Source organism: Lynx canadensis, chromosome B3 (assembly GCF_007474595.2).
Source record: "Lynx canadensis isolate LIC74 chromosome B3, mLynCan4.pri.v2, whole genome shotgun sequence".
Classification (NCBI taxonomy): domain Eukaryota; kingdom Metazoa; phylum Chordata; class Mammalia; order Carnivora; family Felidae; genus Lynx; species Lynx canadensis.
In genome coordinates this window covers 133,024,364-133,167,562 of record NC_044308.2, presented here as the reverse complement: position 1 = coordinate 133,167,562, position 143,199 = coordinate 133,024,364, and the positions used below count along the sequence as shown (strand labels likewise).

At 44.9% G+C, this 143,199-nt stretch overlaps 3 protein-coding genes and 1 pseudogene across 8 annotated transcripts in view; 1 reads left to right on the top strand and 3 right to left on the bottom strand.

Moving 5' to 3' along the window:
* The window catches only part of CALM1 (calmodulin 1), a 7,102-nt gene extending 837 nt beyond the window's left edge, over positions 1-6,265 (bottom strand). The window contains exons 1-4 of the mRNA XM_030319777.2: positions 6,074-6,265; positions 3,271-3,301; positions 2,209-2,352; positions 1-48 (exon numbers count right to left, since the gene is read on the bottom strand). The exon at positions 1-48 is cut by the window's left edge and continues 59 nt beyond it. Of these exons, the coding sequence (XP_030175637.1) occupies positions 1-48; positions 2,209-2,352; positions 3,271-3,301; positions 6,074-6,076 (226 nt within the window). The 5' untranslated portion in view covers positions 6,077-6,265. The remainder of the gene's footprint in view (positions 49-2,208; positions 2,353-3,270; positions 3,302-6,073) is intronic.
* A 4,003-nt stretch (positions 6,266-10,268) lies between these two features.
* Positions 10,269-10,446, bottom strand: LOC115517551 (annotated as a pseudogene).
* A 64,729-nt stretch (positions 10,447-75,175) lies between these two features.
* Positions 75,176-132,460, top strand: NRDE2 (NRDE-2, necessary for RNA interference, domain containing). Of its 6 annotated transcripts, XR_003969662.2 has the most exons (16): positions 75,182-75,356; positions 94,412-94,520; positions 96,608-96,838; positions 99,767-99,916; positions 105,728-106,178; positions 107,019-107,424; positions 109,333-109,466; positions 111,844-111,964; positions 117,238-117,413; positions 119,421-119,807; positions 120,551-121,479; positions 122,598-122,736; positions 125,818-125,889; positions 126,342-126,888; positions 126,979-127,699; positions 128,735-132,460. XR_003969662.2 is itself a non-coding variant. In XM_030319773.2 (14 exons), the coding sequence occupies exons 1-14, from the start codon at positions 75,293-75,295 to the stop codon at positions 126,465-126,467; spliced, it is 3,495 nt and encodes a 1,164-aa protein (XP_030175633.1). In that variant the 5' UTR covers positions 75,182-75,292; the 3' UTR covers positions 126,468-130,819. The 6 variants fall into 6 exon arrangements, 3 of the variants coding, with proteins under 3 accessions (XP_030175632.1, XP_030175635.1, XP_030175633.1); XR_003969661.2 differs by having other exon boundaries at positions 126,342-127,699; XR_003969663.2 differs by lacking the exon at positions 99,767-99,916 and having other exon boundaries at positions 75,176-75,356; positions 126,342-127,699.
* On the bottom strand, positions 128,116-141,794 carry PSMC1 (proteasome 26S subunit, ATPase 1). The gene is made up of 11 exons (XM_030319776.1): positions 141,725-141,794; positions 137,795-137,848; positions 136,389-136,485; positions 134,791-134,915; positions 134,356-134,541; positions 134,074-134,202; positions 133,152-133,248; positions 130,773-130,962; positions 130,126-130,277; positions 129,423-129,577; positions 128,116-128,467 (listed from the first exon to the last, which is right to left on the bottom strand). The coding sequence occupies exons 1-11, from the start codon at positions 141,725-141,727 to the stop codon at positions 128,333-128,335; spliced, it is 1,323 nt and encodes a 440-aa protein (XP_030175636.1). The 5' UTR covers positions 141,728-141,794; the 3' UTR covers positions 128,116-128,332.
* Between the last annotated feature and the right edge of the window lie 1,405 nt (positions 141,795-143,199).

The window sequence follows — 143,199 nt, the reverse complement described above, 5'->3', positions numbered from 1 at the left end:
TTCTAGCCATCATAGTCAAAAATTCTGGGAAGTCAATGGTGCCATTACCTTAAATTAAAAAACAAAAGCTCACGTAAAAGAAATGCTCCAGTAATGTTACCTGGCAGTGATAATCTTAAAAGCACTTTACGGAATGGTTGAAGCCTCACTGGCACAAACTGGTAAATTATTTTATTAGGTAAAACCATTTATAAGCCTAAACTGTTTAAACACTTTGCAGGGTAATTTCACATGATTCGTGGTAATTCAAACTAGCAATCGGTGCCCAGGATATCATTTAACGATGCAAAGGAAAGTGCACACGTGGCCTCTTGACCACTAATGGGGGGGTGTACAGTTCGAGAGAAAGAACACAGCTCCCTTCCATTCCCGAGAGAGGCTTTGGAGAGCGCCGTCCCCCTGAGTGAGGGTGACCACTCCGACCTAACTCTGCCTTGGCCAGTGATGCTGGGAAAGGCTCAGAACTGGCCTGCCAATACAACCAAACGTTCTCACAGAAGAATTACGGGAGGGGAAAAACTGACTTTGTTATGCCACAGACCATAAACCGTCACAAAGTCTTCTCCAGAAGGTGTTTCTCAACCACATTAAAAGTCCACTAATCTTTTTCCCTCCAATTCCGTAGCTTTGTTTGTTTCCCATTAAGGGCAAGGCTCGGAAGTGTTTTCATAGCTCAGAACCGTAAACATTTAGGAAACAGTGTCAGAAGAATCTGTTCTACAGCCAGTATTCCCAACAACTTCCCCTCTAAAACGAAGAGTTACGTGAACCACCTCCAGAGACAAGCCACCAGATTAGCAGGGTAACTTGCATTAAATGGAAACAAAACTAGAGGAAAAAAGCCTTAGGTTAAGTACTCATTTTCACAAGTAAGTACCTTTAAATCAAAATAGTAATTCAAAGACCCCTTTAAGTCATTTTGGCCTCCAAAATTTTAAAGCATTAATGACATTCACGCAAGACAAAAATTATTTGAAGTGCCATCTCCTAGCCATGCAGAGAAGACGTCCTCAGGCATTACACTTATTCATCGCAAAGTGTTAGATTCTGTAGCCCCAGACAACTTCTCTTTCCTTGTTCCATACAATCTAAGGGCCCAAGACACTTTGCCAGTTGCGAGTCCCTAAGCAGTTTCCCAGGCTCCACATGAAACGGGAGGCAGCCACTCCATGTTCCCAGATGGCCTTAGCAATCAAACGCAAGAGAATTATGAGCTATCTCCTTTCCAAATCAACACTAATATGGATGAAAACTCTTTCTGAAGTGGCCCAAATGGGCTGAAACCACTTGTTAAAGAGCTCGCCCCAAACCCCTGCTTCTAAATGTGATCAGACAAGTTTAACTCTACTTTAACACCTTAGGATACCACATTTGTTTAAATGGCTACTACACCAAGCCAATCATCTAGAAAAGAGTCTAGATCCAAACTGTTTATTCTTGGCTCATCTTTTGAAAAATTACCCATGTTCTACAATGTTACACAGTACAGGTATATATGGTTTCCACAAACACATGGTGTCTTTTTTTTTTTTTCAAGAGGGGAATGCTCAGAAATTGTTTACTGATAGAAGTGAGCAAGATAAGGTCTACTCTCCACTCTTCTAGAGTCCAGAGAAATGGATGACCAATTGGTGACCAACTGTTACAGGGGTTACTGCTTGTTCCTTCTTGCTCTGCACCTTATTTATCTTCTTCTTCTAGTAGATTCTATAAATCTACTCCGTACAGTCACCAAGCACCCCATCTCTCCAAGCTTCACGTGATCTTCAAAATTCTCTGGCACAAACACATCCACAGCTCACGCCTGTACTCAATTCTAAGAGTGCTCTTTTCCCACCTTCACTTCCCACTCCTCGAGAGACAGACAGTAAGCTCTTTTAAAAGGTCTATGGGTTTTTTTTTGTTGTTTTTTTTTTTTTTTACTTCCCCCACAGGACTCAGTGCAGACTCATGGGCCAGTTGATAAAAGATTGAGCTGTAGGTCACGGCAAGTAGAAAAGAACAAATCAGCGATCTGATCCAGGAAATGTTCTAGACAGTGAGCACAGCCAAAGGCAGGCCCATAATCTTCTATTTTCCTTGTCAACGGCTGTAAGGCAACCACTGCGGTGCATGTGCTTTGCTCTGGGGACCTGAAAGACAATCTTGTGACATGTCTGAACTTGCATTACACAACGCTGGCACTCATTCATAGGTCTAAGCCCTCACCGTCAGCATCCACCTCGTTGATCATATCCTGCAATTCGGCTTCTGTTGGGTTCTGACCCAGTGACCTCATGACGGTTCCAAGTTCCTTTGTTGTGATGGTACCATCGCCATCTTTGTCAAATAGGGAGAAAGCTTCCTTGAACTCTGAAAACAAAAGCGTACCCTTTAGAATGAACGTCTTTATCCAACCCAGGCACAGCACACACTTTCCTTGGGCTTGCCAAAGCAAACCGTCCAAGTTTGGGAATTATCAGTAACTGCCTGGTCTTTATCTGCTAAAATAAAGACCACAACAGTCCTATTGGACTGGCCTCCATTCAGCAGTCCATAAAGCAAAACCACAGTATTCTCATGTTTTTCAAGAAAACTAAGCTTAAACACACTTAAGTTAGTCCTCAATCCAATCTGACAAGTGAAGATTGGTCAGCAAGTTCCCTTCAGGCCCCTTCCTGTTAAATTTCTACAGCCATAAGAACTCCTGGTTTCATAACGACATGAAGCGGTTCCTAGAAACGTACAGTCCCAGGTAACCAGGCTGTTCTCTCTACGGGGCACTTAACATCTCAAAGGCGTATTCCTGGTTTCCTGAACAGAATCATCCTCAAAAAAAGTCCTCCAAGGAACACTAAAAGCTAGAATCTAAACTAACTCCCTTTCCAATGATTATAGTAGTCCTAACGTTCATTTTCCCATTTATTTTCAAACAGCAAGCCCAAGCCTTCGCGGTGAATTACTAAAAGCCCCGTGGCATAAGAATTCTAAACTCCATTTGCGAGGAGCAGGCTCAGCGCCATCTCATTACGTGCGGAGCCCTGAACACCAGGACGTTCAGTCAAACACTCCAGGGCGGAACAAGTATTCCCACCTCCACTTCCTTCCACGTTGCCTCTGAAACACTGGCAAGGAATTCACTCCTGACCTAAATATCTCTGCATATTGTTTCCATTTAAATCAATTCTTAGAAAACTGCTCAGATTATTGGGGGGGGAAGGGTCAGAGAAGCCACCCACACAGTCGTGCCTAGTTCTGGTCTACTGGAACCCCCTGAAGTCAGCAACTTACCAGCAATCTGCTCTTCGGTCAGCTGATCAGCCTAGATAAAGAAAGAAGAGGTTATAACTCAATGCACAAGAGTTGACTGAGGGCAACATAGTTTTCCCAATTATACTTTTAATATTGACCTTTAAAAAAAAAAAAAAAAAGACAACCATCCCCAAACGGTAGCACTGCCCTTAAATGAAACCCATTTTAAAAACAAACGGTGACAAAGAAGTGACAACACTGTACTTCAGGTTTTCTTGGCTGGGCCTAAGGCGATGTGCTGAGAGGTCTCCCTAAGGAAGGGTCAGTTCATAATTTGAAAAATGGCACCTCTAGCGGCAAAAGGCCACACCGCATAGGATGCAGCCACAAGCTCTGAGAAAGAAGAGCGCCACCTACTGCGCCAGGGACACCGCAGTCCCCCCTTCCATCCAAGGATCCTAGTCTGAGGCTGTCACCACAGCCAGGATCGCGTCCAGGGGCAGGCTTTTAGCGCACCTTGCGCATTGCTGCGGGAGCTCCAAAATCTCCGAATAGGCGTTACGTAATGGCATTGGAGTGGATTAAGAGGCTTTTAGATCTATTTTATGAGACACAATGAAGTGGAAAAAAATAAACTTACGGCAATGGGTTACCCCACCTAACTTGATTTCTGTGTAATAAATGCTTTCTGTTTAAATTAGGCAGTTACGTCTTAAAAGCCTACCATTTATTATGGCTGATGCCCTCAAATTATCTTTGACGAAGAAGCCAGGAAAAAATGGAACCATCCTACAACTGAGCTGTTACAAAACTGCAAATGTTAAGTACACATAAAGTACACAACAATTGTAAGACTACACCTTCTCTTTTCTGGAAAAGAAGTAGCTATTAACTTTGCCAGAGAATATTTACTCTACCAATCTACCAAGAGCTGCTCATAATAAATACACTTTGCTTGAGGTGGTAATGGCCATGAAGGTAATTCTCACTTGTATTGTCTGATCTCTGCAACACAGAACCTGTGCCTCCAGCCAGAGGAATTTGAGAATGCAAGGAGAGCTAATATGTATTTTTATTTTAATGAAGGACACCACCTAGTGAAGCCAGTTACAAAGTAAGTTCTAACAGAAAGCTAACCAAGTCATGTTTACTCGAACTCTTAAATGAAAACTTTCCCAATAAGAACGTTCCAATTTATTTATTTGGGGGGGGGGGGACTTATTTTTTCAAATTAGAATTGGGTCTTCCTTCCTTTCTACCCCAGTCACCGGAAGATGGTTTTCTTTACATCGAAAGAAGGAGACCCGATGATTTATGTAACGTCAGGACATCTGTCTTTGTACAACAGGAAGCGGTGCCACACCTCGCAAGAGAAGCTGTCACCTTATTGGGGGAGCACAGTCCCACCTCACCGCAAAACTCTCTTGGAGAGGTTTTTGAGACCATCATCAGCCTTATTCGACAAAGAAATACCCGCCCCCAAATCGCTTTGGCCTAGGGGCAAAGGTGCCCTGAAACTCCCCACCCCGCCAAGCCAGAAAACGCTGTGAGTGATGTCAGCCCTGCCCGCCCAAGGGAGGAAGGGGGCTGTAGAAAACACACCCGGCGAGGCGCACAGGCGCATCTGGCAATCTAGAGGCCGCAGAGAAAGCGGAAACGTGGAGGGCATCTCCCTGCGGACTGCAAAGTGGCGAGGGGCCAGGCAGGGGTGCGTGCCCCGCGAGCAGGCGGGGTGCGGAGGAGCGAGGGGGCCCCAGGGCGGGGACACCGCCCCTCCCAGACCAGGGCCACCCCCACTCCCACCCCCGCTACGGGACCGCGCGGCGAGAGGGGGCCAAGCCCGCCCCGCGCCTCCCACCCGCTTCTGCTCCCCCAGGCGGCGAGCCCGCCGCCTCCTCCTGAAGCAGAAACTTTGCGTCTCTAATGGAAACCGAGCCGCGCGCCAGCTCCCTCCTCCCCCGCCCCCCCCCCGCCCCAATTAGCGCAAGCCGAGCGCCTCCCGCGGGAAGGGACCTCCCGATGTACTGAGGATCACGCACGCCTTCACTACCGCACTGGGTGGGGGGGCTGCAGGGGTGCGAAACACGGAGACACGAGCCCGGCCACACCGCAGGGCCCCGCCCGGGCGCAGGGCGGCCGGCCCGCCGCTTCCGCCCTCTCCGCCCCCCACCCCTCGCCTTCCTGCCCCCACCCCACCCTTCCCCGGCTCCTTCCTTCCCAGCCCACGCCCGCGCCGCGCCCCCCGGGAGGGAGGAGGGAAAGCGGCTGGGCCAGAACGCGCAGCAGGGTCGCGGGGTGGGGGAGGAGGTAGACGCGGACAGCGCCCCCCACGCCCCGGCCCGAGCAATGTGCGCCACCGGCTAGCGTGGGCCCATTCATTCTCTGCAGCCCTCCCGACCCGCCGCCTCCGTGCCCCGGGCTGAAGGCGGAGGCGGGTGGGGGTATCGAGTGCCCGGCCCCGCCCGGCTCCCCCGCCCCCCCACCCGGGCCCCGGCCCAGGCGCAGCGCTGCGGGAAGCCCGGGTGCGGCGCGCTGGATGCCGTGGTGCGGGGCTGGGGGGAGGAGGTGGATGCGGAAGGCCCCGGTGCTGCTGCGGCCGGAGCCCCTGCCCGCGCACAGCCCACAGCCAAGTCCAGCTCCAAGAGGGACCAAAATTTAAGAAGAAACCCTGGCCGAGGAAAGCGACATGCAAATCCGAAATGCGTCCTTCTTAACCGCAGTTGCTGCGTAACACCCGGAAAAAAGGACCTCCCCTCCACCAAAAGGGGGGGCTGAACTAAAAATTTGGGAAGAAATCATGGGCAGAGAGCTGCTATGCCGCCGTTTACCACTCCCGACCTACCATGGTGCGAGCGAAGGGAGGAAGAGCAGAGGGAGCGAGGGTGGCTGCACCAGCGCAGAGGCTGTGACGGCGGGGGTGCCTCCGCTGCTGCTGCTGCTGCTGCTGCTAAGGCGCGGTGTGCGCTCAGCGCTGTGCCGCTGCCGCCGCCCGACTGCGAGTAACGGCGCCGCGCCCGCGAGGCTCTCAGCACCACTGCCGAAGTGCGAGCCTGCTCCCCGCGGTATATATATGGAGATCCGTATCCCTCCGCCACGACCGCGGTTGCCTCGCGCCGAGCGGCCCTGCGAGAGGCCGGGCCTTGCCCGCTTGGCCCCGCCCCTACCGCGCCCCGCCTCTCGCTGCACCCGCGCGCCGGCCGCGGGGCCGAGGCTGGGGCCCGGGACTCGTAGGGTTTGGAGAGGGGCGCGAGGTCGCGGGGCAGGGGCAGAGGCAGGTGAGGGGTGGTATCTCCAGAGACTCACATGTGGGGACGCTCAAGGGCGGAGTGTTTGTGTAGCCCCGACTTGGGACAGCCCAGGACTTGAGAAGCTGTCTGCCTCTCGCCCCAGCCCCACCTCCACCTCCACCTGTGGGACACCCCTCCCCCCCCGCCTCGCATCTTTTATAGCTTGTCGGGAGCAACCAGGTCACCCTGGTCTTGCGCCCCTGGGTCCCCAGCTGGTCCCCTTCATTCGGGGAGCTTCAGGAGGTCCTGGGGCAAGGGGCGGCCGGCCGTGGGGAGCTGGGGACAGAGGAATTGACTGCACACCTCAGCTGCCTTGGGGAGGGTCTGGAAGGGTCATGGCAGTTTTCCTCGCGCAAGAAATTGGTCAGATGTTTTTTTTTTCTTTTAAAAAAAGTGAAGCAGTTTCTGAAACAAATGATGTATGCTTAGTTGCTAAATCTGTGTCATGCTCATATGCTTAGCCAGTCTTCTTTTAATGTTTTCACGTTTCCATTGAATATTTTTTGTATGCCTGAATAATATCTCTCCCTTTACTGTTTTTTTTTTCCTATGGAAAATATTGTTCATCCTGGCTCCAGTCTTACTGAAATTAATGTACCTGTGAATCTTCCATAGACCTTAAAACCCATGCTTTGATACATTTTTTTAATTTTCCTGGTCCTGAGAAGGCTCAGACCTTTATTCATAAATCCATAAAAGCAAAGAAGGGGAGAAAATAGGCACTTAGAATCTCCTAGGTTAGAGCTGGAACAAACAGCAAGTTGACTCTACAGTGCAGTTGGATAATATTTTAATGTGCAATCTTGATTATGTTCCTTTCTTAAAAATATTTTATCTTTAAATTTACTAATGTTTTCAATTTTTCTGTAAACTAGAAAAAGGACAATTTCAGTTAATTAATTTGAAATCAGCACTTGTAAAAATCTTGACAAAATGCTGCAGTTAGTTTTCTTGCCAAGGCAGAACACAAAATTTGATCTTTTGTTTACAGGGCCTGGGCAACAGTTCCAATTTATCATTTGCTTACTTAATCAGAGAATACAAAGTGTGTAATTGACAAACTCTGCTAGAAAGGGCTTCCCATGGTTATGTTTGTTTCTGGCTCTGACAAAATTTGCAGAAAGATATTTTTTAAAAATGAAAAATGTTCAGGCACATTGCAGATGCCACAAGACTTCTGGGATAACCTCTTGTGAACTGTTCTACCAGGCGTTCCTTCTGAAATGCTGCAGAGAGGGTGAAGCTGCTGTTCAGTTTTAAGAGCCTGCAGCAGGGTGCTTGGGTGGCTCAGTCAGTTAAGCCTTTGACTTCAGCTCAGGTCATGATCTCGTAGTCTGTGAGTTCAAGCCCAGGGTCTGACTCTGCGCTAAGAGCTCAGAGCTTGGAACCTGCTTTGGATTCTGTGTCTCCCTCTCTTTCTGCAACCCTCCCCCCACCACCTCTCTCTCTCCCTCAAAAATAAACTTAAGAATTTTTTTTAAAAAGACTTAAAGAGGCTGCAGCAGCAAGCCAGGGAATGGTGGAATAGTGTTGCCTTCTCTCTGCAGACCAGAAAGGTATGATCTGCTTCACAAATCTACCAATCATCATCTTTCTCCCCCATCTTCTACCCCTCCCTTTTCCTCATCTTCATTGTGTTTGTTCAGGTTTGTTCACGGTGGAAAGCCTGAGTGGGAATAAAGTGTATATATTAAGGGGAGAGTTGGAAATAGGAAGAGAGAAGAAGAGGCACGAATAGAAAATCAATGTAAAGAATATTCCGTGATATGGCGTGTTACAAATCTAAATGGCCAAACACATCTTAAAAATGCTTCATAGCTAGGGTATTTGTATTCTTTTGTCAGGTTTTTCATATAGTATTTAGTGAAATACATTTTAAAATACAGTATACATCATATAAGTAAGGGGAACAGCCTTAGAAATGAAATGTATTTAATTATTAAGGATTCACTAGCTTCTATCTTCCACTCCTTATAATTATTGTGGTTAAATTGCTACAAGCCATGGTTTTTCAAATAATATTTTGAAAATCATATTCTCCCACTGTCCTTTAACCAATTTCACCCAAATTAAATACTTTGAAACTTTTTCATGACTTTGCTTGCTAAAACCTATACATTTTAGAACCCTTTTACTTACTATAGTCCAATTCATTATTCTGATTCTTTATGTTTTACTAGCTTAAGTTCTGTTTTAGTAATTCTTTCATGTATCAAAGCACATCTCACCTTTCAAGTCTACTCGGTTTGTAGTGAGGTCATGCTTTACTCAGTTTTTTGGCTAGTTTGACACACTGAAATATGAGGTCAGTGACTTGCCCAAGATCTTACTATGAGTCAATGATGGAGCATAAAATAGAGCATGGGCCCTTGCACAGGGGCTCTAATATTAGATTATATACTTGTGAAATCAATATCTGAAAACTTTAAACATACAATGTGAAGGATTTGCCTCATTCATGAAGCAGATTCTTCTCCCTAGATGATCACTGATTTTTCATTAAAGTCAAATAGATTCTTTGAAGTCAATAAACTTCTTAATTTATGGAGAGATCAATCAGGAAAATAAGCCACATTATTGTGATATCATAATTTCCTGAGAACCCAGAACCTATGGAGTATTTCATGATGTTGAAAGGAAAATGGTTATTATCATTGTTATTATTTAAATAAAGTAATGTCGCATGGAAGTTAAAAGAATGCAGCCCAAGCCAGGAATCTCAGGTTGGAATATCATTTCTGTCATTTCTGCCTGAGTAACCACACCACTCCACTACTCCATCACTCTGTCAGAGTGAGTCTGATGGTAAGAATACAAATGTAAAACTCGTACATACTCAAAGATAAGACAAAAGTTTTGGACTTGATCTATAAATTCCTTCCAGCTATAAAACCCTGTGCCTGAGATTATAATATATATGATTATAAAATATACATATCGGGGCGCATGGGTGGCTCAATCAATTAAGCATCCGACTTCGGCTCAGGTTATGATCTCACGGTTTGTGAGTTTGAGCCCCTCATCAGGCTCTGTACTGACAACTCAGAGCCTGGAGCCTGGTTCAGATTCTGCGTCTCCCTCTCTCTCTCTCTGCCCCTCTCCCACTTGCACTCTGTCTGTCTCTCTCTCTCAAAAATAAACAAACATTATAAAATGATAAAATAAAATCATTTTATTTTATAAAATGATAAAAATAAAATCATTTTATTTTATAAAATGATAAAAACAAAATCAGGGACACCTGGCTGGCTCAGTCAGAAGAGCATGTGATTCCTGATCTCAGAGTTGTGAGTTCTAGCCCCACATTGGCTGTAGACATTACTTAAAAATAAAATCTTAAAATTAAAAAATAAAAATATATTTATCATGCACCTATGTGTGTATATACACAAATGTGCATATGTGGAAGATGAAGGGGGCAAATGAAGAAATGGAAATAGGTTAAAGACAAAAACAACTTTTGCCAGGCATTGACTCTGGCCAGGCCCTGTGCAAAATGCATTATTTCGTTCTTCTGCTCATCTCATGAGTCAGGTATTATTATCCTTATGTGGAAACAGGCACTAAGAGTTTCAATGATTTGCCTAACTTAAGTGGTAGAACCCAAATATCTAGCCCCAAGCACTTTAAACATTACACTATAACTATTTCCTGTAATTTAATAGAATTTAGGTTTAATTTAATTTTCTGGGGGGAGGAGGAAGCACAAAGAGTAAAATTAAAATTTGTTTTTTTAGCAGTGACTGGCTGGGTCAGTGGGTAGAGCACGCAACTCTTGATCACGGGGTTGTGAGTTTGGGGCCCATGTTGGATGTGGAAATTACCTAAAATCTTTTTTAAAAATTAAAAAACAAAATTTATTTTAAAAATTTTGTTTAATGTTTATTTATTTTTACACTTGATCTTAGCCAAAAGGCCGAGAAGCGATAATGTTTATTTATTTTTGAGAGAGAGACAGAGCATGACTGGGCTAGGGGCAGAGAGAGAGAGAGAGAGAGAGAGAGACAGGATCGGAAGCAGGCTCCAGGCTCCAAGCTGTCAGCACAGAGCCAGACGCGGGGCTCGAACTGACGAACCGCGAGGTTATGACCCCAGCCCAGGTCGGATGCTTAACCGACTGAGCCACCCAGGTGCCCCCCAAAATAAAATTTATTTTTAAAGAAATATTTCTTATCCAAGGATTTAAAATTAAAATAAGATTATAGGAATGTAGTAATAGCTACATCTCCCACACAAGGAGCAGAGTGTTTGTGAAAGAAAACTCAAGGCAAAACATTTACTTTGTGGCGTTTTGTAGCTAGAGGACATTTCCATTTTGCAGATGAGGCCCAAGGCGGCGGGGGAACGTATTCACTGTGGCACATTCAGGTGACGACTCCGTGCTTTCATAGAAGGAGATAACAGAGGGCTCCCTAACCCTGTTCCTGCTCCATGCCCTAGCGCCAGCGTTTGGTCTTTTAAATGTCTCTTTTACAAAACTGTCTTGGCGCAAAACCTGGGTTTTTATTTATTTATTTATTTATTTATTTATTTATTTATTTTAATTTTTTTTTTCAACGTTTATTTATTTTTGGGACAGAGAGAGACAGAGCATGAACGGGGGAGGGGCAGAGAGAGAGGGAGACACAGAATCGGAAACAGTCTCCAGGCTCCGAGCCATCAGCCCAGAGCCCGACGCGGGGCTCGAACTCACGGACCGCGAGATCGTGACCTGAGCTGAAGTCGGACGCTTAACCGACAGAGCCACCCAGGCGCCCCCTATTTTTTTTATTTTTTTGAGAGAGAGCACGCATGGGAGCAGGGCAGAGGGATGGAGAGAGATAGAATGAGAGAGGGAGAGGGAGAGAGAATCCCAAACAGTCTCCATGCTCAGCATGGAGCCCAAAGCAGGCCGATCCCAGCACCCCAGGGTCATGACCTGAGTCTAGATCAAGAGTCAGATGTTCAGCCAACTGAGCCACCCAGGTACCCCAACATAACCTGCTTTTAAGACATCAATGAATACAGACAGAAATATGGCCCTGATTTTCACTAGTATATATAGTATTATATAGTATAATAATATATAGTATATAATATAGTATAATACTATATAATATATAGTAGAGAATATATGTACATATTTAGATCTGCTTCAGAACAGGGCTCCGATTGAGTATTTCTTGTACCCACCCTCTACAAAGTGTCCAGTCTAAAGTCATTCACTGCACATAACTATAGTCGGTGCTGTGTTCGTGGGAGGATTGTCCAGAGGATTTTCCTCAAGACATAATGTGACGCCAAACTGGAGCCCCGGAGCGATCTCGCAGGAAAGGAGTCTTGTCTTCTCCCTCCCCACCATCCCAGCTCCCCCCTTCTCCACCCCATAATACTTCCATGATTATCTACTATTTGGGATTCTCTCCCTCGCTAATCATCTCCATGAGCCAGAACAGATTTCCTGCTGTTTGTGTGTGGATTTACATTTCATGAAATGTTCCACAGGATTATTATAAAAGCTTTGCTATCTCTAACAACAGACAAGATGCCTCATTTTTCCATTTCAAATGTTGCTGTTTTGGGGTTTTTTTGTTTTTTGTTTTTTGTTTTTGTGTGTGTGTGTGTGTGTTTGCTATTATCTTTTATGAATGGTTCTTATAAAGGTAAAGGATAAAGGAAGAATTCTAACATTACATTGAAAATTTTAAATATGTTACCATCAGAACACAATAAGCAAGTGTTAGGCCAACACTTTGTACCAGGAGAAAAACATTATCAATTTTAGCATATGTCTATTTAGTGCCCCATAAGTTTAAGTGAATCATGATCAGACTAAATGCCCTGTGGTATGTTCCAGCTTGCAATGTTCATCAGTATATTTAGTTAATAGTCTAAAGTGCAGTATTTGTAAAGAGTACCATTCACCTTGCATGTTTTACCCATTCTTGCATTTTTTTTTTAATGCTTTCCTTTGTAAAGTAGAGGACACATCTTGCCCTCCATTCACAGGGCTTGTGCTTGTTTTGCTAGTAGCTGTGGTGATGGATTTGCACCATTCCCTCTCTGGCCTGTTCCACCCTTGTGACCAAGGTCATGAATATGCAACACAGCAAGTCGGGGTCAGGGATAGAGAACAGAGCAAAATAACTGGCCATTAATAAGTCTGGACCCATGACTTGGGCTTCATTAGCTCTGTGCTTTCACCCACTGAGCTCTTAAGTCACAGGCAGCCAATGGTTGTACAGACTTAAGGGAACAAGTATGTGAATTCAGATTCTAAAATGCCCAATGGGATAAGATCACAGTTTTTGTGCTTTAGTTGTTTACACTAAATTCAAGCTTTTTTTTTTTTTTTTTTTTTTTAATGCAGCTGACCAACTGAGAAATGTATTCTCTAAGTCATCTTATTTTGGAAATTCGTAAGTCACCATTTCCCCTATTAAATCCAATTAACCCAAAAGTCAAGTGTAAAAGTAACTTTAATCAACATCCAAACAGTAACCAGCAACTTCTCATTCCTACCATATGTGCTAGAGTGGGGGACAAGCCAGAGAGCTCGTCTCAGATGTCCATATAATAATATGCATTTAGCAACTTATAAATGATTTGACAACTGTTCAGTTGAGGGATATGTGGCCATAGTGGTAACTCAGCACATTTTGGGGGACTCAGTTTGCCTGAAGAGCAGAGCCAGGGATTGGCACAAATTGGTACGTTCAATGAGGTCTTGATACGGAGAAAATTGACCATAATGATAAATTAGATAAATTGACGCGGATTCTGGATTATAGCAAAGAATGGGCCTCACCAATTCCAGCAGAGGGAAGGTCTAGTTTGTTGACTGTGTGGTTTGGTTTTGAATCCTAACAAATGGCCTTTGTCCTGCCTTTTGGAGCCATGCTGTCCACTACAGTAGCCACTAGCCACATGTGGCTATTTATATTAAAATTAAAATAAAAAATTCAGTCCCTCAGGATCATTAGCCACATCTCAACTATTCAAGAGACCCACATGGTTGGGAGTTACCATATTGCAAAGCATAGAACATTTCGGTCATCACAAAAGTTCAATTTGGACAGCACCATTCTAAAGATTTTTTTAAGGGAAGAAATACACACATTTGCCTGAATTCAGAATCCCAAAATCCAGGATCCCAAAATTTGTAATGCCAGGTCCATGATTCTTTATTCATCCCAATGACTTGTCTCCTTCTGAGCTATGCAGCACACAGCCACCAGATTACTTTCATTGTGTCACTTCACTCTAAAACCTTTAGTGGCTCCTCGGTGCCTACAGGAGATAAAATGCTAAGTCCTCATGCCTAGCATTCAAAGCCCTTCAACAGTTTGTCGATATACTCTTTCCGAGTTACTTTTGTTATTCTATAGATATGAATTCTCTGCTTCAAATTGGTTAACTCTCTGCCCCCTGAATAAGCATGGTGCCCTCTCAACTCATTGCCCTTTCCATGCCATTCCCAGGGTCCAGGTGTCTGTCCATATCCTCACCGCCTGTCTAAACCCTGCGGGTCCTTCATTCCCAGTTTAAATACCACACCTTACAGAGTTTCCTGATTATCATAGCTCCAAATGAACTCCCTCTCTCCCAAATTCCACCTCTTATCCATTTCTGGATTCTACCTCTTATCCATTTCTGATATTATCTTTTCATGTACCTCACCTCCTCGTCCAGATAGTAGCAGAAGCTCCATGTTACACTCTTTTTTTTTTCAAGTGGGCTTCATACCCAATAGGGGGCTTGAACTCATGACCCTGAGATCAAGAGTCATATGTTCCACTGACTAAGCCAGCCAGGCGCCCGCCCCATCCATCTTCTACTCTTGAATTTGGCATAGTACCTGAGTCAATAAATACCGATAGATTATTTAATTGATTAGTGTTGAGCTCAGTTCACTCCTGGGACTAAGGAAGGTGTTAGACATGAATTTTCCAAAGTAGAGAGAAAAGGAAAAGGAAATATTTACTTTAATGCTGAACTATCACCTGAAACCAGTCTCCATAGCTTTGGTGGCAGGCCACATCTCCTCAGGAACATGCTGGACTGTTCCTGCCTTGCTCCTGACCCGTACCCTTCTACAGCCCTGAGCAAGCATATTCCTTCTTCGGCAATTCTCTCCCCACTTTCACATAACTGGATCCATTCCCAGCTTCCTGTAATGGAGAAACTATGGCCAAAGGCAAGTTGTATTTGAATAGGAAAACTGAACTATCTACGCCCAAGTCCAGTGAAGATGCTTCTTGAGTTTTGTTCATTCTAAGTAGAGACTCTGAGTCATTGGCTAATAAACCAACTTTAGGCATCACAACGGGATGAGTGGACCATTCGGTCACTGAAAAGGTTTGCCTTCAGGAGAGCTTGCAAGTTGTACAGATGCCTGTTGGCACGCCCCCTCCCTTCTCACATTCTCCCCCATAAAGCAAGAGGATAGAAATAAATTGTGTCTTGCCTCAATGAAAGCTTATTCAAGGTTTTATTTCTATTAACCTTGGCAAAGCAAACAGTTATTTCCCAGGAGGGGACAACACTGTGAAATATTATTTGCTAGGTTAGATGGCCGCTTCCTTGGCCACTCAGCCACACGGACTCAGCTATCTCATCTGTAAAATGGCGATAATAATAACATACCTCAAGGACTTGTACGAGAAAAAGTGAGAAAATGAAAGGGGAAAACATGTCACATTAGTTTGTAAACAATAAAACCCTAGGCAAATGTAAGCTGTGGTTGTCTATACGATTAAAACCTGTGGCAGCTAAATATGGCAAAGGGCAGGGCAGAAGCCCATTCCGGACCAGTCAGGGAATCCGAGGCAGTCCCCCTAAAGCTCTGCAGTGGGAAGATCCAAGAGGTCTCCCATCGCCCCCAACAGGCTGCTGCCCGGGGCAACAAGCCCTCCAGCAGGCCTCACTCCCTCCGCCACTCCAGCGGAATGCTGCTGAGTCATCACCGGCCCGTAGAGCCGCCTCAGAGATTTGTGACTCAGAGAACTGATTTATCGGTTTGGGCTTTGCTGCCCTAGCTCTTCCCTGCTACACAAAGTTTCACGGTTGTACCTGTTTCACACCAAGTTTGAGACGTAGGAGATGACCTCGAAATTGAATAGCAGCAAAATAAAGAAGCCATATTTTAAATGGCCTGTTGACAAGTGTTTCGAAGAGAGGCATTTCTGATTTCCAAATCCCAAAGAAACATGAGACGCGATGGAACTCTACGGTGCTTTGTACCCGTGGGAGCTTTGTATTTGGGGAGACTTTGAGGTTTGAGCACGCATTTCAGCTTGTATTTTGTATACAGAGGCTCATGCTGTGCTATTCTTTCGAAACTCTTTTTTTTTTTTGGCTTGTGAACATTTGCTAGACAGCCAAGCTAGGTGAGGGGGTTAGGTGCTACTGGAGCTATGGAACAAGTTATTCTTTCTGTGAAACAGCACTATGCTCTAAACAAGTCCACTCATACCTGTTGCAATCAGCTGAGGAGGAGAACCACATTTTTAGGAACCGGCCTAAAGGTTGCATCACGACCAATGAAGACGAAACCACGGTTATTCTTTATGAGCACTTTGCAATACCCTAAAAAAAAAATACTTCAGAATGTCGTGGAAAAATTGCAATTGTATGGTGACATGCCTTTTCATGTGTTTGTTACTCATTTCAGAAAATGGGCTTCTCTTGGGAATGAGACAGGGAAACGCTGCTAGCCTGAAGAAGACCTAAGTAAAGAAACTGATAAAGCTTAACAACAGGAAAATGTCAGCAATTTAAATAAAGGTCAAAGATTTTAAACCAGCTGTATAGATAAGGCCTAGCACAGAGGACAATTCAGGAGTGCCAATCCCTAAATGGCATAACAAAGTCCAAAGCAAAGTCATTTCAAGATTTTCCAGTCACTGGGAGGCCTTGAGGATGATAACATTCCTCTGCTCCCCTCATTTACAATTAATCTTTTTTTTTTATAGTGTGGGTTTTTTTTTTTTTTACAATTAATCTTTGATTAAAATGTTTTCAAAGGTCAAAGCATAGGTCAGTCTAGAAGGATCCTAAAGCCCACTCTGTTCCTAACTATTCACTTCTCAGAACTTAGTTATCTGTAAAATGGAAAAGGGGGACCAGATAGACATTTTGCGGTTCCTCCCGGATTTAGAATTTTATGATTCTAATTATTTTACTTGTGAATTTTGCAAGGGATTTGTGCAGAATTCCACAGTAACTAGGAGACCCCTGGAGATGTGGATATAAATAGAACTAAAGGTCATAGGGGATTTGACTCAAGAGTTACATCTTCTTATAAACAGTAAAAATTAAGATCATTATAGAAGTCCCACTTTGTTGAATGATACTTGATTAAAATACTTTGAACAGGCTAGGCCATGCCTCCTCAAACTGACTGATCAATCGTGACACTTATCCCCTCAAATTACAAAAAAAGACCAAAAGCTGGGTAAAGGACATTATCTCTTTATAAAGACCAGAAAAGCAACAATAGTAAGGGAAATGGAGTGATTTGGTTTCAGAGAATCTGATTTTTTTTTAATATTTTCTTCTAAATCTTTGTATTGTTCAAAGAATGTAACAGAATGCATACAAAGAAATGCTTGGAGATAAGCCTTGATATTTAAGAAGACATTATTAATGTCCCATAATGATGATATTTCCTTAACTTAAAAATAACAAGTGGAAACAACGCAAATGAAGAAAAAAAAATTGTAGTGTTGAAAAAGAAACTGTACCTTCTACATTGTAGACTATCAGTAAGTATTGATTGGCTGAATTTCTGTTTTTTCTTTTAAAGATTTTATTTCCAAGCAATCTCTGCACCCAACATGGGGCTCAAGATCAAGAGTCGCACACTCCTCCAGCTGAGCCAGCCAGGCTCCCTGGTTGGTCGATTTTCTTGGAACTCAAAAGACATTTTCACATCTGGATTCTTCTACTACTGTCCTAATTACTGTTCATTCATTCCTTTAATGAATCTTTATTGAGCTTCTGTAATCTAAAGTAAAATTGACTAAGCACAGAGAATATGAAGACGAATTGGATAGGCCCTATCTGTACAGGAGCTCACAATTTAGTGAGCTAATTGCTGACCACCAAGCAACAGCAGGTTTGGCATGTACTAGCATTGAAGTAATCGGCCCAGAAGAGTACCTTGTAGCACCTTGATTCACATTTACATAATCTTGGGACACCCTTGAGAGTGAACCCAATTTCTTATGCAATGGAGACTCTCCCTCTAGAAGTACTGCAAAGATTAAATGTGAAAGTAAATGCAAAAGTCACTTTAAAAGTCTAAAGCACTGTGCACAGAAGCAGATAAGCCTAAATATGATGACACAGTGAGTCGTGGTCTAACTTCTTCACAGCAACATTAAATAATAGTGCTGTAAGGAAACGTGGAAATCATCTAATCCCATTCTCTCATTCTACTGAATATAAAACTGAGTTCCCAAGAATACAGAGACTTCTGCAAGAATTCCCAATTTGTTAGTGTCCCAGCCAAATCCCTTTTTTTTTCAAATTAAAAAAAAATATTTTTAAGTTTATTTATTTATTTTGAGAGAGAGCGCGCAAGCGGGTAAGGAGCAGAAAGAGAGGGAAAGAGTAAATCCCAGGAAGGCTCCACACCACCAGTGCAGAGCCTGATGGGGACCTCCAACCCACAAACCACCAGATTATGACCTGTGCAGAGGTCGAGCACTTAACCAACTGAGCCACCCAGGCGTCCCGCCAAATCTCTTTTCTCGCACCGTGGTCTGGCTTAACCGAAAAAGTCACAGTATATATTTCCTCTAACATTTATATTGCAAAAGAAATATGATGTATTGTTTCTTTGGCCAGGTATTTTTATGATGCGTTGCTCACTTGGCAAGCATCTTTGGGGACGACTACTGGCCGCCTACAGAAAGAAAACCACAGCTTTTCTCCTTTTTGAACAAGGCTCTGAGTAAAGGTTTAAGAAGTGGCAATAAACAGCTACTGGCAACTACAGCCTTAGATCAAAGAACAACCTTTACGTGGGTACAGCAGAAACACCACTACTCGTTGTAAAACCTCAGGAAAGGCCATTAACAGCATACTCTTAGAAACAGGATGGGAATAGAGAATAGTTCAATGGCAAGAATCATGAGATCATCAAAGCTCTATTGTGTCAAAATCACAGATAGAGGATGTTGAATGAAATGGCAGTTCTAAGAAAGCCACAAGATTTCATTTTCTCAGCTAGATTCTTAGAGTAGTGAGAATACCCAAGTAACATTTCTTCTCTGCTGCTTTCTCTACAGGACACTAACAAAATTCTGTTCCGAGAAACCCCATTCTTAGTTCCCACACCATCTTGCAGTTTCACGATAAAGTTCCTTCCCCAAATGCTTCCACCATCTCTCACAACTATAGCGCTGGCTCTAGAAAGTGGGGGTATTTACTGGAGCAGAGAACCCCAGGCTTGGGAGACAGACAACCTAGGCTGTATTCTGCGCTCCTCTACTAAATCGCTATGTGACTGTAGGCGTGGCGCTTGACCTTCCTGGGTCTCAGATTTTTCACTGCACAATGAGGGCTTAGAGATCCAGCCACCACACAGTCTGTGGCACCAGATCTGGCCCAGTTGAGAGGTTGTTCCACTGAACCCCGTCCTCAATCTGGAAGGGGCTTTCCATGGGGGAGGACGCTAGAGGCTTCCCCTCGGTCTTCGAGCGAGCTCAGCAGCGGGGAACCACCGCCTCTCCCCAGCCGGCTCCTGGCCGCGTCCCTGGCGGCCCCCTCCTTGCTCGGACGGGGCTCAAAACCCGGCCCGCGGGGGGAGATAAAGAAACCACAGGAGGGAAATGGAAACGTCTCCCCCCCCCCCCGAGAAACAAAAGTGCCCACGAGGGCTCTTCTCGGGCGGTCGGGCCTCTGCTGTAAACAGGAAGGGTCAGCTCGGTGGCAGTTTGGGTCGGGGTTTCGAGATAAGGGGAGGCCGCTTTATTTCTCCGGCAGCAACTGTTTTCACAAAACGTGCCACAGGAACGGCACCGAGCGCGGCCTCACTGAGCAAGGGGGCAGGGCGGCAGCGGGTTGGGATCGCCCCTCGGAGGGCCACGGGCCCAGGCCAAGGAATTCTGCATTGCTTTTAAGGCAACCGACTCCTCCCCGGTCTCTCCGCGCGGGACACAAGACGCTAGCCTCGCGCCTAAGGCTTTCAAGCGCGCGCGGGCGGCGGGGCGGGGCGCGGGCGAGGGCACTATATCTCCCGGCGGAGGAGCACACGGCAGGCCGCAGACACACGCCCCAAAATGCGCTCAGACGCCGGTTGCTTAGTTGGCGCTGCTGAGCCTTCATTCCTCGTTCAGTTTGACAAGGACGCTCTGATAGGCCAGCGCGACCCTGCAGTGGTTGGCCGGAAAGCGTCGAGCCGCCTCATTGGCCGCTCCGCACCTGCAATGCGTCAAGCCGCGGAGGGCGTGGAGGGCTCCGCGTGAATGGTCGTGGCTGGCGGGGCAGCGCGCGGCCTTCGGGAGGGAGCGGCTCCGCCTATGGCCGCCATCTTTACTAGTGGCAGTGCGGACGGCCCCGGACGCAGAGGGGCTTTCGCGGCGCTTTGGCCAGTAGAGAAAGGCTGTGTGACAGAAGTTTTGTTTGGGGTTTCTTTTTCCCTTCTTACTTTGCGGGGGGTTGTTTTGTGTTGGTTCCGGTGCCAGGGATGTGGCAGGGGTAGAGCTGGAGGGCTCGCGGCTCGGAACTCCGGGCAGAGTAGCCACCCAGGAAGGAGGGGGTCTGGCGAGTTTCAGCCGCCGCCTCAATAAAACCGCTTGCTGTGCGTTCTCTCGGCGTGCGCGGTTCCTCTTATTTTCTGGAAGCAAAGATGTGTTTTGCTTCCTGGGCATCTTGCTGGAGCTGGAGAGCAGTTCTGGAAAGCTCTGCCGAATACGTCATGGCCCTTGCTCATGCTGTGAGCGATCCTGCCCGCACGGAATGCGTTTTTATTTTTTAGCACTGCAAATCAGCCGTCTTGGAAACAGTTTTATCGGCTCCAGAGACAGTGGCCTGCAGGGGCAAAACTGAGCTTGCCTGATAGACATGCCACGAGATGTCGGCTGAAAATTAGTGTGATCATATCAGTTTATTTGCCTTTTTAGGCAACTGTTGTGTTTATGCGTGCATCCGGTTTTCGTTCATCTCCGATGTCCATCCCCTCGTAAAACACACGCACACACCCAAACCCTCTTATCTTTATACCAAAAGTAGTCGTTGTTCAGGACTCAACCTCCCCCCTTCCGTGCTTGTGGGTGAAAAGAAAGAATATGTTCTCTGGAGGAGTTAGAGATGGGAAACGGAGAAAAACCACGGTTGTCTTGTTTCGCGGGAGGTGATGTCTGTGTTGGTTTCTTGTGAGCTGCGCAGGTGCAAATTCGGTAGCGTGTGGCTATCCAAAGGTGAGTCGTGGAGCTGCTTTGGTGTGGGTGTTGCCATGGCTACGGGGAGAGGTAGGTGGTGAATTGCAGGGCCCATTAAACCCAGCAAGGCCGGGCGTCTCCCATGTATGAAGCCTTAGTAATAATCTACTACCCTGGTTTAGGTGTTCTGGCTTTCACCATTCCCATCTCTGTCCGAGATTTCCTGGATCGGTACGGGCACACGTGGGCGTGTCAGGTTTTGCGTCTGGACTAATACAAGTGGGTTCACTGCCTTGTGTAGCTCTTCTGATTAGGTACTTTTGGTACCATGTGCCACAGATTTTGATTTGCAAGCTATTGCTACCCTTACCTAATCTGAACCAATTTGGAACATGTAATTATTGGCCGGTATGCCTTTTAACCATAGGTAAACCGACACTTTACCATAGGGTGCCTTCTGCCCAAAACTAACATTGCACTTTACGGTGTATGGATATGATGCCTGAGCACTGGCTCCATGGACATTGCAAAAGAAAGAAAATTGCAGCTTTGCATCATCTCCACCTAGCAGCGACCACTTGTGCCTCTGTGGAACACTCAGTAATTCAGTGTTCTTTGGCAGCTGCAGCACTAGGAGCCCTTTGCTTGCTGTGTGAAGTATAGCAAAAGACTAAATCTTCCAGAACCGTGGTTTCTTCTGTAGCATGAAGAGAATCAAGTCTATCTCACAGAATCCTTGTGAGTTTTGCATGAGATGTGAATGTGCCAGCACTGTGTCAATTGCACAACTATTGACATAATGTTGATACTGATATTCAGTTACTAAAGCAGCTTTTTGAATACCCGTCGCTGTCTGACCTTGTGTGACGCTGTCTGACCTTGTGTGAGAGAGATTTTTCCTTCAAGATTTTCTACTTTGGGGGAAGAACAGATGGAGAAACTCAGATCCAGAATCTTAAATGGCATATTTTTTCCCCTTAATTGAAGGCATCGTATTAATATAGCCTTACTGGCATACAGTGCCAGGTTTGAGGACTCTTGGGGTGACTGGCTTGTCAGTTTGCCTAGGACTTCCCCGGTTTTAGCATCAAAGGCCCGTGTCCAAGAGATCCCCTCTTGTCCCCGGCAAACAAGGACATGTGGTCACCGTTGGACTGTTTTCAGTGCCGCGAGATGGGAGGATGAGCAGGATGGGAAATGAAAATTCCTACCGTAGAGGGGCGATTAGGTTTCCCTGCGGCTGAAGGCTGCTGGTCACAAGAGATGAGATAAGCGTGGGCTGACACCTGAAACTCATCCAAAGTCAAACCGATACTTCCATCCATCTTTATTTTCCCTTCTCTCCCCGCACGTTTTTGTTGTTGTTGTTACTTAATTCAAATCTCCATCGCTGGTAGAGCCTTTACTGCACTTTCAGTCCCTTAAAATTTTTTTTTAACATTTATTTATATTTGAGAGACAGATCGAGCACAAGCAGGGGAGGAGCAGAGAGAGAGAGAGGGAGACACAGATCCAAAGCAGGCTCCAGGCTCTGAGCTGCCAGCACAGAGCCCGACGAGGGGCTTGAACCCCTGGACCGCGAGATCATGACCTGAGCCGAAGTCGGCCACTCAACTGACTGAGCCACCCAGGTGCCCCTTCAGTCCCTTTTAGAGTGCTTAAGTTCTGTTTTTTTTTATGTCGTGGGTCCCTTGGCCAGTCAGGGGAAGCCTAATTGCTACTATGGTGTTTGCCCCTCTTCACGACCGAAGGCATGCTACATGTCACTTAGAGGTTAGTGAACATAAAGATGTTCTACTTTTCCGTCCAAGTTCATGGACCCTGTGAATTGCCTCATGGAGTCCAGGTGGAGAGCCCCTGCTCCTTCTCCATTGCCCCCACCGCAGTTCTTTTCCACTCTGTTCCCTTTTGCATCCTTTCACGTTAACATTCTCACCGCCATCAGCACAGTTCAAAACATTGTTGCTGTTTCCCTCTTACAGACGCCTTCCTTGGTCTCCCGCCCTTACTTCCAGCTTCAGCCCAGCTGACGGAGTAGTTTTCCCAAAGCACACAGCGGATTATTTCCCTCCTTACACTGGCTTTGGCTTCCTGTGGTCTCTAGGACCAAGTCCAGATTCCTCAGGACTAGTTCCTCCAGGGTCCTTCATGATCTGGCCTTTTCAGTCCTTATAACCTACTATGCTTTGCATCCTAGATTTGAGCCAGAGGAATTGTTCAGTATTTGAGCTTTCCCCCTGCATCCTTTATGCACGTTGCTCCCTTGGCCTGGAATTCTGATTCCCACCATCTCTGCCTCACAAAATTCTAGTGTCTTTGAAGGCTTACTTCAAATGCAAAGTCCGTGAAAATAACCTCTTCCTTCCCTGGGTTCCCTTGGCACTTTATCTCATTCACCCTCTTCTGTTACCACCTTCTACCTTTCCTGAGTATTTGATTATTCATTCCATTAAGTATGTGTCAAGTACCTGTTGTGAATGGGGCCGTGTACTAGAGGCAACGGGCCTATGAAATGAAACCGATTCGTACCTTGGTTTTGTTTATTTACTTTTGCTTACTTTTTTTAATTTGCAGAACAAATTTATTTAAATGCTTAGTTCCGTAGGATTTGGGGGGTCTGGTGGAGATGAGGGGGGGCTTCCTAAAAGTAGCCCCCAACCACCAATTTCACTGCTTTTTCCTTTTTAATTAAAAAAAATTTTTTTACATTTATTTATTTTTGAGAGACAGAGAGAGACAGAGCACAAGTGGGGGAGGGACAGCGAAAGAGAGGGAGACACAATCCGAAGCAGGCTCCGGCCTCTGAGCCATCAGCAAAGAGCCCGACGCGGGGCTTGAACTCATGAACCATGAGATTGTGACCTGAGCTGAAGTCGGACGCTCAACTGACTGAGTCACCCAGGCGCCCCAACTGCTTTTTCCTTTTAATTCTCCCTCCCACCCTTCTAAGACTGGTCTTCGTGGACTACCTCAGCATCCTCCTAGACTGTCCTCCAGTCATCCATGCTGGGTGGCGTTAAAATACTCCTTTCTGAAACTTGCCGCCATAAACTGGTCTTCCTTGGACAATTGTATTTCTTCTTCTTCTTAAAATTCCAATGTAGTTACCACACAGTGTTATATTAGTTTCAGGTGTACAATATAGTGATTCAACAGTTCCATTTACTACTCAGTGCTCCTCAAGGTAAGTATACTCTTAATCCCCTTCATCTTTGTCACCCATCCCCCACCCACCTCCCCAATGGTAATCATCTGTTTGTTCTCTATGTTTGAGACCCAGTTTTTTGGTTTCTCTGTTTTTTCTTTCTTTCTTTCTTTGTTTTGTTTCTTAAATTCCATGTATGAGTGAGATCATACGGTATTTGTCTTTCTCTGGCTTCTTTCACATAGCATTATACTCTAGATCCATCTATGTCATTGCAAATGGAAAGATTTCATTCTTTTTTGTGGCTGAGTAATATTCCATTGTGTATATGTGTGTGTGTGTGTGTGTTTGTGTATAGATACGTATACATATGTGTGTCTGTGTGTGTGTATACACATCACATTTTCTTTATCCATTCGTCTATCGATGGACCCTTGGGCTGCTTCCATAATTTGGCTATTGTAAATAATGCTGCAATAAATGTAGGGGGGTACATATATCCTTTTGAATTACTGTTTTCTTATTCTTTGGGTAAATATCTGGTAGTGTGATTTATTGGATCATAGTGTAGTCCTATTTTTAATTTTTTGAGGAACCTCAATACTGCCCTTCCATAGTGGCTGCACCAGTTTGCATTCCGACCAACAGTGCAGAAGGGTTCCTTTTTCTCTACATCCTCACCAACACTTGTTTCTTGTGTTTTTTTGTTTTAGCCATTCTGACAGATGTGCGGTGATACCTCATTGTGGTTTTGATTTGCATTTCTCTGATGACGAGTGATGTTGAGTGTCTGTTGGCCACCTGTCTGTCTTCTCTGGAGAAATATTGTAGCAGGATTCTCACAGAGAGTCATGACACAGAGGCTTTTCTTTCCAGAAAGCAACTTTATTTGGGCCGGTACGGCTCAGTTGAGTTCATACTGAAGAACTGAGCCCCCAAAACCACATGGCGTAGTTTTTATACATTTTCTGTTTCTTTGTCTCCCATATATGGTAACACACAAGCATGCAGTCTGATTAAGTGATCTCATGTTACAAGGTGGTGAGGGGTGTTGTCATGTACATGTGTAGACAGGTTGCCTTGAGAGGTTTTTTTTCCCCATTTCTTAGGGACGGGACCCTACTACATTCCTCCCTTTGATGCTCGGACCCCTTTTTTTTGGGTCAAAGAGCATCATCTTGGTTTAGAGGTTTATATTTCCATAACAACTGAGCTGTACCGGAGCGAATAAAGTTGCTTCCTGGAAAGAAAAGCCTCACTGTCACGACTCTCCGTGCGAGAATCCTGCTACAATATCTGTTCATGTTTTCTGCCCATTTTAAAAAAATGGATTATTTGGGGGGGGGGGGTTTGGTGTTGAGTTGCATAATTTCTTTATGTATTTTGGATGCTAACCCTTGATCAGATATGTCATTTCTAAATATCTTCTCCCATTCAGTAGGTTGTCTTTTAGTTTTGTTGGTTGTTTCCTTTGCTGTGCGGAAGCTTTTTATTTTAATGTAGTCCCAATAGTTTATTTGTCCCTTGGTTTTTTGTTTTTTTTTTAATTTTTTTTTTCAACGTTTTTATTTATTTTTGGGACAGAGAGAGACAGAGCATGAACGGAGGAGGGGCAGAGAGAGAGGGAGACACAGAATCGGAAACAGGCTCCAGGCTCCGAGCCATCAGCCCAGAGCCTGACGTGGGGCTCGAACTCACGCACCGCGAGATCGTGACCTGGCTGAAGTCGGACGCTTAACCGACTGCGCCACCCAGGCGCCCCTGTCCCTTGGTTTTTAAAGGACTTACATTCAAGTTGATAGATAATGTAAACTTAGGAACTACTTTTTCAGGGTAGAAGAAAACAACCAAATATTTCAGAAGTGCAGAGGGAAAACTCATTTTACTAGAGGGATCAGAAAAAGCTCTATGGAGGAAGCTGGTGACAGGTTGGTTAAGGGTACACGGAGAATGGCAATGTTCCAGGCAAAAAGAAAAGACTCTCTTGTATGCATGGAATCCATTGAAGAGTTTTGACAAGACACTGACAAAATCAAACGTGATTTAGGAATAATTATGTGGCATCATAGTGGGAGGTGAATTTTAGAGAGACTGTAGACAGGGAGACTGATGAAAGCAATAACAATGAGAATAATGGCAAACATTTATTGAGCACTTAGAAAGTGCCATGCAGTATCTTTATTTGCAGTATCTTGTTTATTGTTCACAAAAACCCTATTATTCACTCGTTTTCACAAATAAGGAAATCTAAGCTTAGAGAGAATAAATAACTTGTCCAGGTTCACCCATGGTGACAGAACTGGAAGTTGAGTCATTACTGTCTGCAGTATTTGGTCCGCAAATTAGCTATAATCTGAAAACGTTAGCAGTGGAATTAGAGAAGATCCAAGAGTGATGTGCTTTAAAAAAAAAAGTTTTACTTATTTTTGATAGTGTGTGAGCAGGGGAGGGGCAGAGAGAGAGGGGGACAGAGGAAACGAGGCAGGCTCTGCAGTGACAGCAGTGAGCTCAATGTGGGGCTCGAACTCACGAACCGGGAGAGCATGACCTGAGCCAAAGTTGGACACTCAGCCGACTGAGCCACCCAGGTACCCCGAAATGACCCTCTTTTTAAGTAATAGTACTTTTGTACTTTGTGTCTGAGGTAAAAAAATGAAGTAGCAACAAATACCACCATGATTGGGCTGAATTCCTGGACTATGACCATCTTTTTTTTCTTCCTCTCTCTTTTTTTTGTGGGGGGGAGAGGGACAGAGAGAGAGAGAGAGAGAGAATCTCAAATCTCAAGCAGGCTCCACCCTCAGCATGAGCCCAATGCAGGGCTTGATCCCACGACCCTGGGATCATGACCTGAGCCCAAACCAAGAGTTGGTTGATCGTTCAAGCGACTGAGCCACCCAGGCACCCCCAGGACTATCTTCTTAAATGTTGATCTCATCATGTGATTTCTACATACCTTCCTATAGTGAAGAAATAAGACACCAGTAAGCAAAATGCAGTTGCTCAAGTTTCACCTCAATTTTTTTATACTCCTAATACCAAAATGAGGAAAAGTTTTAGATGCTAAACCTGGGCTGGGTCTTCTACTTGGACTCCTCAGAAACCTCACAGAAGAGGGGCACCTCGGCTCAGTTGGTTAAACGTCTGACTCTTTGTTTCAGCTCAGGTCGTGATCTCCCAGTTTGTGGGGTCGAGCCCCACATTGGACTCTGTGCTGACAGTATGGAGCTTACTTGGGATTCTCTGTTTCTCCCTCTCTCTCAAAATCAATAAATAAACATGAAAAAAAGAAGAAGGAGAAAGAAAGAAAGCAAGCTCATAGAAGAAAGCAACAGCAGCGGCTTGGGGGTGTACCAAATTATGCTACCAAATAGCCCTACTGGGGATATCTCCAGAATGTGAACTAGAACTTTTCAAGGCATTTGCCTTGGGTGAAAAATTTTCTTGTGCTAGTACCTGTGTGAAGATGTTTAATGGTTTCAGGGCACCGGAGGAGTGGTTTTCTTATGCTCTTGGTCAAGTCTGTGATCTCCACCCACCTTGCCTCCCCAAGAAAAAAAGCAATAAAAAGAGCTAGTGAGTGTTCCCTTCAGGAACCACTGGATTGCTTGATTGCCTCTGGTACCATCTTCCCAATCACTGAAGATTCTAAAAAGAGGAGTAAGGAGGGTAAAGTTTCGTTCGTTCTGATTCCTTTATTCCACCTCTCCCTACCCTTTACACTTCCTGTCTTGTTCTGATTGTAGCTGGAAAAATTAAACCCTGCATGTGTCAAAAGTCCTTCAACTCTAGGAAAGGCTCACCTTCAAAAGTTCTAGCATACATTTTATTACACCTTGACTATCTTTTCCCCTTTGCTAATAGTCTCACAGCATTTTGTCTATGTTTGATTCTGATTGTATCATAAGTTCCTTAACAGCAAATTACATTTATTTATGTATTTTATTTATTATCCTTGAGAGAGTGAGTGGGGAGGGAGCAAAGAGAGAGAGAGGGGGACAGAGGATCCGAAGTGGGCTCTGTGCTGACAGCAGAGAGCCCAATGCGGGGCTCAGACTCACCGAGAGATCATGACCTAGGCTGAAGCTGGATGCTTAACGCTCTGAGCCACCCAGGCGCTCCTAAAAAAAGATCTCCTGCCACCCTTACCATTGCTCTGCATATAGTAGTCACTCTTGATTTGTCAGTTTTGATGTGTCATTTTTCTCCTCTTTTTTTTCTGATTTATCTTTTCTATCCAAAACTTGATTACAGCATTAAAAAGTTCAATGACACTCTGGAATAAGGTTATTCATTCAACCATGTCTATTGATTTCATTCTATATGTCAAGTGCCTTTGAATGTGAGTATTGATTACTTTCTTCTGGGGTCGTGGTTCATAGTCTTATTTGGGTCATCAGCACCTTTGAGAGTCTAATAAAAGCCATGGAAACCTCTCAGAAAATATACATACATCAAGTAATTCTGCAACCCCTGCCATAGAATCTAGACTTTGACTCGATCAAAACCAAAACAAAAAGCGTTTTAGAAAATCCAAAACTCCCCTTCAGTGTGATGTGCTTAGGGTTTACCACTGTGCGATCACATATGATCTATTTTATATAGGTAACTATATATGGAGGCATTCATGCAATTACTCAATGATCTAGCACTAAGGGAGATATTTCAATACTTGAATGTTTTTTTAAGTGTATGTTCATTTTATCTTTGAGGGATCCCAATGTGGGGCTCGACCCCACGGACTGTGAGATCGTGACCTCAGTGAAATCAAGAGTCAGACGCTTAGCCCCGCCAGGTACCCCTTTTGTTTGTTTTTTAAATCTTAAAACTCTACTAAAGCAAAAATAGCCATCTTTCTACTACTAGAATTTGGAAGATGGGATATTATAGCACCATTTATTCATTAAGGTAAGGGTTCTAATTCATCGCTGATAAAAATATTTTTCAAATTATAATATGCCATATTGGTAGAGCTAGTCTTTGAAACTTTCAGGTTCTAGTCTTTGTTTTAAATTTTGTGCCACCTGAAATGTATATAATTCAACTAAGAAACGAGGTACATAAATGAGATTTTTCACAGAACATTTTCCCGTAAGATTTAGTACTATTGATGTGTTCAATCAATGTTTGTTTATCGTCTTGAAAAAATATTTATTTTCTTTGAGGAGGATGAATAGTGACTACAGGAGTTGTTTTCAGAACAGATTCCCAGTGGGTTTTTTTTTTTTTATTCCCTCATGCTGCTCTTCCTAGTTAATATCCGTATTTGCTAAATTTTATTACAGAAAGACCGACAGAGAAACCCTTTTGAAATGTATACATTTGTGTAAGACTTGTATGTTTAAAAGGTGCAGAAAGGCAACAAAAGCTGCCATTTGAGAATCTCTTCTCCGTGAATGATTAATGATGGATGAGCTGGACACCAAACAAAGTTTGCAAACGTCTACAGCTCCTTACTCTACCTGGAAACTTGTTGCAGTGACGATTATTTCAGTAAGATGAGATTCCCAAAAAGGATGAGATTCTACGCGGCTTTTAGGTCTCCAGTGTGACAGCTCCCCTTGTCACTGGATGAAGTCTATTTCATTTTATTTTTTATATTTCTTTTTAACTTTTTAAAAAAAAAAAATTTTTTTTTCAACGTTTATTTATTTTTGGGACAGAGAGAGACAGAGCATGAACGGGGGAGGAGCAGAGAGAGAGGGAGACACAGAATCGGAAACAGGCTCCAGGCTCTGAGCCATCAGCCCAGAGCCCGACGCGGGGCTCGAACTCACGGACCGCGAGATCGTGACCTGGCTGAAGTCGGACGCTTAACCGACTGCGCCACCCAGGCGCCCCTTCTTTTTAACTTTTATTCAGGGTTGAGAGACAGAGACACAGAGTGTGACCAGGGGAGGGGCAGAGAGAGAAGATGACACAGAATCCGAAGCAGGCCGCAGGGCCTTGAACGCGGGCCTTGAACTCACAAACAGTGAGATCCTGACCTGAGCCGAAGTCGGTCACTTAACCGACTGAGCCACCCAGGCGCCCTGGATAAATCTATTTTAAATGGCCACATGATCTGATTACAACATAAAGAATCTTCTACCGATAAAAAGATCTGTAAGCGGTGCAAACAGCATCAATATCATCAGTGAACGTTGAGACTCTTACGTGGGCAAGGCACTCAGGGAGGTGCCAAGCTTGCAAAGAATCGCACTAGCTTTGCCCTTTCAGTGCTCATAATGAGACCATCACCTGCATGCTGGCAGGGACCATGTTTTATTTATGTTGGTTTCTGTTAACGTTTATATTGGCTTACACCCTCAATACTTACAACCATGTCTGGCGTGTCATAGTTGCTAAATAAATATAGATTGAGCATCTGAATCAACAGCTATTAAAATAGTTGGAGAGAAAAAGAGAGTTAAATAAAAGGAAAGCTTCTATTTTGTGATGTAGCTTCTAAAAAGGAAAATACCGCATTATGTTCTTCTTTTCAAATGCCTTTATAAATATTTAACACATACAAAACGCTATATATAGTAAATGTAAATTAATAAGCATAATAAGCCCCAGTGAACCCGCCACCTATTCAAATAACTAGAAAATTACCAAGACTGTGGGAACTACTTGTACACTTCCAATGTCATCCTTCTGCCTCCTCACCAGCCCAGACCGCACTCTCAATTCAGGAGTATTGTAACCCTAAGATGTATAAACTAGGAACAAGGCTTTACAGAAAGCAAATCTATGTAATTTTTCATTAACAATTACACATTTAGGGGCACCTGGGTGGCTCAGTTGGTTAAGCATCCAACTCTCGGTTTCGGCTCGGGTCATGATCTCACAGTTCATGAGTTCAAGCCCCACATTGGGCTCTGTGCTGACGGCATGGAGCCTGCTTGGGATTCTCTCTCTCCCTCTCTTTCTGCCCCTCCCCTATGTTCTCTGTCTCTCTCACAGTAAATAAATAAACATTAAAAAAATTACACAGTAAGCAATTGAAAACCAAATACATTTAATAATAGTCCCGTGGGAGATCATTCCAGGCCCTTTGAATATCATCAGAAAGTAGTAAGCAAAGTTACTTCAATGTGCTAAATCCTGGGGACATCAGCACAGTCTACCATGCACACAGAGAAGGCAGATACTAGAGTTCGTTTTCTCGTGTCTTGTTTTGCCTTTCATTACAGCAACATTTGCCTTCTCCAGTAAGAATTCTTACACAAGGGGAGTCTGGGTGGCTCAGTCAGTTAAGCATTTGACTCTTGATTTTGGCTTAGGTCATGATCTCGCAGCTCATGAGTTCAAGCCTCGCATTGGGCTCTGCACTGGAAGTGTGGAGCCTGCATGGGATTCTCTCTCTCTCTCTCTCTCTCTCTCTCTCTCTCTCTCTCTCTCTCTCACTCTTGCTCTCACTCTCGCTCTCTCTCAAAATAAATAAACTTAAAAGAATTCTTACACCAATGTTTACTAGGAGCATACTTTTATACAATAGACAGCATAGCATGTCACGTCTAGTGGCATAAACACATACATTCCAAAGAAATATTCTAAACAAAGAGGATTCCTTTCCAGGACAGTTTTGCCCTTCCCATTCATCTTTCTACATTTGGTTTCCATTGGAGTTCTATATGTAGCCATTCAAACAAATTGTCTTCCCCGTTTCTTTTAATTTTTTTTTTTTTTTGGACATAATTTCAGAGTTACAGAAAAGTTAGAAGAACAGTACAAAGGATTCCCATGAACCCTCCCCCTCCATTTCCCAACTGTTAACATTTACCACATTAAGCACATTCATGCATGTCCTCTCGTGCTCATTCTCGCAGCAGACATTATGCCCCTTTGTCCCTGAATGGTTCAGCGGAGAACTCCAGAAATAAGATCATTCTATCACATAACTATGGTATAATTGTCAAAATCAGGAAAAGGACATAACACCGTTGTCCATTATTGTCTAATCTATAGTCTTCATTCAAATTTTGTTGTCCCAATGCTGTTCTTTACAGCAAAAGAAAATCCCAGATCATGCATTGCATTCAGGTGTCGTGTCTCCAGTCCCATTTAATGTGGAATCCTTCTTCAATTTGTCTTTGTTTTTCACAACATTGACTAATTTACTGATTTCTAACCGATCGATATGACGAGAATTCTTAAGGAAGTAAGTATATTTCAAGTAACTGAATTAATCACTGTCAAGGCATACAGGAAAAGATTTAGCTGCTAATTATCTTCTGTTACATGCGTTAAAAAGTAATGCCTGAAGAAATGGTAGAGCAAAGGATGAGAAAAAACAATCTAGAATTCTAGACTTCCCCCCCCCATCATGACACAATCTACTCTTTTATGAGAAAATAGAAAACCGACTAAGACAGTTTAGATAATTGACTAGAAGCCCACCATCTCTCCTGCTTCCTGAATCCCTGTACTTCTGTCTGCAGCATACATGTAAATGGAAAAAGTCACTATAAAACCCTGAAAGTAGTACATTGGTTTATTTTTATTCCGTCTACTATGTTTGGTTTGCCCCTAGAATTCTGCCTACCAGTGATCTCTAGCTGTTATTCCTTACAATAGCTGTATAAGAGTGATGTTTGATTTATACTATGATGTTTGTTTACAATGTAATTCTTGTCATATATAGACTCTACATTTATCTTAGGATAGGTATTTAGACAGCAGTGTGACAATTTGTCTAGGACACGAGTGTCACATGACCTTCTTCATGTACTTTACAGTAGACAAGGCGGGCTCCTGGCTGCATTCTGACAGAGAGTAACCTTTTAACCAAGTTCTGAGCTTTCCACCAAAGTATCCCAATAGGCTAGGGGACCAAGGGTCTGCTTCTGCAGGCCTGAGGGTGTAGCCTGAGCGAGGCTACCCAAAGCTACACACCTCTTTGAAACTTTATGTATTTCGTATTTAAAATTCATATACATTTTTATGTTTCTTTTCATTAAAAAGATGTTGTGAGGGGTGCCTAGGTGGCTCAGTCAGTTAAGCGTCTGACATCAGCTCAGGTCATGATCACACAGTTTGTGGGTTCAAGCCCCACATCCGGCTCTGTGCTGACAGCTCAGAGCCTGGAGCCTGCTTCGGATTCTGTGTCTCCCTCTCTCTCTGCCCTTCCTCTGCTCACACTCTATCTCTCTTTGTCTCTCAAAAATAAATAGACATTTAAAAAAAGGTGGGGAGAGCCTGGGTGGCTCAGTAGGTTGAGCGTCTGACTTCGGCTCAGGTCATGATCTCACGGTTTGTGAGTTCGAGTCCCGCATCAGGCTCTGTGCTGACAGCTCGGAGCCTGGAACGTGCTTCGGATCCTGTGTCTCCCTCTCTCTCTGCCCTTCCTCCACTCACACTCTGTCTCTCAAAAAATAAATAAACATTAAAAAAAAAAAGGTATTGTGACCACCCCCCGCCAATCATCTATTCTTGTTGTAGCTTCAAATACCACTGTACCTCCCCACAGCCCAGTTTGAGAAACACATGGACGAATTTATGAAGACAGTCGTGGGATTCCAGGCTCGGGGTAACTCGTGAGTGACATGGACAGGTAGAAGGCGGTCTGTGAAGAAGTGCAAAAGTAGGGCTCAGAGCAGTAAGTTAGTGCACAGCCGTCGTGTGTGGACTTTGATGCCACCCCGAGGACTTGGAGAGATGCCAGTTCAATGGCACCGGTGCAGATTGGAAGGAGGGAAAGCGGGATCCCGGTTCTCTCTCCACTACCCGCTTTGCCACGTGGCCTTGGCCAAAGCACTGAAACCTGGACCCTGGTTTCCGTATTAGACAAAGGCAATACCGGAATAGGCGATTGTAAGTTTCCTTTTGGCTGTAAAATTTTGTGATGCGTTATGAACTAATAGAATGCATTGGTTTGGTAATAGTTCCCATCTTTGAATATTTACAAATTTAATCTGATAGGTGCTCTTAGTATTATTGCTAGCTACGGGCTGCTGATAATATGTACTATCTACTTCAAGGCGATGAATAGATTTACACCTTTCAGAACATCGCTGTGGGAAAAAAAAAACAAAAAAAACGTTATCACTCTGAAATCTAGGCCTGCCATCTTATGGATCCTACGTGGTACTACCAAAATTCAGGGTAGTGTGTCTGTTAGTGTCTGGAGATGATTTTTATACACATCCAGAGAATATCTGCTTGCGTACATGTAGCTCATCTCCAAAGGAGTTTATACAGTATTTTAAAATTCATTTTCTTTGATAATCCTTGATGTTAACCCTCTAGGAAGGAATCCAAGTAAATCTAAGAAAGCCCCTACCTTCAGTTTTAGTTTTAGTTTTGACCCCGATAATTATTTTGTAGGCCACATTTCACTTTCTAAACGGCTCTCGGTAGTTCCCTTGCTTTTCAAATTGTTCGGCACAAGAGAATGGCTCTTTGAAGTGATGGTGCAGGGCGCTGGTGTGCGTGTTTGGTGAAAGCTGTGATCATCCACGACTGCGACATATAACAGTCTTCCTTTGTTTTTTTTTATGCAGCTGAAAAACGATGAGGCTAGATAGTTTTCCACTGCAACCGGGATGAGCATTTGTGGCATTTACTCCTTCCCTTCCCTGCTGATGCACCTGAGCACTTACCTCTGTCACGTAAGAAATCCACAACACAGAACTTTTGTTCACAGTGAGCATGGGGGCGGTGGGGGGGGGGAGTTAGACAGTGAGAAACATTTTTTGCCTCTTTCAAAATTCTACCTTTAAAATATGGCAGATAAAAGATGCATCCCAAGCAAACTATGGAATTTGTCTTTAGTTACACTCTGTTTTGTCCAAAGCAGATCCAAATAAGACTGTTTAGCCTCCCTTCCCAATAACATAATAATTAGAGACGCTGAAATATCTTAATGGTTGCTTTCAATGGGCATCCTGAAATTTTCTCTAGGGCCCACACAATAATTCTTCTGTTTAAGGTGGCTGATTTCAGGAAGCTTTTTAAACTGCATTCTACATCCCACTGGTTTTCAATTTATTTTCAATAGGCTTCAGCATTTGTGGAGGTTTTCATCCCTTTCGAGTTGAAATGTGATTATTATAGTCCAGTAGAAAGCAGTGTTTGGACATGGCTGGTAGTACAAATACTTGCTGTGACTAATTTTCGTCAGTATGGACCCTTACATCTGAATCCAACAGTAGCAGCCTGTATCAATCGTGGGGAACTGTAGCAGAGCTCTGTCTAACCCATTTTAGCCTCTCAAGGCTCCCCCTTTTACTGATTAGAGATGTTCGATGAGATTACCTTCTTCCTACTGCCTCCTGAAAGGTTAATGCTTTTTCTAACCATCTCATGATTCAATGATAAGATCCCCTTTCTTTAGAATTTTCTCTCTTGGTATGACTAAGGCCTGTTATTGACTTTCAGGAAAAAAGGTAAGGTATTATTTCCACATTCAGTCCCATCAAAGTTTGTGACATCCACATTTTCTTGTTTATTTTGGAGGTGTATATATATATATATATATATATATTTTTTTTTTTTTTTTTTTTTTTTAATGTTTACTTGAGAGCACAAGTTGGGGAGAGGGGTGAGGGAGAGAGAGAGAGAGAGAATCTTAAGCAGAGAGAGAATCTTAAGGTCCCATTCAGTGTGGACCTTAACACGGGGCTCGATCCCACAACACTGGGATCATGACCTGAGCCAAAACCAACAGTTGGAGGCTCAACTGACTGGGCCACCCAGGTGCCCCTATTTCGGTTGTATGTTTTAAGATTCTTACAAATGTTTCGAATATTGTTAAATTCTGGTCAAAGTTAAAAGTATTCTTTTGTAGTCTGACTCTAATAGTTTACTTAAAACACATTTGAGAAAACGGGCGCCTGGGTGGCTCAGTCAGTTAAGCAACTGACTTTGGCTCAGGTCATGATCTCACAGTTCGTGGGTTCGAGCCCCGTGTTGGGCTCTGTGCTGACAGCTCAGAGCCTGGAGCCTGCTCCCAATTCTGTGTCCCCCTCTCTGTCTGCCCCTCCCCTGTTTGTTCTCTGTGTCTCTCTGTCTCTCAAAAATAATTAAACGTTAAAACATATTTGAGAAAGTTTTTGGTTTTACTTCCAGTTGTTCAGTTGATGTTTCAAAATTTCTAAATCATCAATTGCTTTTCCTCTTGATATAATGCTGTCATATTATAAAATCAAACAACTATACCAAGTGCCAACAATATGTTTCATAGGAATAAAATTGTTCACAAAAACAAATCACCATAGGGAAGAGATCTCACAAATAAGTGTTCTGTGTGGTTCAAGTATCACTAAAAAATGTAAAAATTGAAATAATTCCAATGCTGAAACCTAGTTTTGGAGAAGGAATGCAAACGTATAATTTACATGTTGAAATATAAGTGTATGGTTATCTATTAAATTTCAAAATTTAGTTTACTTTCATTCCTGCCACAGGAGTATTACAGTGGCCATAAATCTAAAAATAAAATTATTACCAGGGCACCTGGCTGGTTCAGTCAGAAGAGCGTGCGACTCTTGATCTTGAGGTCATGAATTCAAGCCCCCTGTTGGGGGCAGAGATTACATAAAACGAATAAACAAATTAAAACTTATAACTGTTGCCAATCCTGTGCCTTTCACTTAAATGTGCAATTAAAATGTTTTTCTTTGGGCAATTATTTTTGGAGGAATAAGATACCAGTGTAAAACTTAAATTGATCCAATTGGTCTCATAGAGTTCCATGTCATAAAATTTAGCTGAAAAGCTTAAATAGTACTGCTTAATAATGACATAAGTTGGCTAGAAAAGAAGTAAACTAGATCACTGTTTCTGTGAAAACTCAAGCATGAGCTGGGGTCACTGTTGGAGATTGTATAGAATGTATTTTTTTTCACTGGAGGGAGATTGGGCCAGATAGTCTCAGAGATCCCTTCTAAACTCTGAAAATCTAAGATTTTAGTAAACTTCAATCTAATACTTTATGCAATTCACCTTAATTTCAGAATGGGAGGCATTTGGGCAATGTTTAATCATTATTCTGGAATTATCTCCTGAGTTGGGGCAATGGAGAAAAATCCGTCTCCCTTTTCATTGTCATTAAAGGCATGTTGACAGTAGAGGAAAAAAAAAATTGAACTCCTGTAGCCCTGAAAGTGCTTTATAAAAGCAATTATCCATTTCAAGTTTCTCTTCTGTGTCTGCTGATCTTCAGCAAGTCTTTTTTAAATAGCATGTGAGGATCATTTCCTGTCATTATTGGGTTCTGGAGTTTGACCTCTCCCCAAAAATGACTGTTCTGTGATAATTGGCCATGTGTGGTGGCCAGTACCTCGTAGGATCTGGAGGCTGATCAATGGTGAAGATTCTCCCATTTTAATTCCTAAAGAAAAACCTCATGATCAGAGTCCTTTTGGGTGGGTGCCATCTGCACAGCCTCTTGCTGTCCCCCTGCATGCATCTGGTTGAAGAGGTAAATCGTTTCCTGGCTGCCAGCACCTGCCAAGTGTCCGTAAGCACGTTAGACCCCAGGGAAGGGGTCTCATTGACCCTCGGTAAGTTGTGATCTGGTGGATTGTTTCCGGCCGATGGAAGGTGACCCTCAGCAAAACTATGGCCTACGAAAGGTTACTTTTTAACACCATTCACCCTGGTTCCCATGTTTTTCCCTCACTGGTCACCACTTTCACCTTTAGATTTTCAGTGTCTTGATTTAGTATTCTCCTCAGCACACCCTCTACTCCAGCTTGCTTTCTGGAAAGGATGTGTTATTAATATGCTAATGCAAATTTAGGTTAATACCTGATCTCTCCCAGGGATATGTGCATTTCGAACCTTTCTTCTTGTGCAATGATAGCACCAGCTGATAGCAGAGGCATTTCCCTTGTGGAAAGTATGTCACATTAAACTGTCTCCTCGCCTGCCTTCTCTTAAGGTCTTAGTCTTCACCTCTCCAACATGCCCCCCTCACCCCTCTTCCTCTCATTCATGTATTCAATATATTTGCTATATTTTTTCAATATAGCAAATACCTGTGGATTGCCAATATGTGTCATGAACTGGTCTGGGCACAGGACATACCACGGTGAGCTAAAGGAGGCACAGTCCCTACTGTAAGAGGCTGTAGAGTCTAGTGAGAGAGTTGGACAATCAAAAAATTGCATAAATAAATGTCAAGGGGTAATGTGGTAAGTGCTACAGAGACGGTGGGGGGGAACAGAGTGCTGTGTGTCTACAATAGGGGATTCCCCTGAGCCAGGAGGTCCAGGATACCTTCCCCGAGAAAGTTTGGCTGAGTGGAAGTTAATGAGACAAATGGAATGACAGGATGCATTGGTTTCCTAGGGTGGCCGTGACACCACACCAAAAACTGGGTCTCCAGAAACCTCACAAATGTCTCACAGTTCTGGAGACTGGAAGTCCAAATCAAGATGTCAGGAGGGCCATGCTCCCTCTGATGGTTCTAGGGCATCTCGCCCTTGGTTCTTGCCTCTTCTCGCTTCTGGTATTTGCTGGCAATCCTTGGTGTCCCTTGGCTTGTAGAGGCACCCTTGAGTTTGTCTTCTCCCTTTGTGCCTTCACATCATCTTCCCTGTCTCTGTGCCCAAACTGCCCCTTAAAAAAATTTTTTTTAACATTTATTTTATTGTAGAGAGACAGGGAGAGACAGAGCGTGAGCAGGGGAGGGGCAGAGAGAGAGGGAGACACAGAATCCAAGGCAGGCTCCAAGCTCTGAGCTGTCAGCACAGAGCCCAATGCGGGGCTCAAACTCACGAACCGTGAGATCGTGACCTGAGCCGAAGTCAGATGTTTAACCGACTCAGCCACCTGGGGGCCCCGGCCCATTTTTAATAAGAACGTCAATCATATCGTATTAAGACCTGCCCTAATGACCTCATTTCAACTTGATGACTTCTGCAGGAGACCCTGTCTTCAGTAAGGTCACATTCTGAGGTACTGGGGGGTTGAGACTTTAGCATATCTTTCTGGGGGCCACAATTCAACCCATAACAGCATAAAGAGGAGAAGAGTATTCTAGGCAAGGGAGACAGAACATGCCAAGGTCCTTTGGCAGGAGGAAACACGGCCTGTGTGCTGTGGAGAGGGAGCGGGAAGTGTGGTATGAGAGGAAGCTGGAAAGGAAGTGAGATTAGTTGTGAGGCCTACGTAAGGGGTTCTAGTCATAATGTAAAAGCAACGAAGAGTTACGGAGAATTGCAGCAGGAGTAAGGCATGGTCAGATCTGCACTCTGAAAAAACCCACCCTGGCTCCATACAGGGTGCAGAATGAGTTGACGAAGCAAGGGTGGATGTGGAAGTACCAGTTAGGAATCCACGCGATAGCAGGTAGGAGAGGAGCGGACATAGAAGGGATTGGTCATAGAAAGTCACATCAGTGAGTCTCAGTGATAGATCAGATAGAGGATGGAGGAGGGAATGGTCAAGGATGATTCATTCCTAGGTTTCCAATTCATTTGCTGAATCCGTGGAGCGGGACACCAAGAAAGAGCCAGGTTAGGGGGCAAAATTGCAAGTTTATTTTGGACATGAGCTTGAGTGCACCTTGTGGAACTGTCCAGTCGGCATCTGTAGGTCTGGAGCTTAGAGGAAAGGTCCCGGCTGAAGATGAGAGTCCAAATCATTGTCACGGGAGTGATATTGGAGGTGCGTACCTTGAGTGAGAGTCCAGAGGGAGAGAAGAAGAGGGCCTGAGGCCCCGGCAGAAAGCTGGCCTGCACGGAAGGTGGAGGCAGAACAGCCAGAGAGAAGAGGAAAATTAGGAGAAGACAGAGTGGTCAGATCCAAAGCAGGTCCCCTGAGTGTAGCAATATGGAGGTGATGGTGACCTTAGAGAAAGGGGCTTTGGCTTAGTAAAGTGGAGGGGTTTGCAGACTGGAGGGGTTTGAGGAATGAGTGGTGAAGGGATGGGGGCCACAAAGAAATGAAGACAGTCTGCATAGACACTGCCATTCCAGAAACTTGGCTGTGAAATGGTGGAAGAGTGGCTGCTGAAAGCAGGGTGTGGGTGGGACTGTCTTAGCTCGGGCTGCGATAACACAGTGCCATAGACATTCATTTTCTCACAGTTCCGGAGGCTGGAAGTCTAAGATCAAGGTGCCAACACGGCTGGTTTCTGGTGAGAGCTCTGCTCCTGGCCTGTTTCCTGGCTTGTAGCAGTCACCTTCTCACCGTGTCCTCACACACTGGGAAGTGAGAGAGCGCAGTTTCTCTGCGTCCCTCATTATAAGGGCACTAATCCCATGATGAAGGCTTCACCCTCATGACTTTGTCTAAACGCTCTTTTTTAAATACTTTTTTTTTAAAGTTTTAATTTATTTTAAGTAGTCTCTACACCCATCATGGGGCTCGAACTCCTGACGCTGAGATCAGGATTCGCGTGCTCTTGCAACTAAGTCAGCCAAGCACCCGTGACTTCATCTAGACTCAGTCACCTCCAAAGGCCCCGTCTCCAAATACCACTGCACTGGGGGTTAGGGCTTCAATATATGAATTGTGGGGGGACAAAATTCAGTCCATGAAAAGAGAAGGTTTGTTTTTTGCTTTTGTTTTGTTTTTTTTAAATGAGAGGCCTCAGCAGGCTGAAAGTTGCGGCTGAGGCGGTAAGAGACTATTTGAGTGAGGGAAGGGTAGTAGAGGAGACCCTTTCTCACTTAACAGGACTCTTTAGGATTTTCCCTCCCTGGCTTTCCTGTGTTACAAAGCAAAGTGGGCTTCCCCCTCCTGTCACAGACAGTCCTCAGCACTTGGCTGACACTCCGTGCTGGGGCAGGTGTTTTTACTTCTGTGTTACTTATCTGACAGTTGCTATAAATGCAGGAGGAAACAAAGGCCGGGTCTTGAGTAATTCAGTTTGGGTATACTCTCAGTAAGTCCTAAGAGATGTCACAGTATCAAAATAGATGGTCATTTCCATTTTTAAAAATAAAACTGTGGTTTTCGGGCATACCTTTTCTATTTTTCTTCTGAGGCAGTAAAAAAAGATATATATTTATATTATATATAATATATTTTATATAAATTATATTTTATATAAATTATATTTTATATAAATTATATTTTATATAAATTATATTATATTATATTATATTATATTATATTATATTATATCATATGAATGCCATGCTGTAGGCAAGTCCAACCCAGAACAAAGTCCATTTAGTCCTTTCCATCTGGATGATAATTTGTTTTGCTGTATTCATCATTTCTGGCTTCTTTTGTTTTTTAAATTCTGGATTCAATTGGTCCTTAATACAAGCATTTCTGGGATGCCTCTATGTTTTCCTGTTCTAATGTATTCCATTCTGCATTTCCTATATTAAACGTTGGGTCCCAGGTATGCATTCGTGGGCTGGCCTTCACCCGCGCCTGCCTGGGCTTGTTGAAATTGCTGATAAGGAAACGCTGAGCCCCAGCCGGTAGGCAACTCGGGAACACTCTAGTTCATACTGGCGTAAGTGGGTTTAGGACTGACTTCCATGAAAGTCTTCATTTTTGCATGCTTATTTTTGTCTTTTAAAAAGATTGCCCAAGTTGGGGTGCCTGGGTGGCTGAATCAGTTAAGCATCTGCCTCTTGGTTTTGACCCGGATCATGATCTCGTGGTTTGTGAGTTCAAGCCCCATGTTGGGCTCTGTGCTGATAGTGTGGAGCCTGCTTGGGATTCTCTGTCTCCTTCTCTTCCCCTCCTTCACGCATGCTCTCTCTGTCTCAAAAATAAAGAAACTTAAAAAAATTGCACAAGAATTTCCTGAAAATATTCTTATTGTAAAGGATTTTTGAAACTACAGAAGTATTTAGAGCAAAAGTATTTTTTAAAAATTATCTGTATCCCTCGTCCCAGCACTCTCCCTATCAATGCCATTTGTTATTTCCTAAGTGGGATTTGCCCCTTTAATATGTTTTTGCAGTCTTTCTCTTGCCCCTCCCTTCTTCCCTCCCTCTTCTTTTTTTTTTTTTTTTAACATTTATTTATTTTTGAGAGACAGAGACAGAGCGTGAGTGGAAGAGGGGCAGAGAGAGAGGGAGATACAGAATCTGAAGCAGGCTCCAGGTTCTGAGCTGTCAGCACAGAGCCCAATGCGGGGCTCAAACTCACTGACCGCGAGATCGTGACCTGAGCTGAAGTCGGCCGCTTAACCAACTGAGCCACCCATGCGCTCCCCCTTACTCTTTTTAATCACTGCAAAATATTCCATAATACAGATGTATCACTATGTAATCAATTTTCTGTTGTTTTTTTTTTTGCCGTAATTGATAGTGTTGCAGCGGACAGTGTTATCCTTGCATTTTTCTCCACATGTGAATGTATTTCTTTAGGCTAGATTCAAAGAAGTGGTATCCTGAGTATATGCATTTAAAATTTTGGAAACTATCTCTGGCGCCCTTTCTTCCCAGTCCCCCCCACCCCCACCCCCTCTAAGCATGCTGGCCTGGAACACTCCCTGTTCTGGTTTGACTAGTTTTCCCAGCTTCAGGAATGGGGCATCAGCGGTGCTGGGCGTTGGGGGGGCGGCGGGGGGGGGCAGTGTGGCAACCACCACTGGCATATTCCTTTCCGTCAGAGAACCAAGAAAGTTGGCAAAATGTGGCAAAAGCAAAGGACCTCAGGAGAAGCACCAACACCTGTGCTGCTCCAGGAACAGGCGCTCTGGAAAGCAGAAACCCCAAATTCCGGGCTTTGAAGGAGGGCACGGCACCTGCTGCCGGCTCAGTTTGTTTAAATGGAAACTAACAAACGGCTAAAGCTTTGCCCCATGATGTAAATGGAGACAATTGGCTAACTTGTATCTGGAGAATAAACAAAATTTGATTTCTGCTCTGCATCATATGTCAACATAAGATTTCAGAGAAATTAAAAATTTAGATGTAAGTGATGGAACTGGAATGTACTAGAAGAAAGCTTTGGTGACTGTATATGCTAGAGTTTGGCCTTCATTTTTCTAAACATGATGACACCAAAGCTAGAAACCACAGAGCAAAATGAATGGATTTGACTAAAAGGAAATTACAAAAGCTTTCCCATGACAAGAAACTCTAATGTAAGCAAAAATGTAAGGCAAACAAAAAACCTGAGACAATATACATATTAAATTTTTTAATATTTTTTAAATTATTTACTTACTTATTTTGAGAGAGAGAGAGAGAGAGAGCATGAGCAGGAGAGGTGCAGAGAGAGAGAGGGAGAGAGAGAGAGAAAGAATCCTAAGCAGGCTCCACGCTGCCAGCACAGAGCCTGATGCGGGACTTGATCTCACAAACCATGAGATCATGACCTGAACTGAGGTCAAGAGTCGAACACTTAACCAAGTAAGCCACCCAGTTGCCCTGTAAGACGATATATTTAATATATTTGTCTAATATATTATGTAAGATCCCATATACATACTTATAAAGAATTCTTACAATAAGAAAAAGACGAACTCTGCAGTAATAATGAGGGCAAAAGGTCATGATTAAGCAATGTACCAAAGAGGAAATGAGAAGAGCCATAAATATTTGTACATTAAATGGCATAATATTTCTGGAGCTGCTCAGCCTTATGTATTAAACCATGTATATTAAAACTTTTTTACTCCCTCTGACCCAGAAATTCCGCTTCCTAGAATTTATCCTAAGGAAATAATGATGAATGTGCACAAAGATTTAATTTATAGATGTTAATGTCAGCCTTATTTATAGTACTTTAAAAGTGGGATATAATTTACCAGCGAGAAGTGATCATGAATCATGGTACAACAAGATAATTTTAATGGATTTGTAGAATGTCATTGATGTCGTAGAAATGATTAACAGGCAAAGATCCTCGTGGTATACTGTTAAATGAAAAAATCAGATTCTGAAGTATCGTGAACATTATGATGGCCCTACTTTGTGCTCCCTAAAACGTGCTCATTGGTGGGGGGAAAAGGCCAACACCTTAATAGTAGTTATCTGGTTTGGCAGGATTTTGACTGATGTTCACTTTATTATTTTTGCTTGTCTATAGTTTCTAAACATTTCATGTGTTGTCAAAATTATTCTTGAAGAATTTCATATTTTCAATGTACTATTTCTAACTCATTAATCTTTCTTCACCTCTTTATGTCTACATATTAAATATTACCCTCTTGTGTAGAATCTTCCATTTGGGGGTAATTTTCTGGAAACCTTTCGTGATTAGAGGTCCCTTAAAAATATGAAAGAACAGGGGCTCCTGGGTGGCTCAGCTGAATAAGCATCTGACTCTTGATTTCAGTGTCTCACTGTTTGTGAGAACAAGCCCCGTGGGCTCTGTGCTGAGAGCTTGGAGCCTGCTTGAGATTCTCTGACTCCCTGTCCTCCAATGCACGCGCTCTCTCTCTCTCTCAAAATAAACATTTAAAGAATAGATGAAAGGGCCCCTGGGTAGCTCAGTCGGTTAAGCAGTTAAACTTCCTACTTCGGCTCAGGTCATGATCTCACGGTTCATGAGCTCTAGTCCCGCATCAGGCTCACTGCTCTCAGTACAGAGCCTGCTTGAGACCCTCTGTCCGCACCCCCCTCTCTGCCTCTTCCTCACATTCTCTTGCCCTCAAAAAGAAAAAAAAATATATATACATATATATATGTGTGTGTGTGTGTATATATATATATATATATATATATATATATATGAAAGAACAAACTTAGAGGTAATAAACTAAAATACCTCAGACTTTGTAACAAAATTTTATTATGATTTAATACATGAGACACACTGTATAATAAATGGTTCACAAACTTGCCCCTAGAAATACATTTTGAGAATATTTCTGGTTCATTTCTTTTTATTTTAATTTTTGAGAGAGACAGCATGAACAGGGAGAGAGGCAGAGGGAGGGGGAGAGAGAGAGAGAGAGAGAGAGAGAGAGAGAGAGAGAGAGAGAGAGAGAGAATCTTAAGCAGTGTCCATGCTCAGCATGGAGCTTATGTGGGGCTCGATCCCATGACCCTGGATTGTGACCTGAGCCAAAATCAAAAATCGGGCGCTCAACTGATTGAGCCATCCAGGCACCCTGTGGCTCATTTTTAATTATGTGTGGATGAGTACTCATGTAGATATGTTAACGTTACTGTTTTAACTGCCCCAAATATTTATGGATTATATAGTAAATTAAGAAAAATGATATCACTTTCAGTTGTTAGCGCCTTTTGAACTAGGTATTAGTCTACTCACGCAGTTTATTTTTAATTCGCTTGATTCTATTTTTAATTCACCTTATTTTACTCAGAACTATTTTCCTGCAAATTAAAATAGAACTCCCCTTGCACAATGATATTACTCAGATACCCTGAACATGATGGTTCGCTTCGCATCTGATTCTCATTCTTTGGTCATAGAGGCAGAACACGGTTTCCAGTGAAGACGCATTTGCCTATCAAGTCTTCCAAAGAAAAAGTGCCGTACCCATAAAGGTGAATAGTCAGTTTAATTAGTTCATCACCTTGGGTTTGGTGACACTAATGGATATTTCAGATAATTAAGCACAGGAGGATGGTTGGATACTTGCTTATTCTTTCATTCAGCGAGCTTTTATATGGCGCCTACTGTGTGCCAGGCACCATGCAGCTTGCGACCTGCATTCCTTTCTTCCTTCACACCTACCATGTGCTGAGTATGGTGTAGACTATGTCAAGACAACCTGGAGAGAGGCAAATTTGCTGTCTGTTCCCACAGGACTTGCAGTCAGGCAGAGACAAAGACGTCTGTAGAGCTGCATGAGACAAGCTACCTGAGGGAGCAGTGGAAGGGAAAAGAATACAGTCAGAAATGGCTTATAGAGGGGAGTCTTGCTGAGTCATAGAAGATGAGGAAATAATCATCACGAAGGGGAATTCATCACTCAGCAACACAGGACACAGAGGACAGAAACGCTCGACTGGGGCAGGGGGACCATGTGAGTGATGGATGATAGGACCCTGGAGGAAAGGGATAGCAGTGGAGGAAGAGAGAAAGAATAGACAGACTGTGTAAGAAAGAGACAGAGACGCAGTCTTGATGTCTGGCTTTGAGACACGAAAGAAATAAAAGGGGCAAGGAAGACTCCCAAGTCAGGACGCCTTGGAAGTCACCTGGGAGGGTGGATGTTGGCATTGTCCCTGGCCACAGGACAGGCTTGGTAGGGATGAACAAACATGTGGAGGCACCCTTGAGCCCTTGGCTGAGTGTATATAGGGGGGAATCTGGACCAGAAATAGATTTGAGAGGCATCTGTATCTAAGACGGACACTTAAACGACAGCCAGAAAAAAGCCTGATGTTTTAGGCCCTTCGATGCTCATCTTAATAAATCAGTATGTTGACAGAACCACTCTTTTTTCCATTATTTCAAATTACTTATCCCATAAAGGAATATCGCCCAGAGCAGATAATCATGGTGCTGCAACTTTGAATCGTATCACCACGGGAGTCTGAAAACATAGAGTCCTGGATCCCACCCCAGGGACTGATTGAGGAGGTAGGTGAGACAGAGACATTTAATGTTCACCAGATATCCACCTGCTTAGTCCCTGGAGATAGGTGGGATCATGTGACAGGTTATGGCCAATGGATTGTGAGTAGGTCCCTGGCCAGGGATCACCTTGACTGTCTTCACCTGCCTCATCACCATCGCGGAGCCACAGAGCAGAAATAGCCTGTACCCCTGAGCCCCTGCGTAAAGTGAGATTCCCCAGAGGGTGCTCAGAGCCACAGTGGACTTTGAATGAGTGACAAACCTCTCAAGGTTAAATCACTAAGCTTTTAGGGTGTGTCTGTTACACAGCATAGCCTCGCCAGTCCTGACCAATACAGCCTGCCTTCTCTGGAACCCAGAAACCAGTTGTATAATGACGCACTCTTAGCGATTCTGCTGCAGGGGGCCACTGACCACAGTTTGTGATCAGTGACCAGAATGACCTTTTGGGATAGCCTATGTCTCCTGGGTACCTTAGCATTTTCTTTAATGAGGGGCACCTGGGTGGCTCAGTGGGTTGAACATTCTACTCTTGATTTTGGATCGGGTCATGGTCTCATGGTTCCTGGGTTTGAGCCCCTCATTGGGCTCCATGCTGACAGTGTAGAGCCTGCTTGGGATTCTTTCTCTCCTTCTCTCTCTGCCCCTCCCCCACTCCTTCCCTCTCTCTCTCCCTCCCTCTCTCTCTCTCTGAAAATCAATAAGTAAACTTAAAAAAAAGATTTTTCTGGGGCGCCTGGGTGGCTCAGTTGGTTAAGCATCTGACCTCAGCTCAGGTCATGATCTCAAGGTTCGTGAGTTTGAGCCCTGCGTCGGGCTCTGTGCTGACAGCTCAGAGCCTGGAGCCTGCTTCCGGTTCTGTATCTCCCTCTGTCTCTACCCCTCCCCCACTCATGCTCTGTCTCTCTCTCTCAAAAATAAATACAAAGATTTTTTAAAACTTAAAAAAAAAAAAGAATTTTCCTTCCACAAAGGAGGCTTGGCTGGCAAACGGTGCATCTTTTGTTCAGAAATGTTACTGGTATGTGTCATCGAAGGAAGTGTGATTCATCAGTATCATTAATGTGTTGATCACGGTTTTCTGAGCATTTACTATGTGCCAGGCACATAGTACTAAGTGCTTCACATACATTATCTCATCACGCTTACCCTTCAAGGTAGATATGATTGTACACAGGTAGGAAGTGATAGAGCAGGATTTGAACCCAGTTTTGTCCAATTCCAAACTTGTACTTAAAAAAATTTTTTTTTAGTAATCTCTACATTCAACGTGGGGCTCAAACTCACGACCCCAAGATCAAGAGTCACATGCTCTTCTCACTGAGCCAGCCAGGCGCCCCTAATTCTAAACTTGTTCTTTGATTCCTATACTCTCATTTACAAATTTTACTCTCCTGATATTTTAGAGCTGGGGTCCTACAGTTGGTGGGGGGACTTCAGTGTCCCCACCAGAACAACTCGCAAAGGTTGCGGTAATGCTAAAGGCTGTGTGATATTAAACAGTAAACATTTTCTTAAGCTTCCTTTACAATTTCAGCTAAGCACTTTTCAGGCTTTGAGGACAGCTCTCTAGCATACTTTCAGCTTGCCTAACAATAAGTGAAGATTTTCAATTTCTAAGGGCTGTGAAGGAAGTTTGCTGCAGGGTTACAGTTCCTTCTCCGGGGATCCCAGAATCTAATGAATTTGAGTATCAGTAGACCAAACTGATAGCACAAGTTACTTGTAATAAAATTTATTTGCAAGTTCCTATGCATTGACTATATGTCCAAACCTTTAAAACATAAACTCTACAGAGAAAAACAAATACCGTATGATCTCACTTATATGTGGAATCCCAAAAAGCAAAGCTGATACAAATAGAGAGTAGATAGCACGGGTTGCCAGGGCCTGGGGGGTGGAGGTGGGGGAAAAGAGATGTTGGTCAGGGGGACAAACAAACTTCCAGTTAGAAGATGGATACGTTTTGGGGATCTAATGGACAGCATGATGACTATGGTTTACAATGTTGCATTGTGTGCTTGAAAGTTGCTGAGACTGGTTCTTTTTTGTAAGTTTGTGTACTTAATTTAAGAGAAAGAGAGGGAGGGAAGTGGGGAGGGGCAGAGAGAGAAGGACAGAGAAGATCCCAAGCAGGCTCTGTGCTTTCAGTGCAGAGCCCGATGCGGAGCTCGAACTCACTAACGGCGAGATCGTGACCTGAGCCGAAATCCAGAGTCACGTGCTTAACCGACTGAGCCAGCCAGGCGCTCCCGTGTGTCGGTTATTTTTCAAGAAAGCTACAAGGGAGATAGTCTCCACACCGTCAGTCTGTATAGTTCACCGCCTCTTGATTCGCCACAACTCAGTGTTCTTATTTACTTGAAAGCAGAGCTGTTCTGGAGATGCTGGCCTTCAGTTAGGCCCCGTCTGGTCCCCGTCATGCAATTTTGCATTTGCTGCCTCTCCTGGACAGACTAACTCATGGACACAGAACACGTATGCCCCGCTCAAGACCAGCATTCCACTGATCAGTGGACGGCAGTGCAGGATGTGAGAATGTTTAATCCCAACAATGACAACAACAGTAGCAAAAATACCTCAAACTCCTCAGTAAAAGAAACCGTTGTCCCAACAGACCGTGGATGTGCTGCTTAAGCTCTGTTAAATGTCAAACGATGTGGTAGGGACAAATGTTGACAAGCATTCAAAAGGCCTTTTTCTTACCAAATAGAAAACCTTGTTGCAAAATCACTATCTACAAGGCACACAGAGGGTAATTGTGTTAGAAACCTTGTCTAAAATGCTGTCCGGGTCTATCTTTTCCCCCTTAATTTCCCTTCAGAAATGGGCAGCGTGGAGGGAGAAGTTACCCCGACCTGCCACGACTGGGAAAGGGATTTACCCTGCTGTGGCCAAAAGGGTTGGTTGGTTGATACAATTTAATGCCAAGTCTCAGAGCAGTTGAAAATTATGTGCAAGCTCGTGAAACATCTCCAAGCATGATTTGCTCAGGTCCCATTTTCAAACAAAGGAGGCTGGAAGAAAAATGTCCTGCATTTCCAAAGTGCCCCATTGAAGAACCCACGCCTGGCCTTCCGTGGGGAGCCACAGAGGAAGGAATTTACCCTGGGTGGAAAGTTCACTGAACATGCCGCACTGACTACTTGAAAATTACTTGTTCCAAAAGCCCTTCAGAAACCAGTAATCCTATTAGCTTGGCTTCTGGAACAGTTACCTACCTGCAGCAAAAAGTAATTACAACTGTCAGCCAGCAAATAATTGCTCCGGTGTCTAAATGAATGGAGAATCTTCTCTGGAAGGAATTACTGTTCCTAAATGAGTCAGCTCAGCCATCGTCTCTGCTTTGGTTGCCGACAAATTGGGCCATCTTCCTACACCAGTGAGGAAAGGTGAAAGGGGTGAGGTAGCTTTAATTGGTAGAAACAGGAAGCTCAGAGATGTCTCAAAGCTGATCAGCTGAAGGGCTTTTCTGAGCTGTGCGAAGCCTTTCCTGAGGACATGGGCACCCTACGCAGGTTGCAGATCTGAGGATTTGGCCACTGGCTGCCCCATAAAAGCTCGGGAGCTCTGACCTTTTCCTCCTGTTCTTTGCCAGTGCTCATTAATATACAACGGAGTCCGGGAGACAGGAATCCCCGCGCTCACCTCAGCTGCGTACTAACGTCAAGAGTTGTCAAAAGTAGACATGTTTCCGAAGGAATGAGTGGGAAGAGTCTGGCAAGGGCAGGGAGTCAATTTGTAAAAAGAAAAAAAAATCCAGTAAGTTGGAACAATGCCTTTCCGATAAGACTCCAAATCCCCAGGTGCTCAGGACTCCTAAAGGACCCCACTTTTTGCCTCCTAAAAACGCAGCCTTACTTCGGTCGGTATCCCCCAGGCCACCAACAGCTGGAAGAAGTGGGGTGCGGCAGAGACTCCCCTGGACCGGCCCCGGCCGTGCCATGAGCCAGCTGCACAATCTTGGGCCAGCTCTTGGGTTTTTCAGTCCCCCATTTGGTCACGTGTAAAATGGAAGAAGCAGTTATGGTTGAGGGCTCTCCTGCTTGCAAATCCTCCTCTAGATTCGGGGCACGGTCGGGCCGTGTGGTCCGAACCCTGGCAGAATGCTGCAGGCAGCCAGCTTTGGGGATGAGGGTTTTGAGGAGCTGTCAGGAGCTCAGCTGCAAAGGTTTTTAAAAACGCTCCTGCGTGCGGAGGACCAAAGGGCATGCTTAAGCCCGAGAGGAACTTACAGATAGATCGCTGCCAGTTCCGGAAGGAGTCGATCGTCAGGTAGAGGCCTGGCTCCACGGTGACCGTGTGCCTACAGGCTGGGACCTTGTGCGAGTGACCTGACCTTGCCTGACCTTGATATTGTCCATCATCCTCTGCAAATGAAGAAGATGACGCCCTATAGGAACATCAGACTGGGGAGCACCGTTGCTGCGAAGGGTGAAGGAGGAGCCCGTGTGCTGAGACACCGGCCTCCTGCTGGGACTGCCACCTCCCTCCCACCTAAACTGGGCAGCTCACAGCCGCCTGCCTAAGTCGCAGACCATCCCGTGGTTACCTAGCTGCGCACTGACCTGGTTTTTGTTCTCTCTTCAGCCCCGAGTTTAATATTAATATTGACTCATAATATCAAACACCTAACTTAACCTGCGGACCCATTTGCACCTTAGAGACCGACGATATCGGTGTAGAGTGTGTTGCTAAAGAAGACACGAATTCTTTCCTAAATAATTATGACCGGGGTTAGTTGCATACGTAACAGTAATTGAGCAAATACCAGAGATAGGTGTTAACTGATTCCTAATCCCATGTATTTTCTGTCTCTCCACTTTAGATTTACTTTCTTGTCTTGGAAAAATGTTCATGAAAGATGTGTATTTAACCTGCCCCTATTCGGGACTGTCATTTGACGTGCATTGCTTAAAACTGCTTATCAACTCCAATGCTTTGATAAATAATTTGTGACGCAAAGACTAGGGAAATAATTCACCTGGGTTTTTTGTTTGTTTGTTTGTTTGTTTTTTTACAAAGCAGTTTGTTAGAAATATTTTGCAGGCAAATTCTGACCTCATAATCCCCCACCCGCTTAGATATGTTTTGTTTTGAACAAGACATCTCACGTTCATTCTGTAAGCATTCGAGTGCTGCTCTTTGCTGAGCACTGATCCAGCACCTAAGTGCTGTAGAAACTGAGGATAAGCCCTTGACTGTTTTCTGTTTTTATTTCCCTTGGAGAGCTTGCCCTTTTTCAAGATTTTTAAAAACTTTCCAATTGACATTTCCAGCCCTGTAGACCTCCAGGCCTACATCCCCACCCAGGTAGTCTGCATCTGAAACCGGACTCTACCTCGGGGCTGGTCCTAGTCTGGGAGGCGACTTTTGCTGGGCCTGGAAGCGCGGGGTGTGGGCGAGGGTGGCGGAGAGAGCGGGGGAGGTGTTGCCGATGGGAGAGCTGCAGCGAATTGGGAATAAAAGCGGTGTGGTGGCGCCACCACCAGGCTTCTGTGGGCACTGCATGCAGAGGGAGAAAGAACCAAAGCAATTAAACCTCGTGTTGGGCAGACGAGACAGTGGGGTGACATCAGCGTCCGGAAGGGACTGGAAGGAGACTGGAGGTAGGGGGATCAGCCAGGAGGGTGATTTAATATTGCAAGTATAGTGTAATGATAGTTTTGATTAAAATGGCAGACAATTGCTGTTCTTTCGGAGGAAGAGGGGGTCATGGACCCTTGAGAATAGAACGAAAGCTATGGATCTACTCCCCAGAGAAATGTGCACACGTGGATAGGGGATTATGTGTCATTTTGGGGGGTTCATGAGTCCCAGTGGGTGATGAAACAGAGTTGCTCCTTGCTGGCTGAATTGGCGGAGCATGTGACTCTTGATCTTGGGGTTGTAAGTTCGAGCCCCACGTTGGGTGTGGAGATTACTTAAAAAAAAAAAAAAAAAAGAGTTTTCCTTTTGAAAATCAATGAGCTTCTCGAGTTAACAAAAAAGCAGAAAGCAATCAGGTATTTCCCAATGTGAGTAATGGAGGCAATAAATATGCTGGTAACATTCCTAGAGGAGTTTGGGATTGCTGTTATAAAAACTGTACGTGAAGAAATAGACACCAGGTAAATTCCCAAGTAAACTGTTTTATTTATAGTCATTATAGGGGTGGCTGGGCGTCTCAGTCAGTTAAGTCTCTGACTCTTGATTTCGGTTCAGGTCCGTGAGGTCCTGAGATGGAGCCCTGGGTCAGGCTCTGCGCTGATAGCCTGGAGCCTGCTTGGGATTCTCTCTCTGCTGCTCCCCTGCTCGCATTCTCTCTCTCTTTCTCTCTCTCTCAAAATAAATAAACATTAAATAACGGTCATTATAAACCTTAAAAATGAAACATAAGTTGTAAGAATCAAGATCAGGATCGAAGCTATTTAAAATTATAGTTATTAAGGGGCACCTGGGTGACCTTAAGCTGGGTTAAGCATCCGACTTCGGCTCAGGTCATGATCTCATGGTTCGGGGGTTTGAGCCCCGAGTCGGGCCCTGTGCTGACAGCTCAGAGCCTGGAGCCTGCTTCGGATTCTGTGTCTCCCTCTCTCTCTGCCCCTGCCCCACTTACACTCTGTCTCTCTCTCCCCCCAAAATAAATAAACATTAAGATTTTTAAAAAAATTATAGTTATTAAAGTAAGCTTCAGATGAGCAGATACATCAAGATGTCTAAAGTTTTCAAAGTCATTTTAATGGTGTCTTTATGCTGCAGTGGGAGCAATGTACATCAAAATAGCACATCCCGCCTGTTCCCAGTTCTCTGCCTACTTCACCTCGAGCTGGCAGCTGAAGCAGCATCTTCTGACCCTGTGACCCGCACTGGAACGGGATCTCCTTGGGGTCTGACCTCCTGGGAGCGGATGTGTAGAAGTAGCTCTCCCCGAAGAGATTAGGGGAGACGATATGGTTAGTTCCCAAAATATCGAGGGCTGTGATCCATTCCATTTAGGAAATCATGACTGACATTTGGATTTGGGAAATTCACCAGTTCTCCTGACTGGGGCCAAAGTAACACACCTAGTCCAGAGGCTAAGGTGGGGCCTAGCCCTGAATCTTCCCTCAGTCCCCCTCCTGTGCTGGTGCCACCTTCCCACAGGGTCTGGTGGTCACTGGACAATCTACGCAGAGCCTCGCGTGGGTCCAGGCTGGGACCGGCCATCCTGTCTGTACCCGTGAGCCACCATGGAGGTGAGCACTGTCGGTGACTTTCTCCGAACCCACACCCTTTATTCACTATCACCTATGCTATGCCTATATTTTTCAAGTAACCTGATAGCTGCTACTGTAAATGAATTATCTGGGTGTTTCTGGAGACAGTGATTTATTTATCGAGGTAATTGTGATTTTGGAGGCCCAAGATAACCTTTACTGCCCAGAGGCTACCTAGCTTTCAGGATCCACTTCGATATTACGGGGTAACAAGTTGGAAAGAACTCCACTCCTCAGAACTTGCAGCAACTAGAATCTATTGCTTATTTGTTTTTGTAGTATTCATCTCTTATCAGAAAACATCGAATGACAGGAGAGGTGACTTCAGGATCCCAGTGTCTAGGTTTTTTTTTTTTTTAATTTTTAAACATTTATTTATTATTGAGAGACAGAGAGAGACAAAGCACGAGCATAGGAGGGGCAGAGAGAGGGGAGACACAGAATCTGAAGCAGGCTCCGGGCTCTGAGCTGTCAGCACAGAGCCCGACATGGGCCTCGAACTCACAGACCACAAGATCACGACCTGAGCCGAAGTCGGATACGTAACTGACGGGACCACCGAGGTGCCCCCCAGTGTCTAGTTCTATTAGCTGATGAACCATATTACTGGGTGAACCACGGCCCTGAGTAGCCTTCACTGATGTTGGTAATGAGGATGCTGAGATTCACACCATCCCTCATCATGGAGGAGGGATCAGACAATAAATTCACGAGGTCTTTAGAAGTGCTATTTACAGTAAGAGTTGGAGCAAAAGAAGATTTTTTTCCCCCTTGGCCCCCAAAAACAAATTCTACAGAACTGCCTTGGTCTGTTCAGCTGGAGGTACCAGGGCTGGTTTGGTGGGGACCTATCCTGGGCGAGGGGCTCCTAGAGGGGCTCATCCAGGCGCCAGCAAAGGGATGTGTTTAAATCAAGGAAGAAGCATGGTGACAGGGTTAAGAGCCAGAGAAGCCATCCTGAACATCAGGTCAGAGGGTCAGGAGAGGCTGTGGGCAGGGAACAGTTTGGAGGACAAGAAGCGAGGGGTCAGGCCAGACAGACGCTGTACGACAGACGAGTGAACTGGGACCAGCCCCGTGACTGAAGAGGCAATGGGACTGGTGTTGTTTTCACTGGGGATGACCATAGGGGTGAGGGCAGACTGGCCAACTACGATATGCCAGAACAGACTAACCAGGAAAGTTCTAGAAAACTGAGGTTCCGTTATATTTCTGATACAGAAATAAAATTCTTAAAATTAGAGTTTGAAGTCTCCTCACGCTGTATTTTGTATAACTTTGCAAAAGACTAATGAACACGTATTAGTTACATGGCTACTACCCCCCTCGTCCCAAGCACAGGCTTCCTTCTGGTGTTTTGTGTGGTCTGATCTCAAGCGGCCTGAGTAGCTACTCAGCTTCTCGGTGTCCTGTCAACAGGCTTTCCGCCCCTCCCCCCCATGCAGATAACAAGCGTTTCTTTCTTGCCTTCATCCTATGAATAGTATGAATTACTGTACCTTTGAATAGTAAATCCCTTGTATCAGATGAAAAGCTCCCCTCTCTGTGGACACATCTGAAATACATGTAGATTTAGGGTCACGGGGCAGAGCGGGTCGAGCTAACTGGAGGAAGCCTGGGCCTCGGTGGATGTGTGTTTACCACCCCCACCCCCCGCCCCCTTGCTGGTGCTGAGTCTGGACTCCCTCTGAGCCCGTCAGCTGCCTCTGTCGCCTTGCCAACAGCTTCCCCTCACTCCCCACTGTTCTTCTAGCTCTTCTGTGATTGTGGGAGCCGTTCGGCGAGGCTCCCTCTAACCTTTCCTTGCCTCAGCCTCACCTCCCTGGGAGTTTTCCAGCAGGGACCATGTTTTACATGCAGCGCCCCTCCTGCAAAGGACACAGGGTATCTAAGAGTTGAAGAAAACCCCGAGGGAGTGTGCCAGGAATCATGTCAGAGCTTACCAAAAGAGACACTGAAAGAAATCCGACACATGGACACATTTCAATCTTAGTGCAAAAAATAATGATGAAGTTTTGGGGGGGGTGGTGGGATGGTCCAGAGCTGACGACCGAGAAAGAATTCTTGAAGACGTCTTCGGTGCAAAAAGGTGATTTTATTAAAGCACGGGGACAGGACCCATGGGCAGGAAGAGCTGCACTGGGGTCCTGATGGGGAGCTCATTATATACCCTCAGGTTGGGAGGGGGTCAGGGATAGAATAAGTCTCTAAGGAATTTTGGAAGCAAGGTTTCCAGGACCTTGAGGGGCTGGCTGTTGCTAGGGAAATGCCGCTTATTACAGCTTAATAAAACCTCAGTCATGAGACCCTTCACATGTATGGGGGGTGGGGCACAAGCTTGGAGTAGGATTGCCAGCATATATCTCGGGGCAGGTGGGATGAGGGAAGTCGACTTACAGGATCCTCGAGGTTGGGATAATGTTAAGCCAAGGTTGTCTTTTGCCCCCAGCAAAGCGTCATCCTGGAGGCAGCTGAGCTCCTAGAGGGAGGTCACCCTGCCAGTTTCAAGGACTTGTCAATGGGTTGTAGGCAGTAAGGGAATTTCAGTTTTCATTTGCCTTAGTGTCCCACATCACCATGGCAAGCACTTAAACACTTTCTCTGTTCTTGGGGAGCCAGGCGTGTCCCAGGCACATCACACATATCCCACCTGGGGGGGCGGGGTGCCAGCCCGTATTTTGCCCTCAGCTTGCCCCACCCTCCCTCATCACGTAACAATCACTTCTGGCCTTTCTAAGAGTTTGTAGGGTGATATGACAGTACTTTCAAATCACACCTGCCTCTTGCTAATACACTGCATCCTAGAGATTATTGTTTTGAGTTCTGTGGACAAAGATGGTTCACCAGGACTTTTACTCAAGGGCAGGAGAGCAGATTTTCCCGAGCATTCTGATTCTGAAAGATTCACTTCTGGAAGGTTATTCACAAGCCTACCAGCATGGCACCCAGTGTCTCTGGCTGGCATATCAGAGATGCTAATTTAGTCTTCTGTCTTTATTACATGATCCTATTTAAAAGAAAAACTCCCCAGTACTGTTCATCTGATTGCTTAGGGGCTCATGCCATGTTATATAAAGTTTTACAGTAATTGAAAAACTAATGAACAGCACCCCAGGCAGTAAATAAATCACAAAGTTCATTAATTCAAAGCACCGAACATCAATTTGTAGAACACTACAGCACAGTGTAAAATAACATTACCTACAGTGTAAGAATGGGAAAGTGGGAATTAATTTTATTTTAATTTTTAATGCACTTTTGACTGCTCAAAAAAGATATTAGACATTAACATAATTTAATATATACACTGGCATTTATCAAACCACGGATTCATGAACAAATTAAGCACCGTGTGTTTTTTAAGTATTAAAGATTCAATAGTGATAATTAACTTGAATGTCAAAGAGGAAGCTATTCCCAGCATATTCAGCGGAATCGGCCATGGGTCATGCAACCCATATGCTGAAGGCTGTGGAAAGTTGCAATCAGCTGCTTGATCATCGGAAGGGAGGTTGGAAGACATAACGCTTTCATTCGTTCTGATCAATCAGTTAGCCAGACCTGTGGGAAGCTGAAAAATCCGGCGATGAATTTGCACCCCTGATGCCACCGTTCGGTCCCACAGGGAAAGATCTGTTTCTCAGGTGTAGGCAAATGGGGAGCGTCAATCAGGAACTACCCGGGGCAGGGTCACTCAGTCTGAACAACCGTCACCGCCATGTGACCTTGCGCTGCTGAGGTCTTTGAATTTGACAAACCCTAATTCAAACTAAGTAGCAAGTTGGGATGATTTTTCACTAAAGGGAATGTTGTCACTCCAGGGACCGAATTCGTTGATAAACCAATCGAGAACTAAAGCAGCATACTGTATACTGTGGTGTTGGTTTTTTTTCCTACTTGTAGAAGTGGATTTGTCTGAGAAATTCCATTGGGTTGGTGTTGACATTGCCCATAGGATTCCAAGTTGCTAGAAAAAGAATTTATTGTCTTTGAAATCTGTCAGTGTATTTGTGTACTCTCAGGGACTTTTGGCTTATATTATCTAGTTTAACTGGCTAAAATGATCAAATTAACAAAGGATTGCCAAATATCCACTAAGCATCCCCATAGATTCTATTGTTAATTAATATTTACTTAGGTTCATAATTTTCCTGTAGATGGATAGCTTCTGCTCAAGATTGTAACCTGCCTCACATCAGTGGCCTCTTTCCTGGTGTACCCGGTAGAACCACTTTGGCTTATAGGTTGTAATTATTTATGCAACAAATTAGTAATCAGAAATGGAAATTTATTTAAATGATCCTCAAAGAAATAAATTTGGGATTGAACTGTCCTTTGGGAAATAGCTTTTTTCACACTTACCCAGGTGAGCCGTGAATAAGATATAGAATTGTCGAATCACTATGTTGTGCGCCTGAAACTAACATAACATCCTATGTCAACTATATGTCAATAATAAAAAATTTTTAAAAATAAAAAAATAAATAAAATGGCTTTTTTCTTTTTTATGTGAAGGTAAAAATATTCATTATATATTATTCATAGAAATATAAAGTTGAATGTGTATATTCACATTCAATTTCCACTACCCAGATGTTACCTTGTTTAGGGTGCATAAACTTTGCTTTTCAAATATGTATATATGAAATTGTATATATATATATATAAGCCTATGATTTTAAAATCTTTTAAGAAACATATCATGTATCATGGCAGCTTTCCATGTTAATAAATATAAACTGACTGTATCAATTTTAGGGCTGGGTAATGTTTTACTGTATGGACCCTTAGGTTGTTTCCAATTTTTCGTTATTTGTTATGGACCAGGTTGTGTTTCCTCAAAATTACATGTTGAAGCACTATTTCCTCAATGCGACTGTGTTTGGAGATGGGGGCTTTAAAGAGGTGATGAAGGTTAAATGGGACCTTAATCCAAAGTGACTGGTGTCCTTACATGAGAGAAAGAAACGCCAGAGCAAAGGTCATTTGAGAACACACAAGAAGATGGCCACCTTGGTCTTGGACTTCCAGCCTCCAGAACTGTGGGAAAATAAACTATTGTTGAGGCCAGTAGTCTGCTGCATTCTGTCAGGGCAGCCTGAGCCGACTACTATGTCGTTGTAAACACAAGAGATGCATACAGTAGAGATTCCTAGAAAAGGACTTGCTGGTTCAAAATACTCCCTTCACCTTCCCCTCCTCCCCTCAACCTGCCTCTGTTTTTTTGTTTTGTTTTGTTTTCCTCCTTTGACTTTTTCATACATATTCCCAAATCCCCACCCAGAAGATTTCTACCTAGCTGTCTTCCCACCATCATTGTATAATAATGTCTGCTTTCTGCACACACTAGTATTTTCCATTTTTTAAATCTTCACTATCATTTATGGTGGTGAAACTTTCACTATTAATAAGAACGGTATCTTGGGGCGCCTGGGTGGCTCAGTCGGTTAAACGTCTGACTTCGATTCAAGCCATAACCTCACAGTTCATGAGTTTGAGCCCCACGCTGGGCTCTGTGCTGACAGCTCAGAGCCTGGAGCCTGCTTTGGATTCTGTGTCTCCCTCTCTCTCTGCCCCTCCCCGACTTGTGCTCTGTCTCCTGTCTCTGTCTCTGTCTCTCTCTCAAAAAATAAATAAACATTAAAAAAAATAAGAACAATATCTTTTCACATGATAATTTGCGTATCTTTTTTGTGGATTGCATTTTCATCTCATTTCCCCATGTTATGAGGGAGAGTCACATTTTTCTTATTTAAAAAATAACAGCTTTTTATTTTATTTTATTTCTTATTTCATTTTAGAGAGAGAGAGAGGGAGACAGAGACAGAGCACGAGTGGGGGAGAGGGACAGAGGGAGAGAGAGAATCTTAAGCAGGCTCCATGCTCAGTTCAGAACCCGACTTGGGACTCGATCTCACAATCCTGGGATCACAACCTGAGCTGAAACCAAGAGTCGGAGGCTGAACTGACTGAGGCACCCAGGTTCCCCTGAACAGCTTTTTAATCTGTCAAGGATATTCTTCCAGATGATCTAGTTGGGTTTTTTTTTTTTAAGATGTTTAAAGTTTTTTCTTTCAATTCCAGTTAGTTAACATACAGAGTAACATTCGTTTCAGGTGTACAATATAGTGATTCAACACCTTCCATAGAACACGCTGTGTTTATCACTACAACTGCCCTCCTTAATCCCCATCATTTATTTCACCCATCCTCCGCCCCCTCTGGTAACCATCCCTTTGTTCTCTATAGTTAAGAGTCTGTTTCTTGGTTTGTCTTTCTCTCTCTCTCTCTCTCTCCTTTTTTTAGGCAGATTTTTATTTCTTTTCACATAATTTGCAAAAGTTTAAATTGCATTTATAAATTAAATTTTTTTATTGAATGATATAAAATGTACTCAAAACTTTATATTATTGCTAATTAATATTTTCCACTTCTGGAGTTTCCTGGATTAGTTAGCTTAAGCTTTGTGGGGATGTGTGTGTGTGTGTGTGTGTGTGTGTGTGTGTGTTTAATTTCAGGAATAGAACCCAATGCTCATTCCAAGAAGTGTCCTCCTTAATGCCCCTCACCTTTTAGCCCTGCCCTCTACCCAACACCCCACCCCACCAGCAACCCTCAGTTTGTTCTCTGTATTTAAGAGTCTCTTATGGTTTGTCCCCCTCCCTTTTATATTATTTTTGCTTCCCTTCCCCTATGTTCATCTGTTTTGCATCTTAAATTCTACACATGAGTGAAATCACATATTTGTCTTTCTCTGACTTATTTCACTTAGCATAATATACTCTAGTCCCATCCACATTATTGCAAATGCTAAGATTTCATTCTTCTTGATCGCTGAGTAATATTCCTATATATATATATATATATATATATATATATATCCCATGTCTTTATCCATTCATCAGTCGATGGACATTTGGGCTCTTTCCATACTTTGGCTATTGTTGATTGTGCTGCTATAAACATTGGGGTGCATGTGCCCCTTCGAATCAGCACTCCTGCATCCCTTGGATAAATACCTAGTAATGCAATTGCTGGGGTCATAGGGTAATTCTATTTTTAATTTTTTAAGGAACCTCCATACTGTTTTTCCAAAGTGGCTGCACAAGTTTGCATTCCCACCAGCAGTACAAAAGGGTTCCTCTTTCTCTGCATCCTCGCCAACATCTGTTGTTGCCTGAGTTGTTAATTTTAGCTGTTCTGACAGGTGTGAGGTGGTATCTCATTGTGGTTTGATTTGTATTTCCCTGACGATCCGATTTTTTAAAAGTAGGTTCCATGCCCAGTGTGGAGCCCAACATGGGGCTTGAACTCAGGACCCCGAGATCAAGACCTGAGCTGAAAGCAAGAGTCAGACGTTTAACTGACTGAGCTACCCAGGTGCCCCAAGATTTTCTATTTTTAAGTAATCTCTACTCCCAACATGGGGCTCAAGCTTACAACTCCAAGATCAAGAATTGTATGCTCTACCAACTGAATCCACTAGGCTCCCCTGGATGATCTATGATCTAGTTTTTTTTTTCTTTTAATTTGTTGCTTCATGTTTTATATTTGTTTTCAGGAGTTGTCTATAGTTCAGAAGTTTTAAATTTTAGTCTAATAAAATCTGTCAACTTTTTTTTTTAGAATTCTAGCTTTGATGTTCTGTTTAGAAAGATCTTATTTGCCCAAAGATTTTTTTAAAAGTTTATTTTATTTATTTTGGGGGAGAGAGAGAGTGTGTGTGTGTGCATGTGCAGGTGAGGGGCAGAGAGAGAGAGAGAGAGAGAGAGGGAGAGGGAGAGACAGAGACAGAGAGAGAGAGAATCCCAAGCAAGCTCCAGGCTGTCAGCACAGAACCCGATAAAGGGCTTGAAACCATGAACTGTGAGATCATGAACTAAGCCCAAATCAAGAGTCAGACGCTTCACTGACTGAGCCACCCAGGTGCCCATCCTCCAAAGATTTTAAAAATACTTATATTTTCTTCTCAATTTTGCATGTTTTTAAAATATTTCATCTTTGATCCAACTAGAATTTATTTGATATTAAGGAGAAGTAGGGATATAATTTTTCTTCCAAATTAAATGTATTTCAAGATCATTTATTGAATAATCCACATTCCAATCATTGGTTTGAAATACCATGCTTATGGGAGACCAGATTCTCTTTCTATAATCTCTATTGTGTTTTATTTTTTTTTTTAATTTTTTTTTTCAACGTTTATTTATTTATTTTTTGGGGACAGAGAGAGACAGAGCATGAACGGGTTAGGGGCAGAGAGAGGGAGACACAGAATCGGAAACAGGCTCCAGGCTCCGAGCCATCAGCCCAGAGCCCGACGCGGGGCTCGAACTCACAGACCGCGAGATCGTGACCTGGCTGAAGTCGGACGCTTAACCGACTGCGCCACCCAGGCGCCCCTATTGTGTTTTATTATGTCCACTGAGTTCTAAACCAGTGCCATATCATTCAAATTATTATAGATTATTATAGCAATGTGTTTCAAATTGGGTAGGGCACACTTACTTGACTATTTTAATTTAAATGGTGTTCTCAGCTCTTATCACAAGGTTATGAACCAGAGTTTGATGGTGATGAAGAAGGGTGTCGCTATTACCGAGTCTTTAATTTAAACTCTGCTGCACCTATACTGAAAAAATATCTCTTTTGTTGTCCCATCACATCATATTATGAACATTATCTGCTGATGTGTGTGTTTCCCCTTCCGGATCATGAGATCCTTACAGGCATCTTAGGTGAGATTTATGTCACTTGGAGAAGATATTTTTATCACAGTGTAGAGCACAGCACTTAGCATGCATTTGAAAAGTATTCAGGAATTTTAATTTTTTTAATAAAAAGTAAGGAGCAATTTTTTGTTCTCCATCTTTTTAAAACAAATTTTTTAACACTTATTTATTTTTAAATGACAGAGCATGGGCAGCGGAGGGGCAGAGAGAGAGGGAGATACAGAATCCAAAACAAGCTCCAGGCTCTGAGCTGTCAGCACAGAGCCCGTTGCAGGGCTCGAACCCACAAATCGTTAGATCATGACCTGAGCCGAAGTCAGATGCTTAACCGACTGAGCCACCCAAGCGCCCCTGTTCTCCATCTTATTGGTTACTTTTTCATTTATTTCAGTTGATTAACTTTTTTTTTGGCATTGACACATCATTTCAGTATTAACCCTAATTTCTTGGATTAATTAATCCAAAATTCTTATAAGTTGTTTGTAACACAAACAGCTGTTTGTAAGTAGTTTGTAAAACTCTGATTTAAATTAGATCATCTTTGGGGGGCCTGGGTGGCTCAGTCGGTTGAGTGGTTGAGCATCTAACTCTTGATTTCAGCTCAGGTCATGATCCTGGGGGTTGTGGGATTGGGCTCCATGCTGAGCATGGAACCTGCTTAAGATTCTTTCCCTCTGCCACTCCCCCTCCCTCTCTAAAGAATTAAGAAAAGAACAAATTACGTCATCTTTGCTTCATAAGCCTATCTTTGGTGATTCCATTCCAATAGATGTTATTAAACTCATACTATATTCTATATAAGAATCAATCACATGATCTTGTAGGATGGGCTCCTACTGGCAGTGTCCAAGGACACTGAATGAATTAGAGAATGTTTGTTTTTATTTATTATTTTTACTTTTTGAGAGAGAGAGAGCACGAGTGAGCAAGGGGCAGAGAGAGAGAGGGAGGGACAGAAAGAGAGAATCCCACAAGGGGCAGAGAGAAAGGGAGAGAGAGACGGAGAGAGAGAGAATCCTGAAGCAGGGCTCGAGCTCACGAACCCTTAAGACCATGACCTGAGCTGAAGTGAGATGCTTAACAGAATGAGCCACTTGGGTACCCTGGGAATGTTTATTGTATTACATTTTGGTCAGGGCTGGAACATGGCTAGCCCTGTGTCTTATCTTGTTTCTGTCAATAACTTTTCATGGTCTTCTACCACAGTAAATAAAGGTTAATAAATAAAGGAAAACACAGTCTCCTCTCAAGTTCCTAGGTGGACAACCTAGCTTACCTTGAGAAAGAGGGCAGGGCAGACTAAGGTGGCAAGGGGATGGATCTGGGCACGTGCATGCATGTGTCAAGGCTTTAAAAGGCAGAATGTATACGGTTGTACTTTTTTTTTCAAGATTTTATTTTTACGTAGTCTCTATAACCAATGTGGGGCTTGAACTCACAACCCTGAGATCAATAGTCACATTCTCCACCGACTGAGCCAGCCAGGCACCCCCACCATTATACTTTTTTTACGGCAACAGTGGTGTCTATTTGGGGTACTTTTACTCCTGTATGAGACTGAGAATTAGCTAAAAATTTCAAAAACTCGAACCCTAAGAATTGAGCAAAAAAAGAAATTGGAAAAATAAATACCACCAAAAACCAAACCAACAAACCTCTGTCCTACCTAATTCGTGAGAGTGGTTATCTTTGGGGAGAGGGTGGTTGGAAAGTGGGTTTGGATCTGGGGAGAGATACATGAGGATCTCACTTTTATCTACACTGTTTTCTTTCTTTTCCGTGAATAAGGGTTTTTTAGCCTCAGCATTATTGACATTTGGGGCCAGATAATTCTTTGTTGTGGGGGCTGTCCCTGTGCATTGTAGGATGTTTAACAGTACCATTGGCTTTTATCCACTAGATTGCCAGTAGCAACTCCCCAGTCATGACAATCCAAAATATCTCCAGACAGTGCCAGATGTTCTCTGTGGAGAAGAGCTGCCCCTCCTCCCCACCTTGAGAGCCATTGGCTTATATAATAATTTTAAAAATTAGGCACAAATAGAACAACTTAAGAGAAAGGAAGAAGATGTTACCGTGTGCTAAATTGCAGGTGGGGGTTAGCACATGATAATTTGTTGTATTATTTGGCATCTTTAAACTCTTCTAGCAGACTCAAAAGGAAATATATATCTTTTTATTATTTTTTTTTAAAAGATCCAAATCATTTAGCTTGCTGCTCATTGAAAGTGATGTTTCCAATAAACCGTTGTCTCTATCCCACTACAGTCTGGGCACACCCTTGCGGAACCAACCCCCGGGATGCTGCACACTCTATTTTACAGAGATCTTTTATAATTCATCCCCATTCTTGCTTGCTATGTGTTGGCCTCGTTTATTGCTCCTTTCTGAGTTCCGACAATCCGTAACACCCTAATTTCATATTCTCCCTGTCTAATCCATTCTTCACACTGCCACACAATGGTTTTTCTAAGACACAAATATTTGACATTCCCTTGCTTAAAATCTTTCCAAGTAAGGTTCAGGGGCGCCTCGATGGCTCAATCGGTTGATCATCTGAATCTGACTCTTGATTTTGGCTTAGGTCATGATCCCAGGGTCATGGGATTGGGCCCTGTGTCAGGTTCCGAGCTGAGTATGGAGCCTGCTAAAGATTCTCTCTTTCTCTCCTCTGTTCCTCTCCCCTGCTCACGCTCCCTCTCTCTCTCTAAGGAAAAAAAAAATCATCAAAATAAGGTTAAAATCCCTGAGCACGGTGCAATCCTGCCATGTGAGTCCTATGCAAATCACCTGCAGTGAGTGCAGACTTACAGGGTAAGGGCTCTGTCCCTAATTAAAGACTGTTCTCACTTTAGATGCCAGCCACAGGTTCGGGGGTGCCCAGGCTATCAGCACTCCTGACCAACTGAGTACAAGTTCAGGGGATCCCTCAACCACCTAAGGTATGATAATTTGCTACAACAAAGAACTCTCAGAAAAGTGCTATAGCTATGATTATAATTTTATTATAAAAGATATAAATCAGGACCAGCCAAATGAAGCACACATAGATGAGGTCTGGGAGCATCCTGAATGTAGAGCTTCTGTGCACTTTCTTCATGGTACCAGGATGCACCACCCTCCCAGCACACTGATGTATTCATCAACCAGGATGTTCTTTGGAGAATTGGTATCTCAAGTTTTACTGGGTTTCATTACATAGCCATGATTGATTGCATTATTGGCTATGTGATTGAACTCAACCTCCCGCCCCACTCCATTCCCTAGAGGGCAGCTGGTTCAAAGCCCAGCCCTCTAATCATGTAGTTAGTCTTTCCAGCCTGTCCCCCTCCTGCCTGTGAATAACAAAGAATCTTGGAAAATTCCAAGGACTTAGTATTAGCCTCTGAGGAAGAACCAGGGACAAGGACCAAATGTTTTATTGTACACCACAAGGCATCAGGGTACATAAGGACCTGCCCAAAGCCTCTCGCACTTCACGGCAGCCACATAGCCCTGGTTGAGGGTCCTTGAACACACCTTGCTGTTTCATAATTTAGACTTCTGCACTTGTTATCTCCTCTGCCTACATTTGTTTTCTCCTTGGTCTATCCAGGGAACTCCTCCTTCATCATTTTTCAAGACTCGGGTAAGCAGCTTTACCTCTGTGGAGCCAGGCAGAGTTAACCCCCACCTCCCCAGTCTTGTTAGTGCCCCTTGTTCGTTCATGGATTATCTTTGCACTTACTCCTACAGGCCAGAATTATTTGTTGAGATGTAGTGTTGGCACTTAGTATAGTGACTTTGCTCAATAAATGTTTTGTGGAGCTTTGTCTTTATTATTTGAAATTATATTTGTCTTTTTATTTATAAAAATTTTTTTTAGGTTTTTAAATTTATTTTGATAGAGAGAGCATGCAAGCAGGGGAGGGGCAGAGAAACAGAGAAAGAGAATCCCAAGCAGGCTCTGAGCTGTCAGTGCAGAGCCCTACATGGGGCTCAAACTCACACTGGGAGATCATGACCTGAGCTGAAATCAAGAGTCAGACGCTTAAACGACTGAGCCACCCAGGCACTCTGATATCTGTCTTTTTATTTTTATTTATTTTATTTTTTTAATGTTTATTTATTTATTTATTTATTTTATTTTATTTATTTATTTATTTATTTATTTTTCAACGTTTATTTATTTTTGGGACAGAGAGAGACAGAGCATGAACGGGGGAGGGGCAGAGAGAGAGGGAGACACAGAATCGGAAACAGGCTCCAGGTTCTGAGCCATCAGCCCAGAGCCTGACGCGGGGCTCGAACTCACGGACCGCGAGATCGTGACCTGGCTGAAGTCGGACGCTTAACCGACTGCGCCACCCAGGCGCCCCTATGTTTATTTATTTTTGAGAGAGAGAGAGAGAGAGAGAGAGCATGAACAGGAGAGGGGCAAAGAGAGAGGGAGACATAGAATCTGAAGCAGGCTTCAGGCTCTGAGCTGTCAGCACAGAGCCTGACGTGGGGCTTGGGCTCGTGAACTGCGAGATCTTGACCTGGGCCAAAGTCGGAGGCTCAACCAACTGAGCCACCGAGGCACTCCTATATTTGTCTTTTTAGAAAGTGTCCTCTTGCCCTCCATCACTGCCATTTTGCCACCTCACTCCTCATGCTCCAGCACAAGGCAGTTCATCATTACAAACACCCCTCTTGGCCACTGGTGGGTCTACCATTTACGATCTTGTGACTCACAGTCCTGTCTGGCCATTCATGTTTTGGAGATCTCACAGATAAAATCAACGAGATGACAGAAGCGAGATTTGCTAAATATCTAGAAATGGGAATGGTTAAGTATATTGTGATCCCATCCATTGGATGAAATATTATACATCTAATACATGTTTATGACATTTGTAATAAAGCAGAGAGATGCTTGCATAGAATATTAGGAGGAAAAATAATCATAACTATGATGAAAACATATGCTCATAACGTAAGACATCAGAAAAGCAGAAAAGGAAGAAAGAAAAGCCCTGTGTAGAAATACTCTGAAATAGTATTTGTCTTCGGGCAATGGAATATGGGTGATTATTCTGCGTTTGCTTCATACTTCCCTGTGTTTAAAACTTTTCCTGTATCAGGCGTGTATTGCATGCTTAAAATGGACAGGATAGTTCCTTTCTGAACTCCTAAATAGATGGGCAAAAGGTGAAACCGATTTAATTTAGACACTTTCACTTGCAACTAGAAATTTACAGGGGAAAAAAATCCACGCTTTTGCTCCTTGGGCAGTGACAGGAGGCAGTGAAAAGAGAGGTGTAGATGGGAACAAAGTGGAGAGGCATAAACATCCCACTCCTGCCTCGCACTTAAAAGATATGGGACCACAAGCCAGAGAGACAAATCATCAAGGTAAAGAAGTTGTTAAATGGAGACAAACCAGTTCTTAAAATGTCACTTTTCTAGACCAAGAAAGGCAGCCTGACCAGGGGGGATTTAACCATTTGCTTACGTAAAAATTATTGAAAAACAGAAGGTTTATCATTGATTTCTTTCATTATCAATATAGCTATAAAACATATATACCACTTTTGGGGGGCCTGGGTGGCTTCAGTCGGTTAAGCGTCCAACTCTCGGTGTGGGCTCAGGTCACGATCTCATGGTTTCGTGGGTTTGAGACCTGCATTGGGCTCTGCGCTGACAGTGGAGAACCTGTTTGGGATCCTCTCTCTTCCTCTCTCTCTGCCCCTCCCTTGCTCCCGTGCCGTCTCTGTCTCTCTCAAGATAAACAAAACAAAACAAAACAACCACATTCCACTTCCTGGAAGAGCTTGCATGACAACGAAAGTAGAAAATTCTTTCAGGGCATATTGGGAAGAGGTGCTAGTTTAGAGTAAGCTACCCAAGGAAATGCATTTAACCTTTTGAAACTCTGGTTAAAATCACTTTTCCCCCCCTCAGGGGGCCTGACTGGCTCAGTCAGTAGAGCATATGACTCTTGATCGTGGGTTGTGAGTTCAAGCCCCACATTGGGAGTAGAGCTCACACTAAAAAGAACAAAATCACATTTCCCCAAGGCTCTTAGGAAATGCCCTCAGCCTGACCACGCAACCCTCCTTATAGGAGAATAAATCCAAGTGAGCTTCCTTCTAAAGGGTGTTCTAAATGGTAGCATCATTAGCACCTGTTGCTGACGTCCTTCTCTAATTTCTGCAAAACCTCTCAAAACCCTGGGGCGCCTGGGTGGCTCAGTCAGTTAAGTGTCTGATTTCAGCTCAGGTCAGGATCTCATGGTCTGTGGGTTCGAGCCCCGCGTCAGGCTCTGTGCTGACAGTTCAGAGCCTGGAGCCTGCTTCGGATTCTGTGTTTCCCTCTCTCTCTCTGCCCCCCCCCCCATTCACTCTCTGTCTCTCTCCCTCTCAAAAATAAATAAACATGAAGAAGAAGAAGATGAAAGGAGTTTGCTCTTACAGGGTCTAGGTAGACCAGTTTAAAAGTCTCATTCATCACTCCAACGAATCGGAACACCTCCAGACTGTGAGGTTATGACCTTGAGTGTGGAAATGATGTCATGCACTCATTCATTCTCTATTGGTTAGGGCCCGTGGTTGTGAAAGCCAGTCAACTTGAATCCATTTAACTGAAATGGAGAAGGTATTATAAGGATATTAGGTTGTTTCCCAGAATCCAAGCATAGGAATGAGGCTCCAGGGGCAACTGGAATGAGCTTCCCCAAATCTCTGGGACTCTGTTCTCCAACTCAATCTGTTTTCACCTTTCTCTACTAACAGGCAGGTATCCTCTGCCCCTCCGCCAGCTCCTGGGCTATTACATCATGCGGTCTAGACACACAGAGGCCAGTTTCTTTGCTCAGCTCTAGTTCCCAAATCCCTGGAAAAGAACTTTGCTGGGCCTGGCTTGGGTCAGATCTGGGTTGAGCCCTTACCAACCGAAGCCTTGACTGAGTTGGGTCACATACCTACCGGGAAAGCTCAGGTGGGGCCAAGACACCTGGCCTTATTGTACACACGTGACCACTTCCCGGATTCAGGAAAAGGGCTGTGAATTAGGCAAAACAATAGGAGTCTACTACCTATTCTTTTTCCTATAATGTTTTTCTCCAAAAGTAGATGGAAATTACATAGGCATTATTTCACCAACAAATAAGGACTAGGCACCTACCTACTTTGTGTCCAAGTGCCTCCTGGCAGTCTCTTTCTTCATATTGTGTCTCCTATGACATTGTTTAAAGACTGTTTTCTATAGCTTTCTGTAGCCTCTACTCATTTTTCATTCTTCGTGGCCAGACTGGCTGCCAACTCCACTGGGATCCAATGGAACAGCATCTCTCTTCCAACTCCTGCAACTAAAACAGAGCCCCTTTCTGCAGATCTCTCCTGCACAATTCCCACCGCTCCTCCTTCACGTATCTTCTCCTCCCGCCAGCCTCAGAGAAAAGATTCGTTCTTGTCAGTGTCTGGAGGTGATCAAAATCCATGAGGCAACGCAGGCTAAACGAGAACGCACTGGAACGTAAGATAGATCTAGAACAGCAACGTGCCCAGCTAGAGGGAGCAATCCCTGCCACAAAGAATAGAAGTACAAGGGGTCGAGTGGTGCACTCTCACCGTTTAGCCAAACTACATATGAAGCCAAATCAGAATTTGAACCCATTTTTGGCTTATTCTAAGAAATCCTTTCTATAGGCACTGGAAATACCCAAAGTCTGTAGGGCAAAATAAATAATAATAATAATAATAATAATAATAACAACAACAACAACAACAGTTAAAGTGAGCTGTTTCCGGGGCGCCTGGGTGGCGCAGTCGGTTAAGTGTCCGACTTCAGCCAGGTCACGATCTCGCGGTCCGTGAGTTCGAGCCCCGCGTCGGGCTCTGGGCTGATGGCTCAGAGCCTGGAGCCTGTTTCCGATTCTGTGTCTCCCTCTCTCTCTGCCTCTCCCCCGTTCATGCTCTGTCTCTCTCTGTCCCAAAAAATAAATAAACGTTGAAAAAAAAATTAAAAAAAAAAAAAAGTGAGCTGTTTCCACGTACTCTGGGGTGGAATTTCCCATGTAGAAAAGACCTTTCAAAAATTTACTTTTACGGGCACTTGGGTGGCTCAGTGAGTTGGGCATCTGACTCTTGATCTCAGTTCAGGTTAAGATCCCAAGTTCGTGGGATCAAGCCCCACATTGGACTCTGTGCTGACAGCGTGCAGCCTGCTTGGGATTCTCTCTCTCTCTGCCCCTCCCCTGCTCATAAACTCTCTCTTTCTCAAAATAAGTAAAGTAAACTTTTAAAAAATTAGTTTTGTTTAATGATATAGAGTTTGCAACCATCCAGCAAACTGTGGCCATGGGTCAAATTGACCCACTGCTGATTTTTATGGTCCATGGGTTAGGAATACTTTTTACATTTATAAGTGTTGCAAAAAAGAGAAGAATATTTTGTGACCTGTGAAAACTATATGAAATTCAAATTTCAATGTAGTTGACACAGAGACCCTATGTCCTGCTAAGTCTAATATATTTACTCTGCAACTTTTTTCAGAAAAAGTTTGGTGAGGGGCGCCTGGGTGGCGCAGTCGGTTAAGCGTCCGACTTCAGCCAGGTCACGATCTTGCGGTCTGTGAGTTCGAGCCCCGCGTCGGGCTCTGGGCTGATGGCTCAGAGCCTGGAGCCTGTTTCCGATTCTGTGTCTCCCTCTCTCTCTGCCCCTCGCCCGTTCATGCTCTGTCTCTCTCTGTCCCAAAAATAAATAAACGTTGAAAAAAATAAAAAAAAATAAAAAAAAAAAGAAAAAGTTTGGTGACCCCTGGTTTAAAAGGTGTTTAATTTATTGAAACAATACATTCCAAACCTTAGTGTGGTCTTAAACTTTTAAAAAGCCAGGTGGTGGTTACACTTCCATGAAACCACCACCACCATGATCGAGATACAGAACATTTCCATCACCCCCAAGAGATTCTGCGTGCCTCCCATAGAATATCCCTCCGTGTGCTCCCATAGCCCTACGCAACCACTGATCTGCTACTATATATTCTGTTACTATGTATTAATTTGCATTTCCTAGAATTTTGTATAAATAGAACCATATGGTAAGTACTCCTGTGTCTGCCTGTTTTTGCACAGCATACAGATTTTGAGATTCATTCATGTTGTTGTGCCTATCAGTAATTTGTTCCCTTTTATTGTTATGCTTTTTAAAAAAGTAAACTTTTTGATGTTTAGTTTAAAACTTTTGTATTATAGAACATTTCAACATTTTACCAGAAAAAAGGCCAAAATAATAGTACATGTATACATTACTACAACAGTTATCAACTCAGGGCTAATCTTGCTTCAACCATACCTCGCCCCTTGACTTCCTCCCATATTGGAAGCCAATTTTTGGCAATGTACCATTTCACCTTTTGGTATGTATATCTAAAAGACATAGACTCTTTTAAAAATCTGTAATCAAAGGGGCGCCTGGGTGGCGCAGTCGGTTAAGCGTCCGACTTCAGCCAGGTCACGATCTCGCGGTCCGTGAGTTCGAGCCCCGCGTCGGGCTCTGGGCTGATGGCTCAGAGCCTGGAGCCTGTTTCCGATTCTGTGTCTCCCTCTCTCTCTGCCCCTCCCCCGTTCATGCTCTGTCTCTCTCTGTCCCAAAAATAAATAAAACGTTGAAAAAAAAATTAAAAAAAAAATTAAAAAAAAAATCTGTAATCACAGCACCTTTATCATGCCTATACAATTTTAACAATAATTCCTTAATTTTACGAATTACCCAGCCAGTGTTCAAATTTCCAACCAATGGTTTCATAAGTGTCATGATTTTGATTTACACAGTTTGTATGAATCTGAATCCAAATAAGATATGTGCATTACTGTTGGTCAATATGCCTCTCAAGTCTCTTTTAATGTATGCCACTCCATTTTTTTATTTTAAAGATTTTAAGTAATCTCCACACCCAACCTGGGGCCCAAACCCACAACTCTGAGATTCAGTTACACGTTCCACCGACTGAGCCAGCTAGGCACCCCTCTTTTTTTTTTTAAGTTTATTTATTTATTTTGAGAGAGAGAGAGAAAACAGGTGGGTGGGGAGGAGCAGAGAGAGGGAGAATCTGAAGCAGGCTCTGCACCCTGTCAGCACAGAGCCTGACGTGGGACTCAGTCTCCCAAAACTGAGATCATGAGCTGAGCCGAAATCAAGAGTTGGATGCTTAACCAACCGAGTCACCCAGGTGCCCCAGCCCCTCTTTTTTTTTTTTTTAATATTTGTTTATTTAAGTAATTGCACCCAACATGGGACTCAAACTTATGACCCTGAGATCAAGAGTCACAGCCTCTTCCAACTAAGTTAGCTAGGTGCCCCTGTATGTCTCTTTTTGACTTGATTTTTTCCCTTGTATTTTATTTGTTCTAAGAACCAGATGGTTTGTTTTATACAGTTTCAGGGTTTTGCTGATTGTGTCCCCTGGTGTTTTAACATTTTCCGCTTTTTCATTTCCTGAAAACTGGCTATTGACTATAAAGGAATAAATGTTTTTTAAGATAGAGAGAGAGAGAGAGAGAGAGAGAGAGAACTTGAATGGGGGAGGGGCAGAGAGAGACTGAGACAGAATGCGAAGCAGGCTCTAGGCTTTGAGTTGTCAGCACAGAGCCCGATATGGGGCTCAAACTGATGAACCATGAGATCATGACCTGAGCTGAAGTTTGTCACTTAACCAACTGAGCCACCCAGGTGCCCAGGAATAAATGTTTTCATTGAAGACCAATGTTCTTAAATGTTCAAGTTCAGCTTACAAATTTTATTTGATTTATAAGCCTAGTAAATTTTAGCAATACCTTGAAGGGATCTTGAATAATGTTTGTTTCAATTTATAAAGATAGTTAATCAAACACTGCCCAATGTAATACAGAACACTTTCCAAGTCCACTGTGGCTCACTGTTTTTGTAACCACAGTTTTGTTAGAACACAGCCGCTCCCATTTGTTTATGTGTTTATTACCTATGTTTGCTTTCCCGATACAACGGCAGAACTGAGTAATTGTGACAGAGACCCTCTGGCTCACAAAGCCCAAAATATTTACTTTCTCACCCTTTAGGAAAAAGCTTGCTGACCTTTGCTCTGTATTTATATATTTCATATAAATTTATAAATTTAATATATTTCATTTCCTTTTCAGGTACTTCAATTACCTGTCAGGTATTAATTTTTATAAAGCTAAGCAATTATACTTACACATATAGTAAACTTTATATTCTCTTTGATGTTCTGAAACTCTGCCTAAACTTCATAAAGTTTCGACTTAAAATTAGGGGGTTTGTATCAGTTACTCAATTATACACTTTGTTTTTGTTAATTAGTTGCTTTTAGTAATCTTTACACCCAATTGGGGGGGTCAAACTGCAAAGCCAGGCGCCCCTTGATTGTACACTTTAAAGTGTTTTTTTAGGGGCGCCTGGGTGGCTCAGTTGGTTAAGCATCCAACTCCAGATTTCAGCTCAGGTCGTGATCTCACAGTTTGTGAGTTTGAGCCCCGCATTGGGCTCCACACTAGCAGTGCAGAGCCTTCTCGGGATCCGTTCTCTCTCCCTCTTCCTGCTCCTGCCCAGCTTCCTCTCTCTCTCTCTCTCTCTCTCTCTCTCAGCAAATAAATAACCCCCCCCCCAAATTTACATTGTTTTTTAAATTTTTTTCATTAATTATTTTGAGAGAGAGAGCACGAGCAGGGGAGAGAGGCAGAGGAAGAAAGAGAGAAGGGGGTGGGGGGGAGAATCTTAAGCAGGCTCCAGGCTCAGCATGGATTCTGGGATCACGACCTGGGCCAAAATCAAGAGTCCCAGATGTTCAACCAAGTAATCAACCCAGGCGCCCCTTTAAATTGTTCTTATAAGGGTGCTCTCTTAAGCCCAATTCTCCTATGCATCTGTAGCACCGAAAATATCTAACATGCCCAGATTCCTTCTGATTACAGAAACATTACTATTAAGGTTTGATTTTCCTAAACCCTCCATATAACTTATTTTTCTGGAGTAGAAAGACATGGAGCACTGGGGAGGACTATCAGCATCCCCGCTCTGCAGTCATCTGCTAAGGAGGCAGATGCTGCTCCAACTAATTGAGATAACTTAGAGCCAGGGGTTTTGGTAGAACCTGAGGTGTTTTTTTAATTAAAAAAAATTTTTTTTAATGTTTATTTATTTTTTGAGAGAGAGAGAGAGAGAGAAAGAGTGCACGCAAGCAGGGGAGGGGCAGAGAGAGAGAGACACAGAATCCGAAGCAGGCTCCAGGCTCTGAGCTGTCAGCACAGGGCCCAGTGCGGGGCTTGAACTCACAAACTGGGAGATCATGACCTGAGCCGAAGTTGGACGCTTAACCGACTGAGCCACCCAGGCACCCCAAGGTATTTTAAATGGTAAACGGAATTCTGGATATCTCACGTGGCTTTAAGTTGGATTTGCAGTCACAACTCACATAATAGCTAACTTTCATCAAGTGCTCTCCATGGGCCAGTCACAATGCCAACTAAGCACCTTATTAAGGCTCATTTAATCTAACGAACATTTTGCAGATGAGGAAACTGAACCTCAGAGTTTGATTAATGTGACCCACTTAGTGACGGTGCGAGTTCAGGGGTCAACCGGAATCCCAGCTCCTACTACTTTCTGAACAATTCCACATCCGGTCTCTGCACTTCCGGGTTCTAACAGAAGCCTTCCAGTATCAATTACGGCGATGTGGCTCCGCCCCACCCCGCCCCGCCCCGCCCCTCCTCGCCCTGCCAGGTCCCCGGGTCAAGCCCCAGGGAGTGCGAGTGGGAAAAACCACACTTCCCAGAGTGCACCGCAACCGCGAAGGCCTCACTACCGGCGTCCGCTCGCCGGCGCCATTTCTGGAGAGGGGGACGGCGGTGCGGCCTGCCGTCATGGCGCTGTTCCCGGCCTTTGCAGGCATTGGTGAGGCTTCCGGTAGCGGCAGCGCCAGGAAAGGTAAGGAAACAGAAGGGGTGAAGAAGTCACCCGGCGAGATTACAAAGGAGTTTCTCGGTCTTAGGTCTCGGTCCTTGCCTTGGATTTGTTTATCCCTTTGTATCCCAGAGTTCTCAGCGGCGCTGCAAAGCCTTCTGGGAAGGGCTCCTGGCCTCGTCCTGGCTTCTGGGTTTGAGTTGCGGAGTAATGGATGGAGAAAAAGAGACCGAGGAGAGGCCCTGGAGCTGGGACTTGCATGTTGTCATGCTTTTGGACCTCATTCTTGCGCTGAGCCTCAGTTGCTTCATGTATAAAACGTAGATAATAGTACCCTACATTTCAAGGAGATTCCTGATGTAGATGCTGGGTGTTCTTACCACATCTTTCTTCCTTTCCCGTGTTACTGATTTCTGAAATGCTTATTGGGTTATTTTCTGAAATGCTTATTGGGTTCATAGCTTTTGTCAGACTCAAAGCTAGGGATTAGGACCCAAAGCCTAATCAAAAAAGCAAGTTCTTTCCGCAAGGGCGCAGGTGCTGGGAGTCAGAACTGTTTATTGAGGGTCTCCTGGGTGCCAGGTGATGGTATTACATATTCGTTTTAAGCCTTAAGCATTCCCAGGAAATCTGCATTATTAACAAGTGAGGCACAGTGAATTGTAATGTAGAGTATTTAATCCTAAATCGTACACCCACGTGGCAGAGTCCAATTGTGTCTGGCACCTCTTTTTATATCCTTTCTAGTTCACACGCTTCTTTTTTGGTAATGCTTCTCATAATTGTGAGTCATTTCTTATATAGTTAGTGTAGTTTTTGGCTAGCCTTCGCTAGACCCTAACCTCCATGTGGTCAGGGACAGTGTCTATACATGATAGCATACTTAGCCCCTAGCACAGGTCCAAAACGTGGTAGGGTATTCAATAAATGTTTGCTGAATATACAGACCAATAATAGGTATTTCACAAAGTAACAGAAAAGGTAAGATGTTATAGGTGGCACAGGTGAGCTATTGCAACATGGGAATTTCAAAGAAGGCTTTATATAGGAGCTAACTTTTGCGAGGGGTCTTCAAGAGGGTAGGATTTGAACAAATGGAGATAGTGGAAGGGCATTCCAGGGCCTTCAAAGACACGCAGGAAGGAAATCATGGGACCTATGCAGAAAACTGCAAACAGCCCAGTTTGGAAATACAGAGGCATGAAGAGGAGCCTTGGGAAAGGTGATTGAGACTGATGGTAAGGAAGGGTGGTGACTTCAGTAACTGCCAAGGGGTTATCCTTTACTGGGGGAAGGTGAAATAGAAGGTTTAAAGGGGAGTGTCGCTCTTGACATTTATCTTAAGATATTTATCGAATGTCTTCTGGGGGTCTTCAGCATCAGGATAGTGTTTGTAAAAGAGCTTTTTATGAAAAAAAAATCTAAGCATCACTTAATGAAATTAAGTGTAATTCTTTAATGTCATCTAATTTCTAGTCTGTTCAGATTTCCCGACTTGTCTTGCAAATGGTCTTTTAATGTTGGTTCAAGTCAGGATCCAAAAAAGATACAACAGTGTATTTTGTAGATATATCTCTTAAGTCTCTTTTTAATATAAAACAGTTTCTCCTTCCCCTCCATTTTCCCTTGTGATTTATTTGTTGAGGACACTGAGTCATCTGTCCTATGGACATTTCCCACCAAATCCTCCTGGTGTCCTTTAGCATGCTTCTCTATCCCAGTATTGCCTATGAGCTGGCAATTAGATCTAGAGAGTTAATTAGATTCAGGTATAATGTTTTTAACTGAAAATACTTCGTTGGGGTATTTGCTATTGACCGAGGTGACAATTATTCTATAAACTTCCTGTCAACACTATTGGGATACCCTGAAATACAGTTCTGGCAGGAACGACAATGCTTGATGTGTTCTCTTTGCCAATTTTCAGAAAATGAGTTGGGGTCCTTACAATTTTTAGAGGTGACCAATTAGGTGTTTCTTTTTTCCCCTGCTTTCGTTACAGACTATTGAATTTTTAACACTTATATTTCAATCCATTGCAGATATTTTTTCTATTGCTCACATTGTCCCATCCGTGGCTAATGGGAGTCTAATTAAGTTGGTATGTGTTTTTTTGACATGACCCAGATGTCTTTAATTGCTTTCTTGCTTTCTGGTCTAAAGGATGCCCAGAGCTCATCACTTATATGTTCCATTATGGCCTGGAACTGGCTGTTTCTCTAAAAACCATTGTTTCTTTTAGTGGAAAATGGTTCGGGGAGGTTGAAACCACAAATTGGTGTTCGGAGTGCTAGTTGCACTGGGTTGCCATTATTTCTAGACATTTTCAGTGGTCAAAACCAGGAAGAGAAAAATACATCATGAATTCACAGTGATATTTCCGGGCCAAATTGAAGATCGTGAGATTTTTACTTAATTTCTTTTTATTATGTAATATGTAATTTGTATATAAATTTGTAATTTAATATTTGTATTTCTTCTTACACTGAAAATCTTAGTTCCTAATGCCATCAATACAATTATGTATATGTTAAAAATAACAGTAGTATTGTGACTAATACTAAATAGTTTGGGGCGCCTGGATGGCTCAGTAGGTTAAGCGTCCACCTCTTGATTTTGGCTCAGGTCATGATCCCTGGTTCGTGGGTTCGAGCCCCACGTCAGCTCCGTGCTGATGGTGCAGAGCCTGCTTGGGTTTCTCCTTCTCTCTCTCTCTCTCTCTCTCTCTCTCTCTCTCACCCCTTCCTCATGCATGCTGTCATGCTCTCTCTCTCCCTCTCTCAAGAAATAAGCTTAAAAAATAGTTTAGTATTTCTTTGTGATTCTTTTTGTCCTTAGGACCTATCCTGCAGCAGATGTGTGGTCAAATTACTGTGTTTTAAGATCACTTGAAGTAATTCTCTGTGGTGTTATCAACAGTTTGTTATACAGTTAGGTATATTTTTAATTTTTAGGGATTGCTTTTTTCTTCTTTTTGAATCGGTCCTGTTTTATAGTGTTGTGAAACATTTACATGGTTCTGAGGTTGAAAATGTAAACCGGGTATATCCAGAGAAATAAAGGCTTCCATCTTTGTTCCTCCAGCCTGTTACTTTCCTTACTCTGCAAGTTAGAATTTTAATTAGTCAATGATATCCTTCCATTTTTTTTCTCCCTTAATATGAGTGACTATATTCCCTTCTTTAATGCCTACTGGTCTGCATTTTAGCTTGAATCCCAGAGATCACCGTACAGCATAGTATGAGATCTTCCTCATTTCTTTTGACTGATGCACAGAACATCATCGTGTGATGTCACATGGTTTATTCAAACAATCCTCTGTTAAGGACATTTACACTGTTTCTGGTCTTCTTTTGTACATAGAAGCACCGGACTTCCTTTTATATTTGGATTTCAGTAGACACACAGTGTTACCTTAGTTTCAGATGTACAACATGGTGATTCAACAACTCCATACCTTACGCTATGCTCACTGCAAGTGTAGCCATCATCTGTCACAGTGCAACACTATTACAATCCCATTGACTACATTCTCTATGCTGTGCCTTTTCTTGCTGTGATTTATTCATCCCATAACTGTAAGCCTGTATCTCCCACTCCCCTTCACCCATTTTGCCCATCCTCCCATCCCCCCCTTGGCAACATCAGATCTTTGTATTTAGAAGTTTGATTCTGCTTTTTGTTTGTTTTCTTTTTATTTTTAAAAAAATTTTTAAAAATGTTTTGTTTAGAGAGAGTGCAAGCAGGGGAGGGGCAGAGAGAGAGAGAGGCAGACAGAGGATCCAAAGCAAGCTCCGTGCTGACAGTAGCGAGCCCGATGTGGGGCTCGAACTCACAAATGGTGAGATCACGACCTGAGCCAAAGTCTGACGCTCCACTGACTGAGCCACCCAGGAGCCCCTGCTTTTTGTTTGTTTATTCATTTGTCTTGTAGATTCTACACAGAAGTGAAATCGTGTGGTATTTTTGTTTCTCTGACTTCACTTAGCATGATAGCCCTTTCGGTCCATTTATGTTGTCCCAAATGGCAAGATCTCATCCTTCTTTATGGCCGTCCTTTTTTCAGCCTCAGAACCAGGATCTGAGCTCAGGCAGTCCAGCTTCAAAACCCGTGCTCTTTTTTTTCTTAATTTATTCTTTTATTTTTGAGAGAGAAAGCGGAAGTGGGGCAGGGGCAGAGAGATGGGGGGACAGAGGATCCGAAGCGGGCTCTGCACTGACAGCAGCGAGCCCGATGCGGGGCTCGACCTCATGAACCGTGAGATCATGGCTTGAGCCACCCAGGCACCCCCAAAACACGTGCTCTTAAATACTCCTCTTGGCTGCTGATCTTTAGAACCCTGGCTCTGACTTTGTCACTCTTGTTCGGAGCTGTCTACTGTCTGTCTGTGGCTGTTAGGAGAAGCCCAAACTCTGACACCTTTTGAAGGCCCCTAACCTCTCCAGCTTCCTTTTGCCCCCAGTTGCTCTCCCTCCCAGGGGTCCAGACATAATAGCTTGCTGTTTCCCAGAGCCCTGTGTTTGCACTTTCAGGCCTTTGTAGCAGCCATTTCCTCTGCCCAGACTCTCCCTAGCAGATTACCCTCATCCTTCAGGTCTCGACGGAGATGTTCTCCCAGGCAGCCTTCTCTGACCCATACCTGGTTGGGACCATGTGCTCTCCTTGTACCCCATGTATTTTCTTTATCTTGACATTTGTCACGTTGTGTGTGACTGCCAGTGTGTCAGTACCCTGAGAGTCAGGTTGGGTTTGTCTTGTTTGCTTTGTGTTCCTAGCTCCTAGAAATAAGAAATAAAAATAAAATAAAATATGCCGAATGAAAGGAAAGAGAGACTTAGAGATTAAATATTTTGTTAAGAGTTGCCCAACCAGTAAACGGTAAGGCCAGTATTTGAACACAGCTCCTTCTGACTCAAAGACTTGTGTTCTGAGTCACACTGTGATATTAGAATGTTGGGGGTTGGGTCGTTTAAACATTACTTTTGGGATCCCTGGGTTCTCTTCAAATTGTAGGTTAGCTCTGTAGAAGGGCTGACTTTGGTTAGGTTCTCTGTAATCACCTTAAACTCAGTGCTTAGCCATGTTTGCTGGAGCTTTCTGAACAAATGTTTCCTCCCTCAGTTTCCTTGTCAGAAAATAAAGGTTTCGATCAAAATGAAGAGCTTGACTCAGTCTTACTAAAGGGACAATCCCCTTCCCTAATATATATGTTCGTTTGTTATAGTCAGCCTTAGAAATGCCTTTTTGAATGATTCCTGGAGGGGTGGTGCTCACCTGAGTTCACTTAAACCAGTGAATCAGTGCTATTTTATTACAATAGAATGGGAAGGGGGTGAACTTGGATATTTCATCCAGTTGTGATTCAAAAAATGTTAAAAAATTTTTAAATCTGTTCGTGGTGATTTCTTCATCCCTGTATCCAGTGGAATTGAATTAAAGCATTTTCACTAGTGATGGAGAGATAGCATTATATAATAAACTTGTGATAAAAAGAATGTCAACTTACTGATGATTCATTATATAATTTTCTGTAAAATTACACATGCTGTGGTTCTTCTTTTTTTTTTTTTTTTATTTGTTTATCTGGAGGGAGAGAGTGCGTGCATTTGATTAGGGTAGAGTCACAGAGAGGGAGAGAGAGAGAATCCCAAGCAGGCTCTGTGATGTCAGTGCAGAGCCGGACACGGGGCTCAAACTCACAAACTGTGAGAACATGACCTGAGCTGAAATCAAGATTCAGATGCTTTACCGACTGAGCCAGCCAGGCTCTAAAGCTCCTAAAGTGTTTTTTTGCCTGATGCTTCCATGCTTCCTTTCTTAGGAGTGTGTGTGTGTGTGTGTGTGTGTGTGTGTGTGTGTGTGTGTGTGTGTAGCAGAGTGCTCATTTCCAGGCAGGTTCAACCTATGCTCATTTACCAGCCTGCAGGGACAAAAGGTTTGTCAGCCAGGCAGCTTCTCCATTTAAACCCAAGCATGTTGTATCCTGCTCAACCTGTCCGTAATATGTTACATCCTGCATGGTGTTGATGTAACTATCTAAATACATAATATTTGTTGATATAATTATCTAAATACATATTTGACTTCTGTCAAAGGAACTTGTAAATTGTGAGGATGTAAGTAAATATAGAAAAAGACTGCATTCTGATTAATAAAGCATTGTTTAATCTCAGATAACTTTCTCCAGGATTCCATATAGCCAAAATTTAATTTCACAATGCACATGTGTTATGTGAACAGTAAGGTTATGATTAAGTATAAATACCATATGAGCAGAGAGACCTGGCCTGCCTTAGTCACTCTCTACCCCGAAAGCCTAGGACTGTGCCTGGCCACATAGTGGGTATTCAGTACTTCATTCTTTAATGATTCAATCTCCATTTGCAGTGAAGACTGGAAGAATTAAAATGGTTGTACTTTATACCTAGATAATGGCATACTTTTGACAATCTCAAATTGCTTCAGTTCAGTATATTAGGTGCTGGGGATACAAAGATAGGAAGATATGGCTCAGATCCTCACTCATTTTGTTTTTTCAACAAATATTTATTGATCCCAGTTGCTTTGTGCCAAGGCCCTGTGCTAGGGGTTGGGAATACAGGAGTGAGTAGTCATGACCTCTGCCCTCATGTTGCACTTAGCTTGGAAAGGAAGGGATAGGAGGAGGGTGGGAGCTGAAAACTCGGATGTAAGAGTTGTAAACCAATTTCCTTATTTGGCAAAATATTTTTGTCTTTTTCTTTTTTTCATTCTCTGTGCTATCACAGGAATCATTACTAATCCAGTCTCTGTAAAGATTTTCTTTAGTCAGCCTTTTTTTTTTCTTTTAATGTTTGTTTATTTGGGGGGGGGCGGGAAGAGCAGAGAGAGAGGGGGGGACTAGAGGATTCAAAATGGGCTCAGTGCTGACAGCAGAGAGCGCGTTGCGGGGCTCCAACTTCGAACTGTGAGATCATGACCCGAGCTGGAGTCAGGTGCTTAACCAACTGAGCCACCCAGGCGCCCCTGGTCCCTGTAAGGATTTGAGCTGTGGACCTTAGAATGAAGTGGGAAGACGGCCCCGCAGGTAATGAGATCACAGAATGAAAATCTCCACGGTGTATGGTGGAGAGAACTGGGCAGAGTGCAGATCGAGCCTTGGGTGTGTGCCCTTGGCCAGAGGACTGGACTTCTTCGGACCTCCCATGTTGTTCTGTAAATGGGGGAGTGGTGCCCGGGCTGTGCTCTGGAGAGCCTTCTCAGACCTGCCCCCTCCCTCTGAACCCCAGGAAGCATCCCTGCTTTTGCTGTTCTGTAGGTTGGGCTTCTCGGGAAGATTTTGTTTAAGCGGCGTTTTCTTTAGCTAAAAAAAAGTTTTAAAATCCCTCAACTGATTATCTCCAAAATTCCTGCATGCCTAACATCCAGTGATGATTACTTCTAATATTCCATGCATGTTCACTGCTAATGTGCTACCAGGACCAAAAAAAAAAAAAAAAAAAGCAGTAAGCAGTAACTTGTCAGGTAGAAATACCATTTGCCCCGACAAAAGGTCATTTGATTGAAATGAAGGTCACAGAGAAGGTCAGTTATGATTTGGGTTAGAACCCCAAGCGTTTTAGTTCTGTAAACATTACTTTTTTTCCCACAGTGGTCTCATTTGGCAAAGCCTTGATTGTTTCCTTAAAAACCCTTTTTCTTATTTTTGGAGGACTTCTGAAGGACTTTGGAGAGTTACACACTTTATGTTGTTTTGACCTCTGTGTTTCTTTACATTTCCTCCACGCTGTCCTCACTGTCTCAAATATTTATGTAAAATATGTAATATGTATATGTATGTAAAATATATGTTGAGAGCACCTCTCTTTGCATATTGCTTGTTCCGTCCTTTCCTTTGTTCATGACACAATGCGGTTGTTTTGGCAATAATCATGATCTCAGTGAGCTACAGAAACTTTTCACATACCTCTTGCCAGGGATCAGATCCAGACCGCAGAAGGAAAAGGAAACAGTAGGAAAGAGACTGCACGAACAGCTGTGTAGCCCTCAGTGGGTATGACCTTACAAATTACCTAATTCCTTTGAGCTTTAGTTTCCTTCTGTACAATATAGATTGTAATACCTCCCAAAGAAGATTGTTTTGATGCTTAAAAGGTATAACGAGAATGTAAAGTGCTTTACGTGGTGTTTAGCCTACAGTAGGCACTTAAAGAGTTACAATCCTTCTCTTTCCCTTTTGTTTTAATGTCCCTTTCCTCCTTAGGAATTTTCCTCCCTCCCTCCCTGTCTCCCCTCTTTTCCACAAATATTTATTAAACGCCTCCTGATGTTATGCGAGGCATTGCTCATGGTCCCATGGATACAGCAGTTGAGTAAAACAAAGTACCTGTCATCACGGGCACACATTCTGTTCCTTCCTCCTAAGATGCAGTAACCATCAGGGACTAGAACAAAGAATATGTAAAGCACTCTGCCAACCCAATACTAAAAAGACAACCCAATTAAAAAATGGGCAAAGTATTTGACTATTTCTGTTCAAATATTAGCCAATAAACACATGAAAAGATGCTTAGCATCATTAGTCACCAGAGAAATGGAAACCAGCAGCACGATGAGAAAAGACATCACACCTACTAGGATGACTATAATCTATAACAAGTTGCCAAGGATTTGGAGAAATTAGAATCCTTCTACATTGTTAACGGGCACGTAAACTGGTGCAGCCACTTTGGAAACCAGTCTGGCATTTCCTTAAAATGCTAAGCATGAGTCACCACATGACCCAGCGATTCTGGCTGTCTAGCCAAGAGAAATGAAAACATGTGTCCATATAAAAACTTGTACATGAATGTTTATAGCTGCATTGTTCATAACACCCAAAAAAGGGAAACAACCCAAGCGTCCATTAGCTGATCAGTGGACAAAATGTGATTTACCCGTAAAATGGAATATTATTTGCCGATAAAAAGGAACGGCTACTAATACATGCTACAGTATGGATGAACCTTGAAAACATTATGCAAAGTAGAAGAAGCCAGTTACAAAAGACTGTATGCTGTATGATCTCATATTAAATGTCCTGGGGGCGCCTGGGTGACTCAGTCGGTTAAGCATCTGACTCTTAATTTCAGCTTGGGTCATGATCTCGTAGTCGTGAGATCGAGCCCTGTGTCGGACTCTGTGCTGAGTGTGGAGCCTGCTTAAGATTCTCTCCCTCCCTCTCCCCCTCTGTTTGTCTCAAATTAAAAAAAAAAAAAAATCATATTGTCCCAAACAGGCAAATTTGTAGAGACAGATTAGTGGTTGCCTGGGGGTGGGAGAGCCAGAGATGAGTGATGGTGACTGCCAATAGGTCTGGGGTTTCTTTTTGGGATGATGAAAATGTTCTAAAATTATGGTGATAATTGAACAATTATATATATATGTATATATATATACACACACACACACACATATATATGTGTATATACATGTATATATATGTGTATATACATAATACATATCTATATATATGTACATATATATGCATATACATATATACACACACACAAGCATATATATATATATATAATCTAAAACACAGATATTTTTTACTTAAAATATATATTTTTTTAAGTAAACCCTATGCCCAACACGGAGCTGGAATTCATGACCCTGGGGTTAAGAGTTGCACACTCCAGGGGCACCTGGGCGGCTCAGTCAGTTAAGTGTCTGACTTCGGCTCAGGTCATGATCTAGCGGTTTGTGAGTTTGAGCCCCACGTTGGACTCTGTGCTGACAGCTCAGAGCCTGGAATCTGCTTCGGATTCTGTGTCTCCCTCTCTCTTTGTCCTTCCCATGCTCATGCTCTGTCTCCCTCTGTCTCTCAATAATAAATAAATGTTAAAAAAATTTTTTTTAAAAAGAGTTGCACACTCCACCGACTCAGCCAGCCAGGTGCCCTGCCCAGTTCTAAATATAGTAAAACCTTGGTTTGCAAGTATGATTTGTTCTGGAAACATGGTTGTAATCCAAAGCACTTGTGTAGCAAAGTGAATCTCTTCATGAGAAATCATGGAAACTCAGATGATTCCACAACCCCAAAATATTCACATAAATGATACAGTACCATAATATAATACAAAATAATAAAGAAAACATATAAAGAAAAATAAATTAACCTGTACTTACCTTTGAAAACCTTCGTGGCTGGTGTGAGGGAGACGAGAGAGGAGGGTTATTGTGTAGGACGAGTTTCACTATCACTAATGGAATCACTGCTGTCTGTTGGCTCAGTGGAATCTTTTTCTGCATGGGGCTGTTGTATACGCTCACACGGAAGTTGACTACAGTATTAATGAACTCTTGTCATATACTGTATTTAATGTAACTGGCAATAAGGCAGCAGAGGAAAGCGTCTATATCTGCAAGGAGCCTGACCTAGAATGAAGCTAAGCATTCCTAAGCTTACTCTTGAATGGAAAAGCAGAGGACTGTCTGTAGGTGCTTTGAAGTGACAAAAAATACACTAGTACCAGTCGTGGGCACCTTCCAACGTTCTGAACAATCACTGATTTCTTCCAGACACCACGGCCTGAGACCGAGCATGGGAGATCACCCACAATCCCTCAGTGAGAGAGAGAGAGAGAGAGAGAGAGAGAGAGAGAGAGAGAGGAACCATTGGCTCAGTTGTGATCATGTGACATTCTGAATCACGTACTACTTGTATTGTAAGACACCGTTTGTTTATCAGGTTAAAATTTACTAGAAATGTTTGCTTGTAGGAAACAACCAACAAAACTAAAAGGCAACCAACGGAATGGGAAAAGATATTTGCAAATGACATATCGGACAAAGGGCTAGTATCCAAAATCTATAAAGCGCTCAAAAAACTCCACACCCGAGAAACAAATAATCCAATGAAGAAATGGGCAGAAACCATGAACAGACACTTCTCTAAAGAAGACATCCGGATGGCCAACAGGCACATGAAAAGATGCTCAACGTCGCTCCTCATCAGGGAAATACAAATCAAAACCACACTCAGATATCACCTCACGCCAGTCAGAGTGGCCAAAATGAACAAATCAGGAGACTATAGATGCTGGAGAAGATGTGGAGAAATGGGAACCCTCTTGCACTGTTGGTGGGAATGCAAATTGGTGCAGCCACTCTGGAAAACGGTGTGGAGATTCCTCAGAAAATTAAAAATAGACCTACCCTATGACCCAGCAGTAGCACTGCTAGGAATTTACCCAAGGGATACAGGAGTACTGATGCAGAGGGGCACTTGTACCCCAATGTTTATAGCAGCACTCTCAACAATAGCCAAATTATGGAAAGAGCCTAAATGTCCATCAACTGATGAATGGATAAAGAAATTGTGGTTTATATACACAATGGAGTACTACGTAGCAATGAGAAAGAATACTACGTAGCAATGAGAAAGAATGAAATACGGCCCTTTGTAGCAATGTGGATGGAACTGGAGAGTGTTATGCTAAGTGAAATAAGCCATACAGAGAAAGACAGATACCATATGTTTTCACTCTTAGGTGGATCCTTAGAAACTTAACAGAAACCCATGGGGGAGGGGAAGGAAAAAAAAAAAAAGGTTAGAGTGGGAGAGAGCCAAAGCATAAGAGACTCTTTTTTTTTTTTAATATGAAATTTATTGACAAATTGGTTTCCATACAACACCCAGTGCTCATCCCAAAAGGTGCCCTCCTCAATACCCATCACCCACCCTCCCCTCCCTCTCACCCCCCATCAACCCTCAGTTTGTTCTCAGTTTTTAACAGTCTCTTATGCTTTGGCTCTCTCCCACTCTAACCTCTTTTTTTTTTTTTTTCCTTCCCCTCCCCCATGGGTTCCTGTTAAGTTTCTCAGGATCCACATAAGAGTGAAACCATATGGTATCTGTCTTTCTCTGTATGGCTTATTTCACTTAGCATTACACTCTCCAGTTCCATCCACGTTGCTACAAAAGGCCATATTTCATTTTTTCTCATTGCCACGTAGTATTCCATTGTGTATATATACCACAATTTCTTTATCCATTCATCAGTTGATGGACATTTAGGCTCTTTCCATAATTTGGCTATTGTTGAGAGTGCTGCTATGAACATTGGGGTACAAGTGCTCCTATGCATCAGTACTCCTGTATCCCTTGGATAAATTCCTAGCAGTGCTATTGCTGGGTCATAGGGTAGGTCTATTTTTAATTTTCTGAGGAACCTCCACACTGCTTTCCAGAGCGGCTGCACCAATTTGCATTCCCACCAACAGTGCAAGAGGGTTCCCGTTTCTCCACATCCTCTCCAGCATCTATAGTCTCCTGATTGGTTCATTTTGGCCACTCTGACTGGCGTGAGGTGATACCTGAGTGTGGTTTTGATTTGTATTTCCCTGATAAGGAGCGACGCTGAACATCTTTTCATGTGCCTGTTGGCCATCTGGATGTCTTCTTTAGAGAAGTGTCTATTCATGTTTTCTGCCCATTTCTTCACTGGGTTATTTGTTTTTCGGGTGTGGAGTTTGGTGAGCTCTTTATAGATTTTAGATACTAGCCCTTTGTCCGATATGTCATTTGCAAATATCTTTTCCCATTCCGTTGGTTGCCTTTTAGTTTTGTTGGTTGTTTCCTTTGCTGTGCAGAAGCTTTTTATCTTCATAAGGTCCCAGTAATTCACTTTTGCTTTTAATTCCCTTGCCTTTGGGGATGTGTCGAGTAAGAGATTGCTACGGCTGAGGTCAGAGAGGTCTTTTCCTGCTTTCTCCTCTAAGGTTCTGATGGTTTCCTGTCTCACATTTAGGTCCTTTATCCATTTTGAGTTTATTTTTGTAAATGGTGTGAGAAAGTGGTCTAGTTTCAACCTTCTGCATGTTGCTGTCCAGTTCTCCCAGCACCATTTGTTAAAGAGGCTGTCTTTTTTCCATTGGATGTTCTTTCCTGCTTTGTCAAAGATGAGTTGGCCATACGTTTGTGGGTCTAGTTCTGGGGTTTCTATTCTATTCCATTGGTCTGTGTGTCTGTTTTTGTGCCAATACCATGCTGTCTTGATGATGACAGCTTTGTAGTAGAGGCTAAAGTCTGGGATTGTGATGCCTCCTGCTTTGGTCTTCTTCAAAATTCCTTTGGCTATTCGGGGCCTTTTGTGGTTCCATATGAATTTTAGGATTGCTTGTTCTAATTTCGAGAAGAATGCTGGTGCAATTTTGATTGGGATTGCATTGAATGTGTAGATAGCTTTGGGTAGTATTGACATTTTGACAATATTTATTTTTCCAATCCATGAGCAGGGAATGTCTTTCCATTTCTTTAAATCTTCTTCAATTACCTTCATAAACTTTCTATAGTTTTCAGCATACAGATCCTTTACATCTTTGGTTAGATTTATTCCTAGGTATTTTATGCTTCTTGGTGCAATTGTGAATGGGATCATTTTCTTTATTTGTCTTTCTGTTGCTTCATTGTTAGTGTATAAGAATGCAACTGATTTCTGGACATTGATTTTGTATCCTGCAACTTTGCTGAATTCATGTATCAGTTCTAGCAGACTTTTGGTGGAGTCTATCGGATTTTCCATGTATAATATCATGTCGTCTGCAAAAAGCGAAAGCTTGACTTCATCTTTGCCAATTTTGATGCCTTTGATTTCCTTTTGTTGTCTGATTGCTGATGCTAGAACTTCCAGCACTATGTTAAACAACAGCGGTGAGAGTGGGCATCCCTGTCGTGTTCCTGATCTCAGGGAAAAAGCTCTCAGTTTTTCCCCGTTGAGGATGATGTTAGCTATGGGCTTTTCATAAATGGCTTTTATGATCTTTAAGTATGTTCCTTCTATGCCGACTTTCTCAAGGGTTTTTATTAAGAAAGGGTGCTGGATTTTGTCAAAGGCCTTTTCTGCATCGATTGACAGGATCATATGGTTCTTCTCTTTTTTTTTGTTAATGTGATGTATCACGTTGATTGATTTGCGAATGTTGAACCAGCCCTGCATCCCAGGAATGAATCCCACTTGATCATGGTGAATAATTCTTTTTATATGCTGTTGAATTCGATTTGCTAGTATCTTATTGAGAATTTTTGCATCCATATTCATCAGGGATATTGGCCTGTAGTTCTCTTTTTTTACTGGGTCTCTGTCTGGTTTAGGAATCAAAGTAATACTGGCTTCATAGAATGAGTCTGGAAGTTTTCCTTCCCTTTCTATTTCTTGGAATAGCTTGAGAAGGATAGGTATTATCTCTGCTTTAAACGTCTGGTAGAACTCCCCTGGGAAGCCATCTGGTCCTGGACTCTTATTTGTTGGGAGATTTTTGATAACCGATTCAATTTCTTCGCTGGTTATGGGTCTGTTCAAGCTTTCTCTTTCCTCCTGATTGAGTTTTGGAAGAGTGTGGGTGTTCAGGAATTTGTCCATTTCTTCCAGGTTGTCCAATTTGTTGGCATATAATTTTTCATAGTATTCCCTGATAGTTGTTTGTATCTCTGAGGGATTGGTTGTAATAATTCCATTTTCATTCATGATTTTATCTATTTGGGTCATCTCCCTTTTCTTTTTGAGAAGCCTGGCTAGAGGTTTGTCAATTTTGTTTATTTTTTCAAAAAACCAACTCTTGGTTTCGTTGATCTGCTCTACAGTTTTTTTAGATTCTATATTGTTTATTTCTGCTCTGATCTTTATTATTTCTCTTCTTCTGCTGGGTTTAGGCTGCCTTTGCTGTTCTGCTTCTATTTCCTTTAGGTGTGCTGTTAGATTTTGTATTTGGGATTTTTCTTGTTTCTTGAGATAGGCCTGGATTGCAATGTATTTCCCTCTCAGGACTGCCTTCGCTGCGTCCCAAAGCGTTTGGATTGTTGTATTTTCATTTTCGTTTGTTTCCATATATTTTTTGATTTCTTCTCTAATTGCCTGGTTGACCCACTCATTCGTTAGTAGGGTGTTCTTTAACCTCCATGCTTTTGGAGGCTTTCCAGACTTTTTCCTGTGGTTGATTTCAAGCTTCACAGCATTGTGGTCTGAAAGTATGCATGGTATAATTTCAATTCTTGTAAACTTATGAAGGGCTGTTTTGTGACCCAGTATATGATCTATCTTGGAGAATGTTCCATGTGCACTCGAGAAGAAAGTATATTCTGTTGCTTTGGGATGCAGAGTTCTAAATATATCTGTCAAGTCCATCTGATCCAATGTCTCATTCAGGGCCCTTGTTTCTTTACTGACCGTGTGTCTAGATGATCTATCCTTTTCTGTAAGTGGGGTGTTAAAGTCCCCTGCAATTACCACATTCTTATCAATAAGGTTGCTTCTGTTTATGAGTAATTGTTTTATATATTTGGGGGCTCCGGTATTCGGTGCATAGACATTTATAATTGTTAGCTCTTCCTGATGGATAGACCCTGTAACTATTATATAATGTCCTTCTTCATCTCTTGTTACAGCCTTTAATTTAAAGTCTAGTTTGTCTGATATAAGTATGGCTACTCCAGCTTTCTTTTGGCTTCCAGTAGCATGATAAATAGTTCTCCATCCCCTCACTCTGAATCTAAAGGTGTCCTCAGGTCTAAAATGAGTCTCTTGTAGACAGCAAATAGATGGGTCTTGTTTTTTTATCCATTCTGATACCCTATGTCTTTTGGTTGGCGCATTTAATCCATTTACATTCAGTGTTATTATAGAAAGATACGGGTTTAGAGTCATTGTAATGTCTGTATGTTTTATGCTTGTAGTGATGTCTCTGGTCCTTTGTCTCACAGGGTCCCCCTTAGGATCTCTTGTAGGGCTGGTTTAGTGGTGACAAATTCCTTCAGTTTTTGTTTGTTTGGGAAGACCTTTATCTCTCCTTCTATTCTAAATGACAGACCTGCTGGATAAAGGATTCTCGGCTGCATATTTTTTCTGTCTAGCACCCTGAAAATCTCGTGCCAATTCTTTCTGGCCTGCCAAGTTTCAAAAGAGAGATCAGTCACGAGTCTTATAGGTCTCCCTTTATATGTGAGGGCACGTTTACCCCTTGCTGCTTTCAGAATTTTCTCTTTATCCTTGTATTTTGCCAGTTTCACTATGATATGTCGTGCAGAAGATCGATTCAAGTTACGTCTGAAGGGAGTTCTCTGTGCCTCTTGGATTTCAATGCCTTTTTCCTTCCCCAGTTCAGGGAAGTTCTCAGCTATGATTTCTTCAAGTACCCCTTCAGCACCTTTCCCTCTCTCTTCCTCCTCTGGGATACCAATTATGCGTATATTATTTCTTTTTAGTGTATCACTTAGTTCTCTAATTTTCCCCTCATACTCCTGGATTTTTTTATCTCTCTTTTTCTCAGCTTCCTCTTTTTCCATAACTTTATCTTCTAGTTCACCTATTCTCTCCTCTGCCTCTTCCATCCGAGCCGTGGTGGTTTGCATTTTGTTTTGCATTTCCTTTAAAGCGTTTTTCAGCTGCTCGTGACTGTTCCTTAGTCCCTTGATCTCTGTAGCAAGAGATTCTCTGCTGTCCTGTATACTGTTTTCCAGCCCAGCGATTAATTTTATGACTATTATTCTAAATTCACTTTCTGTTATATTATTTAAATCCTTTTTGATCAGCTCATTAGCTGTTGTTATTTCCTGGAGATTCTTCTGAGGGGAATTCTTCCGCCTGGTCATTTTGGATAGTCCCTGGTGTGGTGAGGACCTGCAGGGCACTTCCCCTGTGCTGTGGTGTATAACTGGAGTTGGTGGGCGGGGCCGCAGTCGGTCCTGATGTCTGCCCCCAGCCCACCGCTGGGGCCACAGTCAGACTGGTGTGTGCCTTCTCTTCCCCTCTCCTAGGGGCAGGATTCACTGTGGGGTGGCGTGGCCCGTCTGGGCTACTTGCACACTGCCAGGCTTGTGATGCTGGGGATCTGGCGTATTAGCTGGGGTGGGAAGGCAAGGTGCACGGCGGCGGGGGGGGGGGGGGCAGGCTTAGCTCGCTTCTCCTTAGGTGATCCACTTCAGGAGGGGCCCTGTGGCAGCTGGAGGGAGTCAGATCCGCTGCCAGAGGTTTGGCTCCGCAGAAGCACAGAGTTGGGTGTTTGCGCGGAGCGAGCAATTTCCCTGGCCAGAACCGGTTCCCTTTGGGATTTTGGCTGGGGGATGGGCGGGGGAGATGGCGCTGGCGAGCGCCTTTGTTCCCCGCCAAACTGAGCTCTGTCGTCCGGGGGCTCCGCAGCTCACCCTCCCTTTGTCCTCCAGCCTTCCCGCTTTCCGAGCAGAGCTGTTAACTTATGACCTCCCAGACGCTAAGTCACGCTTGCTGTCTGAACACAGTCTGTCAGGCCCCTCCGCTTTTGCAAGCCGGACTCGGGGGTTCTGCTTGGCCGGCGAGCCGCCCTTCCGCCCCAGCTCCCTCCCGCCAGTCCGTGGAGCGCGCACCGCCTCGCCGCCCTTCCTACCCTCTTCCGTGGGCCTCTCGTCTGCACTTGGGTCCGGTGACTCCGTTCTGCTAATCCTCTGGCGGTTTTCTGGGTTATTTAGGCAGGTGTAGGTGGAATCTAAGTGATCAGCAGGACGTGCGGTGAGTCCAGCGTCCTACGCCGCCATCTTCCCAGAATCCCAAGAGACTCTTAAAAACAGAACAAACTGAGGGCTGATGGGGGGTGGGAGGGAGGGGAGGGTGGGTGATGGGTATCGAGGAGGGCACCTTTTGGGATGAGCACTGGGTGTTGTATGGAAACCAATTTGACAATAAATTTCAAAAAAAAAAATGTTTGCTTGTCTTGCGGAACACTCGCAGAACAAGTAACTTGCAATCCAATATTTTACTGTATACTAAAAACCATTGAATTGTACATTTAAAAAGAATGTTTATTTTGAGAGAGAGAATGTGAGCTGGGGGAGGGGCAGAGAGACAGAACCCCAAGCAGGCTCCCCACTGTCAGCGCAGAGCCCGACACAGGGCTTGGATCCACGAACCATGAGATCATGACCTGAGCCGAAATCAAGAATCAGACGCTTAACTGACCGAGCCACCCAGGCGCCCCTTGCATTGTACATTTTAAATGGGTGACCCTTATGGTATATAGATGATATCCCAGTATGACTGTTAGGAAGTGCATCTCCTAACTTAGCCATCTCACGGGTTCTTTCTCCTGAGCGCATGAACATGCTCTGGCCTTGTCCTAGAACAAAACAGGACAAAATACAAACCCCCCCCCAGGAGCCCCCTTGCTGCCACCGCCCCAGGGTTTGTTTTTTTTTTTTTTTTTTTTCCTTCACAGCTAAGGCTCCTAAAAGGTTAGAAAATTAGTAATTAAGAAATAGTTCATTCCAGAGGACTTCAAAATTAATGGAGGAAAAATTTTTGACGTTTAATCTCACCACCCCCAGAGATAATCATTATTAATTTTTATTTAATTTTAGCATTGGAAAAGTTGACAGCTTGTGTTTTTATTTTCAAAGAGGAGTACTGTTTTTTTGTTTTGTTTTTGTTTTTTAAATGTTTATTTTTGAGAGAGGGACAGAGAGAGTGTGAGCGGGGAAGGGGCAGAGAGAGAGGGGGACACAGAATCCGAAGCAGGCTTCAGGCTCCCAGCTGTCAGCACAGAGCCAAAGCGGGGCTCGAACTTGCAAACTGTGGATCATGACCTGAGCCAGAGTCGGATGCTTAACCGACTGAGCCACCCAGGTGCCCCCAAAACAGAATGTTTTTTAAAGAAAAATATCTTAATCTCCTGTAACAGTATCAAGCATGGCAGGCTTTTGTGCATGCTTTGATTTTTAAACTTTTTGGAATTGTCTGAATCAAATGCGAGGTCATTAAAACCCAGTGCTTTGGAAGCGTTCCTGCTCATTGAAGTGTGGATGGAATCCATAAAGCCTTGTTGCTTTTTAAGCCACGCTTGTTATGTGGCTTTTGCTTAAGCCACAGCCTGCTATCACAAGAGGATTTCGGTCTTAAATATTTTAGAGTGTGTTAGAGCCCCATGCCCCGGGAAATAAAAATTTCATGGATTCCCTTCGGCTTCTGAGGACTGTTCACGACGTGTGGCTGACACTGGCTGTGAATTAGGACGTCAGCCAGTAAGATGGATTGCCTGCTCTAGAAATCCCATCGAGCTCACTTCATTGATCTTTTTTCTTTCGCCTGTGCAGAATTAGACTGGCTGAGCAACCCAAGCTTTTGTGCTGGAGCCATAACCTCTCTGAGCCAACAAACTGAAGGGGCCACAGCCCTGGTTTCTGAAGGGTCACCTCTGACAAGGTAGGTTTTTATGAAAGATGGATTTTCAGTTTTTGTCAGTGTGTAGTCTGTAGCTTAGTTTGAATAATGCTTCTCCGTAAACCCTGTGATAAAAGAGCGAATTAGAACTCTTTTCACTTCAAGCAGTGAGGTGATCTTTGACTGTTTTTCCTTACCTCATTCCTAAATTCTTTCTATTTTTCCCCCTGCACCTATTTTTCCCCCTGCGTTACAGTGGCAAGTGCAAGACACAGTTACTGCCAATAATTAAGCCCCAAGGGAAACGGCATCATTGTGATTCTTTAAGTAACTTGACTAACCTCGTTAGTAACCTTTAGAATATTGTCACTCAGATATCTCTTCAGTTGCATTTTTAGCAGTTTTGGAAAAACAAGATGCTGGTGTGGTAGAATGTAGGATAAAATCTCCTGGAAACTTTGGGGAAAGCAGAATGGCACATATCTGGACTAAGCTTTGAAAGAAGTTGTTGGGGTGCCTGGGTGGCTCAGTCGGTTAAGCGTCCGACTTCAGCTGAGGTAATGATCTTACAGTTCGTGGGTTCAAGCCCCGCGTCGGACTCTGTGCTGACAGCTCAGAGCCTGGAGCCTGCTTTGGATTCTCTCTCTGTCTCTCTCTCTGTCTCTCTCTCTGTCTCTCTCTGTCTCTCTCTCTCTCTCTGCCCTTCCCCCGTTTGCTCGTGCTCCCTCTCTCTCTCTCTCTCTCTCTCTCCCCCTCAAAAATAAACATTAAAAAAAGTTTTAAATTAAAAAAAAATTGTTGTAGATCATTGAGTTGAGAAATGAGTTCTCTTGCAAATATGGACTAGATGGTCTCATTAATTAAGATGATGAACCCTGGGAAGCCAGGACTCTAAAAGTACAAGAAGCCTTTGGAAATTGAGAATAGTTGATGCATGAGGCAGTTGTTTGTAGGTGTTTCAGTAATGCAGAAGAGCTCCTTGGAGCTTTTAAACGCAAGGACCAGAATGAAATCTTTTTTTTGGCATTAAGTGATGAAGTTTTGGGGTGATGGTGGGGTGGTCTGGAGCTGACAGCCAAGAACAAACTCTTGAAGACATCTTTGGTGCATAAAGCTGATTTTATTAAAGCATGGGGACAGGACCCATGGGCAGGAAGAGCTGCACTGGGGTCCTGATGGGGAGCTCATTATATACCCTCGGGTTGGGAGGAGGTCAGGGATAGAGTAAGTCTCTAAGGAATTTTGGAAGCAAGGTTTCCAGGACCTTGAGGGGCTGGCTGTTGCTAGGGAAATGCCGCTTATTACAGCTTAATAAAACCTCAGTTATGAGACCCTTCACATGTATGGGGGGTGGGGCACAAGCTTGGAGTAGGATTGCCAGCATATATCTCGGGGCAGGTGGGATGAGGGAAGTCGACTTACAGGATCCTCGAGGTTGGGATAATGTTAAGCCAAGGTTGTCTTTTGCCCCCAGCAAAGCGTCATCCTGGAGGCAGCTGAGCTCCTAGAGGGAGGTCACCCTGCCAGTTTCAAGGACTTGTCAATGGGTTGTAGGCAGTAAGGGAATTTCAGTTTTCATTTGCCTTAGTGTCCCACATCACCATGGCAAGCACTTAAACACTTTCTCTGTTCTTGGGGAGCCAGGCGTGTCCCAGGCACATCACACATATCCCACCTGGGGGGGCGGGGTGCCAGCCCATATTTTGCCCTCAGCTTGCCCCACCCTCCCTCATCATTAAGGACATATTGCCTTAATATGTAGGACTGAAAATAAACCTTTTATAATGTTATTTAAAAAATACTATATTTGATAAAATGACTGGTAGATTACTTTCCTTCAAAAATGTATAGATGTGGGGCACCTGGGTGGCTCCATCAGTTGAGTGTCCAGCTTCAGCTCAGGTCATGATCTTGCGGTTCATGAGTTTGAGCCCCACATCTAGGTTTAGAAACTGTTGAAATTAGGATTTCTTCACCTACTGTTGTTTTAGGTCCAACTCTTAAGTCCTTAAGGGGAGTTGTGACCCAGGAAGGCACTGCAGAGTTCCCTTTTACATATTTGCTTATTTACATAGTCTTCTTTCTAATTCTCTTTTGAAAATTACTCTGATATTGATTTTCCCCAACAGGAGCCCTCTGAAATCAGAGCCTTCGGATGAAAGTGACACTAACAAAAAGCCCAAACAAACAAGCAGAAAAAAGAAGAAAGAGAAAAAGAAGAAAAGGAAGCATCACCACAAGAAAACCAGGAGAAAACATGGGCGGTCCAGTAGCAGTGGGTCTGAGCCAGATAGTGATTCTGAAAAGGATAAAGCTTCCAGAAGCATTAGAGACAGTAAAAAGGAATCCGAGAAACCAAAGTAGGTTTTCTGTTCGTAAATACCTATGACTTCAAAGTTTGAATTTTTCCCCTCAGTTGTTGCCACAAATTAGACGTTTGAATGCCTGGTTAGCCACTTAGTCAACTGGAGTCCAAAACTCTCCAAAGAGAGCTCTACCATTAGGTTAGCATTTAGAAGAAAAGTTTCATTACAAAAAATTAGAGTCATGATTTTATTTGAGAAAAGTTATTGAGACACAGTAATGGTTGTGTCAAAATCTGATTCAGACAAAAAGTCTTTGGGGTTTTTGAAAGATGGCGGATGGGCCACGCACAGCCTGGGAATATGGGCCACTTTCCTGCGTCGTGTAGGGTCCCATCTGGGAGGGGCTGTTGGCCCCCACACTTCCGATCGCTCGCATCACCCCCACATGTGCACACACACACACACACACACACACACACTCTTTGGTTGAGGTTAATGTAGCACTCCATTGCTGCCTTTGTCCTTTTCTCCACATTTATTTAGAACCCCTGTTGAAAGTGTGGACCAGCTCGTGACCACAGTGTCTCCTTTCCTGGGGGCTTTACTCCTCCCCACATTTTGCTCCACTGTCTGCCGTGAGCGTGTTGCTCACATTGTCCCACAGCACGGCGGCTGCACAGGTGCTCACAGCTCCTCTCTGCCTCGTCTCCTGGCCTCCCACACAGGGAGGCACTTTTCCCTGTGGTGCCTGTGACAGGTGGTGTGTGGTGAAACTACCTGAGTGATTTCTCACTTCACTTTTTTCTTTCCTTTGTTCATATGGGCTAGAAGAGAGAAAATTTAAGACATACTTAAAAAAAAAAAATGCAGTGCTCTTAAGAAGTTTTGACTCTTAGGGATGATTTACTTTCATCATATGCTTAGAAGTCTCACTGATGGTCAGTGAGAGCTCTGTGTTGGAGTAAGTCTGGACTCTGCCCATAGAGTTGCCATCAGACAGGCAGATGCCGCTGTCTTCCTGGGTCCTTCTGCCATCAGACCGTGGAGAACGTTGCAGGCCTCTGTGGCTCAGAAGACACAGATTGATTTAGCTCTCTCTCTGTGTCTCAGGTGCTATACCTGTAACCCACATTTGCTCTAGGAGGGGAGAATAAGGGAATCCAGCAAAAGGGCTCTGAATTTGACTGAATTTCTGTGGGCAGGAATCACTCCCGTCTTGCTTGCCATTGTGTTCTCTCAGCGCTTGGCACAGGGCCTAGTACGTAGTAAGCGCTCAATACAGTTTTGTTACGTGAATGAGTAAATTACTGATATTTTTGCTTTCAGTATGTCTTCAAAGAAAAATACATTAATCATCGTTTCTTCTGAAAACTCACCATTAGCTACCTGTCCTTTTTTTCCTACCGTCGAGGAAAGTGAATTTTAAAGGATTTCTTGAACCCACACAGGAACTACCGTTCGAACTTGAAAGGTAGTTATTTTCAGCCTGTGCTTAGTCTCATCGGAGGTGATCTTTACAGCCTCTTGATACTTCTGTGATCCAAATGGTATTTTTAAGTTCACTGATACTTTGCAGAATATCCCCATTAAGATCAAAATCGATTGTTGCTCTCTTATTTTCTCGATCTGAACTTCTGTAGCCTCTCCCTGGGAAGATGGCCTGGAGGAATTGTTTCCATAGAGACAAGGACTAAGATACTGATGCATTGTGAGAGTATTTCCAGGATGTGGGGAAAGTAGGTTCTCAGGGGTATAGTATACCCCACGGGACTCTATTTCAGGGTGATCAAGGGGCCACTTCCCCCAAGGCGACAGCTTCGCCTGGACCTTTGTTTCCTAGGGTGACCTCTTCATCTTCAGGTGAGGCAGACCCTTCCCTGCTCATAGCCCAGACCTCGTCCTGCTTCTTGACCTCAGTACCTGGTAGGGGACGGATCAGACCTTGTCTCCTCCCCGGGAGTGGTCTGCACCCCCCCCCCCCCCCCCCAGGCTTTCCATTTCTTTCTGGAATGCATCCACCTCATTCCTTCCCTTTGCTGCCCCTTCCGGTGTTTGTCAACAGAAAACCCTCCAGGTGTTCCAGAGGGGACTATGTTAAAAATCGCTGTGTGTTGTGACCCAAGATGCTGTCATTCAGGAAATACTGATTGAAACCTACTCTGTGTCCCTGAAATGCCATTCCTTTGTATTCCCAGCCAAGAATGATTTAGAAGCCTTTAGAGTCGTTATTTCTCTCTGGGCAGAGCCAGACAGCAAAGAGAGCAAAGGTAATGCTGTTGTGACTCTGTCCTGGCAGCCTCTTGTGTGTCAGCAGCATTATGAGCTGATCTTCAGAGCAGGGAGGATGTTAGATGCCAGAAAGACTTGCCCTCGCTCTCATTTGACTCTTGGGAAGTGATTCCATGCGCATCTTGGCAGGAAGTCTGCCCACTCTCTAGTTGGTTCTGGGGGTACCGAAGGGTCTCGTCTCACAGTGGACTCTCTCTGCCCTTTTGCAAGGGGGGTCAGCACACAAGGCCGAGGCACCGTCCACAGAGCCCAGCTGTCCAGACAAGACTCAGCCCGAGCCTCAGTGATGTCTGAGGCTGACCCATTCAGAGCTGCAGCTTTGCTGTTGTTGCCAAGATTCGGCTGGAATAACCGGAGCGCTTTTGGATGAGTTAGGCTAAGCAAGGGCAGCCCGCTTGTTTACCACATACGCTTGAAATTCTAGTTACAGTCATTTAATGGAATACCTGAACAGCTATATCAGGTTAATTTCTGAGGTAGGCTGACTTCTTGGTAAGATGCTACTTAGCGTTGACAGTTTTTGCTTTATATTTTAAAGTTTTTTCCATCTTTGTGACACATGCGCCTTTCAGTTTATGCATTTAAGCACTTTGATGCCGTGCGGCGTTTGAAATGTTTACCTTCCGTACTTCTGAAAAGGTGGGCCGTGTAACTAGATGTCCCTTTTGTGCTTCACCTTCCTCTGCCCCACAGCCGAGAAGGGAACGCCGTCGCTGATACTGGGCACCGCTGCGTCTGGCTTGAGGACGTTCAGGCTCTCACAGGGGAAACCTTCAGAACAGATAAGAAACCGGATCCTGCAAACTGGGAGTATAAGTCTCTCTACCGAGGAGATATAGCAAGGTATCCGTCATGGTGTCTTTGCTGATTTTCACTGGTGGGAAGTAACTTGTCTCCCCCCGCCCCCCTTGAGCCCTCTCTGCATCGTCTCTGTCTGCTCCCATCCCTTCTAGATTCCGGGGGGTGGCCCCCATTGCCGAGGTATTGACATATGTGTCTTATCTCTCACATTCTGAAATGAAAGCTTAAACCTTGAGGTCAGGATCCAGGTCTCCTTTGTAATAGGTTTTTAGTAAATATTTGTTGAACGAGTTACTCTAAAAATACCTTGAAGTAATTGTGACAAACTGTCCAGAAACCATTTGGTCTGATCTGTATGCCATTTTTTTTTTTAAAGTGTTTGTTTTTGAGAGAGCGAGAGACAGAGGGTGAGCAGGGGAGGGGCAGAGAGAGAGGGAGACACAATCCGAAGCAGGCTCCAGGCTCTGAGCTGTCAGCACAGAGCCCGACGCGGGGCTCGGACCCACAAACCATGAGATCGTGACCTGAGCTGAAGTTGGACTCTGAACTCATTGAGCCACCCAGGTGCCCCTGATCTATATGCCGTTTTTAAAAGTTATGAAGACTTTTATTTATCTCTCCCCCACGTAAGCCATTTAAAAAAAAAGACATTAAATAGTAACGACTTTTTCAAAATGTTTCTAGTGTACATCACCAGATAAAAAATGGGTGATGGTGTTTGCTTCAGTAATTAGTTCATTAAACTTTTCTAGCCTGCCAATCAAAAATATTTAAATGCTTCTTAAATCCCTTAGACACTTAGTAGTTATAGGACACTGTCGGGACACAAAGAACAGTGACACCCAATCTCTGTTCCCAAACAGCTTACAGGTAATGAAAATTGAAGGTAGAGAATATTGGAATATAAAGCCAAGGGGAGACCATTATCGTTCTTTATAAGCTGATTACTTTTTAAACTAAATGTCAGTTTCCATTACTTTGCTGCACCTCCCAATTTTCATGGTTGCCATTCATCATGACGTTACTCCTCACCACATAAGTGATTCCAACAAAGATTTCCTTTACGATGTGTTTATATCCATAAGATTTTAGTGCGTGTTTATAGCTGCGTACTGTCACGTCTGAGAGGCATGACTGTTCAAGTGTATGCATATATTTTTGAGTTATTTTCCTGCTCCTCAAAGTCTCGTTAGATTTTCCACGCCACAGACGTGGGAGGACCCAGCCAAAGATGGGGAGGCCAGCGCGCACCGGCCCAGCCTGCTCTTTCACTCCCGTTAGCCTGTCTGACCCTCCAGCTGCTGTGTGAGGAGGGCCGCACTCTTCTTTTCCGAACGAGGAAAGCAACCTCAGACAGGTTACGTAGCCTCCGGAGATCATACTGCCTGGAAGCAGCTTTTTTGGGAACCTGTGTTCCTCGAACCAGTAATGTTCTTTTGCTGTCCCCAAGTAAAGATGGGCCTGGTTGTCTGGTAGCCTGTGTTCTAGATTGGGAAATGGGCTTTGCCGTTGACTAATAATGGAATCCCAGGTGAATCCCTTACCCTGTCTGAGCCTCTGTTTCTTCATTTGTTAACTCCTGCTGGGTCTTGCACTCAGATATCAGAAATAATGGATATGAATTAGAAATCGGTTTGCAAAAATAAAGAGGCATTATTTATTAATAGATGAAAAGGGAAAAGTATTCACAGTGAGTGGCTCTTAAATCTGTGCTAATGAATGGCCCAGACCTTAGGAAGAGAGTAATGAGACCAGTTTATTCATTTGAATTGCAAAGATACTATGGGAAGGGCTTGGGCGTTGGTGTTATTTTCCAGTTAATTCCTAAAGTTTAGGAGAGGTAAGTCTTGACCGGATTAATGGCTGTACAGCTGTTAAATGTCCACATCTCGGAAGGTATTGATCCCACAGCATTGTGAGTTGGTCAGAGAACAGGGGGTGTTTTGTCAGGCTGTGAATTTTCACACTTAGGGGCAGTGACAACTCAGGAGCATTGAGAGGACTTGGCTAGCACTGTCCTGTGAGGACCAGATGAGGGCTTGTGGGTATTTGGCTTGTGACAGCAGCATGGTCACTGTCTTTTAAGCTTTGCTGGACCGTCTTTGGAAGGTGGGTTGGCAACGTTCTGTGTGACTTGGGAAGGCAGAGCCAGGACCAATGAGTGGAAGTTCCAGAAAGACTGGGCTCAGTATCAGAGCAAATGTTCTCATCGTGGGAGCATCCCAGCAGTGACCTGGTGTGTGTTAGAGTATTGTAGTGAACGGGACCTAGGGTTTGTGTATAAGAGTCAGAATTACCTTCGGAAAATGCCTTAGGACTAACATCCTGGCTGTCAGTGAAGTTCAGCTCAGTTTTAATCCATTTTTGGAATGGATTGTTTCTTTGGCTGTATACCAGATGAAATAGTTGGCTTATGTTTAAGAGCCAAGTCTTATAAAATAATAATAACTTAAACTTATCTAGTCCTTATTATATGGCTAAGGACTTCAAATTTATAAACTTTTTTGATCGTCCCTGTGTTCTATGACATGGGTACCATTATTTCCGTTTCACAGATGAGGAAACTGAGGCACAGACAGGTTTTTGGTTTTTGTTTGAAATAGCTTGGTCAGGGTCATCTTGTTAGTAAATGATGGGGTTGGAATGTGGACCCAGGTGACTGCCACCATGAGAGCCATGTGTGAATTGAAGTCACTGAAAGAAAGGCAAATTTATTATTGCACAGCTCACTCTGGGACTCAGAGCCACTCAGTGGATTCAGGGCAGAATTATATGCTTGATTTAAATATATTCTTTTCCCATACCCTGTCCCTTTTTCTTTTCTTTCTTCCCTTCTCTTCCCTTCCCATCCCTCCCTTTTCCTTATAGCTGAATTCATTTAAATTAAATGTCCATTGATATCCTTCACTGAATCTCCAATAATTCCTTCTGGAATTATTCAGGTAAGACCAGCTGACTATTTGATAAGGATTTTACAGGAAACATGCCTTCCTTTGGAGGAATATTGCATTAAATTACATCCTAGGTTTTGCCCAATTAAGATTCTATGACAAGTGATAAATTAGATAAAACCCAAATAGACGGACGTTAACTTAAATGAGGGCTTACCCCTCCAGTGGGCCAATTTAAAGCTTTACAATAAAAATGATATTTGCTAAAACTAATGGTGTGGCAAAGTGCTTAAAGTAGGGAGGAAAGCCTGAAGCCATAATATCAACTCTTTTTAACATTTATTTATTTTTGAGAGACAGCGCATGAGCAGGGGAGGGGCAGAGAGAGAAGAAGACACAGAATCCGAAGCAGGCTCCAGGCTCTGAGCTGTCAGCACAGAGCCCTACACGGGCCTCGAACCCACGAGCCTTGAGATGATGACCTGAGCCGAAGTCGGACGCTTAACCGACTGAGCCTCCCAGATGCCCCTAATATCAACTATTTTTTTTATATATTATTATTATTATTTTTACATTTATTTTGTTTTTGATTGACAGAGACAGAATGTGAGCAGGGGAGGGGCAGAGAGAGAGGGAGACACAGAATCAGAAGCAGGCTCCAGGCTCTGAGCTGTCAGCACAGAGCCTGACGCGGGACTCGAACCCACGAACTGTGAGATCATGACCTGAGCCGAAGTCGGACGCTTAACCGACGGAGCCTCCCAGGCGCCCCTAACATCAACTATTTTTAAAACTATTTTCACATATCTGAAAGTAGGCACTTGATATATATCAGTAAGATTCTTTTTTTTCTCCTTTATCATTTTCATCTGTTATAAAGTGCAGCTCTTAAAATCGGTTTTACAAAATGCACTTTAACATCAGAAAACTCTGTAAACATTTTTTAAGAGATTATGTGAATGTCGTAATACCGTTCATTTTTAGTGAAAACAAAACAGTCATGAAGGGGAGACCTTAAAATTGTTTTGACCACTCTATGGACTAGGCTGGGGAGAGACCGTCAGGAAGTAACCTAGGAGGGGCCAGGGGAGGCGATAAAGAGAACGGGCGTGTGTGAGCGGTGAGGGAGGCTTCTCAGGCACCTGTTGACTATGGGGAGGCAAAGGAGCTGCTGGGCCTCGACCAGGAGATGGTGGAGACAGAGCTTTCTGGAAGAGGACAGTAGACAGCGGCAGCTCTCTCCTCCTCATGCTGCTCCCCACAGCATTAGGTTAACGAAAATTAAAAAAAAAAAAAAAAAATACAGCACCAGTTGAAAGAAGCTCGTATTCCCACCCTCTGCGTTCTGCCATTAACATCTTGCTGCCCTCGCCTGATCCCATATTTATCTGTTCGTCTGTCCTCTAACCCACCTTGTTTATTTGATGCCAGCATCAGTATGCTGCCCCCTCCATGCTTCAGAATGCATGTCATTAACTAGCATTCAAGATTTGTTTCATTTTTTTCTTTTGACTTAAAATTTGCATACAGTGTAACACACAAATCTTCATGATACACCTGTATAATCCAGCCCCCTATGAAAATATAGAACATTAACGTGACCCCGCAACGTCTCCTCACGCTCTTTTCCATTCCGTCCACTCCCCATCTCCCCAGGGGCAGTTGCTGTTCTGATTTTTTCCCCATCATTAACTAGCGTTGCCTGTTCTGGAATTCCGTCTAAATGAAATCATGGAGTCTGCACCCTTTCGTGTCTGGCTCCTTTCACTCAGTGTGATGTTTTGGAGATTCAGCCACATTGTGGCATTTATCGGTACTTCGTTGCTTTTCGCTGCCGGTCGTCTTCTATTGTGTGGCCATACCGTTGTTTATCTGTTCTTTCATTGCTGAGCGTCTGGACTCTGCAGTATTTGGCTGTTATGAATAGAGCTACTGAGAATATTTGAGCACAAGTCTTTGTGTAGAAATGCAGTTTCCTTTTTCTTGGGTGAATACCTAAAATAGAATCGCTGGGTCACAGTTGGTAAGTCTAAGTTTAGTTTACAGACCTTTCCCCGAAGTGATTGTACCAACTCACATTCTCACTAACAGCACATGAGAGTCAGTGTTTAATTTTAGCAGTTCTGGTGGGTATGCTGTGTATCTCGTAGTTTTAACTTGCGTTTCCGTCATGACTAATGGTGTTGAGCAGTTCTGCGTGTGCTTATTGGCCATTCATGTCCTCTTTGGTGAATTCCTTCCAGATCTTTTGCCCATTTTTTACTTGACTGTTTGTATAACATGCGTACAGAAAAGTGCACACTTTCCCTTAGCTTTTGTGCAGATACTCGGTGGTCCTGTGTTTGTAATTCTGGGGACACCTACATGTCCCATAAAAGCATTTTAGAACGCAGACTCTTTTCCCCTAGAGTAGAAACTAGCCAAATGTAATTTTGTCCAACATACTTTTGTTTCAGGACTAAAACTACAATTTTAGCCCTCTCCATTTTCTTCTTAAGTGGAGATGCAGGACCACGTTGAAGAAAAGGGACTGGTCTAGGAGACAGATGACACATTATCACCCAGGGTTTCAGTGTCCTTAGCAGTAGTGTAAAAGGGGATGAGGATTTCTCCCTTGCCTGGGTATGTATGATTGTGATGATTGATGACAAAACGTGTGGGGCAGTACTTTACAAGCTCCAGGAAAATAGAAATTACTAGAATCTGGAGGACGGGCATGATCTTAAATTCATGAGATGTTAACAAAGAATTGAAGTGTTTAGGGGAATAAGTCAAACACAGAAAAAGTTAATTGCTAATTCTCATATTTCTCTAAATAGAAACAGTTTGAAGGTGAGGTGAATTTGAATACATGCAGTTAACTTGTCTAACGAGAGCTGAGGTCTGCTGAGCTGAGCCTTCGCCTGTGCAGAGGCCGTGCACATAACGCCTTCGGTGTCTTCTTTTCTTTTGCAAATATAAGATACAAGAGGAAAGGAGACTCCTGCCTTGGCATTAACCCCAAGAAGCAGTGCATATCCTGGGAGGGGGCTGCCACAGAAAAGAAGCACTCACACAAGCATGTCGAGCGCTATTTCACGAAGAAGAGCGTGGGACTGATGAACATTGACGGAGTCGCCGTTGGCGGTAAAACCGAACCTCCCTCATCTGAGCCGGTCTCATTTATCCCAGTGAAGGGCTCGGATGATGTGGTTCCTCCTGTTACGACCTGGTTGAACCCTCTGGGGATTTACGATCAGTCCACCACGCAGTGGTTACAAGGACAGGGTCCTTCAGAGCAAGAATCAAAGCAGCCAGACTCACAGACAGACAGAGAGCATGCCCTGCTCAAGGCCAAAGTGGAGGAGTTTAACAGGAGAGTTCGGGAGAATCCCCGGGATATTCAGCTGTGGATGGCATTTGTTGCTTTTCAGGTAAGTGTCGCCGTCCCAGTTCTCTTACCGGAGTGACTGTCCTAGTTTGGGGAAAACAGATTTGCTGTGCCGCGGTTTTCGAGCCCCTGGGAGGAACCCTGGCACTGGGCGTTTGAGGATGATTAGACTGGAGCCCTCGCCCTGAACTTGGTCAGACTGAATAAATGCAGTGTGGGGTAGCGCGTGCTTCCGTGCAGAACTTGGGGGTGGGATGAGGGAGTGACCTGCTACTAGGGAGTGAGAAAGGGCTTCCAGAAGAAGGTGAAATCTGACCTGAATCTGGAAAGAAGAGTAGACGTTCACCAGGCAGGGAGATGTACCCGTGGGGTATAGACAGCGTGCAAAACACGCAGAATCCAGGGGAGAAGGTGGTGTTCACACCATTCCCTGGTCAGAGCTGTGCTGCTCCCGTCCCAAAGTACATGGCTTTGTCTTCGTCCTACTTCTCTGTTGCTGAACCACGTGTACCATTATCCTATTTTGCCTCACATTTGGCTGTTTTATTGGTAAAGTTGGCTCTTGGGAAGCAGTTTCCAAGATACTGCACCCTGGCTATTGATACGTGATCGAAGTTTGAAATGCCGGAGCGTAGACAGGGAAATAAACGCAAGATCAAACATATCAGGTGGCACAGGTGCCCCAGTAGCAGAGTTTCCACTCAAAACAAAAACAAAACAAAACCCTGATAAATGCTTATCAAGAAAGCAGGACTAACGAGTGATTCTGAGAGGTGACGGGCGGTGCGGCCCGGAAGGGCTGTGAGCGTCTCTGTCCCGGCGGTGAGCGTTTGAGGCTCCCCCACTGCCGTTCGCATTTGTAACTTGATGTTTTTGTCTGGAGGACGAGGTCATGAAGAGCCCTGGCCTGTATGCCATCGAGGAAGGAGAGCAGGAAAAGCGGAAGCGGTCTCTGAGGCTCGTTCTGGAGAAGAAGCTGGCCATCCTGGAGCGGGCCATCGAAAGCAACCAGAGCAGCGTGGACCTGAAACTCGCCAAGCTGAAGCTCTGCTCCGAGTTCTGGGAGCCCTCCGCCCTGGCCAAAGAGTGGCAGAAACTGATCTTTCTGCATCCCAACGATACAGCCCTGTGGCAGAAATACCTTTTATTTTGCCAGAGCCAGTTTAGCACCTTTACGGTGTCAAAAATTCACGGTCTGTACGGCAAGTGCTTGAGCACCTTGTCTGCTGTGAAGGACGGCAGCATCTTATCGCACCCCGCCCTGCCGGGCACCGAGGACGCCATGTTTGGTAAGAAGCCGAGGACCAGATCCCTTTGTCTGGGGGGAGCTCTCCTTTCTTTCGGCTTTCGCCAGAAATGAACACTTAGTTTTGCTTTACTTTAGAAGTGTCGACATGGATAAAACTGATTTAAACAAAAAAGCATTGGAATTCCTTGTGATTACCACAGATGTTCCCCTTTCCAGCTTCTTGGTCGGGGGCGGGGGGTGGTGGGGTGGGCATTAGAGCCAGTAAAGTTAGAGAAGTATCACTGGCCTGGAAGTTCCAGCCTTTCTGCTTGTTAACCGAGGAAACCTAGAGAAGTCTGGAATGTTCTGGCTGTCCGTGACCTTCTCTGTGGAGGTGCTTGTCTGGCCATCTCCCCCGTTCTAGGATCTCAGGCTGTGGTGTTCAGGGGGAAGCCCCAGCTGACTGGAGGTCGTTGTGTAGATGCGGTTCTTTTTTTTTTTTTTTTTTTTTTTTTAATCTTTATTTGAGAGAGGGAGAGGGAGACACAGAATCTGAAGCAGGCGCCAGGCTCCGAGCTGTCAGCCCAGAGCCCAACACAGGGCTTGAACCCACAAACTGCGAGATCATGACCTGAGCCGAAGTCGGACGCTTAAACCGACTGAGCCACCCAGGCGCCGCTGCCTAGCAGCAGCTCTTATTTTGCTGTTAACCGTTCTGGTGTGTCCCAAAGGAGGCTAGAATAGAAACTGTGTCCAGTAGTGAGCTACCGAAGGCAGCATGTGAAGCAGGAGCTGGAGAATATCACTCTTGACTCGAACCCTGGGTTTGCCCTTCCCTGGTAACCTTGCCTGTTCCTGAACCTGGTTGAGTGCCAGTTTCTCCCTCAGCACCAGTGGTATAGTACTTGTTTTGGAGGGTTATTGAGCACATTACCTGCACATTACCTGAGACAGCTCAGTGTGTGGCACACAGCAGGCATTTATTTGATCAAACCCTTGCTATTTCTGTTACCTTCCAAAGATAGAAATATATTGCTCCAGAAATAATAAGCACTTGCCACGCTGACATAGAGTCTCATGTTTGATACCGTTCGCGGTATGCTCATACAGCTTAGTAGTATTTAGTAAATGGAATTGTACCACAGTTGAGACAAACCAATGTCTTCGAGCATGGAACCCTGATTTGCTTACAGCTGACTCTGAAGAGATGATGAAAGCTGCCGATGGTTACTGCCATCTAGCTTTCGGCACACATCTCTGCTTTCTGATGACAATCTACATCATCCTTTCCCGAGAATTTTTCGTGGCATAATGAGCTTTGAATATTTGATTAACTGTTCAGACCAACCTTTTGCCGTCTTTTCCTATAACATATGTAGTTTTTGTCAGTATTTGTATTCCACGATGGTTTCATATAAAAATTGGGATAAATGTACATCATTTGATTACAGTACCATTGTGAATCCTTTTAATAAGGACATGTGTTATTACAGCTTTGAAATTACCACAGTAACTAAATTTGGAGAAAAGATATTCTCGGTGTGGAAATGCACATTTTTGTTTATTTTTTATTTATTTTTAGAAAGAGAGTGTGAGTGAGTGTGCACAAGGAGGGTAGGGGGCGGGGGGAGAGGGGAAGAGGGGCAGGGGGAAGGGCAGAGGGTGATGAGAGAGAGAGAGAGAGAGAGAGAGAGAGAGAGGGAGGGAGGGAGGGAGGGAGGGAAGTGGAGGGAGAGAGAGGGAGGGAGGGAGGGAGGGAAGGAGAGAATATCTCAAGCAGGTTCCATGCTGAGCCCAGAGCCCGATGTGGGGCCTGATCCCATGACCCTGGGATCATGACCTGAGCCAAAATCAAGAGTCGGAGACAACCGACTGAGCTACCCAGGAGCCCCAGAATGCATGCTTTGGAAGCTGTGTTCTTTCCCTTTGATGCTGTTAACAGGAGTCTCCCTTCTGTCCCCGTTTTCAGCTCTCTTTCTTCAGCAATGCCACTTCCTGCGGCAGGCTGGTCACTCTGAGAAGGCGGTCTCTCTGTTCCAGGCCATGGTCGACTTCACCTTCTTCAAACCCGACAGTGTGAAAGACCTGCCCACCAAAGGACAGGTGGGGGTTCTGGTTGCGTGGCCCACCTCCCTCTCTCCTCCCTCTCCCGTTCTTCTCTCTTCTGGGGGCAAGTGTGGATCCTGGGAGATGGTGCTGGTATTTTTCAAATATCCTGTCCTCCTTTGTATCAGTCTTGCTGAGAATTATTTCTCAAGAGTATTGTGGTGATCCAAGGAGAATTCCATAATGAAGGTGGTGAAACATGGAGAGATGAAGGATTCCCCCCCCCCATATAAAGACTCACTATGTCCCCCCTTTTTTCTTAGGAGCTTTGTTTCAGTGCTCATTGTCCTCACCAGGCAGAGAAGCAATTGTTACGCTTCTGAAGTCACATCTTAACTCTGTCCTACCTTCGTGCATTTGAAATTCGGTCTTACATCATTTCCCCAGTTAACATTTCCACCACCTAAGATCTTCGTGGGAATTGCAAACGCTGTTACTTGGTGGTGGTTTGTCAACACATGTCCTAATGGGGGATCTGTTATCATTTAGGTGACACATGAACATTGCCCATATTTGTGATGTTGAAGCAGTAAAAACATTCTACCACAGAGCCGTATAAGAAAGCCTTCCTTTCCCTTTTTCCTTGGAAGAAATCTCAGTTTCCTGCTTTGCGAAGGGGCTCTGGTGGAAGATGGGTAGGATAGCTGAATTTATGGTGAACTTAAACAGAGGTCTTGAGAGGCTGAGGTCTCCATCTTGTGGAATGTCCGTGAATTGCATTTGAAGACTATTTTTATCATCATTATTTTGATCTGTTTTTTCCTAGGCAAAATTGGGTTAAAGAATATTGGTTAATATTAGTATAACTGATTAGCAGTATGATAAGCCAGATAACATTATTTTAAGACGTGCTTTGCTATTTTAGGAATATGCCATGCCGTAGACGTGAGTCTCAGCTGACTGCGGGGCACAGGGTGTGTGCTTATGGGGGCAGGATCAGAATGGCCCTCATTGCCGCCCTTTGCCGACACTCACTGTCTGTGATGAGGACAGCGACTTGTGGGGAGGGCACTGCCCGGGACTGTGAAGCGTCAAGAGCCACTCGCCCAGAGTGTCCACCGTTGCACACTCTGGAGATTTTAAATATTAGTAGCACATGTAGTCTCAAAGCACTTGCAAGGCAACTTTGAAATAAGGCTTTTTCTTTGGTGACGTACCATATCTTTATAACTGAGAGACCTCGTTACCATACACGGCATAACATCAAAGAAGCAGAGTCTGGTCTGTTTCAATGGGATGAATAAATTGGTTATCACCGTCACACTTAAAAAAAAAAGATACACTTCTTTTTCTAGAGTGACTTTCTTCGATCCCTCCTGTAACAACAAGACCCGTGGAGAGGGGGGTGGTCTTCCCAGCTCCCCTTCCCGAGGCGGCTGACGGGCCCTCGGTGCGGGGACGCAGCCCTCTTCCTAGTGTGTGTGGTGCTCCTCCAGGCTCAGGCTGGACGGTCCTGCGGCTCCTGGGCCGTGGGCCACCTCGTCCTCTTCAAAACGTTTCTTATAAAAGCTTCCATTGAGCAAGTCGTTGGTTCACTTTTAAAGTCCTTATTGTCAGCTGATGAGACGATTGCTCTCCTGTTCGTGGCTGTGATCACTTCTCTTCCACGGGGAATTACTGCACTGAACTGGGGTCCACACACAGCGGACCTAATGCCCCAAACGCATGAGAGCTGAGGTGTGATCCCAGGGCCTGGCTTTAACACGCAGGCCATTTTCTTCACCAGATGCCTGCCATGTGCCATTCTCTGCTGACAAGCGTTTATTGAGTCCCTACTATGTATTGGGCACTGTGCCAGTTAGGAACACAGAGTTGAGAGGTCATGCCATCAGGAGCTCCCAGGCTGTCCTGTTGAAACTTTGAATCAATCCCCTTCCCCACAGAAGGTCTGGAAAGCAACATGATTTCAGGTATTCAGGGGCCCAGTGGCTTTAAGGGAACTGGCAGTGTCACTGTTCCCAGTTAGACTGTTCTACAGCAGGGTCAGAGCTGGGAAACCGTTCCTCTCCCACTCAGCTGGAGGCCCTTCTCGGTGACCATGGCTGGTCTTTTTGTCACTGGTTCTCAGAAGTGGTAGCTCGTCACTTTTTGCCGTATTGTGTTCGTTGTAAGTCACTGGGTCCAGCCCTCGCTCAGGGGTGTGAAAGCCACAGGGCAGGGGTCAGGGTCCTGGGGGGCTATTTTGGAGGCTGCCCACCACACTACGTAATTAGTTTTTTCTATTTTGGGGATGTATCCCACATCTACTAGGAAGACTGATGGCGAGCAAGATTTCTGCCATGAGCCCCTCTTACGCCAGTCAGAACGCACTTTGCTCAGTGACTCAGCAGTTTTGTACAACTTAGGCTAACCTCCATATTTTCAACCTGAACAGGTGGAATTCTTTGAGCCCTTCTGGGACAGTGGGGAGCCCCGGGTTGGCGAGAAGGGCGCCCGAGGCTGGAGAGCGTGGATGCACCAGCAGGAGCGGGGCGGCTGGGTGGTCATCAGTCCAGGTAAGGCGCCTCTCAGGATGCGTATGCCTCTGCCTTTTTCTTCTGGAATGTGTTTTCGTATCTTCATGATTATTTCTTTATATGTGTAAGCTGTTTATTAGTCCTGAAGAACATTGAATGTCAAAAATACGTCAAGTGGTTGCATTTGGAGAATAGACTGTCCTTCACCCTTAGGGTGTTTCACTCAACCCCCCAGGCCTTGGGAGGGTTCGAGTTTCTTTCCAAGGGCAATAATTTTCATTTTTCCTTTTATAAGGTTGCTCCTGAAATCCCCCCTCTCCCTGCCCCATTTAGCGTGTACTTAAGTCAGTCTTTCTCTTTCCTTGGCAGTGGACAGACCAACAAATCCTTTGACAAACACTTGCCTGTTTAGGAATACTGTGAAACACTAACTAGCATTTGTGTAACTCATTCTAAGTGACCCCAAAGCACGTTCCAGATTTACACCCTAAGACACCACTGTCCAATAGAAACATAATTCAAGCCACAAAAATAACTACATTTTCTAGGAGCCACATTGAAAAGGTAAAATGGTGGGGCGCCTGGGTGGCTCAGTCGGTTAAGCGTCCAACTTTTGCTTTCGTCTCAGGTCATGGCCTCATGGTTTCGTGGCTTTGAGCCCCTCATCGGGCTCCATGCTGACAGTGCGAAGACTGCTTGGGATTTCTCTCTCCCTCCCCCTCTCTCAAAAAAATAAATAAACATAAAAAACTAAAAATAATAATAAAAAGGTAAAATGGTGAAATTAATGGGAATATATTTTGTTTAACCCAGTGTGTCAAAACCTTAATATTTCAACATGTAACTAATAATTTAAACATTGAGATAGTTTGCATTTTTTTTTCATACAAGCTCTTTGAAGTCTGGTGTGTATCTTACACTTTCTAGCACATTTCAGTTCAGACTTGCCACTTCCAAGGGCCCCGTAGCCGCATGTGCGCGGCTGTCGTACTGGCCAGTGCAGCTCTCAGCTCCTTGGGATTTCACACCCTGGTTTTGTTGAAAGTGCAAGGGGGCCCCTCCTCACACACGTCACCCTTCTGGCCACGGCGTCTTCACCTGAGGAACGAAAACTCTGGATTAGCCGCGGTCAGTGTGTCTGTGCAGTGCTCCAGGCCGGGTGGCCTCTCTGGCCCTTCAGGTGCCCGGGGCAGCTTTGCTGGGGGCAGCGCCATCAGGGAAGGTCACGCTCGCTTGGCTCAGCTACTTTGACTCTCCCGGAGTGTTCTCTCCCAAAGAGAACTGGAAACCTTCTTCAGGCTCGCCAGGGGTTCCTATATGAAGAAAAATGACCTGCAGGGCAAAATGCTTGTAGGTGTTACCCTCTTAAGCCAGTGAGTCTGCAAGACCCATGAAGGACCAGAAAATGGAAGTCTTTCTGGTGGTAACTTCTCTTTGAGTTACCAGCTCAGCATGCCTCTCTGTGTTTCGGCTGCTTTTTTGTTTTTGTTTTAATGGGCAAGACTCTTAAAATGCATGGAATTTATGTTGTAAGGTTTACCATGTTCTGTGAGAAGAAAGTAGAATTCTCATAGCAGTGTCCAGGGACCAAGTTAACATTACTTCTCTGAAAAGTGCTCAAAGGCCCAATAGTTACTCATAATCAGATGTGAAGTTTGTTTTCCCAGAAAGGTAATGCAAGTGGTAAAACCTTGATTTTTAATGTCAAGTTACGGACATAAGTTGGCGTTTCCGTTACAGAGAATCTTCTATTGAGTTAAATGAATTTAGTGGGATCCTTCCAGAAAACCAACAGGATCAGAAGAAAGGCTGACCGTTTCTTGTTTCCAGAAAAATGAAGTGATAACTATTCTTTGTTTTTGCTTTATTTTTAAGTTTTCTTGTCCATCTTGACAAGGTCGGCATTTAGAGTGTAGTTGGTATTTATCATTGATTCTGAGGTGTTTTTTCTTCATACATCACAGCTTATTTCTTCTCTCTCACCCTCACTTTCTGTTAGTCTGTGTTGTTACATATTTATATATGTCTTTCCAAAACCATGTAATCTGTTGAATTTCTAATGTAATAAGTTCAGGTATCTAAGTCTGATGTGTGACTCACAGGTGATTTCTCTTAATGGTGAGAGGTTTTCAGTGTGGTTAAAGGGTTACCTTAAATGTAAGTCTTTAGAAGAAGGTGATAAATAGTTAAATTTTACCTTTCTTTGATAACTCAGGAGAGTGTTTAGATAGAATATTGAGTTTATTTTATTTATTAAAAAATTTTTTTTAAACATTTTTATTTCTGAGAGACAGAGAGCATGAGTGGGGGAGGGACAGAGAGAGAGGGAGACGCAGAATCCCAAGCAGGCTCCAGGCTCCGAGCCGTCAGCACAGAGCCCAATGCGGGGCTCGAACCCACAAACTGTGAGATCATGACCTGAGCCAAAGTCGGACGCTCAACCGACTGAGCCATAGATAGAATATTGAGTTTAAAATGCAAATGTACAGGGGCTCCTGGGTGGCTTAGTTGGTTGAGCATCTGACTTGGGCTCAGGTCATGATCTCACGGTTTGTGAGTTCAAGCCCCACATTGGGCTCTGTGCTGATAGTGTAGAGCCTGTTTGGGATTCTCTTTCTTTCTCTCTCTCCCCATCCTCCACTCGCACTCTTTCTCTCAGAATAAATAAATAAACTTTAAAATGCTAATGTACACATCATGCCTTTAAATTCTCTGGAGTTCTTGTTACTCATTTAATTTGAAATAGAGATTCACAGGAAGTTGGAAAATACACAGGGAGGTTTTGTGCCCCCTCCCCCCGCCCCAGGGCCCACCAGCGACTGTGCAGTCGTACAACCTGGAAGTGACCCTGGGGCGGTCGCCTGTGTGCGCACGCGCGTGCATGTGTGCGTGCGCGTGCGCACCCGCGCATCTCATGGCTTGACGAGCTCTCATTTGCTTGCGTGTTTGGCGCTGTGCAGCCTAATCGCAGGCGTGGTTTCCTATAACCACCCCCGCTGTCGGAGAACGATTCATCACCACCGGGCTCCCTGATGCTGTGCCTGAAAGCCACGTCCGCCCCCACGACCACCGCAGAGGACCACTGATCTGCCCTCCACCCCTGTTATTATGTTGTCACGTTATTTTACACGTTAGATACGTGGAATCATAGGGCGTGTGACTTTTTAAAACAATTTCCTGTTGTAAAATACACACAAAATTTACCACTTAAAAAACATTTTTAAATATATGGCTCAGTGGCATTAACTACATGCATACTCTTGTGCAACTGTCTTCACCTCTGTCCATCTCCTCAACCTCCTCATCTTGCCCAGCTGGCACTCTGTACCCATTAGGCAGTAACTCCCCATTCCTCTCCCCACCCTACCCCACCCGGCTGACGGCCACCATGCTACTTCCTGTCTCTGAATTTGACTATTTTAGGAACCTCAGATAAGTGGGATCAGACAGTACTTGTTGTGTTGTGACTGGCTTATTCCACTTAGCATAATGTCTTCCAGGTTTGTCCAACGTGTAGCATGTGTTAGTACCTCCTTTGTTTTTTTTAATTAAAATTTTTTTTACTGTTTGTTTTTGAGAGAGAGAGAGAGAGAAGACATGAGCAGGGAGGGGCAGAGAGAGAGGGAGACACCGAACTCAAAGCAGGCTCCAGGCTCAGAGCTGTCAGCACAGAGACTGATGAGGGGCTCGAACTCACAAACCGTGAGATCATGACCTGAGCTGAAGTCAGACGCTCAACCGACTGAGCCACCCAGGCGGCCCTCAGTACCCCCTTTTTAAGTCTGAATGGCATCCGCATTTTACTTATCTGTTCACCTGTCCACGGACACTTGGGTTGCTTCACCTTTTGCAGCTGTGAACATGGAGTACACGTGTCTCTGAGAACCTGCTTAGAGTTCTTCTGCACGTGTGCCCAGAAGTGGCAATGCTGGATCATGCGGTAGTTTTAAAAACTTCTCCGAGGCACTGCTATGTTGTTCTCCAGAGCGCTGTACCATCTTCTATTCTCCCCAACCTGTGCACAAGGGTTCCAGTTTCTTCACATCCTCACCAACATTTGTGTTCTGTGTGACTTCTTAAGATTGACTTTTTTTTCACCTAGCATCATTCCCCTGAGATCCGTCTGAATTGTTGCACGTGTCCATAGTGTATTCACATTTACTGTGAATAGTAGGTGTAGACAGATCAGCTCGTTTCACCTACTACTGCGGGACATTTGGAGTGTTTGCGGGGCTTGGCCACTATGGATAAAGCTGCCGTGGGTGTTAGTGTGCAGGTGTTAGTGTGTACGTAGGTTTTCATTTTTCTGGGATCAGCACCAAAGACTGTAGTTGCCAGGTCTTTGAATAAGTGCGTGTCTAGTTTTATAAGAAACTGCCAACTGTTTTCTGCGTGGCTGTACCAATGTATATATCCTGTTTGTTTATTTTTAAATATTGAACTTTTCTCCTCTTCCATTCTGCATGTTCAGAATTAGGAAACAAAATGAAAGTACAGGATAATCTTGAATTACCTTTTTTTGAGAAGTGGACACCAGTTGTAGTCATAAGGCCACTGGCTGAAAATTCTGGTGGCTTTAGAAAGGTTGAACCAGTGCTGTCACTAAATATCTTTAGCGTTCTAGAACTGTGTTGTCCAAATACGTAGGCACTAGCCACATATGACCATTTTATTTTATTTGAAGTTTATTTATTCTGAGAGAGAGTGAGCGAACAGGGAAGGGGCAGAGAGAGAGAGTGGAGAAAGGGAGAAGCCCAAGCAGGTTCCACGCTGTCAGCAGCAGAGCCCGATGTAGGGCTCAAACCCATGAACCGTGAGATCATGACCTGAACCGAAACCAAGAGCCAGACGGTTCCAGACACGTAACCGACTGAGCCACCCAGGCGCCCCCACATGTGGCCATTTTAATTAAAATGAAATAAAAAATTTAGTTCTGGTATCAGCTACATTTCAGGGGCCCAGTAAGTCACATGGCTGGTTGCCACCGTATTAGACACATGGGTACATATTATGTCATTATCACAGAAAGTCCTCTTGGGCAGTGCTGTTCTGTAATGTGCGTATTCCCATTTTAATTGCTGTGATAGCATTAAAAATCATCTGATTTCATTGGCTAATCTTCCAGGGAGTTTTGGGGATTTGATGAATGATGGCAGAGTCCCTCGGTGCCTCTGAGTCCCTGAGTGTCCCAGAAGGCTGGGCCTGGGTCTTACTCATCATGGCATTCCAGGGCCCCCCACAGCAGCTGGCGTAGCAGAGCGGTTGGGTGTCCGTGGCCGGTGAGGGGGGCTAAAAGTCCCGTTCTTGTCTAGATGATGATGACGATGAGCCAGAAGATGAGGACCAGGAAATAAGAGAGAAGAGTCTGCCCAGGTGGCAGATCTGGCTTGCCACCGAGCGGTCCCGAGACCAGAGGCACTGGCGGCCGTGGCGCCCTGATAAGACCAAGAAGCAAACCGAGGAAGACTGTGAGGATCCAGAGAGACAGGCAGGTCCCCCGGCCCAGGAGGGAGGCCGGCCTTGGGGTCTCTGCCTTCTCCCCGTTCCCCTGGGGTCTGGTCACCTGAAAGAAGCTTGCTGAGCTCACTGTCTGAGCACTCGCCTGGCTTGGGAGATGTTAGCTTTTGCTCCTGTTTCTGTCTGTGGGGACCTCCTGGGCCACTGGTGGTGTGGGAGCTTGGAGGAACTTGACCAGGTAGTTCCTGTCCCCAGGTAAGGAGGGCAGGCTTCCCCGGAGATTGTCTTCCAGGTTATTCAGTTACTTTTTCACACAGAAGCCTGAGGACTCAGGGTTTTAAAACGTGGTATCGCCGTCCTAGATTCTTTAACCGCGTCCACTTTCCCCGCATCACTCTGGGATCCTCAGAGGTACAGCAGATAGGTTTGATTCCAGAAGACAAGAGGACCTGGATGGAGAGGCCGTGTCAGGACAATCAGTGTACCTCTTGTCTTGCTGGGGAGGGAAGTAGCATTTACCGAGTCCTGGCTTACGTCTTGACTTACCGAGTCCTTGACTTACGTCTCACGTTATCTCACTTACTATCATCGAATGCCTTGGTCTGTGCTGCACTGTGTCTAGTGACCAGCAGCTCTGACGATTTACATTAAAGGAAGAGATTCTATTTTGAGACCTGAAACTGACCCAGTTTCGTAAGACACCAACTATACTGCGTGGCTCACAGCATGTTCTAGGTACAGACCGGGGGGGGGGGGGGGGGGGGGGTTTGCAGTGGCGAGGCTTGTTGGCTTCGGCCTGGTTTGTGGTCTGTGACCCTCACAACCTACCTGCCTTGAGGGTGGGGATTTTTGCCTGCTGCCGGGTCACAGTGCGTGGACGGTGCTTTTCTTGGGGCGAGTGCTCGGCTAATGTTCCTGGATGGTGAGTGAATATTTGAAGCCAGCTCTGCTCCAGGCAGAGGAGTCAGCATGGGTGCCTGGAATGTTTGGGGTGTGGCGAATGGGGTGGCCAGACTGCAGTTAGGATCAGGAAAGTGGGGAGCTCTGGGCAGGAAGGAGGGGCTGACTTCAGGGAAACCTCCACTCCACTCTCGGATGTTTGGTGAATGGCCCATTGCCAGGCGAGTCCCTTTTCTGGCCGAAGCTGATTGTGTTGGGAGGAGTAGGGTCTTGGTGTTTGGGTTTTATGGCGCTCAGGGTCACCCTTCCAGAAGTTCGTTCTCAAGGCTCAGAATTCCAGCCATTTTCTGGAAGTTCGTCTCTGGACCAAACTGCTGCTGTGAGCCGTTCCTTGTTCCTTAGCTTTTCCTCCAATCAGAGCCTGGAGTAGAACAGCTTTCTGATTAACTGACGGTTCTGATGAGTAGAACCCCAGGGCGTCCAGTTTTATTATGCTCGTGCTTTGCTTTCCTCTTTGCTGAGAACCACAGGGACCAAGCAGGTCAGCAGCGCCCTTAGACAAAGGCTGGTCTCTGTGGCCTTACCTTTTCAAGTTACTGCATGAAATCATCTGTGGACATTTGCAGTTAGCGTTCTCTCTTCTAATTGCTCTTACCTCGTGGTCCATGGCTGCTGCCTTTCCTTTTTATCTCCTTGCTACTTTTTATCTCCTTTTGGGCATAGTTTTCATTTCCGAAAACAATTTTGTACAAGGAAATCACCAAATAATAAAATTATTTTCTATCTTAATAAATAGTGTTAACTGTCGTTAACTTAGAGTAACCACAAAAGCAAATATGTGTGCTTTCAGAAGTGAGTATGATTCTAGATATTCTGTGAATCCATTAGGCTCCTTTGGAAGGTTTTGGCTTAAGCCTGCCAACAGTTCCCTCCAGCTCTCTGGAGCCCTGTGAGGCCTCTGACTTTTTTGTATCTTTCAGGAAACCTAGCTCTTGTCCGTTTAAAATTTAATTTGAATAATATCGAGTCATTAGCACATCCACGTAAAAAGAGCTGTGGGGAAAGTCATGAAGCCCTGTTTGTCACAGTAGACAAACCGAGCTCCCGAGCAGGCCCCTTCATCTCGTCTCTCTTGCAGGTGCTGTTTGATGACATTGCCCAGTCTATGATCCGTCTTTCCAGCCAGGATCTTCAGTTTCAGCTGGTTGCGGCCTTTCTGCAGTTCCTGGGCGTGCCTTCTGGCCTCAGCCCTCCAGCCTCCTGCCTCTACCTGGCCATGGATGAGAACAGCATCTTCGATGACGGGCTTCATGACGAAATGCCACTGACTTTCCTCAACCTTTCCTTTTCCGGTGTCAGCTGTGTTGGCTGCTCAGACCCACTGGGCCGCCGGCGCTGGACCCGGGGTCACAATCGAGAGGGCGAGGAGTTCATCCGCAACATCTTTCACCTTGTGATGCCTTTGTTTTCAGGCCGGGAGAGGTCTCAGCTCTGCTTCTCTTGGTTACGGTACGAGATCGAGAAGGTAACTCTGGCCTCCTCCACCCCACGTGGGGGCTTTGTACATGATCACGGGGCTCTTGGTGTTCCTCGGAGCACTGGGCCACACCACCTCCTTGTTCGGGGACCCCAGAGGCCCCTGGTGTGTGGCTGCCCCTGCTGAGGGGCCGCGGGGGGGGGGGGGTGGGCAGGAGGAAGGGGGGTGCAGCTTGCCAGTGACTGGGGCCGTTTGTGTTCGCACTTCTGCTGCCAGATGTCTGGGATTATAGGAGCAGTTAGTGTGAACAGCCAGGCCTAAGCGTAAGCAGGGGTTAGAGGATTTCGGGGTTTATTAAAATAGATAAAATAAGCTACTTGACCCTGCTCCTCATATCCGTTTGCTAGAAATTTGTCTAGGGTGAGCTCTTCTGCCCTCTGCCGGTCACCAGTCAGTGGTGAATCTTAACACCCACGGTTCTGACGCCTGAGCTGCCGGTCCACACACCAGGTTGTATCTGTCTGATAAGATGTGGTGGCCACCTCTCACGGGAGGAGACTACTCGGGGTGTACGAGCCTTGTTTATAGAGGTTTGGATGCAGTCGTGTGGGGGCGCCTGTGGCCTCGGTACAATCCTGAATTGTTTCCCAGCTCAGGGAGCCTCAGGTTTTACCAAACACGTGAGAAAGGCGGGAAGTGTCGACACCCGTGTGGCTTTCTAACACTGACGGTACAGGGGGGTTGCCGTAAAATCCCAGGGCACTCGGGAGTCCTTTTCTTTTTACTTCTAGGTCATTTGGTGTCTGCACACTAAAAACAAGAAGAGGCTAAAGTCACAGGGAAAGAACTGCAAGAAACTAGCCAAAAATCTCCTGAAGGAGCCAGAAAACCGCAACAATTTTTGCCTCTGGAAGCAGTACGCACATCTGGAGTGGCTGCTCGGCAACACCGAGGACGCCAGGAAGGTGTTCGATGCGGCGCTCAGCATGGCGGGGGGCAGAGACCTGAGGGACCGTGAGCTGTGTGAGCTCGGCCTCCTCTACGCCGGGCTGGAGGCGGAGCTGTTGCCGGACCCGAGAGGGGCCGCCGCGGCGCGAGCCGTTCACGTACTGACCAGGCTGACGGAGCAGGGGCCCTGCGGGCCCTACTCCGGGCAGGCGCTGGCCGTTCACATCTTGAAAGCTCGGAAGGCGTACGAACACGCGCTGCAGGACTGTTTGGGCGACGGCTGTGTGTCCGCTCCGGCTCCCAGCGACTCCTTCGACCGCCTGACTAGCCTGGTGAAATGCTTCATGCTCTTTCAGTACTTGACCGTAGGGATCGACGCGGCCGTGCGGGTGTACGAGCAGGTGCTCGCAAAACTGAAGGGCTCTGTTCCCCCAGGGGGCTCTGGCCCGGAGGACGGTGCCCGCGCCCAGGGCCCCCACGGCGCGCTGGAGGCCGTGACGCTGATGCACACGAGCCTGCTCAGGTTCCACACGAAAGTCAGCCTTTACCCCCTGGCTCCTCTGCGACAGGCTCTCTCCGAGGCGTTAAGGTTGTACCCAGGCAACCAGGTGCTTTGGCGGGCATACGTGCAGATTCAGAGCAGGTCCCACACAGCCAGTGAGACCAGAAGATTTTTCGACGCGGTCACCAGGTCTACCAAACTCTTGGAGCCTTGGTTGTTTGCGATCGAGGCCGAGAAAATGAGGAAGAGACTGGTGGAAAGTGTTCACAGGTGAGTACAGACATCTTGTTCGTGTGTCCACAGACCTTTGGGGCACGCCTGCCGGGTCCCCACTGCCCTGCTGGGCCCCAGGGATCCGGAAGTGAGTATGGGCCGGTGCTGGAGCACCCGCCGTGGATGTTCCTTCCGGGTGATGGCGGATGACCTGTGGAAAGAGGAGTAAGAGCCTTGCAAGTGGCCACAGCTTTCATTAGGGGCCTTCGTGGCTGCCTCCCTAGGCCGTGCTTTTTGGGATCCTGAACCTTGCTTATGGCGTGTGGGCGGTGACGGCCAGGCTTTCGGCTGTCCGAGGAGCTGTGCTAAGAGCACATGGACCAAGAGCCCGGGGCCTGGAGTAGGACTCTGGATCTAGATCCCAATTCCTCCACTTACCAGCCGTGTGGCCTCGGGCAAGTCCAGTCACCTCTAACGGGCTCCCCTTTTGTAACGTGGGAACGGTTGAGAGCCTGCCTCTTAGGGCTGCTCGGAGGGGCCGCTGAGGTGAGTGCTGAGTCCAGAGGGAGCGGGAAAGAATTACCAGTCTCTGTTGTTGTTCCAGATGGTAATAGTATCAGGCTTAACTGTTACCTCTTGATACAGTGTTTGTGTCTGAAGGTCGGGCGGTGGTCTTGGGGACACCTTAGCTTCGGCATTATTGTTCCTTCCAGATCTTTGCTGTCGCTTCACCCTGACCTCGTAGAAGCTGGCTACTCAGAGTTGCCTCTGAACAGTGTTTCGCTTCGTTTTTTATTTCTTCCGTTGGGATTTTGGTCACTCTATTTTCCTTAAATGGAAAGGACTTTCCTCCCCATAAGGTAGAATTTGCATTCCGCTGATCAGAGGGTAGGCTTTCTTTAGAAAACAGAGAGCAAGGAGTTTGCGGGTGACGTCTAGGCAGACTCTGGTGTAGAAAACACACAACCCTGGACGCTGCCTTCCTCTGGCCTCGGAGGGGCCACATCATGTCTGTACTCTGCACCCCTAGCGCCCCCACACCTGGGACAGCACCATCCCTGACACACTCTGGTCCTGCTGATGCTGCTGTCTGCCGTCACTAACGTACCTCTTCTTCCTGTGGCGCCGTGGGTGCGAGAAGTGGCCTCGGAGTCACGTGATCCTGTGTCTTGCAGGGTAGATGGTAGAGAGGTCCACGCCACAATTCCCGAGACCGGCTTGACACATCGCATCAGAGCCCTGTTTGAAAATGCGTTGCGGAGCGACAACGGCAGCCAGTGCCCCTTACTGTGGAGGATGTACCTGAATTTTTTGGTAAGAAAATATGTAGAGTTTTTGTTTTTATGCCGAGCTTTGCTTCGTCACAAGTGAGAAGTTAGAGGCGTCCGGTCGCCACCTCCTGGCAAAGCTGGCAGGGGCTTGCTTTTGCCCTCACGCCTCCATGGCCTCGCTTAATCCTCACGGGAACCCCGGTGACTAACGTCCGGTGTCTCAGGACTGGGCAAGAGGTCGCGGGTTGTGGATCTCTTGGAGTTGACTTTGTTGAGTCAGCAACTTGGAAGTGGTCTGAGCTTTCATTGGAAAGAGACCTTAGTTCTTTGTCATCTGTTCATAAGAGTTCCCAGATCCTGATTCTGTTCTGTCACGAAAGGTAATAAGATTCACCCTAGAATGTCGCTTTTACAACGACCTCTCCAGAGAAGCTTTGTCTCACTGAAAAGTACCGTGGTGATTGAACATGGTGCAGTGCCCTTTAATTTTGCTGCTGTGCGTGTGGGGGCTGCTGGGTGGGTCCTGGGCTTCAAGCGTCTGTGAGTCAACTTTGCCTTTGGTTCGGGACCTGGCCTCGGAACGGGCCTCATTTGCCACAACATGTCTACTGCCACGTTGCATGGCAGTTTAGAAACCTGGGCTTCTAGGCCACTTCAGTGTTTGAGCTGAAGGCTACTAAACCACGTGATCTGTAATGAACGTTGTAGCTTTCAGAAGCCAGGAGTGATCTTCCTTATCTCTGTTTCCACTGGGTAACTTAAGACAAAGTTTGTGGACTTTTCCACTTGACAAAGGACAGAGTCGGGTGTAAAGAGCAAGTAAGTTACGGATTAGGAGAGCTCGGGGCCTCCCCCCATCTTTGCAGATCTCAGAATTCATGTGGGTGTGCCCCCCTCTCCCCCCGACCTCTGAAAGGCCCGAGTGGCAGGGAGGACGCGTGATCCCGGGACAGCCGCCTGCTGGCCCACCGGGGACAAATAGGCACTTCCTTGTGGGCGGAAGTCGGCATCAAGATGAATTACCGCAAAAGTTTGTGTGTTTTTGTGACATTTAAAAAACCCCAGAGCTCAGATTTGGTATTTTGACGCCCGTGTGTGACGTGGAAACGTTCAGAAGTCCAGGTGCTGGTGTGGTGTTCACGGCGCACTCGTGGTGGCGGCCTGTTAACCGGGGGTGCAGCCAAGGCAGCGGCCAGAACGGGTTCCAGGCGCACCTCCGCTCCCGTGGGTGGAGCCACAGGAGCCACTCAGCCGAAGGAGAGGAGACGCTCCCTAACATTTCCAGCGCCGTTACCGCGCGAGCCTTGGTCAGCAAGTGAAAGACCTTGAAGCGTAAGAAGCGATGGCTCGGGGCGCCTGGGTGGCGCAGTCGGTTAAGCGTCCGACTTCAGCCAGGTCACGATCTCGCGGTCCGTGAGTTCGAGCCTCGCGTCAGGCTCTGGGCTGATGGCTCCGAGCCTGGAGCCTGTTTCTGATTCTGTGTCTCCCTCTCTCTCTGCCCCTACCCTGTTCATGCTCTGTCTCTCTCTGTCTCAAAAATAAATAAAAAGTTTGAAAAAAAATTAAAAAAAAAAGCGATGGCTCACGCGTCTGCCAGTTCTAACGTCTCCCGTCTTGGTCGGTAGAGATGGGTGGTGCGAGGTGGACCGGGTGTATTTTTTACAAAGATCTTCCATGAGCCAGATTCGGATTTTGGACAAAAAAACTCTTGTTGACTTGGGAGAAAAGAATGGGGGCCCTTGTGGGATTTTCTCCTTCTGGAAAGGTTAGCACTGGACTGAGGGGGAGTTAGAGCCGAGTTAGAGCAGGACTTCTTCTCACAGCTCCTGAGGCATCCGGGTCGGTTCCCAGGGCTCTGATAACCCGGGAGAAAAATCAGAATAGGGCCAGAATGCTGGGGTGCAGGCCGCGTGTGCAGGGAGAGGCCGAAGGGAGCCGGCTCCATAAGGAGGGCTGGTGCTTTGGCTGGTTGTGTCTTTGTGCCTTTCCAGGTGCGTGTGCGCACGTGTGGATTTACTCACTTATTTTCTTTGGGAGAACGATGGAAAGAATTACGGTTTGTTGTTGGCCGTGGCGAGTACAGGAGAAGAAAGGAATTGGGGAAACAGTTAACTTTTCCCACTGAGGTTTGGACTTAGGTTAAAACCTGTTTGGGGGGCGGTTCCAAATGTGCTGTTCTCCCTACACAGTAACCAGCGCTTTCCCACGGAACCTTGTTGTTTTGGATAAAATTACAGTTCTTTTTTTTTTTAATTTTTTTTTTTTTTTTTTAAGTTTATCCATTTATTTGGAGAGAGCGAGGGAGCACAAGTTGGGGAGGGATAGAGAATCCCAAGCAGGCTCTGTATTGAGCATGCAGAGCCTGACGTAGGACTTGAATTCACAAACTGTGGGAGATCAAGACCTGAGCTGAAGTCAGACACTTAACCCACTGAGCCACCCAGGCACCCCTCGTTCTTTTTTAAAAAAATTTTAAGTGAACTCTACTCTCAGCATGGTGCTCAAACTCACAGCCCCAAGATCAAGAGACGCACACGCCATCGACTTAGCCAGCCAGGCACCCCGAAATTGCCATCATTTTCAAGATTCTTCGGGTGTTTTGATCACGTACCTGCACAATTGGGAAAGAAACTAGAGTGTATAAAGCGGTCCGCTGGTGCTGTGGGCTCGATGAAGTCAGTCTTACTAACAGAAAAGGGAGCAGGGGCACCCAAGCCGGTGGTCACCGGATTGCATTTTACCCTCCGCTGCCATTTCTTCTTTCCCATTGACCGCTAGCAGAAGTTAGAACATATTGAGAGGCCAGCATGTACGAGAGCCTCTTTGGTTCACCGCGCTGGTGCTGAGTACGTAAGCCTGCGGAGGGACCCTCGGAATCCCGGATCCACCCGAGCACCACACCCCTGCCTTCTGCTCCTCCACCAGCCGTGTCCTCTACAGTTCTGTGCTTGTCCCGTCCTGGTGCTGCGGGTCACGGAACACACGCCATGGTGGCGGTACCAGCCCTTCCCCACGGGCTGGCCCACTGCAGCCGAGCCCCCAGGTGGATGAGTACAGGGTAGTTTCTGTAGCCCTAGACTCTCTGCTTCAAGTAATCATTTCTGTGATTTGCCCCCTGCCTCAGGTTTCCTTAGGAAACAAAGAAAGGAGCAAAGGCGTGTTCTACAAAGCACTTCAGAATTGTCCCTGGGCGAAGGTAAGTTCCAGAGCCCCCGAGATCCACACATTCCCAGGGACCTTCCCGCCAAGCCTCGGTGCCCGCCCCTCTCCCCTGTCCTTGTGGACAGGGCCCATGCCAGACCCTTTCATCGTGCAGCTGTCCCCCGTGGAGCCTCAGCTGATGGGCGATTATTTCCTTTCCTTGTGCGTTGCTGTGGGCAAGGGGGTCCGTCATTTGCCCAAAGCTCAGCCCAGATGCTGAAAGCATTGGGGTCTGTGTCCCAAAGCCCGGTCAGGAGGTGTCAAACACACGGACAGAGATGTCCACCTAGTCCTGACCCCACTTTGGGAAGAGAAGGCTTTGCTGGAGTTCACCCCTTCCACCCCACTTCTGTGACTTGGGCGTCCTGCCCAGTGAGGCCAAAGGGGAGCGCAGGCTGTGGGGGGTGGCGTGGGGGCAGCTGGCTAGCGCTGGACCCCTGGCCCTAGGTGCTGTACCTGGACGCCGTGGAGCACTTCCCCGAAGAGATGCAAGAGGTCCTGGACCTGATGACGGAGAAGGAGCTCCGGGTGCGCCTGCCCGTCGAGGAGCTGGCGCTTCTGCTGGAGGACTAGACCAGGAGGGAACGGGCCCTGCCTTCCGGGCCTCTCGCCTGCCCCGCCCCCGACCCCCCCCACCGGAGCCGGGATGCGCAGGACGGGGATGCGTGTGTGTGAGCATGTGTCACGAGACCTCCACTTTTCAAGTTTCTTAATTCTTAGTAATTTGGGTCTGGGTTATCAGTCTTTTACCTCTTGCACATTGTTTGGATGTGTGAAGGACACAAAACCATTGTTTACATATTGTATATGTGAATGTGTGTACGTAGGGAATAATCCTGCCAAGTGAAAACTAAACCCGTCGTGGCTGGTGTGCGGGAGGTCTGTTCCACTCCTCTGCCTGGCCGTGAACGTTCCCCACTGGCACCCTTGGTGGTCCTGCCGTCGTGGTAGGAAAGGTCTGGTTTCTGAGCACTCGGACCTCTCCCCGCAGCTGGTGAGGAGAGCAGCTTTTGCCCTTAAGAGCCGTTTAAAACTTGGTGTTCTGGCCTCGCTCCCATTTTAAAAGTTTCTCATTATTTGCTAGGCTCTTGATGCCACCTCCCTTCTGTGGACCAGGAGCATCACCTGGGGGCTTGTTAGAGATGCAGCCTCTGGGCCCACCTCAGCCCTTCTGAGTCAGGGCCTGCACTTGAACAGGACCCCCTGGGGACTCAGGTGCACCAAGTGTGGGGGGCACTGCCCAAAGGACCCCTGCGGCAGGGGAGTGTGCAGGCGGCCATCTGAGAAGTGCAGAGTGGAGCCAGCGCCTTCCCACCAAACCCACCCCTGCCTGGGGGCTGTGACACAGAGGCCCAGACCCAGACCTGCCAGGCCACATTCTTGTTTTGATTTCTGAGGGTATGAATGGAACGAAACGTAAATATCCACATTCAGACCACTTTCTTCCGAAAAGGACACGCCTTGCAGTCATTATTCAGGACACTGAACTGGGAGGAAATTGCTCTATCTTCCCTGAGGTCCTGCTCTAAGAGAAACGCGGACAGCTGCTGCCTCTATCCTGATCTCTAGAAGGGCTGAAGTTGTATTTCTTTGGCATCTCATCCAGAGAAGCCCGTGTCGTGGAAGAGAATCTTGCCTAGAAACCAGCGGACACTGGTGGGGGAGAAGGGCGGTGGGTCAGGGCACCCGAGGAAGGTGGCTGGCCAGCCAAGTGGACGCTTGCCTCGATCTGCCCCGCTTCCTTCGCGGCTTCAAGACTGAACTGTTCAAGAGAGGGGAGAAGTGCCGGAAATGGATGAAGAAAGGTAAGGGGGAGCTCTAACAGGTTTTGAGAACCCTTGAGGGGGGTGAGGTTTCTGAACCTAAGAACGAGCAGGCAGGGCAGATTCCTGTTGGGAACCTTGCTTAGCAACGCCAATACCTTCCTGCCCCAAGGATGCTAGAACCCTCATGCTCCACAGACCTTCCAGAAGGGAAAGCGGAGTTTCCTTCTGAAGCCAGAACCACACAGTCGGCCTCTGTTGCTTAAACAGCAGACACCGCTGGCTTTGCGGCTGCTGTTGTCCAGCCCTGCTGCCGGCTCTGGGGAGGAGAGCAGGGCAGGAGGTGTTCGGGTTTACACTCCTGGCCGTCGCCCAGAAGCCTCTCTAACGCCTTGGTCCACCTAATGCTGGACCGGCTGCTGAGCGGCTGGCGTGGAGGCTCCAGAAACGGGACAAACTGAGGAGGCGCTCACTTTATTGGGGGGAGAGCACTGCATGTGGCCAACACATGAAGGCAGCCTGGCGGGCACCCTACACACCGCGCTCAAAAAGGGACACGGGAGGTTTTGCTAAGAAAGACCAACGGGAACGTGGGTTCCTCTGGGCGGCTTCCCAGCCTCATCCCTTGGAGGAGTCGGGACACCCCGACCGTTTCCTTGAAGGCAGATGTGGTCACTACAAGTAGAGCCCTTCAGGGGTGCCTTCTTGTTTTTTATAAAGAACGTTTTCTTTCGATTTTTTGAAGTCTTCATTTGTTACTTTCATTCTGCGTTCTCTCAAGGCCATCAGACCAGCTTCTGTACAGATCGCCTGTGAGAAAGAACAAACAGTATGTTCAGAAAATGAAACACTTTGTGTTCTAATGATTCCGAGAGCTACTTTGAAATAAGGTGTAAGACGCCCACACTAAAACTGCCTCAACCATTTGGGAAAAGATGAGATCTTGTGAATGTCTGAAGCCTTCTAATGATTTTCTCAGGGGATCTGAGGTGGCTTTGAGGAGGAGGACTGGCTCGGGGTCTACCCGGCGGAGTGGCTTGGGAGGGAAGCTCTACCAACGCCCCACTGTCGTTACAGGGAGCCACGTTCCCGGGCCACAGATGCCGTTACACCTGGAAACTTCGCGGCAACAGAACACACGTCCAGTTCACCTACCTACACTGAGGAGAGAGCTTGCGTTCTGGCTAAATGGAAATCTCCCCATTTACTGCATTTATTGTCTCGCAACACTTGCCAAAAGTAAAACAACCCACACAACATGATGTGATAAAACCACAATCTCAGCACTAAGTTTCTATCTGGTTGTGACCCTCAGGATATTTCAAATGGTTCAGCAAAAAAGAAAGTGAACAGAATGATAAAGCAAAGAGGTAAAACGGTAACACTTGGTGAACTGAGGTGATGGGTATGTGGGCATTTACTATTGTTGCAACTTTTCTGAAGACTTCAAATTTCCCAAAATACAAAGTTGGTGCAAAATTTAAAAACTCTCTTTAAATTGAAGTTACCGACAAAGACACTAACCTAGTTCTACAGATGCCAACGATACGCAGTTCAGTGCAGGCACCGGCGTGAAAAGGCCCCACACACGCCGTCCCTACCTGACCATGGCACTTACCCCTACCTGAAACCCAGGTCCTCACATACAAAGCAGGCTGGCCCCACACTCAGTGCTGCCGAGCCTCGCCCTAATTCTGGTCATCAGGGAAGAAACGTCCTCACGCGCACACACAACCAAGAGGTACAGTCCAGCCCAGGTTCTCACCTTGATGTCGGCCCCAGAGAGGTCATCTTTAGCCATGATCAAGTCGTCCAAGGTCACATCATCGGCCAGCGTCATCCTGCTTGTGTGGATCTGAAAGATGCGCCTCTTGGTCTTTTCATCGGGCAGGGGGAACTCAATTTTCCTGTCAATGCGGCCTGCGGGTATAAAAGGTTTCCAGTCACACCCCTGTGGCTCCCCCAGGCTCCGCTGTGGCTCGGGAAGCCTGTCTCCTCACACCTGCAGTTTCAGAGGGAAACTTCCCTTGTGGGAAGGGTCCAAATCTTGAAAAGTGAACACTACTCTTTGTAAATATCCACGTTTGAATTCATCCCGTTTAAAAGAAATCCTCTCTCCTCTGGTACCTTCAGAAACACACAAACTAGCTACTGCTGCTTTTGGTGCTACCCGAATGCGAAATTAACTGGAGCTACCATAGGAGCTATTTCTTCAGAAAAAAGACTATTCATTACGGGAAAGAGAAACGGTCACAACTTAAGACTGCGATGAAAAGGGCCACGCTACGCCTACTACATCATGCTCTTAGCCATTACCTCAGTGGAACGCAGCTTTTGGGAAGTTATTCTACACTTCAATAATGTATTTGCCTTGATGTGTATCATTTTTAAATCCCCTGAAAGTGCACTTAAACACGAACACGTATAAACACACTCATTCTCCATGATGGGACAAACGCAAATCTGACCTGGTCTGATAAGTGCTGGATCCAAAGTTTCTATTCGGTTTGTGGCCATGATAACTTTCACGTCACCCCTTGAATCAAATCCATCCAACTGGTTCAACAGTTCCAACATTGTTCGCTGGATTTCTCTTTCACCACCGGAATTTGAATCGTATCTTTGAAAAAGAAGAGAAGGGATGAAAACCGAACTGATCTGCTGAAGGGGAATTATAAAAACACCTCTGATGCCCTCAATTCTGGCAACAAAATCAGCACAGCCTCCCAGCCACCACATAATCTTACTTAAACTGTAGATGTTTTCGTGCCTGAGATGGCATCATTAATTCAGATTGCACGTTTGGTATCTGAGCCCCCGACCCAACCATGAGCTCCTGGAAAGCCTTGTGACAATGGCTGTGTCCCCAGAGTGCAGATGATGCCTGGCTCAGAGTAGAAACTCAAGGCATGGCTGCACACTAATCTCCAGATGGTCACGACTCCCGGGTGGTTGTCACCTGGCACCCAGGAGCAGAGCCTAAAGCATCCACAGCCACGTACAGAAGGAGCCAAGGCAAACCCATGTGCAAGCCACACAGGCAGTGCTCCGTGATCATTCTCAGACAAGAGCTACGAGGTCTTTACCTATAAAGGACACACAGAGAAAAATGTACCTTTTTGTTCCAATGGCATCAATTTCATCAATAAACACGATGGATGGCGCGTGTTCTTCTGCAACTCGAAATAACTCCCGAACGAGTTTGGGCCCATCACCTAGGTACTTCTGAATAAGTTCAGAGCCAACCACTCTTAGGAAAGTGGCTGAGGTTTGGTTTGCTACTGCTTTGGCTAATAAGGTTTTACCTATTTTAGGTTAGAAAAAGAAAGACAAAGTGAAAAAACCCTCAAGTGCTGTCTTAACTCGAAAACCCTGTCACTACCACCTAAAACGGGCATAAAAAACGGGCAGATCCCTCCGATGAAAAGGCATGCCACCATTCCAGTGTCTTGACATTACGTTCTCCAAGGCAGATAAGAGGAAATTCAGAATGTTCTGATTATTTTTAACCATCTTCCTAAAGTCATCATCATAGTGTCAGAAAATACACTTTACTGGGTTATTCAAACTTGCATAGAATATTATTAACCCGACGCATGCCACCAGGGTTTGGGATCCAAACTCTGTGAAACAATCAGTGATGGAAAAACAGCCTGAGAACCCTAGGTCTGACCTAAGGAAACACTCTTTAGCACTAGGCCTGCAGCCCCCGGGGCCACCCGAGGCGTCGTGGCTGTGCTGGCTGGGCTTCCCCGAGGCTCAGCTGCGACGGGGCCAGCTCCCAGTGAAACCCACAAATGATAGCTCTTCAGACTTTTCTCAGTCTCTGTTGTGTCCTTGTGAGGAACTTCCTCTCTCCAATCTCAGGGAAGATCTCAAACATTTCCAGTCCTGCCCCGTTCCTTGAGATTTCTATTTCAGGTCAAAAACAAGAGATCTGGCAGCCATTTTGTGAACTTTAGGGCTGGAAGACCTTGGCCCCTTTGATGGTGAGTGAGGACAGGGGCACAGGGCCAAGCAGGAGCATCAGGACACGGTGGCAGTTAGAGCAGGGCTGGTAAAGGACCAACCTTAGGCCCGCGGGGGAAGGGGAGGAGGCTGCCGGGGAGTAACACGGAAGACTTAGTTCAAATGGGAAGAAGGACGAGGCGCTAAGCTTTACTACAACATGTGGCCACGACATCCTTGTGGTGAGACAGACAGAGGGCTGGGTGTGAAGGCTTAAAGTGCGGAGACTCCCCGAGAGAACCGACTAGGGCTGGTGAACAGAAGACAAAAAGGACCTTTCTAAGTGGGTGGCATCTTTCAGTCCAGAAGCGGCCAAGGCCAGCTGCTGTGGCACTGCAGTAGCCAGAGGGCTCACCGAACCGGCTTCTTCCTCCTCCTGTCAGGCCCACCACCCTGTGCTTCACCCCAGCTCCTCAGATCAGTCCCCAGCAGTGCACATGCACCAAAGGAGGCCTCTCTTCCAGCCTCAGCCCTGTTGCCAGCTCACTCCCAGAGCGACCGCGGCCTTGGGCTAGTGGTCACTGGCCTCTCTGACACTTGATTTCCTGGGCTGTAAGAGGACAGGCTGCAGAAGCTCCATGCCTCCGGAGCTCGTCTCCACTTGTCTCCCAGACCCTCCACTGTGGGCAGTCCCCAGTCCTCTCAGGATCCTCCTGGGAACGTGGTTTCAATTCATTCAAATAACTGTGCTTCCTCTGGAATTTACACAGCGATGTACTGCTAAGTCCTGGACTGTACAACTTACTCAGGTCAACTAGTCACACGGTGAACCAAATATATGTGTTTTTATCTTCATCTATGTATACAGTATTATATTCATTCAGTACCAATGGACCAGAGAATGAACCTAATCTGAACAGCACAGAATAGGTTTTAAATCAGCGGTTCTCCACCATGGTTCTGATGTCTGGCCACACACTCCAGAGGCAGATCGGGATTTTCAGGGATGGGACCAAATACTGGTATTTTTTAAAGCTCCAGGGTGATCTTAGTGTACAGCCAAGGTTGAGCATCCTGGTTTATTTCCTGTCTTCTAAAGTATATTTAATAGACTCACACTAATCTTGAATTATGAATACTTGAAAGCCTTATGTTTTACAGCATATAAATGAGATATACAAGAGGAGTTCTAAGAAACTAAATGCATTCACACTGAGCAGGCATTTGGGGTGGGGGCTGCCTACTGGTGTTCGTTTTTTGTTGCAATTCCTACTACTGTTTTTAACACATTAAGTCTGTTAAGTCTACAATTTCAAGTCTAAGATAATTCAGTTTCTAAGCATCTACTATACGGATAAATATACTTTTGTGTAATAGGTATGTTTCCCCATTTATTCCAAAAACGTCCAAAATGCCGCTTAGAGAACTTTGTTTTAAACTAAGGAACTGTGGCATCCTTACACAAGAATTAATTATAACAAGCTAATGCTGCAGCTCAGGAGATCAGCTGAGTGCCCAGAGAGTGTCAAACACGGAGCATACGTACCTGTGCCAGGTGGTCCATAGAGAATGACCCCTTTTGGGGGCTTTATACCCATCTCTTCATAATATTCAGGATGAGTGAGAGGAAGCTCCACGGATTCCTACAGAAAACAAACACTGGTAAAAATAAAACACTTTCCTACTAAAATTATCAGATCCATTAACCGGCGTCAAGAATATAGCTCACTTTCAACAAAAATAAGCTAAAACCTCACTTACTACTGTTAGAGACACTGTGGGTGACTTCATCTAGCAGCAAGGACACACTGAAGAGGACATCTGTCCCGCCCGAGCTGCCGCCCCCTGCCTATTGCTCCCAATTTCCCTCTAACTTTCCAGAAGCCAGCCTTGAGCAACATTTAATAAGCTCTTCACGAGCAAAAGAACTTCAAGTGAAAATACACCCTTTCCATTTAAACTACAGACAGGAGCTGGGATGATTTTCTGATTGCTGTTACACCGATGGACACGCTGGCTAGAGATTGAGCTGTCTGAGCGGTGCCAGGTGGAGACCAGGGACAGCTGTGCATGACCTCCCTACAGACGAGACGCCATGCAGGTGGCTGGCCCACAGCCAACCTGAATGACCACTGCACTTGCCCCGACTCACACTGTCCCCACATCACTGGAGGTTTCCAGATGGCCACAGCTGAAGTTAACACAGATGGAAACATTATATATTCACACACACAATAAACACTGCATATAAAAAGGATTAAGCTGCAGCTGCTGAAGCAACAATCACCCAATTTATTTCCATTACCTAACTCGGTATTAACAACTACAAAAGAGCACACTGGCAAGCTCTGTTACTGTTTGATCAGTACAGAAAAAACAAAATATGCAAAATAACTCTAAGCACCCTAAATGAGGCAGCAGTAAGAAATCTAAAATCTTAAAAACCCAGAGCCAGTGCCTAGACCTACCTTAATTTCCTGGATTTGGTTGTCCAACCCCCCAATATCAGCATAGGTTTCCTGGGGGGCCTTTTCTACTTTCATCACCGTGACCAAGGGATCCGTGTCATCCATGAGCACCCCTATGACGGCATGTACCTACAGAGAACGTTAAGTTTTACTGCAGGGACGTGAGGTTTACACAATCCATTTACAACAGTACAATGCCAATCACCAGAACGGCACGAACGGGCGGATCCGAGAGGAAGGAGAAACCATCCCTAATTAGGGGCTTCGAGACCGGCAACTTGCCTTGTGGTTGAGCAGGACCGAACAGCCTGGCTCCAGCAGGTCCTTGTCTACAAAGGAGAGAATGCTGACGTAGTGTTCTGAGCCCACAGACGTGGACACGATGGCGTGATTGTCATCAATGATCTCTTCCAACGTTCCTACCGACATCGGGGTCCCCCTCAGATCATCCACCTTTGATCTCTCCTCCTATGTAAGAGTATGCCACGAAGGAAAAGCGGGTTAGACCTAAAAAGTAGACAATGCTGACAGTTTTACTAGAGTTACTAGATTTTACTACGTTTACAAAGCAGGTGGTGCGTTTAAAAGGCAGCTAATTTATGATTCATAAGAGCCTGCACAGGTCAACTGCTTGAATTTCACTTATTCACTGAATTCTATCTAATAACTAAAACCGTCAATTTGTAAAATCAAAGTTACAGTAATTTCTCAGTTTACCTCTTGCTTTTCTTCTAAAGGCTTCATTTGTTCCTGATTTCTAATGAATTCTTCCTCCATGAGAAGATAGTCTTTAATTCTCTCTAACTTCAGTAATTTTAAGCGGCACTGAGTGTGAGGTGTCACTGTAATTAAAAAAGTTTTATTGTATGTGGAGCTTGACGTTCGCAATGAATTAAGTCCATCCATAAGAAAAAAAGGTTAAGACTTAAAATAAGCTAATAAGCAGGTGCCTAAATGCAAAGGGAAGAGAGACTTTGGCAGTTATAAGTAAGCAGGTAAAAACGGGACGAGTTCTATGACCAGACAGCTAATACAAAATGACATACACTAAGTGAACTGTCTTTATATATAAGAAAAAAAGAACTCAAGGACCCAAAAGACAGTTTGCTTCGGTGTTTTATTCCCCATAGGTGCTAATAAGAATAGCTACAAGTGCTGTTCAGTCAGAATACATGCTGCATGCTAGCTAGAACAAAAGCATCCACTTGTAGGAGGACCGTGAGATATCAGTGGTATTAACATAGGCGGCAAACATTTTTTCCACACTCTTCTGCGTTCTTTTGGCTTGAAGTCCCCTGCTGCACAGGAATTTTAGCATATATAGACAAAAATGCCAATCTTTTCTTTTGTGGTTCCTAGGTTTCCTCAAAATGTCTCTCCTTCCCTGAGGTTAAATATACTCCTGAATTTTCATTCATTTACTTATTTTCACGTCTGTACTACATCTGGCAAAAAGGGATCTAATTTCATTTTCCCTCAACAGCAAATAAAATATGCCAGCCATTTGTGTTAAATACTTCATCCTCTTCCCACAGAACTCAGACATCACCTTACCATAAAGTAACGACCCATGTAACCTGACTTCCTATGCTCTTCTGGCAATCTGAGGACCTAGTCTTTACCGATACCATATTGACTCATTATTCATTTTTTCAAATTGTCGGATTCCTTTCATTCTTAACCAACCAACATTTATTGAAATTACTTCATCTAAGCAGGAAGAGACTTGTTTAGATGGGGATGGGAGGGTTATGTAAGCCGAAGTGATGAGAAAAAGGCAGCCATGGGAAGGAGAGGGGGGAAGAACGTTTTTAGGCAAAGGACAAAAGCCCTAATGTGGATAAGAGTCAAAGAACACAAGGCAGGGCCATGTGAACGACAGCAAGGGGAGTGACGGGCTGAGGACAGAGAGGTGGGCTGGGTCAGGTCACCTGCTCTGAATCTCAGTCTATGTTCAGTATGAAGCCACTGAAACAGCTGGTGTTCAGGAATCCCAAGACGGACGTTCCAACACAGTGGCGTTCCATTTCTTCGGGGAATAAGCGTGTTTTCTAAGTTATTGAAGCTCAATCTGACTTTTCTAATCTCAAACTACACTCTTCATACCTCAGAGGAGCTGGCTGTTTAAGCGAGACATGGTTGTATACCGTCTGCACACTGCTAACACCAAAGCACAGCTTTTACCGCAGCCCAGAGGAGGGCCACACCCGCGAGCAGAGCTGCAGCTACCCCGTTTCCTGACTCCACATTCCGACCTCTACGCTACACACACAGACGGCTCTCGTGGAACCGAGACAGCAGGGAGGAACCATTACCCAGTGGCAGCTTGCTGGCAGCATCTGGTCCCTTTGTTTTCTTCTTCTTTTTCCCCACTCTGGTTGGTACAGGAGGTTCGTACTTCTTTTTCTTGTCCTTGAATTTTTAGAACAGCGGGAAAAAACAAAAACCACACCAATCATAGCAAAACACAAACTTCTGTAGGGCCATCATCTTTCTCGGGGCTGTAATTTTCCTTATCTTTCAGAATGCTATTAAAAACTCCTTTTACGGGGCGCCTGGGTGGCGCAGTCGGTTAAGCATCTGACTTCAGCCAGGTCACGATCTCGCGGTCCGTGAGTTCGAGCCCCGCGTCAGGCTCTGGGCTGATGGCTCGGAGCCTGGAGCCTGTTTCCGATTCTGTGTCTCCCTCTCTCTCTGCCCCTCCCCCGTTCATGCTCTGTCTCTCTCTGTCCCAAAAATAAATAAACGTTGAAAAAAAAAAATTAAAAAAAAAAAAAAAAACTCCTTTTACAAATAAAGCTAGGTTTTACACTTCTGCAACTGGTGAATGTAATCACCAAGTGAAATCAAGAGTCAGACGCTTAACTGACACCTCTTGATCTTTCTTTTTACAATACACAATGATAGACTATTCAATAAGGACTAGACGTCAGAATTCAGAATTATATACCAAAAGTTTGAGCTGAAATAATGAGACAATTCTTCTTCACATCTGAGGATATTAAACACTAATTTACTGGCAATTTATTTTAACACTCTGTAGTGTTATTTTACACATTTAAAAATCATTAATTCAGGGTGGGGGGCCTGAGGCCTCAGTTGGTTAAACAAGCATTCGACTCTTGGTTTTGGCTCAGGTCACGATCTCACGGTTTGCGGGTTTGAGGCCTGTGTCACGCTCTATGCTGCTGGTATGAAGCCTGCCTGGGATTCTATCTCCCTTTCTCTCTGCCTGTCCTACAACCACACTCCCTCTCAAAATAAATTTAAAAAAAAATCATTAGTTCAGGGCATCTGGGTGGCTCAGTCATTTGAGCATCTGACTCTTGATTTCGGCTCAGACCATGATCCCTGTGTCGTGGGATTAAGTCCTGTGTCAGGCTCTGTACTGAGTGTGGAGCCTGCTTAAGATTCTCATTCTCATTCTCTCTCTCTCTCTCTCTCCCCTCACCTCCCCTCTCCTCCCACTCACCCCCTTTCTCTCTCTAAAATGAAACTAAAAATAAAAATCATTAATTCATAATTACTTACTTGACAGGTCAATAATCTTCTACAACATGAAACGGATACTATATGTGAGGCCAGGCTGGTTAAAAAACTACAGGATTACTTATTTTGCATTTTGACACTCACGAGTCCCCAAAGGACTTCTCAGCTGAGAGCCAAGATATGTTGCACAAGATATGTTTACTCATATCACAGACACATCTGGCTTATTTACCTTGTCATCCTTCTTGCCACCTCCAGGGCCATGACCACCACTCTGACTTTGACCCTGAAAAAAGAAATCAGAGGTATAAATTCAGAATGCGATCATTTCAAAAGAACATCCTTATATTCCCAGGATTCCATGACACCATTTAACATTTCTGGACTTAAGATGTACCTTGCAGTCAACATGTACATTTAGCATCGTAGAAATTTCTTTTCTTCCTGAAAAGCTGTTAGTGGATCAATGGTGTGCCCTGCAACTGTTTGCATCTTAAATCAAGAACAAGTCTACTAAGAAACTGATGTATCATAATGAGGCTGGGATTCTAAGACCACCCCTTTTTTGAGGGGAAAGTAGAGCTTGACATTCTTTAATATAAAACTACTTGAGTGAGTATATTTCATGAAATTAGGCCATCAAAGCTAAGTCATTTTACCTATTTAACAATCATTTATCAATCGTTTACTCCTTACTACGATCACACCAAGACCCAGGAGACCTTTCTTTCAAAAGCAACTTACATACCTCCCATCTCTAAAGCCTGGGGCTCTCAGGCAGGTCTTTCTTCCCAACCTGAAAAACTAAATCACCTTAAGGTATCAAGAACTCAAGTGTATTAATACACTCGTGGGATTTGGGGATTTTAAAACAGACCCCTCGGCTACGAGGGATGGCTTAATAAAGAAAAGTATCTCAAAGCTGGTGGCATTTTAAACAATAGTGAGCTTACTTGAATAGAGGAGCCCTCAGTCCCCTCAAATCACTTCCACGTAAGCACCTCTAAATTAATACACCACCAGTTTAATTATCAAGACAGAACAATGTATCATTGTTACCTAGAAGAGTTAGGGTCAAATATAGTTCCCCACCTGCAGGATTCTTAAAATTCTGTGCTTTATTCTGAAGGACGTAATTGCAGGCTCTGAAAAACTGTGGTTCACAGAGTTAGTTATACCGCAGTAGGCTGTCCAAAGTACAGGCCTTTAATACTTACTTACACCTCCTAAAGAAATGTGCTGTTGGCTGGGGCAGCTAATGTTTGTGGGGTGCTTACTATGTGCCCAAGTCTGTACCAGACATTTTCCTTTACTACTTCATTAATTCCACACCACCCTTCAAGGTAGGGTTTATCATTCCCACTTTTTAGACGAGGAACTGCGATGAGCCTAAGAACATGGGCTATGGAATCAGATGCATCTAGCTTTAAACTCCATCACACAGGTCACCTCCCTGAGCCTCAGCATTCTTAACCAGAAAGTGGGGATGATTCTAGCTCCCCTTACTGAAGATGAGGTAAGGCACATAAACCACTCAGCATGTGCATAACTCACAGTAACTCCTCAGCAATACAATATCACCAGTGAACAAGAAACATTAGGGTCAGGATTTTAATGACCAGCCTGGTTACAAAATCTGGGCTCTGAAATAAAACTATCTGGTTCAGTTCTTCACTCTCATTTAACCCATCTCTGTTTTTATCCAGAACTCTGACCTCCCATTCACATTCCCACAGCATTTTCTCCCCTCACCAATCCAGCTATTCCTTTGTAAAACAAGGAGCTGATCCTTTAATTTTCCTCAAAAATCTTCAGCTGCTCCCCAGCATTTATGGTGTAATGTCCAAACTCTAGAGTGGCAGACGTGGCCCCTGCCAAACTGGCTGCAGCTAACCTTTCCCAGGTTCATCTACCACTCGTGATCCTGCAAGTCTGGCCCCACAGGAGGGCATCTTCCTGTACAGGTCATAAACCTCTTCATTTCTGGGGCATTTTACAAGATGTTTCTCAGTCTCAAATAACAATAACAATAACCCATTTCAAGCCCTTACTCTATGCCAAACAGTGTGCATTCTCAGGGTATCATCTAGTTTACTTCTTACAGACCCTGTGAAATTGGCACAATCATAACCCCTGGTTTACAGATACGGAAACCAAGGCCCAGAGATGTTAAGTGACTTGCCTATTATCACAAAGCTTGTCAGAGATGTAGCCAGGAATCACGAAGGTCTATTGGACACCAATATCTTCCTGCATGGCCTCTAGCAAAGACTGGCAGGGTTTGTGTAATAGCACAGCCACTTAATGTGTCTCTGTTTCCTCCTTGGTAAAGTGAGGATAATAATAATTACTGTAAGGATAAGAAGAAAATGCTGGAATATAACCCTATGTCTATTGCAGCATTATTTACAGTAGCCAAGATATGGAAGCAAGCTAAGGGTCCATCAATAAATGAATGAATAAAGATGGTGAGGCGTGTAAATGCACACAAACACAATGGACATTACTCAGCCATTAAAAAAAAAAAAAAAGATCTTTCCATCTGTGACATTAACGGACCTAGAGGGTATTAAGTTAAATGAAGTCAGACAGAGAAAGACAAATACAACACGATTTCACTTGTATGTGGCATCAAAAAACAAAGCAGAAACAGATCCATAAACACAGAGAACTGGTGGCTGCCAGAGGAAAGGGACAGTGGGTGATGGGGAATGGAAGGCACAGGCTTCCAGTTATAAAAGGTATAAACCCCGGGGATAAAAGGTAAAAGGTACGGCACATAAAGCACATAAATATACAGACAGTGGCACTGGGATAGCACTGCACTGTAAAGGGACAGATGGCAGCTACAGTGAGAGCACAGTAGAGAACAGACTCGTCCAATCACTGGGTTGTCCACCTGAAACTAATTTAACACTGTGCCAGCTCTACTTCAATAACCATGACAGTGACAAGGAGAATAACGCTGGAAAAGTACCTAGCACATGCTTAGAACATTACCCCCGAAGTCCTTACAAGACCTAGAAGACTATGTGGTCGGCGTTCTTGATGTTCAGGATACAGGCTGAACACACTGCCATCTCAGGCCCTTTGCACTTACCTATTCCTTCTGCCTGGAGCCCCTTCCCCTCAGATGTCGGCATAGGCTACTCTCATTTTGTTTAGACCCCTGCTCAAATCTCACCTCCTCAGAGGGGCCTTTGCTAACACCCTATGTAAAATAGCCATCCCATCCCTTTCTATAAACAACCATATAGCACTGGCCACCCACCCATCTCTCTCCCGTTCCCTGCCATCATATTGCAAGTCTGCTTTTCGGGTGTGTGTGTGTGTGTGTGTGTGTGTGTGCCTTGTCTAGAACGCTTTTCGGTGTGTGTGTGTTCGCCTTGTCTATCATATTGCAAGTCTGCTTTTCGGTGTGTGTGTGTGTGTGTGTGTGTTCGCCTTGTCTAGAACGCTTTTCGGTGTGTGTGTGTTCGCCTTGTCTAGAATGTAAGCTCCATGAAGGCAGAGACTTCGCCAATCACGCTCACCTCTTGCGCCCTCACCGCTTAGAGCAGAACTTGGCCAAAAAAAAAAAAAAAAGTTGCAGGTGCTCAATAAACACCTGCCTACTGAACTAAGGAACAACTGCTAGCGGGAGATTCCCCTCCGAGGTGCACCAGTCACAAAGACGTCAGTCTTGAATGCCTTCCCCAAGTGCCCCCACTCCCCGCGGTCGTCCACCGCCGCGCTCTCCCCTCCTCAGCCGGAACGAATCCCTCCCTCTTCTGCGGTCGCGCAGCCCTTCACCTGAGCGGCTCAGAAAGCACTGGTCCCAGGTGCTCAGGGAGGCTCCCGCCGGAACTCCCCGCGCCGGTCAGCGGGGCCCCGGGCGACGGAGCAGCAAAGCCGGGCGCCCTGACCCGCTCCGCCGCCCCACTAGCAGCCCTCCCGGGGGACCCTGCGCGCCAGGGGCCCCAGGAACCCCGGTCCGGGCCCGCTGGTCGGCCCCGGCGGACCTGAGCACTGTCTCCGGGAGCCCCCGACCCCCGAGGAGAGTGGGCCGGCGGGCAGGAAGGCGGGCGGGTCGAGTGCCTCGGGGAGCCGCCTCGCCCTCTCGTCTCGGGGCGCTTCGACCCCGTCGCACCGCCACCACCCGCCGAAACCCTTAGTCACTCACCATCTTGCTCCGGCCGCTTGAACCACCGCTACCGGATATGCATCTGCCAAGGCGGCCGACAGAAGCGGAAGTTGCCTAGTGACGCTACGGAAGCCGAGAGGAGCCAAATCCCTCCCTGACGGAGTCGCTCTCCAAGGGCTTGGTGGGGCAACGAAATATCTTAGAAGCAAAACGTGAATCTTGTAAAATATTTTACTTGAAAAAAATTTTTAAATCGAAGTTGTTAGGCTGTTGTCAACAGTTTAAGACGACGACGTAGACTTTGCAAGAAGTAAGACAGTTGTGAAAATATAAAATATTTAAAATCTGCAAAAATCTTAACTGAGAAGAATTTCACGTGTTGCTCCAAGAACTGGAATGGAATTATAACGGCGAAGGTGACATAAACTTTTGGATCAACATTTAAGCTATTATTTGGGCTCTGGAATAGACGAGAGTATTTCCTTGTCTAATGAGTTACCTGGATGCGTTTTCTTTTTTCCTTTGATGCTTTGTGGCTTGTGATGATGTCACATGTTGTCTTAAAATAACTAGTCTTGCACCTGGTTGGTAACGTTGATCATTTATTACACCTACCAGGACATTAGAAAGATAGCAAGCATCCCTTTGGCCTCTGGAAACTTCCACAACTGGTGCTCAAAATGTTGCCTGTTGCTGAACTGGAGAGATGGAATTCATTCTTGTTTTTTGTTTTTTTTCTCTGCTCCTGATTAATTTAGGCATTTTAGTTGTGAAATGCTAAAAATATTTCACTAACACCCAACAGGTACAAAAATAGGAAATCACTCTTTCCTTTTCATCATCATCTATAAAAACTATGTCTTGACAACTGTTGATCTCCGCTAACAAATCTGGCATCTACATGATATGTGAAACAGTATGATAGGTGAGGGGCAAGACAACTCCCCTTTCACGAATGCTGAGAGAAACGCCAGAGTTGTATGGAATGTCTAAGCAATCTGTGTATAACCCGAAGAAGTGTAGAGGTCCTGAGGTGGTGTCACATTCAAAGAAGCACAGGCTGATAATACTTAAGAAAACTTAAATTCTGGAGGACTTGCATTAAGAAGCCCCTCAATGCACAGAAAACACATTCATCTCTTTTCTCCCTCCTGCTGGCCCCGTCACTATTCTCCACTCCAATGACAGCCAGCTCTGTAACCCCAACTCTTGCAGCTTCCAACCTCCCCAAGCACCACGTGCTCCAGTCTTTCCACCCCCTCCCTGCTTCTTAGCTATTCATTTTGTAGATAAATGTAACTTCTCTACTCTCCTTAGTGTTAGCTCCCTTTTTCCAATTTCTTGGATTTCCCCTGAAAAGAGGGCACAGAAACTGACCCGGTCAGGGAATATCCATTTGCCTTAGGGGGAAAAAAGGGTGGGGCTGGGAAGAAGATGAGAGATTATGAAGAATCACATTAGTGACTTTTGCCTTGCTCACAGAAGTAATATTTTGTTTGTACTTAGCCTAGGCT

Excerpts from the sequence above, each read along its gene's own strand:
- PSMC1 (XM_030319776.1), bottom strand. Across the intron at positions 130,963-133,151 it reads CTATGGACCACCTGGCACAG|GTAAAACCTTATTAGCCAAA; the intron begins GTACGTATGCTC and ends AACCTAAAATAG. Across the intron at positions 130,278-130,772 it reads GATGCCATTGGAACAAAAAG|ATACGATTCAAATTCCGGTG; the intron begins GTACATTTTTCT and ends TCTTTTTCAAAG.
- NRDE2 (XM_030319772.2), top strand. The coding sequence starts at position 75,293 with ATGGCGCTGTTCCCGGCCTTTGCAGGCATTGGTGAGGCTTCCGGTAGC. Across the intron at positions 107,425-109,332 it reads CACCGAGGACGCCATGTTTG|CTCTCTTTCTTCAGCAATGC; the intron begins GTAAGAAGCCGA and ends CCCCGTTTTCAG. Across the intron at positions 119,808-120,550 it reads TACGGTACGAGATCGAGAAG|GTCATTTGGTGTCTGCACAC; the intron begins GTAACTCTGGCC and ends TTTTACTTCTAG.